Source organism: Homalodisca vitripennis, chromosome 2 (genome assembly GCF_021130785.1).
Source record: "Homalodisca vitripennis isolate AUS2020 chromosome 2, UT_GWSS_2.1, whole genome shotgun sequence".
Lineage (NCBI taxonomy): Eukaryota > Metazoa > Arthropoda > Insecta > Hemiptera > Cicadellidae > Homalodisca > Homalodisca vitripennis.
Genome location: NC_060208.1, coordinates 172,061,515 through 172,205,693, shown reverse-complemented (window position 1 = coordinate 172,205,693; position 144,179 = coordinate 172,061,515). Strand labels below are relative to the sequence as shown.

The following is a 144,179-nucleotide window of genomic DNA, read 5'->3' as shown; positions in this document are numbered from 1 at the left end:
TTCTCTAGGACAAGAAGCTTATAAATTGCACTTAGTCCTGTAAGAACCTTTGCGCTGCTTCCGGAGTGATAGGATATTCAGGATGGGTAAGGTTAGGGAGTAGGGGCCGCCTCCTATCGAGATCCATGAGGAAGAATTAGGGCACTACATCTCAAAGTCATTCCGGAAGAAGGGGAGGCCAGCTCTGAACCAGCCTCTCCAGTCAAAGTAGGCAGGGGGTGGCACACCTTGTTGAGGTTAACAAGAGCCTCTGAGGTAAGGGAACAAACCCCACCAACTCCAACAGTCATCTTCCACAGTGGACTAGACCTATCGAATTGCCCATGAACCCCAGAATCTCAACATTTGCGGTTAGTGATGTGCCGCTACTGGACATCCATTAGGTTGCCCAGATTGAAGTGGCACATCGGTTTTTGCTGTGTCCAGTGGTGGGTTCAACTGGTAGGTATAAACCAGCCAGAAGTGATCCCTGCTGGGTACTTATTTATCGTTAGTTTGGAACCTTTTGAATACAGCTGTCTGGTTATTTGACCGAAATAACCTTGTACTATATAATATATTATCGAAATACGAAACTTCAAAATTAGCTACGCCGGCACTTTATGCACTTTTTGTACGATCAAAATTAGTGACACTCCAAGAGTTGAAGACTGGTTATCTTCTCAGGCAGCTGATGTCTACAACTTAGGCATTCAAAAGCTTGTAAAAGATGTGACTAATGTTTAAATAAGTATGAAAATTATGTAAAAAAAATAAAAAAAAGAGTAAGGCATGTAAATAAAAAATTTTTTTGGAAACATTTGGATTTAAATTTGTTTTTCTTAACTGGACCTTACTCTAGGAGTAACCCTCACTTTAGGAGTAACCATCGTAATTATCATTACATAGATTAAGATTTAAAATTACAGCAATAATTGGTTTTGAATGCCTATGTTAAAAATACACAACTAAAAAAAGTCAGTCACAATAAATAACATCAACATTAACATTAAATGGTTCACTAGTGAGAGCTATATTTTCCTGTAAAAGAAATTAATTTGGAAGTACTATAGATATTAGAAAGAAATGTCAGTTTTCATTGCCATAAAGGCAAGTAAGATTGTGATAATGAGATAACACGAATAGGAATATCTGATAAGTTTGTATTTTTACTTAGTGAAATGTTCTCATGTATAATACTCAATTTATAAACAAATTTGTTGGTTATTATGCTTAAAAACTGGTTACACTGTTGATTGAATTCCATTAGTATTCAGGAATTGGTTTTGTACTATTAAATTGATATAAGAATGAATAAAATATTTACAAGATTATTCATATAAAGTACTTTTTAGTATTTTAAGTGAGAGTTCAGTGATTAAAATATGCAATCATGGAATGTATTTTTCAGATCTCATGCCATTGCATGTGTGAACCAGTTCATCATCATTCGAACCCAGGCTTTGATGATTCATATTGACTTGTTCATTGAGGTATCCATAATTTTAAACACAAATTAAGTTATAGTAAATTATTTTTATGTCATAAATAATTAAAATTTGAAGATTGCTATAGATTTTAAAGACTAGATTTCTGTGAAATCTACTTAAAAGTGCTATATAGTATTTAATTTATGTTTCATGTCAGCCAGCATTATGTATTTCGGCACTAAATGATTCTAGAAAAGAATTGAGTTTGGATTATAATATTTTATTATTTAATAAAAATTATCATTAGAATACCAAGTATTACATACAATAAAGACAAAGTCCGTAGTTTGTTAGTTTTTGCCTCATACATGTTTTCTCCATCAGAACCTGTTCCACCTGGCTACTGACGATGATGCTGAAGTCCGCAAGAATGTCTGCAAGTCTCTGGTCATGCTCTTGGATGTCAGAATGGACCGACTCATTCCCCAAATGCATAATATTATTGAGGTAAGCAGGTTATCTCTAGTCATCTACATTTTCAAAGAGTTTTCCAGATTAAAATTATGAAATTGGAATAAACTCTTTATTTTACCAGATGAATTTAGACTGCATAGTTCTTCCGTAACCTAATTAGTGTTTAACTCTGAATGATTATTTTCATGTGGAATAGTCAACCATTCCATATCAATTAAACCAATAAAAAAATCCGTGCAAACCAGACAGGATATATCAAATTTTTAAAAGATACATTGTCATTCTCATAGAATATAAAAATCAACATTTCACATTTTCAATATTTTTCAGTACTTTTTGATGATTTTTGGTGCACAGTCATTATTACCAAGTGATTTTATAAAAATATATTCAATATTTTATACTTATTTTTACATGAAGTTCAGCTAACAGGACTATTACAATAGGTGAATCTGTAATTAAATTAAAATATACTTGTAGCCTATATTGAAAGTAACAAAGAATAAAATTAGTAGTATTGACTGCACACATTGAAACAATACATGTACATTTTTACACCATTGCAAACTATTATACAAATCTACAAAAAATATAATTTTAATAGATTAACAAAAACATAATACTGTAAAATATCCTATTTTTTAACAAAACTTTCAATTTTTAAGAAATAGTATATCCAGAATTGAAAGTACATACACACTTTTTGAGATAAAATATTCAGTGAATACCAAGCTAGATGTTTCATACAATATCACATTTTAATATGTCTCAAGCCTAAAATTTTGTTTAAAAATCTCACTATGAATATTGACTTTATTAGTTTGCTACAATGACTTGGTTGTGTTGTAGTACATGCTAATGAGAACTCAGGATGCAGACGAGGGTGTGGCATTGGAGGCCTGTGAGTTCTGGCTAACTTTAGCTGAGCAGCCAATTTGCAAGGAGGTATTAGGCCAGCATTTGAATCGTCTAGTGCCCCTTCTGGTAGGAGGTATGAAGTACTCGGAGATAGACATCATCCTCCTCAAGGTTGGTATAGAAATCATGGATATTCATGAACATATTCTATAATCATCTACACATCTTGAATCGAATTCTTTCTTGATAAAGGGCAAATTGGTAAAAGACATTGTATTTTCAAATTATTACTGCAATCTCATTTTTTTGGCTGGTTTTGAGAGGTATTTACTGAGAACCAGGCATATTTTATTTAAACAATTTATATACATTATACCAAAGCTGTTTGGGGTCGCTTAATTCTGTAGTAAACCAAGTACAAATTGACATAACCTAACATGTGGTTTTATTGAAGATATAAGTATCAACAGCCTATTAAAGGAAATTATTGCAAATTTTGGCAGCATCAGTTATTAGCTGATAATTAGTTGAGCTTGAGTATAATGTGATGTCGCTAAAAAGGACACAAAAGAGTCAGCAGTTAACAAATGTGGGACTATACAATACAAAACAAACATTATAGCATTATGCTGTGATAATGCTTGAAATTTTGAAATATCATAATATATTTCACTATCAACAAATTACATGAAAACCATATCTTTATCTTAACTTGTTATTTTATGTGCATTTTCCCAAAACTGTACAAAATGCCCTTTTTGGGTTTGGATTTTTCATCAAAAATATTGTATTCATTGGGTTAATATAAAAGTAAAAATTAAAATATGGTATTAAACAAACTTATTTTATTACTTTTTTATGCAGAACAAATAATCTTTATCTAAAGAATGTGCAATGTTGCAATATATGATAACTTACTGGCATAGAGGAAAGTGCATTTTATTTTGATTTCTGGTTCCAGATCTTTTTCTAAGAGTTGATGGGATTGGAAACTTAGTTTAGGAAGCACATTAAAATTTTTTGTGCTTGTGTCTGATTGAAGGTAATAGTGAAGTAGTTATACAGATTGTGTATGGCTACCTAACAATTAGTTGAAAATTATTTAAATTAATTATTTGAAATCATTAATAAATGTTTTGTTGTTGACTAAATTTAGTCCTAGTTAATGTAAAGATCGATCTGTAATATTGAAAGGATTGTTTGACATTGGCGTATCCCTACATATAGATAAATCCTAGAAAAAATATGGCTGTATAATTTTGTTGCTGTGCAATAAAAAAATCTGCTTTATTACTACAGCAGAAGTTAATGTTTAAGAACATAAAATAGTGATAGTTATATCTGAATAAGATGTCATATGTCTGTACAGGGAGATGTGGAAGAAGACGAAATGGTACCAGACAGAGATGAAGACATCCGGCCACGGTTTCCCAAAGTACGGTCTCATGGTATGAAGCACTCAGAGCTGGAGAATGGAGTGAGCGAAGGAGATGATGATGAAGGGATGGATGATGAGAGTACTCTGTCTGACTGGAATCTCCGTAAGTAATTCTTTGACAAATAACTACTAAATTGCTGTCCTGCATTTATCTATGATTGCATGATTTCCATCATGTTTGTAACTTATGTTGATGTTATTTAATCAATATCTGTAAGAATACACTTGATAATAAATTTTAAAAAATATTATCAAGTTTAATATTAAATTTGATTTATTTTACAGATTACCGTATATAAAGAAATACAAGACTTAAAATTTTCTGTTTGAAATTTTTAGGTTAAATGAGTAATACAACAATTACATGGTTGGGAAACAATTAATTTTATTGTCAATTTAACAGAATGTACAGAATTTTATTAACCCTTTCCGCTCGGATGGGCAGCAGTGCTGACCAAATATGGCTTCTCGTAGGCTCGCATTATTTTAGCGCGTACTGTCCACTCAGATCGGATGGGCAGCGGTGCTGTCCACTATGGCGCCTGCATGCACACAGCAGCCATGTCATTGTTGCGTCCCCACCAGCTCGGATTTATTTTCAGCGCGTCATTGATACTGTGCCTTTTAAAAAGTTAAATGGATTTAAAGGTCCTAAGGTAAATAATAATGTAGTTGAAAAGTATTACAATGGAAATGTTAGATTTCTATAAACTAACTTGAGTTACAATGAAGTATTAATAATGTGACAGTAAATAATTATAACAAAATAAAAAAAATAAAATTGAACTGCTTATTATTGTTCCGAATACAAATTTAACTGCAGGCTAATTGTCATCTTGTTGTTGAAATATCTGAGATGAATGGTACTTTTCAAAACAAACACCAATGTGAAGACCGGGCTCATTTTCACAAATTTTGCAATAAAACCACTCTTTTCCTGGTGCCGCCTTGTGCTCTGCTGCTACACACGATGCAATCCTTCACTTTTCTACCTTCAAGAGGATATGGTAGATAAAGTTTCCCATTTAGTCGGGAAATGTCTTGCAATTGGGATGGTCTTCCTTTTTTATTTGTGTTCCTTACATCGCCAACAAGCTCTAATACCAGTAATTAATAATAATACCAGTAAAACCAGGTATTAATACTGATATATTTACACTTTTATTTACTGTTATATTTACACTGATATCTACAATACTTCATTTACACTAATATTTAATAAAATTGCACAATACTAAAAATAATAAACAATCCGTTCTAATAATGCGTGTAGGTTAACTCACTAGTGACAATGTGGTTAAAAGCGCGCTAAAACGAAAGCCTAGAATGCAATATTGACCAGATGATCAATTTCCAGGCTTTGTAATGAAACAGCTGATTGATCTTAATGCGTTGTATTATAAAAAAATACGTCCGAATAAAAAAAAAGAGTTTATAACTTGCGGTCAACGCTGCTGTCTATCCGAGCGCTAGTAGGATTATTCATCGGACAGCACAACATCTGACCATCCGATCTCTGAGGACGGCAGCTCTAAAAATAAATGAGCGCGCTAGAGGAAATGGCGGTGGCCAACACTGCTGCCCATCCGATCTCTGTGGACATTCTAACATTACCGCTCCGAGCGGAAAGGGTTAAGCTGGATATAAAAATAAAAGACACCATGATATAAAAAGGTACATATACACTGTGGGTGATATGTCATAGCTTGACAAGTATTTGATACTAGTGTGAGAAGCTTGTGCAAATGTTTTCTGTAAAAGCAACAATCTCATCATTTTATAGCCATGCCTCTTTTTTAATGTGTAGCATTATATAAATCCAATGAGATGGTTTCTACAAAAAATACTTTTTATTTATTTCAATATGATATTGGATTTTTTTATTACACTAGTTTTGAAGTAATAAGATAATTGTAATATCTTGGTATGCATTAGAAGTTGATCTTAATTTCATTTTATTAGTTAGTTTTAAAAGTCAGTAAAAATAACTGATGAAGCAAACTATGAATAAAAGACTATGTATTTAGCTTTTTGATAATTTTTAATTGAGCAGAGGTAACTCATTTAGAGCATGCTGTAACAGTTATGGTTAGGCGAACTTGCTGTAAATATTGTTGAATATCTTTTTCTTTATTTTAAGATAGTTATCAAGATTGAGAAAGTTGAGTCTTGCTGACGGCACACACTGTGTTATTTTTTTTTACCATTCAAACTTATATTTCTATGCATTGTAGGCCACTTTATAAAATACATTTGTAAAGTGTACTTTTTTAGAGACTTGGTGTAAACATGTTGTTAAAATAACTTGTGACTCAACAGGAAAATGCAGTGCAGCGGGATTAGATGTGTTGGCCAATGTATTCCGGGAGGATCTGCTTCCTGTATTGGTGCCAATCTTGAAGGAAACATTGTTCCATCAGGAGTGGGAGATCAAGGAGTCAGGGATTCTGGCTTTGGGAGCCATTGCTGAAGGTTAGTTGGTTATTAGTCACTTATTGAGTGATAGACTATTTATTCAAAATGCGAATGAAGTGAAAAAGTTGATGAAGTGCTGTGGGTGAATGTGAAATATTTTTTCTCAATCCAGTTTGTTCTTCATCAATGGGAGGTGGTGTAACATGAAATACAAATTGTTTGTATTCTATTATTGTGAAATAGAGTTAAGCCAACCATTTGCATTAAATCAACCCTTCCCAACATAACTGTTTTGTGTAGAAAACTTGGTTGCTCTACTATGCTTTGTGATCATGTGTAAAACATCTTAGTGCACTCAATTGAGTTTGTCTGCCTGATGAGGCAGTTAAAGCTCTTCTTCATCTAGATTACACTTGATTCTGTATTCTGAATGTCTCTGATGTCAAAATGATGCAGAGTTCATTTTGAGCTTCTACTTTGCGGATTTTTTTTATCTCTCCAGACGGATGTGGACTCCAGATTTCAGGAGTCAAGTCTATAACAGCATCAGATTTCAGATACTGCACGAAGCGGAAGGTGAAATGGAGCTGAACTCAACATTCGCATTTTATTATTATTGTTGCATACTGCCAAATTTTGATCTGACAATGAGATGTAATTACTATTTCTACTAATTCTTGTGTGTATATATATATAATATATATATATATATATATATATATATATATATATAGTTGGTATTCTGTGATTGAATGACAAACTGGAAGAGTAGGGGAAAGAGAGCTCCTGGGAATCTGTTGTGTCACAATGATTGAGTGTTTGTCTTGTCCCATGGACAGGTTGTATGACTGGGATGATCCCACACTTGAGTGAGCTGATACCTTACCTGATCGGCTGCCTGTCGGACAAGAAAGCTCTGGTGAGAGCCATCACCTGCTGGACCTTGTCTCGCTACTCTCACTGGGTGGTCAGCCAGCCCGACCACGACACCTATCTCAAGCCTCTCATGACCGAGGTCAGCAGACGGAAACATTACAACTAGTTCTAGGCCTATGGATTTAATTTTAACCCTTAAAGCGCTAATCTAAATTACTGTCAAACGCTAAGACATAAAAAAATATTTTTTTAAAAAATTTCCCAATGCTAATTTTTGTTTCATATACCTTGGTATTACCTTAATAAGAAAAAATAATAAACATGTAATATTACATATTTTTGAAAATTGTATACGCACTAAAATATTTGAAATTTGGAATAAACTGCATTGCAGGATAATGTACATAGCAACACTATTTGACAGATTACATTACATTTATACAGGTTATTTATAATGAGTAAATTGTAACTGAAGTTCCTGTATAATTAGTACATTAAATAAATAAGTTCAGTATAAGATTTTGAAATGTAATAATGTGAAATTCAACACAAACTTATTTATAGATAGCCTACAAGGGAAATGAAACAAATATTGTACTTATAAACCTTATTTATTTAGAATAAATAAACTGGACTTGTATGGTGAAACTGGTATAAAATACAAAACAAATAATTGAAAAAAATATTACACATAATATACCAAAAATGCGCTCATTTGTCAAAACTTGGATCATCTGGATTAGCCATTATAACAAAAAATTATACTAAATGTTAGTAAAAACAATTTTATAAGAATTGTATAAGATAATTGTATAAGAATTACAACGGACTGATTCAAAACACTTTGTTTAACAATATAACCAACATACGACCAACACACACGTAGTTGGTGTATAACCAAAACAAACAGCTGAATGAAACGAACGCGTCTGTAGGCGTATGCCGTGTCACAGGCCATACAAAAAATGGCGGCGATTGCTTTCAACCCCAATAGATACCGTTACAAAGTCCACCAACGGTGATAAAGCGTTTTGTCTAGTCCCGACAGTCGAAAGGAACATCGATCTGCTCTCTTACGGAAGTTTTAACAACTAATTCTTCGCCATTTCATAAGTAAAGGTTTGCGTTTGTAGACGTAATCCGCGTTTAAAGCATCGGCAGTTCTGCGTCTTTAGGTGTTAGCCGCGTTGGAAGGGTTAATACCTTTGTCAACAACAATATTTGTACTTTAACCCTTTTAGTGCTACAGCGTCTACGTTGTAGACGCTGCGTTTATGTCTAAAAGTGCTAGCGTCTACTTTATAGACGCAGCGTATTTATATATATTGGTTCAGTTTATGCAATTTACTGGCTGCATACGATGACAGTTCATTCAAAAGCCATAGAGTAACGATATTTGTATATTTTATTGCCGACGACCAGCTGTTTATAGGTCTGACGTGAAATAATAAGAAGGTCAGTTTGGATGTTTACGTTGTGAGCGAACTGACGCTGTGCTTTGTTTACTCTGTTTTATCTTATTTTATCCATTAAATTGTGTTATAATTGTGAAATACTACTTCATTAGTATTCAAAATCATTGCATTACTTCATTTTTCATTTGTGTTTTCCTTGTGTATTATATTTTACTAAGTTACAAACTATATCTAATAAGAACATTGCGGGTTATGATGAGTTACTTCACCTTTTTCTATAGTTTTATTACTGAATAAAACAATTATTTAGGTAAAAAAAAGTGTTAACTGTGCTTGAATTTCTTCTTTTGTAAATAATAATAAAGTTAGTAAAATATTTATGCTAATAATAGTAAGTGTATTACTTTTTTCTCTTGAGCGTTTCAAACATTACATGTAGGGCAAAATTTGGTGCGGATAACATATTATATTTTTCATCCACACTTCTTATTTGTTATGTAAAAATAAAATAAAATATATGAATTTTGTTTAGTTTTAGTTGCTCTTTCCGATGGTAGTATCAGAAAAATAATGTACAATTGTTTGGGGTGGGGGGGGGGGGGGGTGGGGGGGGGGGGGGGTGGGGGGGGGGGGGGGTGGGGGGGGGGGGGGGTGGGGGGGGGGGGGGGTGGGGGGGGGGGGGGAATAAGAAACATTTGTAATCATCTGCAAATAAAATAAATTGTTTGTTTGGTATGTTGATTGGTAAATTATTAATATATATAAGAAAAAGGGTAGGCCCTAAAATAGAGCCTTGAGGGACACCATAAAGAATATTTTCCCAATCTGATGTGACTCTATGCGAATTTCTCATTGATAATGGTTTCTTTGTTTCCTGTTATTTAGATATGATTGCAGATAATCCAAAGGCTTAGACCCTAATTCCAATTTGATATAATTTTGAGAGGAGCAATTTAAGGCTTTTGATGAAGTCACAAAATATACCTGTGGTATACTTTTGACTTGATCCAAGGAAGTTGAAACACTATTTACAAACGAAAACCATAGCTAACTCTGTATTTCTGTTCTTTTCTGAAACACATACTGCTCATCACATATTAATTTGTTTCTTTCTAAAAATTTTGTTAATCTAGAATGTACTGCCTTTTCAAAGACTTTTGAAATGTTGCTCAATAAAGAGATAGGTCGATAGTTTGAGATGTCCTTAGGGAGTCTTTCTTTTTATATACAGGTATGATTTTTAGACAACTTTAGTTTATCTGGGAAATGTCCTAAGAGGAATGACTGGTTTATTATCCTGGTCAATATTGGGCTTATTATTTTGGACGAAAGTTTCAGTAAAGATATGGGTTATGGCCATCCCAGCCACATGCCTTACTATTGTTTAACCCTGCAACTGGCTTTAAGCGATTATCGACGCATTAACTACAGTTTTCAAAATGGCACTAAGCTATTTTTCGACGCATTAACTATGTCGTAATATGATCTCTCACAGCAAGTCTATTTTTACTTAGTTTGAAGTAAAACATACGTAAATCTAAAGATAAAGATTCAAGGTTTCATATTATATCATAAAACGCTCTATTAGTTAAGTTAAATCTTTCATTATAAAATTCGAAACTTGGATGTTCACATTTCCGATTGCCCATTTGTTTGCGTAATTTCCGAACACAGCTAAAATTACCGTTATGTTTGGTAAAATTTCCCTATCGTGGAGTTTACGTTCTACACGATCGTAAGTGTCGTCATTGAAAACAGTGTATTCTTGGCTTTTAGAAACATCTTTTCAATAGCCAGTAGGAAAATAAATGTTTATAAAATAAGCGTTTTGAAAAGCTCGTGTTTTGTAAAAATCTCCAAAATGCCTAATGCGTTCGAAAATAGCTTCATTAAATATTGTTTATTTTTGTTACTTTATCGTTGTCTGGAAATAGTGAAAATCATATCAAAACAAAGAAGAAGAATTGCTCTAAGCAACAGTATAATAAACAACGATGACTATGAACTAGTATTTTATTTTTGTTTCTGTTGCACAATCACCGACTCAGCCAGTAGAGAAGAACAAACGCATCGCATGGTTGCCGTGTTGATTTACTTTGTTGTTATTACGCCATTGCCGGTATTAGTGTATTGCTTGCTATTTATTTGGATATTTTAGGACTTTTTCGTTATTTAGTATGTATAAATAAAAGTTTGTTTATTGTTTTTTTTAATTAGTGAAGTGAAAAATGTAGAGGTTAGGTTAAGTTTTAGCGGAATAGGTTGGATTTTTGTGAAACTGAAAATAAGCCTATGTTTCCACGTAGGTTAAGTGTTTTATTATTTTGTAGGACAATTTAATTTTAATTAAAATTACATTTTGATTTAAAGTTATGCAAAAGTATTTATTATAAAAGTAAAAATGTTTTTTTTTTTTACTTTTTCTGAAAGGTATTAGCGTTTTATTTCTACGACTATCGTGTGTTCTATTTTTTTAACAAAAAAATAATAGAGATAAAAATACATTGTTGTACATTTTTGTAAACTTCAATAAACACGCTATCTTTATAAATAATATTTGGTTGAAAAGAAAATTATTAGCAGTGTGAAACTGGCCATAGATTCCATCCATAAAAAGAACTAATCCGCTGACTTGAATCCTAACCTGGTTCATGAACTACTCCTGACCTAGTTCCTGAACTACAACTAACCTAGTTTCCTGAACCAGTTCAATCACTTCAGGATTTAAATTATATTATTAAAATTAAATTTTTATAATTTAAAAAAAGAACAAATACAAAAATATCGGTACTTTGGGATTATACCGACCACACCCAGACATGAATCGTTATTTCACATTTCGTTTCTACTGATTACTAGATTAGCGTAGAAACAATATTTCGTCAATATAAAACAGGAATTGTCTTATCGCAAACACCTCCCCATCCTCAGACAGAGGTCAAAGTCGAGCGTCTAGTAGATAACGTGATTGCAGAGTCTCGCCGCCCGTTCAGCTGGTGCATCGCTTTGTTGTACTTCCGTTGTTTTACCTCTACATTTCTCCAAACACAATAAATTCAACAAAAACAAACATTTACCAAACTAAAACTTTTTATTAAAAAAACACTCAAAAACTTGTTTTTATTCTTGATCACATTCCGCCACCCAAAATGCGAGTGCCTCCGGCCATCAGCGCGGGCTTCGACAGCACCTTCGGTGCTGCCCCGCGCTGATGTCGACGAAAGAAAAACATCCCTCGAGATAGTACCTATCAGTAAAATATCAAATTCTAGAGGGGCTAATCAGAAATATAAATTGAATTGTAATGGAAAGGCAATGATTGTACCGTGCAAATCACGTGATGCCGCGCGGCCTGCCGTAATCAGGGATTCTCGAGAAAGATAAGATAACAGCGACAACAATACCGATCACAATACCTGGAAATGCTTGTAAGTTTGTAATTTTGTAATTAAAGAGTTGTTTTTTCGTTCTATCATGTTTGTTTTCTATAAAATTTCTATTTTTGTGTTCTTCATACTGGTGTGGTCGGTATAATCCCAAAAACAATAGTACCAAATATCTATAGATTTATACTTAATACATTACATTACTTTTAAAATACATGGTCTACTGTTATTATATTACTACCCTCATTTTAAGACCTCTCCTATTTTTGGGACAAAATACCAATCTATGGACGGCCATATCTAAAAACGTACAAGCCAATTTTGATAAAACTTTCTGTACACATTCACTACATGGTCCTAGTATACTAAAATACAAGCCTCATTCTTAGGCCCACGCCTATTTCCGGAGCTACATCGATTTTACAGGCCAAGTGCTGACAAAAACCAATCTATGGACAGCCATATCTCAAAAACGTACGGGCCAATTTTGATTAAACTTTCTGTACACATTCACTACATGGTCTAGTATACTAAAATACAAGCCTCATTCTTAGGCCACGCCTATTTCCGGAGCCACATCGATTTTACAGGCCAAGTGCTGACAAAAACCAATCTATGGACAGCCATTATCTCAAAAACGTACGAGCCAATTTTGATAAAACTTTCTGTTCACATTCACTACATGGTCTAGTATACTAAAATACAAGCCTCATTCTTAGGCCACGCCTATTTCCGGAGCCACATCGATTTTACAGGCCAAGTGCTGACAAAAATCAATCTATGGACAGCCATATCTCAAAAACGTACGAGCCAATTTTGATAAAACTTTCTGTACACATTCACTACATGGTCTACTATACTAAAATACAAGCCTCATTCTTAGGCCACGCCTATTTCCGGAGCTACATCGATTTTACAGGCCAAGTGCTGACAAAAACCAATCTATGGACAGCCATATCTCAAAAACGTACGAGCCAATTTTGATAAAACTGTCTGTACACATTCACTACATGGTCTAGTATACTAAAATACAAGCCTCATTCTTAGGCCACGCCTATTTCCGGAGCCACATCGATTTTTACAGGCCTAGTGCTGACAAAAACCAATCTATGGACAGCCATATCTCAAAAACGTACGAGCCAATTTTGATAAAACTATCTGCACACATTCACTACATGGTCTAGTATACTAAAATACAAGCCTCATTCTTAGGCCACGCCTATTTCCGGAGCTACATCCATTTTACAGGCCAAGTGCTGACAAAAACCAATCTATGGACAGCCATATCTCAAAAACGTACGAGCCAATTTTGATAAAACTTTCTGTTCACATTCACTACATGGTTCTAGTATACTAAAATACAAGCCTCATTCTTAGGCCACGCCTATTTCCGGAGCCACATCCATTTTACAGGCCAAGTGCTGACAAAAACCAATCTATGGACGGCCATATCTCAAAAACGTACGTGCCAATTTTGATAAAACTTTCTGTACACATTCACTACATGGTCTAGTATGCTAAAATACAAGCCTCATTCTTAGGCCACGCCTATTTCCAGAGCCACATCGATTTTACAGGCCTAGTGCTGACAAAAACCAATCTATGGACAGCCATATCTCAAAAACGTACGAGCCAATTTTGATTAAACTTTCTGTACACATTCACTACATGGTCTACTATACTAAAATACAAGCCTCATTCTTAGGCCACGCCTATTTTCCGGAGCTACATCGATTTTACAGGCCAAGTGCTGACAAAAACCAATCTATGGACAGCCATATCTCAAAAAACGTACGAGCCAATTTTTTATAAAACTTTCTGTACACATTCACTACATGGTCTAGTATACTAAAATACAAGCCTCATTCTTAGGCCACGCCTATTTCCGGAGCCACATCGATTTTACAGGCCTAGTGCTGACAAAAACCAATCTATGGACAAGCCATATCTCAAAAACGTACGAGCCAATTTTGATAAAACTTTCTGTACACATTCACTACATGGTCTAGTATACTAAAATACAAGCCTCATTCTTAGGCCACGCCTATTTCCGGAGCCACATCGATTTTACAGGCCTAGTGCTGACAAAAACCAATCTATGGACAGCCATATCTCAAAAACGTACGAGCCAATTTTGATAAAACTATCTGCACACATTCACTACATGGTCTAGTATACTAAAATACAAGCCTCATTCTTAGGCCACGCCTATTTCCGGAGCCACAATAACTTTATAGGCCAAGTGCTGACAAAAACCAATCTATGGACAGCCATATCTCAAAAACGTACGTGCCAATTTTAATAAAACTTTCTGTACACATTCACTACATGGTCTAGTATACTAAAATACAAGCCTCATTCTTAGGCCACGCCTATTTCCGGAGCCACATCGATTTTACAGGCCTAGTGCTGACAAAAACCAATCTATGGACAGCCATATCTCAAAAACGTACGAGCCAATTTTGATAAAACTTTCTGTACACATTCACTACATGGTCTAGTATACTAAAATACAAGCCTCATTCTTAGGCCACGCCTATTTCCGGAGCCACATCGATTTTACAGGTCAAGTGCTGACAAAAACCAATCTATGGACAGCCATATCTCAAAAACGTACGAGCCAATTTTGATAAAACTTTCTGTACACATTCACTACATGGTCTAGTATACTAAAATACAAGCCTCATTCTTAGGCCACGCCTATTTTCCGGAGCCACATCGATTTTACAGGTCAAGTGCTGACAAAAACCAATCTATGGACAACCATATCTCAAAAACGTACGAGCCAATTTTGATAAAACTTTCTGTACACTTTCACTACATGGTCTAGTATACTAAAATATAAGCCTCATTCTTAGGCCACGCCTATTTCCGGAGCCACAATAACTTTACAGGCCAAGTGCTGACAAAAACCAATCTATGGACAGCCATATCTCAAAAACGTACGAGCCAATTTTGATAAATCTGTCTGTACACATTCACTACATGGTCTAGTATACTAAAATACAAGCCTCATTCTTAGGCCACGCCTATTTCCGGAGCCACATCGATTTTACAGGCCTAGTGCTGACAAAAACCAATCTATGGACAGCCATATCTCAAAAACGTACAAGCCAATTTTGATAAAACTTTCTGTACACATTCACTACATGGTCTAGTATACTAAAATACAAGCCTCATTCTTAGGCCACGCCTATTTCCGGAGCCACATCGATTTTTACAGGTCAAGTGCTGACAAAAACCAATCTATGGACAGCCATATCTCAAAAACGTACGAGCCAATTTTGATAAAACTTTCTGTACACATTCACTACATGGTCTAGTATACTAAAATACAAGCCTCATTCTTAGGCGCCACGCCTATTTCCGGAGCCACAATAGATTTTACAGGCCAAGTGCTGACAAAAACCAATCTATGGACAGCCATATCTCAAAAACGTACGAGCCAATTTTGATAAATCTTTCTGTACACATTCACTACATGGTCTAGTATACTAAAATACAAGCCTCATTCTTAGGCCACGCCTATTTCCGGAGCCACATCGATTTTACAGGCCAAGTGCTGACAAAAACCAATCTATGGACAGCCATATCTCAAAAACGTACGAGCCAATTTTGATAAAACTGTCTGTACACATTCACTACATGGTCTAGTATACTAAAATACAAGCCTCATTCTTAGGCCACGCCTATTTCCGGAGCCACATCGATTTTACAGGCCTAGTGCTGACAAAAACCAATCTATGGACAGCCATATCTCAAAAACGTACAAGCCAATTTTGATAAAACTTTCTGTACACATTCACTACATGGTCTAGTATACTAAAAATACAAGCCTCATTCTTAGGCCACGCCTATTTCCGGAGCCACATAGATTTTACAGGTCAAGTGCTAACAAAAACCAATCTATGGACAGCCATATCTCAAAAACGTACGAGCCAATTTTGATAAAACTTTCTGTACACATTCACTACATGGTCTACTATACTAAAATACAAGCCTCATTCTTAGGCCACGCCTATTTCCGGAGCCACAATAACTTTATAGGCCAAGTGCTGACAAAAACCAATCTATCTAGGTTATGTGCTAAAAAAAATCTAATCTATTAAATCAACTCACCTGGAAAATTGTAGAGCATATTTAGGTTAATCCTCGCTTACATATTGTAGCCACTTTATACATTCTTACATTCATACTTTACATTCATTTGAAGTAACTGTAAGATAAACTTACTTGTAGGTAAACACTTTTTAACACTATTTAACATACTAACTTTTACTTTTACTTTAACACACTACTTTTACACTTTTTAAACACTACAATAAACAACTAATAACAACTATTCCATACGGTTTCTTCTGCCAGTTTTCATTATAATATATTGAATGTGCAGAATAAATTGCATTTAACCTACGCCAGGGACGGTTCACTGCTAAATGCCGGAGCTACCGAACTACTGTCCACTAGCGGTGAGACGGTATTTCAGTAATCAGTACTTTGTAACGGTTACTTTTCTACAGTATCTGTAACGGTTACTGAGAACTAAAAATACAGAAAACAGGTACTTTGTATTTAGTACTCTGTTACAAGGTACAAATATTTTCTCGTACGGATTACTTTACTAGTCCTGAAGTATAGAATAGAATAGAATAGAAATTTATTTTTGAAAACTATTACAATAACACATTATATGCATTGGTATACACAATGTACAAACCTAATGAGCAAACTTAAATAAAAATGTAACATTCTTGTAAATAAAATTAAAACAAAAACACTCGTAAATTAAAAGAAATATTTTCAAAAATAACTAGGGCCTCTAGAGGCAAGTGCCTGTGGAGAGGTTCCTTTTATTACAAAAATATTTTTTAGCTCAAAGAAAAATTCAATAAAACTTTGATTTTTTATAAGCTCCTAAAAAATTGATTAAAAGTGTGCTGCTGCAGTTACAAAGCAAGTGAAAATCCACTTAAATAAATTCAAACTAAAATTTACTGTTACTAATGTCGCTAATGAGTTCAATCTTTTTTTCGTTAATGCAGTTGAAAACCTAATGAACGAATCTGACTGTTTTGATGGCTTTGATTATCATATGTACACCCAATGTTTTCCTGCTAAGTTTTCGGATAATTCATTTTTTTACTATCCTACTAGTTCTGAAGAAGTTCTAGCTGTTATCAACAATTTAAAGTCTAACAAGTCTCCTGGTATTGATGGTATTTCAGCGCATGTAATGAAAAAAATGGGTCATATCTAGTCTCCTGTGTTGGCATTTCTAATTAACCTTAGTTTCGAAACTGGTATCTTTCCTATCTCTTTAAAAACTGCACTAGTTGTCCCACTTCACAAGAAAGGTTCCAATAAAGATCTCAATAACTATCGACCGATTTCTCTTTTATCTGTTGTCTCTAAAATAATGAAAAAGATTATGAAAGTCAGGTTGGTTCAGTTTTTAGATTCTAATAAGTTTTTTTGTGTAAATCAATTTGGGTTTATGGGCAAAAATTCTACTGAAGATGCTCTCTTAAAGTTCTGTTCAGACGTTTATGAAGGAATTAACAGTGGTAAATTTGTCAGTGGAATATTTATTGATATAACTAAGGCATTTGATGCCGTGGATCACAAAATTTTACTAGACTATCTTTGGGTAGCTGGAGTTAGAGGTATCCCTTATGAATGGTTTAAGAGCTATCTAACAAACCGATCTCAATGTGTAAGATTTCTGAACTCCGTCAGTTCAACTCTCCCGATTAAATTTGGAGTACCACAAGGGTCTGTTTTGGGTCCAATACTATTTTTAGTCTATATTAATAGCTTGTGTAATGGAAATCTATCGGGTTCCCTAACTTGTTTTGCAGATGACACTGCCCTTTGCTATTCCACTATAAATAGTCAAATAGTGTATAGCGTAATGCAAGAAGACCTTGACAAATTGAAAACGTGGTTTGCTAGAAATAGGATGGTCTTGAGCGTAAAGACGAAGTTTATGAATTTTTCTCTAAGAAATAGAAAAGACATACAACAAGATATCTTTTTTAAATGCAAGCAATGCTTAATTTTCGGGAGAAATCCATGTCAGGGTTGCGTTAAAATTGAGAGGGTGGAACAACTAAAGTATCTGGGGGTTATTCTGGATGAAAGGTGTAATTGGAGGGAACACATTTTGAATGTAAAAAACTATTTAAACAATTCATTGAGGAAGTTTTATTTTCTTCAGTATTTATGTCCAATATCTGTCTTGAAAACTATTTACTATTCTATAATTAACTCTAAATTACAATATGGTATTTCATGTTGGGGAGGAGCCTATTATTCCTTATTCGACCTATTATTATAAATCAAAACAAGATCATTAGGGTTATTGTCAGGGCTAATCGGTGTGATTCTTCTTTTCCTCTTTATATTCAGCTTGGAATACTTCCGCTTAGATATTTGTACATTTATAGGGTACTCAGGATATTTTTCTCAAGAGGCGGCCACACACTGGGAAATTTAAATGTTCACTCGATTAGGTTACAAATGTTAAACCGAGTAACTATTCCTTTTCCTAAATTAGAAGTCTACAAGCGTTTTTATATACATTCATAGCTCCGAAGCTCTATAACAAATTACCTTTCGATGTGTCCTCGTCGAAAACATTGGGTACATTCATACGAAGTTTGAAATGCTGGCTTTTTACAATTGTTGATGTAGAGCGACTCATAAATTAGATATTTTGTTGAAGACTTGTTTTATTGTATGAGTGTGTAATGGTTACATCTTTATCTATTGTGTCTAAGTATCTTTGTAGTGTGTTTTTGTATGTGTGTTATATGTTTCAGTAATGTATGTGTTTGTAAATTTATGTTTATGTGTGTGTATTTGTATGTATGTGTGAATGTGTATAAATGTATCTGTATGTGTGTATGTGTATGTGTGTGGATTTATGTATATGTATGTATGTGTATGTGAATTTATGTAGTAATTTTATTTTTTATATGTTGTGGTAATGTAATGTATTGAATTTCATTATGAAATACAACTTAATTTTGTGCTTTGTTTTAAATATTGGTATGGTTTATTCATTACTCTAATTATGTAAATCTTACTCTGAAAGAGGAGCTGCCAGGCCCATCTGCCTTAAATTAATTAGTGATGGCAACCTCAACTCAGCTAATAGCTCAGAGGTGCCTATCCATTGTACTTTTTTGATGTAATTTTTGTGTGAACAAATTATTATTGTAATGTACTTTGGAAATAAAGATTCTTGATTCTTCTTCTTGATTCACTTTAGCAAAGGTAGAAAGTAAAGAGATTGGTCTGTAGTTATTACAGTCGGTAATTAGGCCACTCTTATGTAAAGGAATCACTACAGCTGTTTACAGAAGTACTCATAAACTGTGTTTAATTAAATAAACAGTGTTTATTAGAGAATATACTCAGTATTTTCAGCGTTAAAAATACTGATTTAAAGTATTCTAGTATTTAAAACGTTACAAGTATGAAATACTGATTCAGAGTTCTAGTATTTAAAACGTGAACAATAAGGAAATAATGCTGGTTTCAAGTATCCAGTGTTTGTACTCAGTATCGCCGAGTAACTTGATTTGTTATGTAATACATCAAATGATAAATTCAAGAATATTATCATAGCTGGAGATTTTAACATCAATATTTTGAACAAAGACAGTACATATAGGAATTTTATATATAGTATAAATACAGAATAGCGTCAACTATTACATTACAATATCCATTTAGTGACTACATAAATCATTAAATAAAGAAGTTTGCTGTCCATAGATTGGTTTTTGTCAGCACTAGGCCTGTAAAATCGATGTGGCTCCGGAAATAGGCGTGGCCTAAGAATGAGGCTTGTATTTTTAGTATACTAGACCATGTAGTGAATGTGTACAGAAAGTTTTATCAAAATTGGCTCGTACGTTTTTGAGATATGGCTGTCCATAGATTGGTTTTTGTCAGCACTAGGCCTGTAAAATAGATGTGGCTCCGGAAATAGGCGTGGCCTAAGAATGAGGCTTGTATTTTAGTATACTAGACCATGTAGTGAATGTGTACAGAAAGTGTTATCAAAATTGGCTCGTACGTTTTTGAGATATGGCTGTCCATAGATTGGTTTTTGTCAGCACTAGGCCTGTAAAATCGATGTGGCTCCGGAAATAGGCGTGGCCTAAGAATGAGGCTTGTACTTTAGTAATACTAGACCATGTAGTGAATGTGTACAGAAAGTTTTATCAAAATTGGCTCGTACGTTTTTGAGATATGGCTGTCCATAGATTGGTTTTTGTCAGCACTAGGCCTGTAAAATCGATGTGGCTCCGGAAATAGGCGTGGCCTAAGAATGAGGCTTGTACTTTAGTATACTAGACCATGTAGTGAATGTGTACAGAAAGTTTTATAAAAATTGGCTCGTACGTTTTTGAGATATGGCTGTCCATAGATTGGTTTTTGTCAGCACTTGACCTGTAAAATCGATGTGGCTCCGGAAATAGGCGTGGCCTAAGAATGAGGCTTGTATTTTAGTATACTAGACCATGTAGTGAATGTGTACAGAAAGTTTTTATCAAAATTGGCTCGTACGTTTTTGAGATATGGCTGTCCATAGATTGGTTTTTGTCAGCACTTGACCTGTAAAATCGATGTGGCTCCGGAAATAGGCGTGGCCTAAGAATGAGGCTTGTATTTTAGTATACTAGACCATGTAGTGAATGTGTACAGAAAGTTTTATCAAAATTGGCTCGTACGTTTTTGAGATATGGCTGTCCATAGATTGGTTTTTGTCAGCACTAGGCCTGTAAAATCGATGTGGCTCCGGAAATAGGCGTGGCCTAAGAATGAGGCTTGTACTTTAGTATACTAGACCATGTAGTGAATGTGTACAGAAAGTTTTATAAAAATTGGCTCGTACGTTTTTGAGATATGGCTGTCCATAGATTGGTTTTTGTCAGCACTTGACCTGTAAAATCGATGTGGCTCCGGAAATAGGCGTGGCCTAAGAATGAGGCTTGTATTTTAGTATACTAGACCATGTAGTGAATGTGTACAGAAAGTTTTATCAAAATTGGCTCGTACGTTTTTGAGATATGGCTGTCCATAGATTGGTTTTTGTCAGCACTAGGCCTGTAAAATCGATGTGGCTCCGGAAATAGGCGTGGCCTAAGAATGAGGCTTGTACTTTAGTATACTAGACCATGTAGTGAATGTGTACAGAAAGTTTTATAAAAATTGGCTCGTACGTTTTTTGAGATATGGCTGTCCATAGATTGGTTTTTGTCAGCACTTGACCTGTAAAATCGATGTGGCTCCGGAAATAGGCGTGGCCTAAGAATGAGGCTTGTATTTTAGTATACTAGACCATGTAGTGAATGTGTACAGAAAGTTTTATCAAAATTGGCTCGTACGTTTTTGAGATATGGCTGTCCATAGATTGGTTTTTTGTCAGCACTTGACCTGTAAAATCGATGTGGCTCCGGAAATAGGCGTGGCCTAAGAATGAGGCTTGTATTTTAGTATACTAGACCATGTAGTGAATGTGTACAGAAAGTTTTATCAAAATTGGCTCGTACGTTTTTGAGATATGGCTGTCCATAGATTGGTTTTTGTCAGCACTAGGCCTGTAAAATCGATGTGGCTCCGGAAATAGGCGTGGCCTAAGAATGAGGCTTGTATTTTAGTATACTAGACCATGTAGTGAATGTGTACAGAAAGTTTTATCAAAATTGGCTCGTACGTTTTTGAGATATGGCTGTCCATAGATTGGTTTTTGTCAGCACTAGGCCTGTAAAATCGATGTGGCTCCGGAAATAGGCGTGGCCTAAGAATGAGGCTTGTATTTTAGTATACTAGACCATGTAGTGAATGTGTACAGAAAGTGTTATCAAAATTGGCTCGTACGTTTTTGAGATATGGCTGTCCATAGATTGGTTTTTGTCAGCACTAGGCCTGTAAAATCGATGTGGCTCCGGAAATAGGCGTGGCCTAAGAATGAGGCTTGTACTTTAGTATACTAGACCATGTAGTGAATGTGTACAGAAAGTTTTATCAAAATTGGCTCGTACGTTTTTGAGATATGGCTGTCCATAGATTGGTTTTTGTCAGCACTAGGCCTGTAAAATCGATGTGGCTCCGGAAATAGGCGTGGCCTAAGAATGAGGCTTGTATTTTAGTATACTAGACCATGTAGTGAATGTGTACAGAAAGTTTTATCAAAATTGGCTCGTACGTTTTTGAGATATGGCTGTCCATAGATTGGTTTTTGTCAGCACTAGGCCTGTAAAATCGATGTGGCTCCGGAAATAGGCGTGGCCTAAGAATGAGGCTTGTATTTTAGTATACTAGACCATGTAGTGAATGTGTACAGAAAGTTTTATCAAAATTGGCTCGTACGTTTTTGAGATATGGCTGTCCATAGATTGGTTTTTGTCAGCACTTGACCTGTAAAATCGATGTGGCTCCGGAAATAGGCGTGGCCTAAGAATGAGGCTTGTATTTTAGTATACTAGACCATGTAGTGAATGTGTACAGAAAGTTTTATCAAAATTGGCTCGTACGTTTTTGAGATATGGCTGTCCATAGATTGGTTTTTGTCAGCACTAGGCCTGTAAAATCGATGTGGCTCCGGAAATAGGCGTGGCCTAAGAATGAGGCTTGTACTTTAGTATACTAGACCATGTAGTGAATGTGTACAGAAAGTTTTATAAAAATTGGCTCGTACGTTTTTGAGATATGGCTGTCCATAGATTGGTTTTTTTGTCAGCACTTGACCTGTAAAATCGATGTGGCTCCGGAAATAGGCGTGGCCTAAGAATGAGGCTTGTATTTTAGTATACTAGACCATGTAGTGAATGTGTACAGAAAGTTTTATCAAAATTGGCTCGTACGTTTTTTGAGATATGGCTGTCCATAGATTGGTTTTTGTCAGCACTAGGCCTGTAAAATCGATGTGGCTCCGGAAATAGGCGTGGCCTAAGAATGAGGCTTGTATTTTAGTATACTAGACCATGTAGTGAATGTGTACAGAAAGTTTTATCAAAATTGGCTCGTACGTTTTTGAGATATGGCTGTCCATAGATTGGTTTTTTGTCAGCACTAGGCCTGTAAAATCGATGTGGCTCCGGAAATAGGCGTGGCCTAAGAATGAGGCTTGTATTTTAGTATACTAGACCATGTAGTGAATGTGTACAGAAAGTTTTATCAAAATTGGCTCGTACGTTTTTGAGATATGGCTGTCCATAGATTGGTTTTTGTCAGCACTAGGCCTGTAAAATCGATGTGGCTCCGGAAATAGGCGTGGCCTAAGAGAATGAGGCTTGTATTTTAGTATACTAGACCATGTAGTGAATGTGTACAGAAAGTTTTATCAAAATTGGCTCGTACGTTTTTGAGATATGGCTGTCCATAGATTGGTTTTTGTCAGCACTAGGCCTGTAAAATCGATGTGGCTCCGGAAATAGGCGTGGCCTAAGAATGAGGCTTGTACTTTAGTATACTAGACCATGTAGTGAATGTGTACAGAAAGTTTTATAAAAATTGGCTCGTACGTTTTTGAGATATGGCTGTCCATAGATTGGTTTTTTGTCAGCACTTGACCTGTAAAATCGATGTGGCTCCGGAAATAGGCGTGGCCTAAGAATGAGGCTTGTATTTTAGTATACTAGACCATGTAGTGAATGTGTACTGAAAGTTTTATCAAAATTGGCTCGTACGTTTTTGAGATATGGCTGTCCATAGATTGGTTTTTGTCAGCACTAGGCCTGTAAAATCGATGTGGCTCCGGAAATAGGCGTGGCCTAAGAATGAGGCTTGTATTTTAGTATACTAGACCATGTAGTGAATGTGTACAGAAAGTTTTATCAAAATTGGCTCGTACGTTTTTGAGATATGGCTGGCCATAGATTGGTTTTTGTCAGCACTAAGCCTGTAAAATCGATGTGGCTCCGGAAATAGGCGTGGCCTAAGAATGAGGCTTGTATTTTAGTATACTAGACCATGTAGTGAATGTGTACAAAAAGTTTTATCAAAATTGGCTCGTACGTTTTTGAGATATGGCTGTCCATAGATTGGTTTTTGTCAGCACTAGGCCTGTAAAATCGATGTGGCTCCGGAAATAGGCGTGGCCTAAGAATGAGGCTTGTATTTTAGTATACTAGACCATGTAGTGAATGTGTACAGAAAGTTTTATCAAAATTGGCTCGTACGTTTTTGAGATATGGCTGTCCATAGATTGGTTTTTGTCAGCACTAGGCCTGTAAAATCGATGTGGCTCCGGAAATAGGCGTGGCCTAAGAATGAGGCTTGTATTTTAGTATACTAGACCATGTAGTGAATGTGTACAGAAAGTTTTATCAAAATTGGCTCGTACGTTTTTGAGATATGGCTGTCCATAGATTGGTTTTTGTCAGCACTAGGCCTGTAAAATCGATGTGGCTCCGGAAATAGGCGTGGCCTAAGAATGAGGCTTGTACTTTAGTATACTAGACCATGTAGTGAATGTGTACAGAAAGTTTTATAAAAATTGGCTCGTACGTTTTTGAGATATGGCTGTCCATAGATTGGTTTTTGTCAGCACTTGACCTGTAAAATCGATGTGGCTCCGGAAATAGGCGTGGCCTAAGAATGAGGCTTGTATTTTAGTATACTAGACCATGTAGTGAATGTGTACAGAAAGTTTTATCAAAATTGGCTCGTACGTTTTTGAGATATGGCTGGCCATAGATTGGTTTTTGTCAGCACTAAGCCTGTAAAACCGATGTGGCTCCGGAAATAGGCGTGGCCTAAGAATGAGGCTTGTATTTTAGTATACTAGACCATGTAGTGAATGTGTACAAAAAGTTTTATCAAAATTGGCTCGTACGTTTTTGAGATATGGCTGTCCATAGATTGGTTTTTGTCAGCACTAGGCCTGTAAAATCGATGTGGCTCCGGAAATAGGCGTGGCCTAAGAATGAGGCTTGTATTTTAGTATACTAGACCATGTAGTGAATGTGTACAGAAAGTTTTATCAAAATTGGCTCGTACGTTATTAAGGTATGGGCCCTTTTATAGGGTTTCTCAAAACTTGCCTTTTAATTGAGTATAGTCTTGAAAATTGCTGCTATAAAAGGGGATTATTATCATAAAAGTACTGTTTGTTCATTTAAAATCTTTATTTGTAGTATTTATCTTCACGTTATTAATTAAATATATATTTTTTATGGTTTGAGTTGATGAACTAGGTTAGGATTCATTTAGGAACTAGTTCCCGGTACTCGTTCTTTTTATGGATGGAATCTATGGCCAGTTTCACGTCGGTAAATTATTAGCTAAAAAAGTTAGGCATTTATATCACAATTTTGACTTTTGTACAAATAAAAAAAAAAAGTTTGTTGCCATATAAAAATATCTTATACTATGTAAACTTCTATAAATATCATATTTTTCTCTTCTAAATATATTTATCTCTTAGAAAAAATATTTGTTCATCCAATAGATTCCAAAATGTCACAATGGTATACATAATAGTGCTATACAAACATTTTTCAGATTTTGTAGTTTTTATAGATATATTATCCAAAAGTACCAATAAACTTCTTTTAGCTAAATATTTTTTTTGTAATTTGTAATTGAGGTATATAAGCAAACTTTTGTATATTTTAGAATTATTCTAAAAACTTTCATATTACCTGAGAGGGTGCTATACATTTTGAGAAAAATTTATTCTTTGCTAATATTTTTAACTTAATCTGTAAAAAAAATAAAAATAAATTAAATGATTCAATCTTTAGTATTTTTTTGGGAAACTGCATTTATTTCTAAAGACATTGATGTTTTTAAAATGTTTGTATCTTAAAAAATAGATGAGCAGTGATTAAAATACAAAACCCTTACAAAATCGCCAAAAAGTGCCTGCCATTTTGGGAAAAATGATGGCCAGTTCCAGGGTTAAACCAAGAATTATCTTTTCTACCTCAGTAACTGATACAAAATGAAGAAAATCTAATTCCGGTAGTTTGTTTACTGATCTAGCATTAATGTTATGTGTTTGTACTGTTTTTGGTATATGTAGCGTATCAACAACGTTAGCAAAATGGGCATTAAACTGTTCAGCAAGTGCACGGGGGTTTCTTATCTCATCGCCATTAATGCTTAAAATGATTTTGTCATCCCTGCTACATTGTACTCCTAGCTCTTTTTTCACAATGGCCCAAGTGGCTTTTGACTTATTTTTTGCATTGATTATAAACTTTTCATTTGCTATAATTTTTGCTTTGTTTACTACTTTTTTAAAACACTTTTTGTAGTTCTTAACATAGTTTTGGAATTTTGGATCTTTGTTTGTTTTGGCTATGACATGTAACTCTCTTTTTCTCTTAGCAGACGTTTTTATACCTTCCGTAATCCATTTTATTTTTTTAATATTATTTACTTTAACAGTCTTTAAAGGAAAAGCCTCATTCATACAAGATATAAATTTATGAAGAAAACACTTATAATTTGCTTCTACACAATCCAGGAAATGGAATTCATTCATTTCGCGGTCTAAGTTTATTAAGAAACAAAATTAATTGTCTCCATTATATATTCTGATATTTTTTGTTGGTTTTTTTTATAATTTTGAGAATTGTTTGAGTATGGTAAGGAAACGATAAGTACATTATGGTCTGAGAGGCCAGGATCTGTGTTGAGAACACTGCTACTGCCCCATTTCAAACTGGTTAATATGTTATCTATACAACTCATTGTTGTATCAGTTATTCGAGTTGGTTCTCTATTATTTATCTTATATCCAAATTGTTTTGCTAAATCCTGAAATGATTCTGAAAATTTATCATTTTGTAACAAATTAATATTAAAGTCTGAAGCAATAGCTACAAATTTTGTTTTTGAGTCCTTTTCAAGTATTTGCATTAAAAGTTTTAATTTATGTATAAAGAGGTTAGTCATTGAGTAGCCTGGTGTTCTGTATATTGCCACAATTAAACAATTCAGAGATTTGATTTCTGTAAATGATCCTTCAAAGATGAACTCTTCATTTAGGATTGAGAGATCCGGTCTAGGAGTACCCTGTAAATGGTTTTTAATTAGAATGCAAGACCCTCCCCTAGATCTATTTCTAAAAAATCCGTCAGTTAATTTAAAACCATTTAATTTATTTTAAAAAGTTTGATTAGAATTTTTTATGTTGTGTTCATTAAGGCAAATTATTTGTACATCATATTTACAGTTTGTTATTAACAACTCTAGTTCATCAATTTTGCTCTTAACACCTTGGATGTTGTAATGTAGCACAGCGGGACATTTATTATCCTTTATTTTTATACTACTGTTTATCTTTTTTCCAGATATTAGATTTCCTTCATTGATGTTTCTACATTTTCTAAAAAACTCTTATCACTATCTAGATTAGGACTACAGATTATAGCAGGAATGCGTGGTGCAGTTGAAGGGGTTACTAGTCCAATTCCAGCAGGGTAGTCAGTGTTTGGAGGAGAATGGGAGGGCCGAGATTCACTTACAACTTGTGGAGTCGTAGTTGCAGTCAGAGTGGAGCGAGAGTATTGCAGTGCTCTCAAAACTTCTTCAGCAATTTTTCTTTTTCCTCTTTTATATACTACAATTTATATACTACAAATACAAAGCAGCCGAGCAGTACAGAGAGAGAGAAAGTAACTAACTTAACTATTTACTTCAACTTCAATTCAAATTTTCAACAAAAGTAGAGGTTTAAACAGATCATACAAAACAGGATTAGGTAATATAAATATCAGTATTGGACCAGCTAAAACAATAAATAATAAATAATGTATAAATTAGTATAGTAGAATATATATCCAATGGTGAACAATAATAAGAAAACAGAGCAATAACACTCCAACAACAACAGCAGCAAAACAAAACACAATAAATTAGCTATTTTTCAACAAACGCATAGAATCAAATAAACACACAACATATTTATAATTACATTAATTTATTAACTGTATTAAACAGAACCACACCAAATCATTTCTTTCAATTCTAATTTTATATTTTTGCAGCTATTTCTAACAGTAATTATTTTACACAATTCATTAAAAGTCTTTGGCACAAAAATCTCAAGTTTTCTACTGACATATATATTATTAAATCTACGCACAACATCAAAGCCTAAGACTGTAATGATACGAGTTTACAACTTTTTACTTATTATTACATAAATGATCATTAAAGATCAGTTACACATACAGTTTCTGTACTGGAAGAAAATTAGTGAGCTTTTGAGGAACAAAAGTTCTAAATCGCTGTTTAATTTAATATCTTTAGGAACAATATTTCTAGGAGTTTCTATTTGCAAATGTTCTATTCTTTTGAGGAGGTAAGTAGAAGTATTGCTTCAGACTCTCAATACATACCAGATAACTGATTTAAACAAACTCCATAAGTTACAAGTAAAACATTGTATGACAGTAAGTTTTTCAAATGATGTAATTTATATGAACAAATTTGTATTTTTTTACATACATGATCTATATGCTTATCCCATTTAGTGTATGGTGTACCTGAACCCCTAATTATTTAAAACAAGTAACATGTTCTAGAGCCTGACAATTGCACTGGTTTAAAATGTAATTCCCAGTATGCAAGCAGCTATTATGTTGCTTAATGTGTACTGTTTTGCAATCATAATCCGGTGAATGTACATTCATAACACTGGACTTGCTGCCATTGATAATCAAACCACTGTCATGACACCATCTAACTATGTTGTTGAAATCATGCTACACATCACTTGCTGCTTCATAAATAATTTTGTGAGAGTTTGGTAACTATTGCACTATCATCTGCACACAATTATATGTTGGCCTTTGTGATTTGCTTAGTCTGTGAGTTAACATATATAATATATAGAATGGGTCCGAGAACACTGCCTTGAGGAATGCCTGAGTCAATGCTAAGCTCTCCTGTTGTAAAATCCTCTATTCTAATAAATTTTCTGTTTTGTAAATAGTCTCTGAATCAATGAAGAAATTTGTTCTTTATTTTAATTTTTTTCAAGCGATTCAATAATTCTATCATAGTGTAGAACGTCAAACGCTTTAGAAAACTCGATGAACCTTATCAATATTTGATTTCTTAAACCCAGTTCATTATTTAGATGATCAGAGGTATCTTGAAGAAGTGTTTTAGTGCTTTTATTATTTTGAAATCCATATTGACAATAATCTATTATTTTCTAAGTAGGTAGTGAGATGTGTAGTTACATAATGTTCCATTATTTTATCCAGTACTGACAAGATTAATATATAGGATGATAGTTTTCAAAAAGTACATGAATTCCTCCATTTTATATAGGTCTAACATAGCAGTTTTCAATTTTACAAGGATATTACTCAGTTGGATAATTGTACCGGTGTCATAAACAAATGTTAAAACTATGGTATTTAAACTGTAAATTGGAATGTAAAATTAATTAATTTCAGCAATAACTGTATATGATTAAAATTGTAACCTTCAAACTAACAATCTTTACTAACAAACAATGTGAAACTACTGATGTTTTTAAAACATGAAATGTTATTTTCTTTTGTAGAATTAAAGAAACTGCATGGAGAGCTGTTGAATTCCTCCAAGCTAATCCCCGAGGTAGAGAACATCAATGACATGTCAATGCCATGCAATCAGTTCTCTCGTTATGATGAATTGGTAAAGAGTGTTCTGCTCTCAGGCCTGGGGAAGATTCTCGTGTTCCAAAAGCCAATACGCAAGAGGGGTCTAATGCTCCGTACCCTGTGAGTTGGTTACCTTGTTTGGTTATGCTGATACTAGGGCTATTTATATGAATAATTACTATACTAGAGGAAGAACACATTTTAAAAGATGAGAGATCACATTAAGAAAATCAGCTCATGTTTATCTCTTAAATATTTTGCTCTGTACTTTTTGAGTAGTATTTATTTTGTAGCAACTAAATATGATTAAACACATCTGTGTTTTGTCATATACTAATAGAAAATCTTCATTACAAGAGTTTTAGATATTTTCCAGTAAAGCTTGACTAAAACATGTTTCTGTGGTAACATTGAAGTTTAGGGATCATAAATGTCTTTTAAACCAAAATCATGTATTCTCTAAAACTTAACAGAAGGCATACATTAAAATTATCCAATGTCTTTAAAAATGTAGTTTACTTAAATGTTTGGCTGTAATGTATTGTGTCAAATAGTATTATATTACTTATTTTGTTATTTGAGAATTGGCTATATAAGTCCATGTATGAGAACAAGTCACCACAAAAAACTTAGTTCGAGTTTTAAACTGAAAGAAATTGTGTACTAAATTAAATAAGAAACAAAATATAGACACAATAAACTATTTAAAAAAAACATAACAATGTAAAAGAGTATTAAAATTGGAAATTAGTTGGATGCAGTATAGTTTCAAAGGGAATTCATTAATGACCCATGATATTCAGATAATAAAATTAATTTTGATTAAAAAAATCACAAAAAGGACGAATTTAACAATCATTGGAGTCTAGTACCTCGATATCTCGACGTTTGCTCTTAGTGGATCCTCTTAGGGATGCAACATTTTACAAATGTTTTGTCAGAAATTTGAAATAATTGTGGTGTTAGTGTCAGAAATTTTTAATAGAACTTGTTATTATGAATTAATTTCTGTATGTGGGTGAAAGTGAGAAAATGTACCTGTTAAAATAATGCAGATAGCTCTAACTCAACTGGTCTGTCCGTAGAGATGGGAGCCCGGCAGTGATCAGTAGCGAGAGTGTCAACTCCAAATTCAAGGAGTTTCCAACTCCATTCCTCACCTACTACAAGAGCTTGTCGTCAGCAGAGCGGAGAGCAGTCATTGTCCATGAGTCCAGTCTGTTGTCACCTGTCTCTCTTGTGCTCTTCATGCCTGGTGTACTCACACTAAAAAATGTAATTTTTAAAAACAGTATCATGTTTTTTCAAATAATTTTAAAATTGAGTTTGTCTAAGGATTTGTAAAATAATATAAAAGAATGTGGGTGATATTAGTCATCCACAATCATAGCATTTATCTTCGGCGTAATCCATGTAAACAGTTTTCAATAGTTGCATCAAACAACATACATAGGAGCACTTAATTTACAAACAAATGCTCCAATAATAATGAAATTTTATTTTTGTAAGTCTTTTGTGTTCAAGGAAACACAAAAATAAAATTTCATAATTACCAATAATTAAAACAAGTGGAAGCATTTGTTTATAAATTTAGTATTTGATTCCAATAAGAAGAAGCTGGTAGAATGTGTGTATGTACTGTATATATATATATATATATACATGCATATATATATATATATATACAGGGTTTACATTAAGTCCTGCACAGGTATAATATTTTCTGAACGATAACAGATAAATCAACAAGATTTGGTACATCAACACTACACCTAAAAATCTACTTTTTGAAGGAACTATCAGTTTTTTGTAATATCATGGGGACGTCCCGCAAGGAGTGAGAAGGAAATCTTAAATAGGAGCATAGGTCAATATGCACACCATTTTAAAAGGCTTATCTAGCAGAGTTTAATGCCGCAAACCGCACTCAAAAGGATTGATCCAGTACAAAATGGCGGCTGTTCAAAGGTTTTACTTGGTTTCATTTTATTAGTAGCCATAATCCCAGTAAAGCAAAACTGCTTTACTGCAACCAAACGAATACTGCAGCTAAATACTACATTATGCTTGTCAGTTTTACAGAAGTGAATTATGACGTTAGTTATCCTCAAGGGTTACAAATTTGGTCCTAATATATTGATAACGGGGAAAACCTGATAACAGTAACAATTAGAAAGCTCTTATCTTTGGGTCAGTTTGGACTTTCCTATTAGCCAGTCTATTCATAGTAGGCTATTCTAGTTTTCTTGTTTTAGTAGTGCTGTCCAACCTTTCTATCAGTGCGCTTTAGTACAAAAGAGTTTGTCGTATTGCTTGTAGTTCTTCAACTACATTATGTCGCTTGACGAACGTATAAAACTTCTTATGATGGTTGGTTGGGGAAACAACAGACTACTTTTTATTTATTTAATGACTACTTTCAAGAGACGCAGCCAATTTCTAGAACAACTGTAGGGAGAACTGTTCAACGCTTTATGGAAACAGGAAGTGTTTCCGATCGTCATAGGTCAGGAAGGCCCGCTACTGCGACAACCGAAGACAACTCTTTAGATGTATTGCAGTCATTTATTGAGAACCCGCAAGAGTCCCTACGCTCAGCAGCACAAACTCATGACATGTCTGTTACGTCTGTTAAAAAAATTCTTAAAGGGTCTAATTTTGAGCCTTATAAAGTTCATTTGGTGCACGAACTCAACGAAGATGATTTCGATCGACGTATAGAATTTTTGTAAAACTATGACAGCCAAAATAGATCACAACGAAATTGATTGTGTTTTCAGACGAGTGTTCATTTATGCGGAATGGAAGTGTAAACAGGCACAATTGCCGTTACTGGAGTAGTGAAAATCCTCACTGGATGCGGGAGGCACATACGCAGTATCCACTAAAGGTGAATGTCTGGCTTGGTGTGATAGGTATCCAGTTGGTAGGTCCTTTCTTTATTGAAGGAAATTTAAATGCAATATCATACCAACGTTTGCTGGAATATGAAATTACACCAGCACTTTGAAACATGGTTTGGAGAACATTTCCAGAATATCTGGTTTCAACAGGACGGAGCACCCCGACACTACGGCATCGACGTAAGAGCCTATTTAAACACTGTTTTTTGGCAACGGTGGATCAGAAGGCGGGGGACTGTAGAATGGCCAGCGCGTTTACCAGATCTGTCTCCATTAGACTATTTTGTTTGGGGTTACCTTAAGGACAACGTCTACAAAACAAAGCCTCAAAATGAACTGAGACAAAGAATACTTCTAGAATGCCAGACGATTCCTCAAGTTGCCCTGCTAAACTCTGTTTCTATGAGCGTCTATCCAACTGTCAAATAACCGGAGGTGAACAATTCGAACATTTACTCTGAAAACATTTGGTAAGTAAACATCTTTTTAAAATAAAACCTTTGAACAGCCGCCATTTTGTACTGGATCAATCTTTTTGAGTGCGGTTTGCGGCATTAAAATCTGCTAGATAAGCCCTTTAAAATGATGTGCATATTGACCTATGCTCCTATTTAAGATTTCCTTCTCACTCCTTGCGGGACGTCCCCATGATATTACAGAAAACTGATAGTTCCTTCAAAAAGGAGATTTTTAGGTGTAGTGTTGATGTACCAAATCTTGTTGATTTATCTGTTATCGTTCAGAAAATATTATACCTGTGCAGGACTTTATGTACACCCTGTAATACAGGGTGTATATTTATGTCTGGAAAACACCCAAATATATCCTTTAATAATTTAAATATAAATTTGAAACCTCTTACAATCGTGATAGAGATTGGGCATCTACTTTTTGGAACAATGTTTTGTTATGTCACACACCAACGGGGGACGTCCTGCCGAGGGTATCGTGAATATTCTTAATGGAAGCCTATACCTTGTGATACATAATTTTAAAGGTAATAGCTTACTGAATTGAATGCCACAAACCGCATCTCAAAGGAATTATTCTATCAGAAAATAGAGCATTTTTAGTATTGAATATTTACTGATGTTCAACAATGTAATTTTTAACATGGTTTCTTGCCACAAAATGTGTTACACTAATTTTTTAGCATTTTTTTAAATGTTTCAATTAAAATAAAATAAAACAATTTATTTTTAAGCTGGTTTCATTAGTACAAATTTACCAGTTTTTTATTACAATGAATAAAACTTATGAGTCACTTTCTCTGATTACTTATGAATCTGTACTTGGTGTTTTCCAGTCAGCAGGAAGGTTTAAAAAGACAAAGGTCACTAGCCTATGAGAAACATTATTGTGTTATTAATCATCTGGTCTACAGGTTTCAGTTTGTTGAGCATGGAGCTTTCACTAGACAGGTCTAAAGCTTGGGAATTACAAATGGACAAAGTCATATCATTCCTGTCGAGTTAATCAGTGTCTCTGAAGCATTGCTGTCAACAAGTTATCTAATTACAGTAGTTCAGTTTTTATTTGGCATTTTAATGGAATTGTCTGAAAGAGAACGAATTACTCTGTTGATGATGCGAGGATATGGCGATCGTCAAAGATCCTTATCGGGAAGTTTGTAATTTGTTTAATGACACTTTCCCAGAAAGGAATCCCATAAGTGTTTCAACAATATCAAAAACTATTGAGCGTTTTGAAATGACAGGGAGTGTACGTAATCGGCCAAAGTCGGGTAGGATACAATCTGCAACAGATGAAGAACATGCACTAGATGTTTTGCAAACATTTATTGAAGACCCACATACATCGCTCAGAAAAAGCTGCACAGCAACATGATATGCACCCTATGTCTGTGAGTAAGATTTTGAAAATTAATAAATACAAACCATTTAAAGTTCATTTAGTCCAACAGTTAAGTGAGGATGATTACGACAGAAGAGTTTGAGTTTTGTGAACTTGTGATGCGCAAATGTGATGACAATAGAGATTTTCTGACCAACATACTATTTTCTGATGAGGCAACTTTTTTCCTAAATGGCAATTTTAACAGGCACAATTGCCGTTACTGGGCTAGTGAAAACCCACATTGGATTACTGAGTCCCATTCACAGCAACCACAAAAACTGAACGTATGGTGTGGAATTTTAAGGTAACAAAATTTTGGACCCTTTTTTCATCAATGGAAATTTAAATGCCGAACTTTACTACAATATGCTCCAAAATGAAATAATCCCAGCTATTCAAATTGCATCAGGAGAATACTTTGATAATGTATGGTTTCAGCAGGATGGTGCTCCACCCCATTATGGGAGACAGGTAAGAGAGTATTTGGATTTAAGGTTTCCTCATAAATGGATTGGCCGAAGAGGAGAAATCGAATGGCCTCCAAGAATCTCCGGATTTGTCACCAATCGATTATTTCCTATGGGGGTCATTTAAAATCCAATGTTTATAGAAGAAAGCCTCATAATTTGGAAGACCTAAGAAACAGGATTATAGAGGAGATTGCTTTGATAACTGAAGAAATGTTAGGCAACTCTGTCGAATCATTTTACACAAGATTGGCTCATTGTCAAAACCGTAGAAGGAACACAGTTCGACACAATTGCTTTGACACCAAATGCAGGTAAAACGTTTGTTGTAAAGACTTTTCTAACAGCATACATTATTTTTTATTTGTAATAAGAAATCAATAACATAAGTATTTCCATAATTGTAATGTAATAAAAACTGGCAAATTTGTGCTAATAGAACCAGCTTAAAATGAAATTTTTGTTTTATTTAATTGAACATTTAAAAAAATGCTAAAAAAATTAGTATAACACATTTTGTGGCAAGAACCATGTTAAAATTACATTGTTGAACATCAGTAAATTTTCAATACTAAAATGCTCTATTTTCTGATAGAATAATTCCCTTGAGATGCGGTTTTGTGTGGCATTCAATTCAGTAAGCTATTACCTTTAAAATTATGTATCACAAGGTATATGGCTTCCATTAAGAATATTTCACGATACCCTCGGCAGGACGTCCCCCGTTGGTGTGACATAACAAAACATTGTTCCAAAAAGTAGATGCCCAATCTCTATCACAATTGTAAGAGGTTTCAAATTTATATTTAAAATTATTAAAGGATATATTTGGGTGTTTCCAGACATAATATACACCCTGTATATATATATATAAAATATAATATATATATATATATATATATATATATATATAGAGAGAGAGAGAGAGAGAGAGAGAGAGAGAGAGAGGAGCATTTAATTGAATACCATTTTCTGCTAAGGAGGCCATTCTTCTCATTCCATTAGGTTCTATAATTGGGTAGAGTATCAATATATAACCCAACATGTTTTGGCAGATTTGTTTTGCCTGTCAAATTAATCTCAAATAATCAACCAGCTGGAATCATGGAAAAGCTACCAATATGCATGTGATTGTGATGTAACGAGGTTGTTTACAAGACTTGAGCCATTCACCAACCTGCTGTTTTAGGATTACTCTTTACCTTGCTACTATCTTTTGAAAAAGAGTCTTGAAAGTAAGAAATCGATCCAGAGCAACAGTATCCAAACTAAGGCTCATGAGCCAGATCACAAGAGGGATTGACCAGCCCGTGGCTATTCAACTAAATTTAATTTCTGTCAATGGTGAAACAATGATTGATTTTAGTAATATAAATGATTTGCACCAGCTAAGTTGTCTTAATTATTAGCTAGAGTGTATCTTTTATATATTTTTTATATATGTTATTATATAACTAATAGAGTATATAGATATACTTTATCGGTATAGCCTATATATAGCCTACCTGGGACTTGGTCTTTCATGCTTTTTTTATTAAGTAAGTGGTACAAAGGGATATGGCCTTGTAGCCGTATAAAAGGAAAGGAATTAGTGCTCCAGTTATATACTAAAGTCTATCAGAGCACTATGTTAGGTTTCCTGAATTTCTGCTTCCACACAAACCCAACATTCCTTGTACAGACCGAGCCAGGCAAAGTGATCACAGCAGTTACAACCAGATCTGAAACCAGCTGGTTCTGGAGGAATGTAAACACTATAGGATAACTAAAATACAATTCTAAATGGGTGTTTTAAGGAACTTTCAATACACTTAAAAGGACTATTGGGCGTTAACTATATTCTTGATTTTCGGGGTGCGGGGCGTACAACAATGGTATATTTTAGATCTTTGAAAAGCTTATGGAAAAGAGTCATTTTTGTAGAAAGATGTTTTATGGTTGCAACCTTGATAAATTTTGAGAACGTTCTTTGCAGACCAACAGCTTTTATAGTTTGGATTGCAAGGATGGATGTTTCTGTTCCAAAGAAACTGCCCAGACACCCCTTCAGAGAGGTTACTTACATTTATTTAATTAGTAGGTTATTAATTATCCAATATCATGAATTCTCATTTCTAGTGAACTACCTATGTATCAGAAGCTACACAATAATTGATTTTCATATTTTTTAACATAAAATTTTGTCACAAATGTTCATAAAAACAATTTTTTTTATGGAAGCAAGGAAAATTTGTGGTTTTGTAAATAATATTTGTCTTGAAGTTCATATATTCAATTTCTATGTTTGTGCATCACATTGCATCTATTTTTGGACATCAGCTGATCAGCGGGAAACAAACTCCAACAACTAAAACATATTTTTGTCATACTGTATGCTTGAAAATTTATTGATAGATAATCAAAGTAACAAAATATGTTGGTTTGTAAATAAATTTTTATCTACGAGGGCCATCCGGAAAGTAGTACCCGTTTCCGCCGCGTGAGGCGCTGACGACGCGAGTAGCCGCCGGTCAAGGTCAGATCGCTTCAGTGGCTTGTCTGCCTTCTCTGTTACAAGTTCCGTGACGCTAGCATTGCCTGTGTTGTTTCTGTGGCAGTTCATAATGTTTAAAAAAATTGAAAACGCCGCCAGTTGTGAAGTGAGGGCTGTAATAAAATTTCTCAACGCAAGAAACGTTCGACCTTGTGATATTCATCGCCAATTAAAGGAAGTGTATGGAGACAATGTGATGGAAGAGTCATCTGTTCGGCGCTGGTGTCGTAATTTCAACTTGGGGAGGGGGAACACACACGACGATGAGCGTTCAGGGAGATCATCTGTCATTACAGATCAACTGCTGAGGTCAGTAGACGAATTCGTGAGGAACGATCGGCGCGTCACAATTGATGACATCTGTGAACATTTCCCTAATGTTTCTCGAACAATTGTTCATGAAATTGTCAAAGACCATCTGCATTATTCAAAAATTTGTGCAAGGTGGGTCCCTCGCATGCTTACAGATGAGCACAAAACCAAGCGTATGGCTGCTGCATTCACTATTTTGGAACGTTATTCTGATGAAGCAGACACGTTCTTGAATCGCATAGTTACTGGTGATGAAACGTGGGTTTGTTATGCTTCACCTGAGAGTAAACGACAGTCAATTGGAGTGGCATCATACTCATTCACCAAAGAAACCAAAAAAATTCAAAACTGTTCTGTCCACCAGGAAACTTATGGCAACCATTTTCTGGGATCGACGTGGTGTACTGCTCATTGATTTTATGGCCCGTGGAGACACTATTAACGCTAATGCGTATTGTGAAACATTAAAGAAATTACGGCGGGCAATACAAAATCGACGGAGAGGTCTATTGTCTGATGGCGTCATTCTCCTCCATGACAATGCCAGGCCTCATGAAGCGGGGATAACACAACAACTTCTGCAGCAATTCAATTGGGAAATTTTTGACCATCCACCGTATAGCCCGGACTTGGCCCCTTCAGATTTTCATCTCTTTACAAAACTTAAAGAGTTTTTGGCGGGAAAAAGATTTGACAGCGATGAAGAACTTAAAGAAGGCGTGACTACGTATTTCAATCGGCTGGCGGCGGAGGAATATGACGCTGGAATACAAAAACTCGTCACACGTTATGACAAATGCTTAAATTTGCTTGGAGATTATGTGGAGAAGTAGTTTAAGGTATGCTCTTTTCAATAAAAATGTTTATATTTGTTAATATTTACTTCTGTGTCTTTATTTCACAAAAGGGTACATTTTCCGGATGGCCCTCGTATAATTCTTGTGTTCATACATCACTATGCTTCCGTTGAATCTATGGTATTACTTTATATTTTTTTACTTTTATCTATAACATACACCTCTTAGATAAAGTGGCCCAACATGTTGTGTTGATATGTCCAATCTTTCAATATCAGTTTCTTCACTGAATAAGAATCAGTTACACATGAGATAGGAGTATGCCACAACATGTGTTGCGTAACAGGCTTCACACTGTGATTTTTTCATTGCCATCATAGTTACCCACAAGACCAATGTAAAAATAATTGCTAATACTCAACCCAATGACTTGGAGTGATGGAGCACACACTCTCAAACTCGATGTTACCTATAAAGGAATGGGGCTTCATGCAAAATTTCAAGATGTTAGCTCAAATTTGAGTGATAAGCTTCGCGGGACTTAACCAATTATTACATAAGACAGCTCTCTCTACTCAAATAGTTGCATTATGTTACGTCCTGATGCAGCATAAGCAGGAAACTGGTAAAAATGGCCATCAGCTATTTAATAACACTGTTGGATGAATTCATCCAGTGCACTATATCTCACCAACCATGGTTGTCAGTCTAGTTGGCCTGACCCAGCAGCTAGCGTTAAAAAGAAGTAATCTATATTGTATTTTCTGTTTCAGATGGCTGGTTTAGAAAATGAAAATTCTGTAATATCTGTTGAGGGTGCCAGACCTGTCTACATTGAAGTTAATAAAAAGTAAGTTTATGTACATTTTAAAATCAGATTATATTCTTTTACTATTATCTATGATAACTTATAAATTCATTTGTTTGGTATTTAATACCATAATGGCCTATGATTATGGCAAGGTTAAGATAAATGGGGAAATCTCGGAAAAGTTTGATGTAAGCACAGGCGTAAGACAGGGGGATGGATTGTCCCCATTGCTATTTAATTTAGCTTTAGAGGAAGCATTACAAGAAGTAAGACAAACAGAAGCTGGAATTACAATAGGGACCAAAATAAATGTTCTTGCATTTGCGGATGATGTTGCAATTATAGCGAAGAGTAAAGAAGAGCTGAAAGTGCTGGTCGCAAAACTCCTAAACCATACACAAAAAGTTGGTTTAAGCATAAATGAAGAGAAAACCAAAATAATGGAATGTGGGAGAACAACCCAAATAAGCAATGAAAATAATATAGAAATAGAAGGGCACAAATTTGAAAAAGTAAACAACTTCACTTATTTGGAAGTAATGCTGACGAATAATAATGAAGAAGACATGGAAATACAACAATGGATAAATGCAGCACACAGAAGTTTATCAGCATGCCACAAGCTATTAAGCTCTCGACTACTATCACACAAAACCAAACTCCGTATATATAAAACCATTATAAGACCAGTTCTGTTATATGGCTCAGAAAACTGGGTGTTAAGTAAAAAAACAGAAAAACATTTGATAGTATTTGAGAACAAATCTATGGGCCAACCCTTGAAGATGGAGAGTGGAGGATAAAACATAATGTAGAGTTGAGGCAACTATATATGGACCCAGACATAGTGGCCGAGGTGAGAAGTAGGAGAATGAGATGGGCTGGCCATTTACTAAGGAAGGAGGACAACTCCTTAGTCAAGAACGTCCTTGTAAACAATCCGGAGGGCAGAAGACCACCAGGAAGGCCCAAGTTGAGATGGCGAGACCAGATCAGAAGAGACATAAGAAAACTGGGAAGAAGGGAAGAAGAGGCAATGGATAGAGAGATCTGGAGGCAGTGTGTTGGCGAGGCAAAGTACCACCTTGGGTACCAAGAGCCACGGCAGTAAGTAGTAGTAGTAATGGCCTATGATTAATTCATAATCAATTTTGTATTCTAAAAGGGAAACTTATGAGGTCATGTCACACACCATCCCACTGTCCTTATTCATTTCTTTCTTTGACAAGTCTCAGTTCTAAATGATGGAAAACTTTTATCAATATATAGTTTTCTGGTTTTAACAATTAATAACAACTTTACACAATATTATAAAGTTCAGATAAAAATTAGAATTTTTATTTCAGTTGGTAACACTTAGTTCCGGGTTTCTCTAGCTGCTAAAGGACATTTGGTTTGTGATGCTATAGCATTCTGGGATTTCTTTAATGATTTTATTACGATTGTACACTACATTGCAAACTACAGAAGTAATTGTTATTACCAATAAAATAAAATTTGGGTTTCACACAAAATCCAGTATTAACTACATTTTTTTTTAATAAGTTAGTGAAAACATCATGTTCATGATGTGTAGTAAATTTCATTTACAATCACATGTCACATGAATGTATTTACCAAAATTTGCTTATCCTCTAAAAGAACAACTTTGAAAAAGTGACTATAACTAAAAAAAAACAATATATGGAAAGATATGCCTTGCCTTACTCACCTTGTATAAAATATTTGGGACCTTAGTTTATTCATATAGTGTTGGTTTTATTACATTGTACTAAAATGAGTAGAAAATCTTATTCTAGGAGTTTTTTATAAAAAAATATTTGTTAGTACATATTTAATTTTTTTTATATTTAAAAAGTTTGGTTAATTGCTTTTACAATATACAATAAGTTAAACCCCTCCTTAGTTTAGTTACAATGATTAATATTATAATACTAGACATTTCAATTTCTAGTGTAAGTGGCTCCCAACTAGCCCAGTGGGTTAACAATTCCCATTAAATTTCTAGAGAGGGAGAGCAGCTGTTGCACCTTAGACAGGTGGTGTGGAACGTGCTGGAGTACTTGGTGGAGTATGAGGGTAGACCCAGAGATGTGGAGCAGTACAAGGCCATCTGTCAGTTCCGAGATGATCTGTTACCGGTTCTCGCCGATCTGACCGGAGAACAGGGAGCCAACATTGACTTCACAGAGAGTGGAGAGTTAAGGACTGAACCTCCATCCGATAGAATGCAGAGCGGATAATGTATTGTGCACATGTGATTCACTCAACATCTGCCAGAATTGATAGTATTGAATGTTTTGTTTTAAAGTGGCTCAGGTGTAGCAGTCAAATTGTCACTTTATTTCATCTGTTGGGCCTGTATTCACTTAATTTTCCTGTGAAAGGTTATAATTGGGAAGGCATTGCTTAAAAGACAAATATTTTTAAATGTTCAGATAGCTGATACTTCATTGTATGGAGAGTTTTTAATAATACTCTCAATGATAAAGGGGGTGGGAAACCATTTCTCATTTAATTTGTAATGTTTTTAATGGCTGGTGTAATGAAATAATTCAATGAAAATTGACATAATTTAGTGATGAAGGACTGTAGATTGATTACTTCTTCTTAACATCCACAAATGTACAATATTTACTGTATTAAAAGTTTTTTTAAATTGAAAAATAACTTAGTGACAGAAAAATAAATAACAAAACAAGTATTCCTGTTATCGTTATTCAATTGCTATTATAGAATGGTTCGATTGTTTTTATCCGAAGGAACAATTCAATATTACAATTGATTTAACTTAGCATAGGATTTGAACTTATTAGTTATAATAATTTTAATGTAAACAATAAACAACAAGAAGTAACTAATATTTGTAAACTTTGAAAATAACAATGAATATGAGAAAAATATGTGAGATATTCCTCACAAGTGACTGTTTAAGTGGCTTCAACATCTGGATTTGGCTCCTGGTAACCCATGGGGAGAACTTTTTCCACCATTTCACAAAAGCGGTTACTCGTTGAAATCAAGCTGGGCAAGTTGTAATATTGTAAGGTTTCTTTTATATTTAAGTCTAGGCCATTGTTGATTTTGTTGTTTTGTAATGTTATTGTTAATATTTTTAAAATTTTAAGTACGAGATTCTTCTTTTTTACTGTTATTTATAACTCTTATTGTATGTGATTTTTACATATCGAAGTGGGATAGTACAGTATATCGAATCTTTTGATAACAGCAATCGAATAATGAGTGTAGGCCACTTATTAAAGTCTCCCCCAAGCAAATTTTAACTCTATCCTAGTACTGTATTAGTTTTCATTAATAGTTTTTTATATTAATAATGTCTTTGAATCCAGAAATTATTTAATTTCCAAAAGTGTAAGAAAGAATAAATTACACAATTAATTGGTGTCACTCACTTTTAAGAAACTGGTTACACTCGCTTCCTGTTGTGATTCATATCCAATAGCTGATAGGCAGGCTGCCTGATGTTATTTTCAGTTTGCTTGCATTGCATTTTAGTATATTCACATTGAATATACTAAATGTAATGTACTAAAATCAATAATTTAAGAATGAAGAAATTACGTACTTGTCACTGCTTTACATTTTTCCTGATTGACCCGGACGTCCTTGCTTGTTACAAATGATCTTAAAACTCCAACATAACATTATGATAAGTATAATATACTGTATTTTTATAAAAAAAACTGCTTCTAAATACAATTTTTCTCATAAACCATTACACTTTTGGTAATAAAACCTACCAGGTGTCCAGCAAATAACTCAAAACCAACAATAATTTTTTAGAAAAATTAAGACTACTACCTAGAGTTACCTCAAAATTTAACTGTTTTATAGTTACCTACCAGTTGTATTAGTTGTAGTATTCTATATGTTATTTTGTAACTGTTGTTTTATAATTAAATGCAGTTACTAAATGTACCCATAGTGTGTATATCTCAATCACCTTAACCATAACTCTTCTCATGCTATGTTGAGGGCTTTTTGTTGGTACTTTTTTCAGAAAATGCTGGGGTGGTGTAATCTATTGTCACCAGCTTCATAGTGGTTATTCTTCAGCTACAGTCTGTACTGTGTACTGTGTTCAGTGTGTGTGTGTCACTCACACGTCGGACACGAGTCTGTGACATATATATAAAACATAGTTCTTTGTCTAAAGTTTGTTATTGATGATGGATGATTTGAAAGGATAATAGGATTTCAGGCAATCACTATTGTTTTGTATTATAAAAATAGATTTTTTTAGTATTGGAATCTATCTCCTTTTAAGGAGTCAAAAAAACTTTTAAGACATAAGGTTAATGTACACATAAATTTAAAGACTAAAATGTGTGGCAAAAAACTTGGCAGTTGGCCCAATATCATGAGTCATCCCTGGGTGGCATAAATCACATTTTGACTCAATTGCAGCAGAAATTCGAAAAAAGAGCATCAGCCAGACATAATCTTTTCGAGGGTGATAGACAATATCAAACTTGCAACAGAACAGTTCCAGCTATTGCATGATTTTCTCAAGACAAGATAAGACAAGACAAGACAAAATTCTCTTTATTGACATGGACATAGAGTACAGTCATGGCGTCAGAGTTTTTTTTTGGGTTTGTATAAATTATTGTGGTGATCTTGCTCTATCCAGAAATTCTTCAATGGAATAGAACTCTCTCTCCACCAGCCACAACACAAACAACAAACACAACATATATATCTCATTCATATTTCATCATATATTCATGTTCTCATTTATATTTTGCTTGCATGTCTTTGTACAAAAATGAATGACACAGACTTTGATCAGCAAGCACTTTGAATGATTTGCCCACATGCTTCAATAATTCTACTGTAGTGTACACTTCCTTTATAACAGAAGAATGGATCTGCTCTGCTTTATTTAAAGTTCCTGTAAAGGAGACAACAGGTCAACCTAACTGGATAAGTGTAACTCTAATGTCAAAATACATAGTGTGTGTTCAACAGTGAAGGTGCATCATCTACAATTTCACATGTCAAAGCTTGACTGACATACTTCTAATTTCAGAGATTTAAATGTCTCAAAGGCTGTCTTGTTCAGAGGAGTTTAATGTTTTAAAAGTGGTTAAATTTATTCTGAAAGTTAGAAATCTATCTGCTATAGTAAACGAAAATTCCCAAAGCCATTTGTTGTGAGGGTGAATTCACAGGAACAGACATTTCCAGGAGTGGCTTGAGTCTATAGGGTTTAGTCTGATTTTTCCATTTGATATAAAGTGGCTCAGAAGGTTAATAATTTTCAAAAATCACAATTTGGTTTTATTCAATGTCAAGTTATATTTCTCTACAGTCATTATACAGGGTGAATATAAAGTCAGGACCCCCCCCTCTACTTTTTTCTATTGGTATTATAAGGAGATATCCTTTGGGTAGTGGTGCAATATGGAAAGGAAGTTTCATTTTATGATATTGAACATTTTTTTGTCCCCCAAAAATGTGAAATTTTGGGGGCAACCCAAAAATTTCAAATGTAAACCCCTATCAAATGACCCCTCATTTTAAAGAGCATTAAAAAACTTAAATAGTGGTGAAAACCAGAGACTGCTATCTCTTTCCTAATCCGAAATAATAGCCAGTATTACCAAAACAATTTTAATAACTCACCACGTCACGAAGTCAAATCAAATGTTCAAACTGAAGCCCTCCTATTATTTGGCAGTGAGACAAGCGTAGGGTGAACGCCTCTCTGACGTTTTGGAAAGTCTGAGGTGGTATTTGGTTGCAAGAATAATTAATAATCCTGTTTCTTAAATCTTCAAGGTTTGCTACTGGTGTTTTGTAAATTGCGGATTTTATGTGACCCCATAGAAAAAAGTCCATGGGTATAAGGTCCGGAGACCGTGCAGGCCATTCTATTACACCACGCCTACCAATCCACTGACCATGTAGCTGAGTTCCCAGGAAATGTTGTACAGCACGATGATAATGTGATGGGGCACCATCTTGCTGGAAATGAACGAGTTCTTCTTCAAATTCATGTTGATTCTCCCTAATAACAGTATTTATTGCAGGAAAAATTGACTCTTGTAACATTTCCAAATACAGTTGACCATTGAGATTTCCATTAATATAAAATGGTCCTATAATGTGATTCCCAAAAATCCCGGCCCAAACATTAACTTTTTCTGGGTACTGGGTGCGAGATTCATGGAAAACATGGGGATTTTCTGTGTCCCAGTACCTGCAGTTGTGTTTGTTCACATCTCCATTGACGAAAAAACTGCATTCATCACTAAACACAACGTTTCGAACAAACAATGGATGAGCAGAAATTAGTGCTTCCATTTCTTCGCAAAATTGTAGACGACGGTCTGGATCGTCTTTGTTTAACTCATGGATAAGCTTAATTTTATAGGCGTGAAATTTATTTTTTTTCAGTAACTTTACCATAGACATTTGGGAAACATCACAAAGATTTGCTACTAATCTGGTGGACTTCTGCGGATCTTCAACAAATTGTGCAACAATTTCGAACTGTTTGTCACCACCTAAAGGAGGCCGACCTGAGCGTGGGGCATCTTTGATGGAACCAAATTCTCGGAACTTATTTACTAAAGTTCTTAAGTATTTCCTTGTCACAGGTCTATCATGATGTGCCAAATTAAACCCTTTGGATGCCAGCCCATTTTCCAAAAGTACTACCCAGAAACGCCAAGGGCATTTACAGCAGTTTTGCAAGCTTTCACTAAATGTATCATAACTTTTTTATTTTTTTAACAGATATTGATGATTTTTTACCATTATTTTGCTTATGAAATGCCCTTGTTCTGTTGGTAAATTTTAGTTGCATAAATGTAATTTAAACTTATAAAAAATTTAAAAATTAAGAAAAAAAATTAAAATTTCCAAAAAACATTTTTTTTAGCACAAATAAGTGGTTTAAAAGAAAATGTATGCTGATTTCCTGTTATATCCTAGTAAACTATATCTAACCCTTAACTTAATTACAAAATTTCAAAAGTCTACCTTATATAGAAGTCCAGTTATGATTTTTTTCACTAAATGTGACACGGGCACAGTTTTTGTAATTTGCATAGACGTTGTATGTAATGTTACACTATATTCACAAATCAATATTTGACACTATACAAATCGGTACTTTGGGATTATACCAACTACACCACTATGAAAAACACAAAAGTATAAATTTATAGATATATTATAAACAAACATTATAGAACGAAAAAACAACTTTTTAATTACAAAATTACAAACTTACAAAGATTATCAATTGTTAATGAGGTCAGATTCGCTTAAACTTTTTTCAATGAACTTAGAACATTATAAAACGATGTATTTGAGTAACAGAACTAACATTCCATCAATCAACAAGCATTTCCAGGTATTGTGATCGGTATTGTGGTCGCTGTTATCTTATCTTTCTCGAGAATCTCGATTACGGCAGGCCGCGCGGCATCACATGATTATTTAAGTTTTTTGCACGGTACATAATTGCCTTTCCATTACAATTCAATTTATATTTCTGATCAGCCCCTCTAGAATTATATTTACTGATAGATACTATCTCGAGGGATGTTTTTCTTTCGTTGACATCAGCGCGAGCTTCGGAAGCACCTTCGGCCGGAGGCACTCGCATTTTGGGTGGCGGAGTTTGATCAAGAATAATGACAAGTTTTGTGTGTGTTTTTTTTCAATGAAGAGTTTAGTTTTTGTTTGGTAATGTTTGTTTTTGTTGAATGTTTGTGTTTGGAGAAATGTAGGGGTAAAATACGAAAGTACAACAAAGCGAACGGGCGGCGAGACTCTGCAATCACGTTATCTACTACACCGCTCGACTTTGACCTCTGTCTGAGGATGGGGAGGGGTTTGCGATAAGACAATTCCTGTTTTATACTGACGAAATATTGTTCTACGCTAATCTAGTAATCAATCAGTAGAAGCTAAATGTCAACTGTCTGAGGATGGGGAGGGGTTTGCGATAAGACAATTCCTGTTTTATATCGACGAAATATTGTTCTAACGCTAATCTATTAATCAGTTGAAGCTAAATGTCAAATAACGATTCATGTCGGGTGTGGTCTGTATAATCCCAAAGTACCAATGAATCTAATAAAAGGGGGCATAGTAAAAATGCCCTAACAACAAAAGTAATGAGAGAATTGCAAACGTAAAACAACGCATAGCAACACGAACGTAACCTCAATCTCGACCAAACAATTCAACAGCTGCGAAGCTCAAATACGACCAAACAAACAGTCCATAAACGAATTAACTACTTTGTGGTTGCAAAGCAACTAATCGACTATCGATTAGTCAAAATTTCGCGGCAATAAGATGAACTATAAGAAAATTACAGGTGAAAAACGTGACGTACCTATATTACGGCCGTTGGCGATTTTCAGTTGAGTAGCCGACGGCCGTAATACCGGTACGTTGGCATCCAAAGGGTTAAACCGCCTTTCTGCCTCATGATAATTTTCATTCGAAGCCCTGAAAGTAAATATCATTTCTACTTTATCTTCGTGACTACGTGCCTTTTACTCCTAATCAGTATTAATTAGATAATATTATTTAAAACTCACAATGCGAAAGTGCATCTAAATAAATTATTGTAATAACACTAAAACACATAAAACCTTTTCAAAATACTTCACGGAACAGTAACTACACAATACCACTGGATAATAATGATCTACTAAGATAATAACTACTCGCTACCTTGGCTTGACAAGGTTCCAACTGATATTTTTATGAAAATTGAGTTTATTTTGCAATTATTCTATTTAAAACACTCTCTATTATTAATGCACTAACTCTCATTGTCGTATGTTTAATAATAATAAAGATACGAAAATGACAATGTTCCAACTGCATGATCAGCTGTTTGTGTCAGCTCTACTGTCTATTATAAATAATAATGCATCAGCTGACTCATACAGCTTATTGTGTTCTGACGATTTATATACATTGAGGTTATGTATACTGATGATAGTCCAGTTAATTTTGATGTGAATATTTCTTAATTTTTGAAATTAAAAAATGGCACAGAGTGATTTAGAAAGTAATTCATCCAGTGATTTATTTGGAGAAAAAAAATATTATAAAGAAAGTATTACTTTCTGACTTAGAGAATGTCATTACATGTCCCAGAGCATCTATAAGTTCATTTTTCTATACAAGAAAGTTGAATGTGTACAATATGACAGCTTACAGTGTAACCAAGCAAGTATATTGTGCTATATGGAATGAGACAATGGCTGGAAGAAATGGGAAAACCATTGCAAGCGCAAAAATATTCTTCTGGAAAAAATTTTTGTGCACAATATTTAAGGGGATTCTGCATCTAGATGGGTGTTTTTTTATATTTACTAACATTTTATTATTTTGATGTATTTTTTCAATTCCCTACATGTAAAAACTAATATGTAAATACCTTTGGTGTCATATTTTAATTTTACTTGGATACAATATAAAATAAATACTCGTTTTTATTTTGTAAAAATCGTTAATTTTTTAAAATTGATATTCCATAGCTGAATGACAATCAATTGTGTTTATCCTGTTTATTTTATTTTTGATGCTATGACAGCTACTACATTCCTATGTATTTTCATTGTCATACCCCAATAGATTAAAATTCCATGGGCTTTTAAAAATTAAAAAAAATATTTTCTCATTTTATTTTTATTTGTATAATTAAAAAAAAATAGGTTTAGGTAAGCTGTAGAGTTATGAAAATACATAGGAATTTTAGACATGATATGAATAATACCTGGAAAAAATTTCAGCTCTTCTATGTATTATGGTTCTCAAAGCAATATCAATTTTTATTCAAAGAAACCTAACTTTCGGAAAATCGCGATAAACTAAAATAGTTTCATTTCTTCAATGTAATCTACAAGTTTATATTAATACAACAATTTTATATAACATAATATTACATTAATTTGTTATTTTACATAGGCCTATTAGAATAGTATCCATAAATATTTTTTGTTGGTCCAAAATCTAAGTTTTTGAAGTCTTAAAAAAAAAAAAAAAAATTAGACCTACCGTATCAAGTAGTGTTCCAGTGGGGCATTCAGATCTTTACAGCCAATGTAGCCTACTAGGTTTTAGAACCTAGAATTCTCCTGCACCATACACCAGCCCTTCTGTTGCTCTTAGTCTTTCTTCTTCTGCTATCTGTGCCACTTTCAGTCTCCCTCCTATATTCTCCAATCTGTAACTCTTTGCGCCTTTTTGATAGTCGTAGCCTGCTTTTATCAAAGCGCTTAGCTATCCTATAACTGTGCCTCCCAGGACTAATACCTGCAGCCTCTTGATAGCTTGAACAAGTTTTCATATAGCCTGTGTTGTAAATGCTGATGGCTTCAAAAATACCCAGTTCAAGTTTTGTTTTTAGATGTGTAAACAGTTTTGGGGCACTTTGACCAAATAACATTGTGGAGCGCCTCATTGGCATTTTGAGTCCGACCGGGCTAAACACCTAGTCAACAAAGTTTCGGTGGAGAGCCTCTCATATAAAGGAAGCATTTCTTTCACTACATTAGGAGAGAGAGGTGTTTTGATTTTCAATGCATGTGGTTCAGGAGATCTTCCATCAGCAATGGCTCTTTGGTAAAAACACCAAGATTCCTTCCTCTAGCGGACATAACTTATGATGTGGTGACTCATCAGTGGATTTACAGTGAAAGAGAGTGGCATATATTGCCTCTTTCATTTTTGGTTACATTACCAAGGTTTTTATGTATACCATTGTGGTAATACCTTGTTAGTTTTTGTATAACTGGTTCACTTAGGTGACCTCGAGATCGACCTCCAACTGGGTTTTTTGATTTTGAACGATCCTTTACTAGTTTTCTCAATCCAGTGCCTAACCTCTTGCAAATGATTGAGGCACTCCACTTTTTCAATCTGTTTGTCACCATAAATATTGCAATCATTTAGATGTGCAATTGTTTTTGCATCGCCATCCGACAACATGGTTGTATATCTAAATCCAATGCTTTCCGAACGCCGCCACAATCTTTCTGCTGCCTCCTCCACCTCCATTCCTGGTGATGAACCTACATAGTTTTGGTTACATACACCTTTGTGATTGTTTGTACCAAGTCTGAAAATGCTCAGGGTTGCTAATTTTTCGTTTTGCTACCTCACATATGTTACAAAATTTGGATATCACTTCAAAATCTATAACAAGAACCTGTCAAAATTTCAATACAACAACCAATCCCATATTTGGATGTGAAACCCACGTTTCTGCCATGATCCGTCATAACTCACAGTTATGTCAAACACCTCATTGTCAGCATCTAAAGTGCCATAACACTTTTTTACTTTCGAATCGGGCTTAATTCCAAAAACATGTTCCATTTCTGTTTTTGAAGAAGCGTGTAGGCTACTTATATGTTTTTGAAACGTTCTATAATTCATTGGACTCATGTTCAAGGACATACAATACATATCTAAAGCCCTATGCCCCTTTGCCAATAGAAGCAATTGCTTTGACTACTCTGCGGTTTTACGTCATAAGATAACCTCTCGGAGTGTCGTTTGTATTCGTCGACTGGACGTACAAAAGCTAGTCTCATAATCACAGTCATCACATTTTACATTCAGGGTAACAGCAAAACCTTTTATGCATTTGGTTTATTACTTTTGACCTCTCAGAAAAAACACATTTTTACAAGGAAAAGAGCCTATAAAACTTTCAAGCTTCTTGGTTTCGACTAAAATGTATTCTGATGAATTCGTTTTTTTCTGGAATTATCTCATTATAACTAGAATATAATGCAAATCCAGTAGGCCTACTTACATTTTTCCACAGTCTCTTCACTTACTTGTTTGTTGTTGGACAAATGGTGCATTTGTAACATGTTGCATACTAACACTAGGTTGTGGATCACAAGTTTGTAAGGTTAGGCCTAGGCTCAACTGGAGCTCTATTTCCATTGTCACTTGTATCTTTCCAATCTTAGCGAAATCGCTTGTCTATTTCTATCACTTAGTCTCTTTTTTGGAGTTCTTTTTTCGACCCATATATTGACTAAACTATTCACTTATTGTAGACACTAAAACACAAGAAACTGCACAATTACAATTGTAAACAAACAGAATATTTTGTGAATGTTTGTTTGTGATATGCTTACCATATGACTCAAATACATTTGATCAGCTGTTTGAGCAAACAGTTGTTAGCTAACTAACATACAAGCTAGCCAGAAAGACAAACAAACAAAGATAAATAACTATAGAAACAAAGAGTAAACAATAATGCTTATTACATGTAAGTTTCTTTGAAACCAGAAAATGTCGAGTTCACACTCAGGACAATGGCCGAATAAAATAAATATTATGAGATAAAATATTATTTTTTTAGTCATAAAGTTATGTTTTTCTGGTTCAGAATTAAACAGAGAACAAAGAATATGTATAAATTATTTTTTTTCAAATTTTTGTCATTTTTTTTGCCATTTCTAGATGCAGAATCCCCTTAAATAAATAAAACATAGTCTTACATGGTTTCTGTTTACTTTACATCCTTCTGGAAATTCCTATCCCCAAAAGTTGAGAAATTATAGTTTGACAAGGTTCCAACTGCAAAATTGCATATCAAGAAATCATGAAATTACTTAAATAATTTTATTTTACTAGTGGACAGGTGTAGCTATTGACCTCAAGAACAAACCTACTGAAAATTACGCAATAATTACAATTAATGTAGGTTTTGTACAATATCAAAACTTTGAACGCGATTTTCTCAAAATAAGCAAAAATGGACTAGTTTGTACTAACTGTACTTCGAACCGGGAAAGCCCAGTCACTCATTGACAATAAACTCTTTATCAGTTTACTTTCTAATATTGGATTCTTCATCCATTGCATGCCTCACTCATTGAGAACACAAACAACCAATAAACCTGTTTCCACGCAGACGGAAACTGTACCCAAACAAAATAAATTTAGGTGTAAAGACTTAATTACAATTTTTATGGGCTATGTTGTTGGAAAAGAGATAGCGATCTCTGGTTTTCACCACTATTTAAGTTTTTTCATGCTCTTTAAAATGAGGGGTCACTTGATAGGGGTTTACATTTGAAATTTTTGGGTTGCCCCCAAAATTTCGCATTTTTGGGGGACAAAAAAAATTTTCAATATCATAAAATGAAAGTTCCTTTCCATATTGCACCACTACCCAAAGGATGTCTCCTTATATTACCTATAGAAGAAAATAGGGGGGGGGTCCTGACTTTATATTCACCCTGTATAATGTTTCCAAGTTCTTGCCAAGTTGTTCTTGATTTTTACCACATAATAACATCATCCAAATAAGGATGTGTTTTTTCTAGACGCATTTAAGACCTACTGTGATTGTGGCACAAGGGTTCATTGAATCCTTTTTATAACAAACAAATACTCTATAGCCGAATATTTTGTTAACTAGAGGTTTTGTAGACAAACTCCAAAATAATAGTACAAACATAATATAGTGATTACCTATCAATGATATTTGTCTTTTTTCCGATAATTAATTTTATTTGAGTTAAAGATAACAAAAATTATAAAATATATAGTAAATTTATTTTTAACCCTTTTTAAAATCTTGTCAGGACAAAACTAGTAATGAACAGGAATAGGAATAATTAAATTCAATTTAGAATCCAATAAACTTTATATACTGCTATTAAATGACGCAGGAAGTTAATACATTTTTTATGGATTCAGTAATAAATAAATTAGTAGTTTGTAGAATTATTCAAACCAACCCATCGCCCACTAATAGAAGTCACTTCAATAAATAATAAATTGACTTTGTAAAAACAATCCAAGGCGTGTAAGTATAAGAAACTTATTTATTGAAACAAATAAAGTTTAAAATTGTTGTAATTATTCTTGGGTTTATGAATTGTTAACTATTGGCGTTTGTATCGATACATGTCATTATGTATATTCTATACCACATGATGAAACCATGCCAAATTCACAAAACACACTGTTCTTTTTAACTTTTTAACTGTTTTTAGTTCTTAACAATAAATCTGAAATTTAACACAAGTTATAGACAATCTAACGACTTCAGTTGATTCTGTTTATAGAGTGAGTGTAATCTTTGTTATTAATCGCCACTCTCAGGACTTTCAATTATTTCCTCTACCTCAATCATCGCTTACACAGATTTGATTTTTTTAAATTTCTAGCAAAAGACTAAAATAAGAGGTTTCTAATGTTAAACGTACCTACTTACTTTGTTTATACATTAGACATCAGATCTAACTGTTCTAAACGTTTAGCAAAACACAGTTTTAGTTATTTCTATTTTTGAATATTATAAATGGATGTGACTTAAATGTTATTAGAAGAAAAAATGCTCCTGGTATGTATTATTTATAACAAGATATCAGACAATACAATATATATTTTATTGTGTGTATTTAAACAGGTTCAACTCAAATCCTAATGTATTTTTTTACGTTGGACATATTTTAATATTCCTTAGATGCATATATTTCATTAAAATTGTAAATTTTCATGAAAATATTTTTATTAAAGTAGTAATTCCTAAACTCGTCATATAAAGTTTAAAAGAAACTTACTTCTCTGATCTGTAGGATGCACCCGTAGAAAGTTATTCAGCTCCTGAATTTGTTGACTACGGTAAAATCAGCACAACTCAGTAGACATCCAGTATGATACCCTTTATTAATCAAAGATTTATACTGAATGAACATTTTATTCAAATAATAATGGCAATATTTGGTACAAACATTTGTAGCAAACAGGTAAGCTCCTGAGTTCATCTTCCCACACAATTTTTCTCATTCCTGATCTTGCCACCCCTTCAAATACATCTAATGCGTTTTTCCATTTCTAAATGAAGCAGTCGCCAAAAATTCCATTTTTTATTATTTCCTTTGCTAGTATATTCATTTCAAATTGTGAATATATGCACCATATTTCTCGTCTTTTAGGTTATGCAATCAGCTTTGTTGAAACTTAATAAGTAACTTAATGTTTCTTATTTTTATGTTCACTTATACGGTAAATGTCTTTTCGAGACAAACAGTTCTGTCAAAATTTTTGTTACTGACCTTTCCACTGCCATACAGATTATCAGATGTTAAACCTATATGAAAAATTAACGTCTTCTCTAAGGTGTTGTCGTAGGCGGTGCTTCGTACTTAAGAATAGATTGTCTCTATTACTTTAGCTTTAAAAAAACTGGTCGATTTTGGTGAATAAGGATAGGTAAAATAAAGCCAAACAGTTGTTTTGGAATGGTTAACAATAAATTGGTTGCACTCAGACGGCGGTTTCGGGTCGCTTGTCTGATATTGATAGTTGCAGTTGCAAGCTCGATGGTACTGCAGGTGTGTACAACTGCCGTCATTGCTCTACACATTGCACGTCTGTTGAAACTGAGACTAGAGCGTTGTCAATGATCATTTCCTACAGTAAAACCAAATTGGTGTGTTTGTTCAAGACTGATTCACTATGTTACGCAACATGGGTCTGTAGTTATATTAGTAAAGAGTATTTATTCTGCAAATTTGTTATGTAAAACATCCTAAATAAATACATCCCATTACTCAATACTCATTATAAATCAGTTTATTCCTACAAATATTGTTTTTTTATATCAAGTAGCTTTATGTATATAACATAAAGTACTTTAAAAATAAATGTTATTAACAGCAATAATTATTATTTAAATCACCTCAACCTAAAACAAAACAAAATGTTTTATAACAGATTCTAATACCAGTAAATATATATTTCATATACCTACTTTTTAGTACTTTGTTTACTTATGCTTACTTTGCTATAATGGCAACTAATGTACCCACCGCAAACCAGCTTTTAGAACCGTTGAGTACTACACAGTACATTCAGTTACACTTAAACTTTTTGTGGAGCAGTTAAAAACACAACTATTCTATGATTAAATGATTCCTGCAACTAAACAAGTCGTGCGACGTTGAGGAACTGTGCAAGTTTACCCCTGCAGAGGACAGCTTTTCCTCACAGTTGCGATCCATCGCTTTGTGGAACAGTTATGGCGCAGTTCTTCGCAACTGTTGTCTGGTTGTAACTGACACTATTGCAGAGGATTCCTCGTTATACCCATGCTTAGAGAGCAGTGACTGCCAGTGTTTGCGAATGATAAACATCGGACTTGCGACGGAAACACCCTATAGTCCCCATATATTAGCGTCACTGCGCCATGCCATCCAACCCCATCAAAACTTGCAGTCACGTGTAGCTTGCTTATGTTAACTTAAAACAAAAAACAGTTGATCGCCTACACTTTCCCTGATTACCATCCGACTTAATATACCACATACCATTCCACTACTTCTCAGTCTTAGGTTGTGCTAATGGCATGTGGCGTGAATTGATTGGTAATATTAAATGCTAACGTATGTTGTACACTTAAAATTGATAAGTTCTTATTATTTAAGTTAGTTCTACTGATTGATGTTTATTCTATATATGTAAACTGGTGCATTTATGGATTTCTATTGATATTTTTATAGTGACTGCAACCGTTGAATCCTTCTTACAAAAAATACGAATTCCTGAATTTCCTTTTAATGTTTAGGGAATCTACGCTATTGCTTTTCACTGATAAATCTATCAATATTGAATGTTTACCATCCATTGATTACCGTTGAAAAACGTATGGAAAAATAGTCCTGTGTGAAAGGATTGCTGTGTAAAATAAATAAACGTAAAATTAATTCAAATTTTTGCGTTCGTCCAAAACTGGCTTGTATGTAAGGAGCGTGACTGAAAAAGTAGGCACATACATTGCATAAAAATAACCTTCTATAGAGTAAATAAGGGCCTATAATACTGGTATATAGCATATACTAGTATTGTTGGTTATTAACAACAAAGTCTAACAGTACAGGAAGAATCATTTTATTATTAGAAAATAAATCCGTGTAACTAGACATAATGAGGTAAACATTATTTATTGTTTTAAACCTTGCACTTTGTTAGATTGTTGTCACGATGGAATTTATCTTGGAAAAACATTTATTTAATAGTTAAATTTATTATTCAATAAATCAAAGAAACAAAATAAACAAAAAATCATGTAATAAATAAATAATTATTTGAATATTTATCGTATTAAAACACAATATTACGTGTGTTTTGAATTTTTAAACGCTAAACACAATATATCTCCTTTATGAATTTAATTGTAAAATATTACTTTAATATAGTAACAGTTTTTATGCAGTTGTGTCGATTGCCATACCCTTGTATATTTTCTTCAACCAATGAAATGTCATTATGAAAAGTATTCATTTTCATCATGGACGCCAAATGTATGTTACTCTATAACTTGGGTGTAATGTCGAAGGTATTTCTTGATTACATTGAAAATGTGTAAAGCGTTTGTTCTTCGATTTGTGATTTTATTTTATTGTTAATGCACGTAAGTGTTTTAGTGTGATTGAAATAGATTTAAATTGGTTTGGACAAGTTAGGAAAATATGTTAATCAGGATTTGTACCCTATCCTAATGTATCCAGCGTCTTCAGAGATAAATAAAAACTCGATTTACTGTTGCCTATTCGGAGCTTAGGCTAATCCCTTGTATTAATTTAACTGTTATTTAAATTCAGTTATATAGTTAAGAATTGAAGTGTTAATCACTGCTGTACTTTATCTCATATCTTCAGCATTACAATATAGGTCTTAAAACACCCAATGTTTTTTCAACAGGTTTATATTGTATTATTATTAAATTAGTAAATATAATCATATGTATTTTTAGTGTGGACAGCACCAAAATTGCCGAATTTGTAGTCTCAGCTGCTGTATATTAAGTGGCCATCAGGACAATCAAAGCTTTGACATTTCTGTTTTCTAAACTATTGAATAGGCCTAATGGAAAATCAAAATATCAAACCGAATTACGTTATTGGTATTTTAAATTGGTTATAGTTTAGCTATGTTTTTATGTCTAAAAATTAACTATTTAATGATAAATTAAATACTGTCTATACCATATGTGTATTACTGTACTATTGTAAAAATTACAGAAGTTTATAAATTAGCTTACCTTTTACTATTTGAAGGGTAAATGTATCTTGACAGCTTTTGACACAAATAAGGCATGTTTATCCTTATTGTATTTGTGACCATTACTTAAATTTTATATGAATGATTTTGCCTTTTTTGAATTTTTTTAACAGTGGGCTATTTTAATTTAATGCACTATAAATAGTTGCCATTCATTAATTATAAATAGGTTAACTATAATTGTATTGTTTTTGTATGCAAGAACTATTTTAGGTATTTATAAGATAATTTGGTTCATTGACGTCGTGGAGGCTGCTTAATATAACCTAGTGCAGTGATAACTCATTTCAAACTCCTATGATGGGCCTCTATATTTATTTGAATCTTGATATCCTTGATAGGTTACTACTTGTAGACATACACAGCTAGAGCTTGGAACCAATTGGTCAGAAGTGTAATAATAGTTATTTGTAAAGTTTTCATGAGTTGTACGAAAGTTACCAGGGTAGGTTACATTATATAGAGACTATAAAGTTATATACAGTTGTATATAATTATTTATCTAGGCCTATCACGTAAATGGTAATTTTGAAGAAAGGCTATGAATAAGAAATTAGTAGGTATTTGGGTGGAAAACTGTATTGTTGAATTGATTCTTTACACCACAATCACTGCATGTAGTTTGAAGAGACTAATCCACATCTTCTATTACTTGGAAAAAGTTTCATCAAGGGCCAGGGATAAATTTACTAATTTCTCAAATTCGTGTAATACATAGGCTAATAAGTTAAGGAAATAGACTAATAGACATGTTTAAGTAATTGAATGTGTGTCAGTTTTTTATATTTCATTTAATCACATTACCTCAAACTATACAAAAGCTCTTTTAACACTTACTATACTGTAGAAGGTCTACTAGTATACTTTGACTTCCAGAAAGTTCCAAAAGTACTAATAAATCATAATTACATAACAATTATTATCATGGGCTGTTTGAAATTAGATTATATCATAAATATTGATCGAGGGAAGGGGGTGAACCAAGATTTCGGGTCAGATGGTTTTGTAGTAACTGTATTCAAGATACGGACTGCTCTAGGTTAGGTAGAATTTTGTTTTTCATCTTGAGAGTACAAAGATAAAACTCATGTGGGATGCTTGTGCTCAATTTTAATATCATAGCAATTCTTATTTTAATACAATTTGTCATTAATATTATAACAAATGTTAATGGCTTGGCAGTTAAATTCTTGAAACCATTCCTCAGTGACCATCTTAGAGATAAGACTAACATGTATACAAAGTTCCATGTAAATTTGTTCTGTAGTTTTGGAGATTGATGAGGAAGTCAATGGAATTTCGATTTAATGTAGCCTATATACTAGGCCAAGAATGATCATGAAATTTAATTTTGGATAATTTAAGTAATAGGTTCCTTACCACTAGGCTAGCTTACTGTAAAGAAGTTTTTCAGCGATTATGTTTGTCATCTCTTGTTATTTGTTTTTAAGTTCTTTATAAGTTAATGTAAATAAAGAGCAACTAAATTATTATAGGCAAATAAAAAAAAGAAGGCTCAAGTGGTCATTGAATGCATTCCTATTCATGATTCCAAATCACTGTCTTTTGGGAAAATTGTCAAGATTTAACTAAAGATTTTAACTTTAAACACTTTTTTGGTTTAAACCGTTAAAGATACAATAAAAAGTGGCTGGATATTTTTTGTAGGAAATTTAAAACTTCAGACGATTCTTTTCTCAGATTTGAAATGATTTGTCTGGGTTACCCGTTATGGAACTGTCATTGGACTACATCTTTTCAGCATTTTTTGCGTTGTGTTATGCAAAACTTCAAGTCCACTACTCATATTGTTTTCGAGATATTGTATAGCAAATATATAGACAGTCAAACATTTACTACCGGATGGGTTATATGGACATAGCAAAACATATACAAGTCACTTGTTTACATATTAATCAAGCTCAATCTGGAACTGGATTAAATTGGACAAATTGTAGTCACATAAAAATATAAAATTACTAAAAATGCCCATTCATGACAAAGATTTTGCAATTAAGAGTGTTATTCGGGCTTATGACAGAATATACGACAAAAAGTCGCTTGACCTTTTTGTAGACCACATCGTTGTCTAGTCACTAAATATTTTAGATTTAAGCTACGGCTAACAGTTCGGCCGCATTGAGGAGGACCATGAAACAGAAGTTTAAAAAGTGGCATATCAGCCAACTTGCTTGCAGGTCATCTATGTAATTACTTGTACAGAAGAGAAGTATGGTTTTCTAGACAGGATACTTTCAGGTTAATCATTGCCATTCATGAGAAAACAAAAACGCATATTTCATATATTCTGTTATAAATGTTTTTGTTAATTTTTTGAAAGACAGGGAAGATGATCCGTAAAGTTTGTTAAAAAGTGTTTAGTCTTGAATAAAGTTAATTGAAACATAGTGGTTTCTATGAATCGGATAATGGAGATCTGTTTCTATTTCTAGCTGGATAGTGATGTACATGATTATGAGGTTCTGTGTTAAGTCTAAAGTAAGGTGATGCATAATGATAAATCTTATTTTGTAGATCTAGCCTATATTGGTGTACTAGAATTGCAATTTTGTGAATGGTTCAGTGCATGAAAGGAATATTAAATTATTTGTATTGCTTATAATATAGCCTGTTTCAGACTATGTGCATGTTACTTGTACTACATTTACATGTCTATGTCACAATACATTGGATAATATTATAATCAGTGATTAAGTTGAGGAAAGGTATAGGAGTCTAGTACTAAACCTATGAAGAGAAATAGTTTAATGTTGTACCAGTTAGTAGGTAATTGAAAACACTTAACTCACTGACACTGTTGAGTACAAAAAATGCTTAACTTGGCGTAGCTAAATTGCTGACATGTTATTATCCATTAATAATAATAAACCTTACATTAACGCTGTTATAAGGTCATCATATGTCCAGGCATCAAAGTTGGTGAAAATCAGTGAAATAATTTCTGGTACGTTAAATAACAAAGTCTGCTCGGTGGAGACTCTTCATTGTGATGGTTGAATTAATCCGCACAAAATTTGACTAGTTTTCAATCTAAATGAAAATTGAAAACCCCTATTTGTAAGTGGACAGAAAATGGACAAAAATCCTATCAGAGGCTTTTCTGATCACAAGCGTAGTAAGGCATCATCATTTGGCCCACGCAGTCAGCCTTCCTCATGTGAGCGCTGTATTGTATTACAGGCTTTCGTGTAATTTTCAGCAGCTTTCTCTTATATCTGATAGTAGCACTTCATTGTCAATGCATTTTTACATCATTATAGTGGAAAATATACTGTTTTCAATGTGGGTTATAGTGTGCGCCTCAACAGACTTTATGTTTCCACCAATAAATGCGGATCCTGAAACAAAACACACCAAATTGTCCACCTGGACTGGCAAAACAGGTTGCGAGTGAGACAACCATTAACGGCTCACACTGAAGCAATGAATTTAAAGTTGGGCCACTACTGTTTTTAACAGATATTGCGTCACACGCACCCACTGCACATCTTTTTTGAAATGGACATGAGAGTGTTTATCTCTATTAAAATAATAAAGACAGCAGATCTAAATACAATCTGATCACAACCTAAAAATGTTGCTATTATTATTAACACTTTATGTGCCAACACTTCAATATTGTCAGATGTGTGAAACAGTTCACTGATGAAATGTTTCTTTTAGGCAAGTTTGGACATAAGGTAGACCACCTGCTATATTTAGTTTCCAGCATTGGTGGAAACTATGTTAGAAACTAAAGTACACTCTTTCAAAATTTCCTAATAGGTAATGTCATTCTTCAAACAGAACTTACCTTTCTGTAGCTAATTGTTTATGTTGTTCAGTCTTTTTAGATCAGTAATATTTTAAAATAAACCATAGAGTCACTACAAAAGAAATTATTTTCAGTACATACAGGCACATTATCATGTATATTATTTTATAAATAAAATTTTACTTATATATTAAATATACCTTTCCTCTTTATTTTACTCTGTAAATAAAGCCAACGCAAGTTATGTATGTATATGTTTCATAGATCTTAATAGTCATATCTATAAGAAAATAGTCTAGATGTTTTAAAATCCCCAGTATGCTTTCCTGGCATGATTAACTCTTCCAATTCAGATTGATAGTGTAAGGTTTGTAGTTGCAAGATCTGAACTGTTTTCTTATTTTAAGACCTGGCTGTAGTGAAATGACCCCGAGTTTTACCCCATAAGACCAATGGTAAACATTTTTGCACCCTTATTTTGGTTTTGCTGTTATGGGAACTGTCTCATTTTAATGATACAATCATGCATCAAAGCGCTTCTTAGTTTTTTATTAAGTTTATTATTTTTAAATATTTAAATGAGGGAGTACGTACGTACAATTTTGAGATTTATTTCTTAATAGCAATGAAAATGTTTATAAAAACTATAAAGCATTTCAAGACGTTTAATTAAATATCTATAAATTGAGACATGTCTCATAACTCTAGAACCAAAATTGCAGGTGCAAAAGTGTTTGTTGAAGTTAAACATTGTTCTAATGGAGCTAAACGCAAGATGGCTCTTAATAACATTCATCTAAACAAATGTTCAACACAGGTATAGTTTCTGTCATTTGTTCTTTTTTTTGTATTAAACCAGGTATTTTAATAAATTTCTACCCATTCTGGCAATTAATTGGGGCCTTTTCGGAGATGTTATGAAGTTCATGATATTTCTCAACTTTTTGTAATCATCAAAATAATTGCAGTTTATTTCATTTCAAGAGATTGAAATAATACTGTCTTGTTAGTGTAATTAGTGATGAAAAATTGTATAGTCTGATTTTTTGCTTGTTTATAAAAGGTATTATGATTTATGAGCATGGACGCGATACTTCTTGTTTACAAGAGCTTGCAATATACTCTCTTCAGCGCTCATAGGGTTTATTGTGAATTAACTGAATGTTCAGTAGACTAGTAAAACTGATCAGTAAGCTCAATAAAAAGCATAAAATTATTCTCAGGAGTAAATGTTTTATGAAATTTTGACCAAAACCGTTATAGTGAGTTACAAAATTACTACAGTACTCTTACTATGTGTTATATTCCTGTCTTAGGAGTGTACACAAAAATCAAATAGCAAACTTAAAAATATTTATGTGACAATTTTCAAAATATGGATGCACACGGAGGGGAATATTACTGTCTGGGCACTCGTAGTGTTTCTTCCTTTTTTTTTGTTTGAATAAATGTAGTAACTGACACTTTTGAACTCTCCAGTTTTCATTGAATATAGAAAGTGTGAGTGACATTGAATATAGCTAATTTGTGACTAATTCAAAGTCCAAGTCGGCTAAAGGAAGAAGTTGGTTATGTGTTAATGTCTATTGCTATAGTTTTAGCTTTGAGAATTATGGCTTCATTTTACTTAGCAATCAAATTTGTATTTTTATAGTTTGGTTGTGGCAAACACATTTCTATCACTCCCATATATAGCTTACAAGGGAAGCTTTTATAAATGACAGTAGTTAAGATTAAGAGTTAAAGCCAAGTTTTCAACTTGTCTTTTTAGTTTCAGCTGACATTTCTACAGCAAGAATAAAATGAGCATATTTTTGTAGTTTTCAAATAAATTTTGAAATAATATTATTGATTATAAGTACTTATGGTGTATGAGAGATTCTTAAAAATCCCAATTTGAGCCAAGATTGCCTTCATGATTCTTCCTTTTTTATTTAGTTTTTTCAGATTATTTACAGTGCACTTTGATCGGCTCATATAAAGTAGCTCTTCAAAATTATTTGTAAATAAATTTTGATTGAACAATACGATTGAAATAACTGTTTATTAATATTCTTGTGTTGGGATTACAGATGTAGAGAAAGAGATGGCGCCAGTGTGATGCAGTCTGACTGTAGCCGTTACCTCCACTCTGTGTCTGATTTATACGCAGCTGACGAAATATCAGTCCTACTGGAGGAAATACGGGAACTGGAGCCGGCGAGTTATCGTCCGGAGGACCTTCAAGACTTCGAGATAGCGGGCTCACAGACAGGTAAGATGCAGATTTCACGTTGATAATTTTTATCAGACATGCTTATTTGCAGATCACATGGCAATCTTAAGTACTATTAAGTAACTATCAGTTGGACAACTATTCCATCCTATATTGTTTTTTATTTGTTTATTTCACATTTCAGTATCTCTGCAATTATACAGTGTTAGATGGCTAAGCTTATCTTTGCTTAACCCATTGGAAAAAAAGTGTAGAATCTTAAATTCTTATATTTGACGTTGTCTGACAACTCAATTTTTTTCTGCTCATATGTTGGACGGCATTCAGCATTGTAATGATGTCACTTTTACTATATTTTGAGCTTTGATGTTAACAAGTTTCTAGTATTTTTGCAGTTAGAGACAGATAAGGAGAGATGAATTTATTACAAGTATTCCTATGTATTTGCCATGTAAAATAGTAAAATGAGTGACAAGTCTGATGATGGCAGGTGGAGCCCTAGGGGGAGGCAGTGAAACACCTGGTGATGTGGGGACGGTGCGATCGTGGGACTCCCATGCCAACTACAAGCACCATCTGCCTGGGTCCTCTCCCACACATTCCATCTTCAGCGGTGTGGTGCTTTACTGTGATGAGACGCACCTGAAGAGTGGTACAGGCATCATACGGCTGCTGCTTGTCGTAAGTAATGTAACAACATATAAATTATATTCTTAGAATAATAAATCGTAAACTAAAACCCTTTTAAAATTCTTTTTATTTCAGACACGTGTTTTGGTATAAACCATCTTCAGTGTGAACATTAACCTCTAACTAAATAATAAACAAAACAAATAAATATACACCTGTCGACTTTTTAAACAGATGTTAAATTTATATGACACAGTTGTTGTAATTTTGATTAGTATTCTGTGTTTAATATTTTTTCAAAGATAGGATTTGTTTTATTTTTTTAAATTGCTATTTAATATGTTGTGAGGATCTTTGTTATGATTTAGATAAATATGTAATTCTTCTTTCGTGTTTAATAAAAGAATTTTAAAAGGGTTTTAGTTTACGATTTATTATTCTAACATAGAGATAACCCTATAATGTGGAGTTCATAACATAAATTATGTTCTATATTAATATTTCCAAAATTAAACAAAATTCATTAATACAAAAACGTGATTAGGCATTGTTTTTTATTGTAACCCTATCTGGGGCATTTCCAAATTTGGGTTTTCTTAAAATCTTTTAACCCTCTAAGTGGCAAGCGCCGTCTGAGACGTATGATTTACGCCGCCGCGAAGTGGCAAGCGCCGTCACAGCCATCGCTTCACATTTAAGGCCGTTGCTCCGCAACCGTCCATTATTTTTAGGCGTAGTTTGAACTATCGTATTCTCCATGAAATTTCCTATACATATCATATAGTATAGTGTGTATTCATGTTACTAATGTTTGCTGGCTTAAATGATTCCGACGGTTTTCGTTTGACCTGGCGGCAGACGAGAGAACAGCTGTCTACTCGTCTCGTCACTGTTTTGTTTGGCGACTTTGCGTACTGTTATTGTCAGTATATTATTGTTTATCGTGTTTGTGTTACCGGTAAATGTTTAGGTTATTCGTTCGTCATGGAAAATGTTGGGGTACTTTGGGATTATACCGACTACACCAGTATGAGGAACACAAACAAATAAATTTATAGAAAAAAAAAACATTATAGAACGAAAAAGCAACTCTTCAATTACAAACTTACAATGATTATTAATTGTTAATGGGTTTCCTGTGACGCCCAGAAAGCAGCAATATCAAGGATGAGTGAGTCTAGTGGATTTCCGCCTTCAGCAGCAACTGCCGACCGCAACGCATATTTTAGATGTAGGCAACTAGTCATGATCTTGTAAAAAATGAATGGCCCCCTCTTCGCTCCTGGGTAAATCCCAAATTCTCATTGTGTCACCCATCACTAATCTATTACACACACAGTAAAACACGGAAGTACAACAAAGCGACGCACTCGACAGACACTTCGGCATGAAAAGTACAAGAATGCGGCGCACCAGCTGAACGGGCGGCGAGAATCTGTAGTCACGTTATCTACTAGATCGCTCGACTTTGACCTCTGTCTGAGGATGGGGAGGGGTTTGCAATAAGACAATTCCTGTTTTATATTTACGAAATATACTCTGCTATGACAAACTAAGCCACTATTATACTATTATAGGCCCTACACTACTGGGAGGAAAAGACAAGCCCCTTCTAGTGACTCGGGAGTAAAAAAACCAGTTTATACATAGATTTAGTTTTTCCCATCTAACTTTTTTGTTCTTGTAAATAGAAAAAAATGTATAAGAAGTAATTTGTTTAGAATAAAATTGTGTATATTCTGTGAATTTGACATTATTTTGTAGCTCCAGTAGTTTCAAAGTGACAGACAGTAGAACTTAAAAATTATTTTTTCTAAAAAAATTTTTTTACACATCTACAATGATATTAATCTGAAAATAATGGTAAGGCACCAAATATTATATTTATTCTTATTCTATAGTTCATAAGGAAAACAAAAATATATAATGTTGCTAGGTTATCACTTAGATAATATTTTCTAAAAATAAGTTTAACAATCACGGCAATTTGCCCAAAAACGGCCTGCCACTGAGACCACAAATGACCGCCACTTATAGGGTTAAAATTTTTCTTAAACAAATTTTCCGTAACATGTCACAACAATGGCTAATTTCTGCACCTAATTTTTTTATATGTCGTTGAATTCATGTTGAATGTTAAGTATAATGAGAAAAGTAGGTAGGCTTTCAATTTTTCACAAAAAAAAATATATTTTTAATACTATTTCAATGTTTCTCCATGTAATTTTTGGTGTACTTAAAAAATTAATTTACCTTAAAAATTAAGCAATCATGTGCCCAACGGGGTACACAACAGAAGTTGTGAAAGTACCTGTGAATCTCAAATTAGGGGCAGATAACTGTGGATTGGTTATAGTTTTAACCACAAAGCCTCATTATTTAATATTTTTATCTCAGCCGTTCTTTATGTGCTGACATACCTAAAGGAGTTCCACAAGGGTTAATGCTTGGGCCTGTGCTCTTGCTTTTATTCATTAATGACTGTCCTTTTCAAGTATCAAATGAGGGTAGTAAGTTGCGTTTGTTTGCAGATGATATCTAACATCTGAGGGTTAGCCAGAACTTGAAGTAAAAGCTCATAATACAATCAAATATTATACTTATGTGGTATTCTCAAAATCCATCACCTAAACAAATTTTATTGACTCATATAATTAATGCAGATTGTGCTTGTTCCTTTTCTTGTTTCATTGGTGATTCACTTATCAATCCATCTCCTTTCACAAAATTTCTTGAAATTTATATTGACAAAAAAAAAAAGATTTACTGATCACCTTGAATCAGTATGCAAAAAGCTAAATTCCTAAGGTTTTTTTTAAGTCCTAAAAACACTTTAATTATGGACAGCAAATGTTTGTTGGCAGCATATTATGAACTATTTTATCCCTTATCTCAGCTATAGTGTATAAATCTGGGAATATGAAAATAGAACAGACCTAGTCCTTATACTTCAAAAAACTCTTTGAGCAATTTTTCATCCTCTGTGCAGGTGCTCTTGTAAGTCATATTTCTAAGAAAACAGCTTAACACGTTCGCTGCTAAAAATTAAGTAATGTATGTTGCTAGAGGCTAATTTTTTTTTATTAGTATTCACTTACCAATTTAGTTGTTGTGACACGGGTTGGTACAGAAAGGTCATCAAACACCAAAAGAGCCGAATTTCGCCATTTTGAAAACGTGCAGTAGATCTACCGCACACGCTCCTGGGGCCAGTCTCTCTTCGAAGCGCGCACCGTTTTCCTTATTGTTTTTGAAAAACAGACCACTAACGATTGTTTATAATAATACTGGGAACAAATCACTTAGTATAACTAAAAATATATTGATAAAAAACACTAAAAACTACTATTTACAACCCAACCATCCTCCCCAAGGTACGCTTCAAATATCCTCCCCAAAAACTGAACAAAATATCTGTGGTGTGTTGTCTGCAAAATTTTATCTCTACAATTTATTGATCTAATTGACATTTCTGGTGCTATTCTGAAGTACAAGTGTGTTAGAAATTGGTCAGATAAGTATTCTAAAAGTATTCAAATAAAAGGTTTGGCTTTTTGTCAGTTACAAAAGTGAACAAATTAGTTTCAAATATTACTTACATCATAATGGCAAAACTCACATGTCTATAATGCACACTGTATGAAGTTTTAGAATGGAAAGCAATCACACAGCCACAAATATTTAGTGTTTCTTCACTCAATATTTCCTAATGACAATTTATACTAATATTTTTATAAACAAAATAATTTTATAAACAAAATAATTTTATAATAAAACAGCAAAATATTTAAGACAGGAAACAGATAGTTGAAGTTTGACTCAAGTAGCATGTTATAACCAATCACATCATCCCACCAACTTAAGTGCAGAAACAGCTGTATAATCAAATGGTTAGTGATAGTCTACCAGCTGTCAATCAACCTTCAATAAACAAGCACTCACCTTTGGACCTGTGATAACCGGCTACTGATAACCGATTTTAACATTATTTTAATGAGCACTGATTTTAATATATTGTTTTTATACAGTTTTAAATTATTTATTATACAGTTTTAAATTATTTATTTAATTATTGAATTTTAAATTATTGATCATGTAATTACTGTATTTCTGCACATGCAATATTGAAGCTGCTGTGCATGTACTTAACAGTGACAAATTTTAAAGGCAATACTACAAACATTTAAAATAAATTGTGACGATTCTCCCCGTGCTTTGTAATCTTTTGATCCTAGTATTCCTAATAGGAAACTATGTATGCATTAAAAGAAACAGTGTTTGTCAAACTAAAAGGTCACTCAGCCTGGCCTGCCATTATAGATAAAATAGAAAAACTAAAAACTCGAATAAGATTTCACATAGTTTTCTATGGTACTCACCAAACAGCTATATGTAGTGAGAAAGAAATTTTCCCTTTTTATAACTTTCTTGAAAATGAAATTCCAAAAAATCAAAGCTTAAAGCCTGACTTTCAAAAGGCACTAGATGAAGCAAAAAAATCACTATTGACAGATAAAAAATTGGAGTTACACTCCCATGATTCAAAAACAAATTATGAATGCAGTGAACAAGAGTTAAAGGAAAAAATTTTAAACCTAACTATAAACGAAAACCAGGACTTGGAAACCTCCCTAAGTCTTGCTGCAGAAGCAGGAACTTTGCTACTTGGCGAGAATAATAGCTTAAAACAACAGATTTCTGACCTTAACGAGAAATATTTCATTCTTCAATCAGAATTAGAAGATAAACTAAAAGCCTCAGAGGAGCAAATAGAAAACTTCAATCAACTACTTAATAACCTGAAAAAGGATTTCAGCATAGAAAAATCCCATCTTCTCAAAAAAATTAAAGACAAAGAACAAATGCTAGAAGATTTTGAGGAACAAACAGAAAAGGATCAAAGTGCGTATGAAAGTAAGACAAAAAGCTTAGAAGATGTCGCTAACAAGAATAAGCTATACTATGAAGAACACTTGAACCTTGCCTGCTCCTCCCTTAAAACCACCAAAGAGGAATACCAACAGGCATCAGAAATCAATGACAAAATGTCAAAAAATGCAGACAGATACCATAGAAAAACTAAAGAAAGAAATTAAATCCTTGAGGGAAACAATAAATCTGTACAGAGAAGAAGAAGATACTAATGTTAAAAAACTGCAGTTAGAAAAAGAAAATCTGGAAAGGTGCAATATTGAACTGATGGAAAGGATTGAATTTTTAGAGCTCACCTTGGCTCTTAACTCTGAGCCACACTTAAATAAAGGTGAAGGTGATGAAAATCTTTCTGAAGAAGTTTCATTTCTAAACGAAGAACTTACAGAAAAAGAAAGTGGGGAGAAACTTAACCAAATCCCACAAATATCAGATAACCAAACTAAAACTCTATCCACACAATCAACTGCTAATTCAGAACTCATCAGTGTGACACTCAATGAGATTGATGAACCAAACAGCTCTCAGACCCCTGTAGCAAAGGAAGCCACTGCAAAATATGTCCCTGAAATCAAACACGGTCAGCCACTCAGCTCGTTGCTATCTGCTGCCCAATCTAACAAGGAGTCGACCTCATTGACTTGCACACACTCTGAGATTATTGTAGTCAAACCCATAATACACCAGTACTCTGATGGATCCTACCCAGTGCTCAAAAAGAGAAAACAGAACTTCTCAGGGAATAAACCTAAATCAAAAAACAGAACGGATATCTCTGGATTTGAAATTGCAGAAATCCAAACTGAAGAAGTAATCAAATCCTCAGAAGTAAAAATTCACCGTGCACAAACCGTTGATGTTGAAAAAATCCCCAAGCGACAAAGACATGGATCACAACTGCAGAAATCAAGAATCTTTATCAACTCTGCATACAACACACGAAACAAACAAACACCACTGGGGTCGGACCATATACAGCCTTGCACACCCCCAGCAGACGAAAATGCTAATAAATCATTGTCCAAAGACTCCAGGAGAAAACTGCAAACCCCAAAACTGAGCACCTATCAAGTGACGACACAAGGCTTAGCCCAAGTAACAACTGACCAGCTAATAGGGAAGAGTGGGGGAGATAGTCAAACCCCGTCACAAAAACAGAGCACCTATCAAGTATGGACATTGCCCAAAATACAAATTAATACAAAACCTCCAATTACAGCCAGGATCTTGAAAACTGGACAAACACATGAACAATTTTTTACAGAAAATATTGACTTTTATAAAACACTTCTTGGACAACAAAACCTAAAAAATACTGATACTCATAAGAAAACTATCTTAGAAGACATCCAAATCCCTTTTATCAATTCACACCAACATTCTTTTTTAGAAGAAACCATAACACCCCATGTCCGTTACAAAAGCAGAATATTTCAAAATCAAAACCGGGCAAACTTAAGAAGGTCATAACAGTTCTTCACCAAAACATTAGAGGCTTGGCTAATAAAACAGAACATTTAACCCAACTCCTACAAGAAACTAAACCATCTCTCTTAATTCTGACTGAACATGGATTAAATTCATCAAAACTGAGAAATACTAATATAACTGGATACTCACTGTTAGCAAACTTCAGTAGAGAAGAACAGAAATTGGGAGGAGTAGCCATCTTCAAGAATGTTTTAACAGAAATGAAAACAACGAATATAGATGTTTCGAGTCTCTGCAGACAATTTGTATGTGAAGCAGCCATGATCTCTGTAAATTGTGGTAACCACCTGTTTTACCTACTAGGAATTTATAGATCACCAGGAGGTCCAGCAGAGTCATCAATAGAATCAATATCTAATATTCTTGACTATGCGCAAACACAATCAAAATCAGTAATTGTTATGGGGGACATAAATATTGATAGACTGGATGAAGACCATGCGGACACCAGAAGACTTGAAGAGGAATTACTGACCCATAATATAAGAAGACTCCCCTTACCTGCAACTAGAATTACGGCCATGACTTCTACTTCAATAGATTGTATTTGTACTAATATAGATGACCAGCTAATCCAATTCTCGGTTTCTGAAACAGGACTCTCTGACCATACTGCGCAAACACTTACCTTAACTTACATATCAGAAAACAAGATAACTCTGCCCTCAATATATAAGAGAAATTACTCTCAGGACAACTTAAACTCCCTAAAGCGAATCCTTCAACAAGAAGATTGGATTACTGTATACAGCAGTGCTGATATTGACATTTCTTATAACAACTTCCAAAGAATAATCAGAGGTACTCTTGAAGAAATATGCCCAAAGAAAAAATCAAGATCAAAAGCAAATCACAAGCCCAAAACTATATTCGATCAGTTAGCAAACCGACTAAAACAGAGCTACCTAGAAGCATTAAACAAGTTTAGGATTTCAGGGAAACCAGAAGACAAACTTGACATGATTCAAAGAAAGCAAAATTATGACTTACATTTAAGGAAACTTAGACAAAATTCTACTACAGAATACATTGACTCTGCACATAACAAGTCCCGAGCTCTGTGGGAAGTTATCAATTCAGAAAGGAAAAATAAGAAGACAACAGATATGGAATTGATGACTATAGATATTAACGGAAAACCAGAAAACCAACCTGATAAACTAGCATCCTACTTCAACACCTTCTTTTCTGAAATAGCAGACAAAACCTTACAAAAACCTCAAAGCTCTAAAAACCTCATATCACCTAAAACTCCTCCTAGTCAACATACTTGTATGTTTCATTTTACCGAAATCACACCTACAACAGTTATAGATGTAATACATTCCTTGAAACCATCACTATCCTGTGGAATAGATGAAATTCCAGCTAAATTTGTAAAACACTGTGCCCTGGAACTTGTTGTGCCGCTGACCTACCTAATAAATAAATCTTTAGTACAGGGAAAATTCCCTTCATCCCTAAAACAATCAAGAATCTTTCCTAAGCATAAATCAGGATCCAAGACAGATATTGCCAACTTCAGACCAATATCAAACATCTCAACTTTTGCAAAAATATTTGAAAAAATAGTACTTTCTCAGCTGATGTCTCATCTTAAAAACCACAGTCTCATTACCAACAATCAGCACGGTTTCCTTGAGGGTAGGTCTACAATCACTGCCTTAACAGATATAACTGAATATATTATTGACCAGCTAGAAGACTCAAATTATGTATCAGCAATTCTCCTCGACTATTCGAAAGCATTTGACTGCCTTGGACATGAGTTAATACTACAGAAGCTCGAATCTCTTGGAGTGGCACACAGAGAATTGGATTGGTTTAAGACCTATTTAATAGGCCGGACTCAAAGAGTGGAAGTACAGCAAATTCAAAACAACATAAAAAGCTCAGTTACATCAAAGCCACTGCCAGTCAAAAGGGGTGTACCTCAAGGATCAATTCTTGGTCCAGTCTTGTTCATCCTTTTAACTAATGACTTTCCTAAATTCATAAATGACAGCACTGAGAACAAATGTGTCATGTATGCTGACGATACTACTGTAATAGTGAAAAATAAACTATCTCAAGACCTTTCTGATGACATAAACACAACCCTTAACAAAGCAATTGAATATGCTGACAAAAATGACCTAAAAATAAATCCTAAAAAGTCCATACAATTAAATTTTAGCCGTAGGACAGAACCTGTACCACATGTACCCAACATAAAATTGGAACAGGAAGCACGACTATTAGGAATGACAATAGACTCTGATCTAGCTTGGACAAGTCACATCAACAAACTTTGTAGCCAGATTGGGACAGGGATATACGTAGTCAGACGTATGCAAATGTTGGGAGGCCTGAACATCGCTAGAACAGCCTACTATGCACTAGTTGAAGCCCACATTCGTTATGGTCTAGTCCTATGGGGAGGCACATCTGAAGGAAACCTCAAAAGGGTTTTAGTATTACAAAAAAGAGCCATACGAATCCTGGCTAATCTACAACCAAGGGAGAGCTGCCGTGAAGCATTTAAAGCTCTCAAAATACGGACAGTGGTGGCATTATACATTGAAGCTGTTACTCTTCATGTTGACAACCTTGATCTACCTAGATGTGATGCCATCCATAGCTACAGTACTCGACAAGCAAGAAACTACTATCTGCCAACCCACCGCACCACATTCTATACAAAAAAACCATCTTACATTGGACGTCAACTATTCAACTCCCTACCAAGACAATTCGAAGGTCTTAGAGGAAGGACCCTGAAACACCAGCTTCAACAGTGGCTTGAACAAAATCCTTTCTACAACCTCAAGGAGTACTTTGAAGCTGCAAGAAGACAAAATACCGATGCTTGACTTGTATTTTATATGTTTATTCTCTGTACATTTGATTTGACACATATTCTGTTCTTAATGATCATGAATAAAGTATATCTGTATCTGTATCTGTATCTGTATCTGTATTCATTAGTCATGGAATTGGTCAAAACAATGTGGGACACACAACCCAGGTTGTCCATCACATTCTAAACACTGCCACATCACGTATTTCTTTCTGCCATTTGCATAGCAAACTCTGCACCTCTTTTGTTTACTTCTCTTTCCACAAGCCACTTTTTCTGTAATCCGTGAGGGTACATGGGGGACGCGGCGGCGCTTCAGAGGTCGAGGAGGCTCGGGAACGTCCGTGAGTAGCTTGTCAATAACCTCCAGACGGAAGTCGTACAATGGCATTTTGTTTTCTCCACTTGATGTGCGAACTTCGTTATAGAGATAGTGTGCATTCACTAACATCATCTGAATTACGTGGACAAAAATCTTTTTATACCACCGCAGTGTTTTCCTTTCGCAAGGATAATATGACATCATTTGGTCACTGCGGTCCACGCCTTTCATAAAATGGTTGTATTGAACAATTGGTAGTGGTTTTAGTCTCTCCAAACCACCTCGATTAATTGAATTCACCATGTCATTTTCAAATTCAGTGGATATGTAAGAGACAACGCGTTTGTCTTTCCATTTGGCGACAACAACACTTGGTTTCACCCTTTTTCAGGGTTGCCGATTTGACTTCAGGAGATACGTATTTTCTGTCCAGCCGAAGAGTTCCAGTGCAATATGTATTCCTACGGAGCAGGCTTGAGGCAAGAGTAAAACTATTATAATAATTATCCATAAATAAACTGTGGCCACAATTGAGTTTCCCTTGCATCAGCTTCAATACAACATTGGCTGCATGCCCCTTACCACCGTAATCATCTAAAACTCCGCAATACATAAAAAAACGAAGTATTAGGCCATGGGGGTCACACAAACTGTACAGTTTGATGCCGTACTTATGGCGTTTCCCTTTTATATATTGCCTAAAGTACAACCGTCCCCTCCATAAAACCATTCCCTCGTCAATGCACAACTTTTTTTGAGGATAATAAATTGAGTCCATTTTATTGTTGAAGTAGTCAATTAGAAACTGTACTTTAGAAGCTCTGTTGTTTGGGTTAGGGTACCTTTCAAAATTAATGCATCGCAAAATAAGCATGAATTTGTCCCTGGCCATGAATTTGGGGAAGCACGTTGAAAACAGCTTACAAGTTTTCCAATAGTCTTGTATTCGGGGTAATTGTAATATTCCCATGTGCAGCAATAGGCCAATAAAACATTTGAGATCCTCCACGGTAATGTCTTTCCATTTATGGATTCGTGAGCCTGGGGTTGTAGTAGGTCCACAGAATAACTCCAACGCGTATCTATTCGTAGTAGCCACAATGCCCTCCAAAAAAATCACATCCACCAGCAACAAGAAAAAATTGATTGGGGTAATCTCATTAGGCAAAGGGACTAAAAACTTTTCCTCTTTTGTAAACGGTACATCTTTCATACCTATAGTTTGAGGACTCCATTGTGGTGGTCTTACGTCATAGTCTGGGTCTTCGACCTCTGACTCATCAGTCTCGTATTGTTCATCGTCGAGGTCCGGAGCATAACCAGGGACACCAGGGTCGTCTTCATAATCAGAATCACTATTAGCCACAAACTGACGTCTATTCTGGATTCCACTAGTTCCAGGAGGCAAATCCATGTCTATTGTATTATAAGAATAACACTAAACACACAACAAAAACGGTAAAATTTGAAGTAGTCTAAAAACTAACCACAAAACGCTAACTGAGAACGGCGACCACAAAAACGCGGGAAAAGTATATCCCCACGAGCGGCAAAACGGACAACCATACACGACGAGTGCTGAGAGCACACTGACTGGGTTTCTAAACAATGGCGCTGTGCAGTAGATCTACGTCATGCGCGCCTGGCGCGAGGCAGCCGTGCAGTAGATCTATCGCAACCGCATTGAACGTGTTAATAAACAAACAGCTATATACAGAGATCAGTTCTCTTTGATAGAAAAATTAAGGACCTATTCCGTAGTCTCTAGACTAATCAAACCTACAATCTCCTTACAAATAACAATATCACAATTCTTAAATATAAAACCACTTTCTATGAAAGACAGTTAATGTTTCTAGACTCTTTAACTCTCTGCTGGATTTTGGTCCTAATGTCATTTTTATTGTCATCTGTAAAAGATGGTTTTTACTTTTTATCACTAACTTCAAGTAAATTTTTAAGTAACTCTATATGTAGAAGAGTTATATATTTACATGGCATAATATAAATTTTAATTGATAAAGATTATGACGCTATTATGTGGATGTAAACTGTCTCTCAGTTCTTAGACTATAAATCCTTTATTACATTCTACAGGATGAGTTTTTAAACAACCACTCATATCTCCTTTTTCCATACTTCTTCATGTATAGACTCCTACCAGTGCGGATCGCTGTTTAGTAGTAAGTACTTAATTTTGATTAAGTTCATATTTTTTGCCGCCATCTTTGATCCGCCATATTGGAACTGGATACATTTTTTTAATGTGAAGGTGGTGTTGTGATTTTATATTCGTTTTTTAAAATTTTGTATCAACAGTAATAGAATATGTGCCATGTCTTCACTTTAATGATAATAAAACAAAAATATAAATGACAATAAGGGGGATGATTGTTTACAAAGCGTTGTTACAAAATACTTGGCAAAATTTACAAATACAGCTCTGTGTTTTATGTATATGACTTGGAAAATGGCTGCAGGGCCCAAAAAGGTTAAAGTTTTATGGTATTTGTAATAATTAGAAACTTTTCAATACTATTAATTTCTAAAGTCAATTTATTTTTCTTTTCTTAATAAAAATCCCTATTTGGCTATCAAACTATTGATAAATTATTTAATAAAAGTAATTATGATAAAAAACAATAGCGAGGGAAAATAATTTTTTAATGTGGTAGTATTAAAAAAAACACTTATTTTTAAAAAATAATCGTCCCATTCATTATATATCCGCTAAACAGACCTCAAAATTATTCTCCTTATCTCTGATAATTTCTCAATGGACTGCTAATGAACCGTGATTATAAGTTATCAAATTCTACGACTGCACATTGTTCACTTAAATTCGACTGCACATTGTTCACTTAAATTCGTCATCATAAAAATGGAAGTGAAAACAAAACAGCACTATTATAGTTTAATTAAAGACAGAAGGGTATTGAGACCCGGCAGCGATGGCCGAGGTTCGGGGCTCTTTGGGACCGGTCGGCTACAGTGTTGCCAAGTTGGTCTGTCTGACTCGATCATCCACAGCGTTCACATCAACTGCTTCTAGGTAGGGGTGGTTCGCAGTGGAAACATGTGGACACATTTATCGAAGCGATAAATTAATAGCGTTCGTTGTTTTGAGAATTGTTATTTTGTAAGTAATTCAAAAATCACTTAAAACAAATAAAGATACTGTAGTTTGAACCTGATAAAGCTCGTTTAGGATAGTATTTTTAACCAATAAAAAATATCCTGTTAAAACCGTTATAGGATAATAATTGTTAATTGTTGAGTCTAAACTTAAATTGCTAGGGTGACCAAAATGCAAAATTTGTGACTAGGGCGTCTATCCGACTATGATATGAAATTTCCTTCATTGTGACTTTTATCGATCAACTTAATGTAATCTAATTACTTGACAAAAAATCTGTAAAAATATTTCGAAACTTGTTATATTTTTAATTTATTACTAAATGTTACTAACTTTAAACCACAAATTTGTGATGAAGGATGTTTTTTTTTTTAATTTTCTTATCATTCAATTTTGGAAATCAATTTGATATATAGAAAACGTGGATTTATTTACAAAATGTAAGATTTAGTGAGTCGATTATTTTTATTTAAGTCTTATAATTTTTTCATTTATTTTTCAATAGCGCTCATTTTATAATCGGTTAAAACCTCTTTGGAAATTACTTTTATTTCTGAGTAAATTAAATACTAAACAGTACATATACAAAAAGCCAACTGACTTTGCTGCACAGTTTAACCAGGAAATAAGTAGTGCCATTAAAATGCATTTAACAAATTTTATAAGTAACATGTAAGGTGTAATATTTACCAATCATTACAAATTATCAATCAATACGGCTTTTTACAGTTCATCGAAGTCCAACACTCTTTCTGCCACCGGAGAGAGAGGGAAAATACCACTTACGTTACTGCCGCGTTCTTCCTCTTTATTGTCGCTGTTGTCACTGTCCGAATCCTCTTCACTGGAACTGTCATTGCCGATGTTTATTACCATCTGCTCAACGGAGTCTTCCATCAACCCTTCATTTTTCCAAGCATCTAGGATTATATTCTTCGTTTGGTCTACTACCTTCTTCCAATCAGACTCTGTTACACGTTCCAACCCCTCTTTCGTCAACTGTAATATTTCAGTTATGTTAAATTTCCTGTTGCTTCTTGCAACATATTCCTTTACTTGAGCCCAGATTAATTCTATAGGATTGAAGTGACAGTGGTATGGTGGCAGACGAAGTACTCGGTGACCATGTTTCTTCGCAATTTCGTCGACTTCATATTTTGTCTGAGGTTTGTTTCTTTTAATAAGTTCTAACAATTCGGCTTTTAACATCGCCTTTTCATACTTTATGTCATGATTATTTAACCACTCTATTATTTCATCCTTTCTAGAACTGCTGTTAGGTGGTTTGTCAACTACTTTTGAGTGGTACTTTGCATTGTCCATTACAATGAGCGAGGGCCTCGTTAGGTTTGGAAGTAAAGCATCTTGAAACCATTTTGAAAATACTTTGTGGTTCATCTCTTCATGATACTCGTTGGTTTTCTTTGATGTAAAAAGTAATGGACAGTTAGGAATAAATCCAGCAGAGCTGCCAGCATGCAAAAGAATTATCCTCCCCCCTTTTCCAACGGGAACAGGAAACGTACCTTCAACAGAATCATCAGTCCGTCCAATTTTTTTACAGTGCCCAGAATTTACCCAAGTTTCATCAAGCCAAACTATTTCCTCAAACTTTAAATCTTTTATTTCTCTAAGAAATCTGCACCTCCAAGCAATGATGTCTCCTCTTTCCATTAATATTTTACGGCTGCCAAATTTTTTGTTTGAAACCCAATCTCTTCAATATAATGGCAACAGATGATTTGCTTCCACGAAAAAGATCTGCTTCTGCAAGACTTACTTGTAGCTTCCTTACTGTGGGATACTCTCTTCTTACGAAGAATCCGTAGACTGGCGGCGGATGGCATCTTTTTGAAAGGCGTCCAGCTCCGTAACAGACTTAAACCTCGAATATTTCTTATCGGGAGTGTTCAGTTTCAAGCCACTCTGTTCACTTTGTATTTTCTCCTTTCCAATTCTCACAACTGTATTTTTTCCTATCTCCAAAGCCGCAGCAGTTCTTTCGATAACTTTTTCTACTGGAAGTATCGGTCCTTTGTTAATTTTCTCTCGCTGGAAGTAGTCTCTCACTCGACAAACCAACTCCCGGGATTGGCCTCACAATGGAACGCCTTTTTCTCCAACCTTGGTGTAAGGCACACTTATCACGCGAGTGCGGGGCCTACCGCGTTTTTTTATCACTGTTTCAGTGCACTGAGATGGTACGGAATTAACAGTAATTAAATAATGTCTGTCACAAAAATGTAACACTAGAAAGTACGTGCGTACACTTGTCTTTCAAATAAGGTTAGTCTTGAAAAAGACTGTTTAAACACTTGGCCACGAACACACAGAAGTGCAATAACACCACACGAAACAACATACATAACCAACAACCAATGACGTAATGAAGCACGGTTTGCTACTGCGCATCACCCAGCTGATACCTACTGGATGACAGCTACAACAGAGGAGACGTGACAACGCTGCCTCCGTCGAAAAGGAAAGTGCTCGGCTGTGATTGGTGAAGCGGTAGGGCGAGCCTTCGTGAGGCAGTTCGGCTGTCTACGGTTTGATAAAATGTTATCTCTTGAAAAGAAACTAACTGCTGAAGTAATCTTACAAGCTGAGAATGACAAAGAGTTCTATGATTTAGAGAAAAACAAACTTAAAAATTATGAATGCACTTCCTGCAGTATCTACAAAGATGAATTATCAAAAATGTTAAACTCAATAAAATCGTTGGAAGCTGCATCTGAAATCTTGCAAAAGGAAAATGAAACTTTAACAAATCGTATTAAAAGTAAAGATACCATAAACCCACCATGCTTTCACTGCTTCCCACCTAATAATAGCAGCACAACATGTGCAGTTAATACTAAAAATAATGACCTCTCAACTAACCAAGCTCGCTACACTGGGGAACAGATATTTACTATTAATAAAACAAAACAAAAGAATTCTAGAAATTGTAGCAATTCTCAAATACAGGTTTCTACACCAAACTTTGTAACTCCAAACCCATTTGGCCCTCTAGCGGTTGAAGATGACAGTGAGTCTACTAGTAAAGCTATGGACAAGGAAGTTGTTAGAAAAAAGAATAAGAAGAAACGTAAAATGTTTTTGTGCACTGACAGCCATGGTAGAGACCTAGCATGGTACATTAATAAAAAATCATCAGATCTGGAATCGTACAGTTTTATACAACCTGGTGGCCGTGCTCAACAGATTTTGAATGAAATCAATTTAAATGAAGGAAAGTTAGAGGAAAATAGCACCATGGTTATTGCCTGCGGCTCAAATGATGTATCTAGAAATGAGGCCAACACAGCAATTGATATCATCACAAAAACTATAAACAGTATGAGTGGAAAACCAATTATCTTGGTTGACCTGCCTCTTAGGTACGATCTACCTGACTGGTCGTGCGTAAATTTAGAAATTAAAAGAACTAACAATGAGCTGCTAAGTATTAGTAATAATGTCAGCAATGTGACTCTGGTAAGGGCTAGTCAGGCAAGTAGAAGATTACATACAAGGCATGGTATGCACCTAAATCAAATAGGAAAGATTTGGCTGGCGCAGGAAATCTGCAAGGCCGCGGAGAGTACCAAGCAACCACTACCGCCTGGGTGTGATGACTCTACAGAGGAACTGGAATTAATACAACCTTTATTAGCACCTTCGGAAAACTTAACAGTAACCACCTCAAACCACCATCCATAACATGTACAGGTTATTTAGAAGAACAGCCTAACTTTAATTTGATGTTCTGGAATGTGTGTAGTATACTAAACAAACTCCCTCTCATCGATATTTTAAATAGTCAATATAAGACAGATGTACTGTGCATTGCAGAACACTGGTTGTCCTCAACTGATATAAACAATTTAGTAATACCTGGCTATGTTATCGCTGACTTTTTCGCAAGAGAAAAACATATTCATGGGGGTGTGCTTATCTGTGTTAAGGAAGGAACTGAATTTGTTTTTTATGATAAATTGTCTTGTTTCTCGGAGGAACTTGTTTGTGAATTGGCAGCAATAATGCTGCCAACTTGGAAAACTCTAGTGGTAACTTTCTATAGATCTCCAGCAGGTAACTTATCACTATTCTATGATAAGTTATATGACATTTTGTCCTTCCTGCATTATAATAAATGTAATATAGTCTTTGTGGGTGACTTCAATGTCAATTTTCTTAACAGAAATGACTCAGAGGCCAAAGTACTATTCAACCTCATTGACAGTTTTGGACTAAATATTACTGTTGCTGAAGTTACAAGACCTACCCTTGGAGGAGATGCAACAAAGGGTAGTTGTATTGATAATCTGCTGACGACTATTCATCAAGATAAGGGAAAATCTACAGTCATTCACACTGGTGCTTCAGACCATATGGCCATCCTCTTCAAAGCTACTTTAGACAATGTAATGTCTAGGATTATACCACAAATGTTTATTGTTAGACCCATTTCTACTTTGGGCTCCTCACTTTTTACGTCTTACCTAGGTCTCACTAATTGGAATGATATTTATGTTATTAAGTCAAATGTTAACCTTAAGTTTAAGTTATTTTTAGAAAAGTTCTTATTGGCTCTGAACTATGCTATGCCTTTAAAAAATAAGAAATCTAAATCTAAACAAGTAAATGTTGCCTGGTATCATGAAGGTCTAAATAAGACAAAGCAGGAGCTTGATAGACTTTATTATATTATAAAAAACACAAGCAATGAGAAAAATATTGATATTAGAAATAAATATAGAAATCTTAAAAATGTTTACAGAAATGAAATAAAAAAAGCAAAGCTTGACTTTAATAACACTTTACTTGATAAAGCAACAAACAAAAGTAAAGCTGCTTGGAGCATTATTAATAAATCAGTCAGGGCTAATAGTATGTCATCTAACTCATCTCATGTACTGGAACCTGATAGTTTTAATTCATATTTTGTTGGCTCAGTTTTGGAGACTTGCAAAAGTATTCCACCTAGCAATAATGACTATTCTTTCTACCTTGGTAAGCACTGTGCTCAGTGGAACTCTACAGTAAGCTTTTGCCTGAATGAATTTAAAGTGGAAGATGTTCATGCAGCTATCCTTAGTTTAAGTAATAGCACATGTCTCGATTGTTATGGTATAAGTGCTCCTATTCTGAAAATGGCTGCCAACTCAATCTGTGAAATTCTAACTTATTTATTTAATGAAAGTGTTAGGACAGGTATTTTTCCTGATGTACCAAAGATAAACAAAGTGATTCCAGTACATATGAGGGGTCCAAAGGACCAAACTTGTAATTATAGGTCTATAACTATTGTTACAGCAGTGTCAAAGGTGTTGGAGCGGCTAGTTCATAGGCAGTTGGTTTGCTATCTCGAAACCAATAATTTACTCAGCACTTGTCAATTTGGGTTTCGAGCTGAGCGGTGTACCATTGGCGCAGTCCAGTCCTTCATAAATGATTGCTTTGATGGTTTGGAACTAAAAAAATCTGTCAAGTTCAGATCTTATGACTTATCCAGAGCCTTTGATACTGTAAATCATCATATTCTATTAAATAAACTTAGGTCTTATGGTTTTAGTCAACTTGCTGTCAGTTTTTTTAACTCATATCTCTCAAATAGGTGTCAATATGTATATTTAAATGGCTCTATGTCAGAAACTAGGCCTGTTAAGCTAGGTGTTCCTCAGGGATCCATTTTAGGACCTACTCTATTTATTTTGTATATAAATGACTTGCCTTTTAATCTCAATGACAATTATGTTAGTACGTATTTGTTTGCTGATGACTTGGGTCTTAAGGTCTGCGCAAAAACGAGGAACAAATGTAATGAGCTACTTAGTGTTAAGACCTCAATTGTAGATGATTGGTGTGCAGCAAATAAGCTCTGTGTAAATGATAAAAAAATTCAAGATTTACATATTACCTTTTCTAATAGGCCTAGTGATAATGAGGACTTAAGTCTTAAGTTTCTTGGCATTTTTATACAATCCAATCTTAAATGGCAAACTCATATTGATTATGTAGCTTCTCGAATTTCCCGAGGTATTTTTCTTATAAGATCCCTTAATGGAACAATTTCTGCTAAACACTTGCTTTTTATGTACTATGCCTATATTCATAGTTTCTTAATATATGGAGTAACTTTGTGGGGCCAATCTCAGATTGTGAATAAACTGTTTGTGTTACAAAAAAGAGCAGTCAGGCTTATATGTAATGTCCAGAGTCGTGAGCACTGTAAACCACTGTTTGTAAAATTAGGTGTATTAACATTGCCGTCTATTTATGTATTAAATGTTTTGTTATATGTCAGAGATAATTTATCATTATTTATTAATCAATGTGATGTTCATAGTTATAGTACTCGTAATAGAAATAATGTAGTTGTACCAAAATGTAACTTTGCTAGCACTCAAGCCAGTTTTAGATATCAGGGAATCAAATATTACAATGCTTTGCCCAATCATATCAAGGTATTAAACAGATCAAATTTTAAAAATGTTGTAAAGAAAATGTTAGTAGATTCATGTTTGTACACTGTTGATGAATTTTTAATTGTGATAAGAAGTAAGGATATTTAAAGTAAGCTATAGATTATTTATAATATGACGTTGTTATATTCATATTTTGTATTCTGACAATAAACCATTTGAATTTGAATTTGAATTTGAAAGATATTACAAGAAAAATACTATTTAACAAACTGCCACAATCAAAATATATTTCACAAGGTTAATGATTTCCTATTAAATGAAGCTCGTCAATTACATACAATATTTGATAGCTAAATGCAGACCAGATCTGAATAAGTGTGTATATATTGCTTTTTACTCTTTTTATTGTTGTACTTGTTTATTATGTATTGTATAAAGTTAACTTTTTAAAAATCATATATTGTCGATTCGTGTTGTTTGTTAATTGTTATTTATTTATAACTGATATAATTCAGTATTTAATGTTGCTGTGAATTATTACATAGACGTCTTCTTATGCTGTACATATTTATCTACTGTTAACTCAAATTTGTTAATTTTTATACTTGGTTATGATATTTTCCATTATATGTGCAGACAATTTATTTATTAAATATGACTTAACTACTATATTAAATTGATTAATGAACTAGAAGCATTTATGTAATAGCTGCTAAATAGTAATTTATAAATGACGAAGTCTAATGTATCATTGTATGTCTAATGACTAATAAAGTTCTTGATTCTTGATTCTGAGCTCGTCCCAATACCCTTCTGTCTTTAATTCAACTATAGAAACAAACACCACAGACAAACCGAAGAAACCAGGACAACACGGGTAGTACTGAACTGAAATTACCTGTGATGTACATGTCTGGAAGAAGAATTATGTACTACGCAAGCCCCATTTATGGCTGTGCCATTTTGTGTGGGATACATTTTTTTTTATCTTGATTATACAAATGTAGTATGACACCATAAGACACTATATAAATTTAATTATAATTTATACTTCAAGTAAATCACTGTTGCAAATACCACCTAGTCTAAAATGGCAATGTCTACCCCATTGGGTACATTCGATCTTTCCACAACTGTCGTCGTGTGGTCTTTCGTAGATCATGTTGTGCACCCAATGGAGTACACGATGCTATGAATTTCATTATTGCGTTTTTATTGTTTGTCTGTTTTGGTGGTTTGTTAAATGTAATCCTGCACTTAAATAAATAGCTTAGACTATTGTGTACCCCGTTGGGTGCACAATTGCTTAATTTTTATGGTAAATTATTTCTGTAGGCACCAAATGTGGTATACGGAAAACATTAAGAAAACGTATTGAAATTAATTTTTTTGCAAAAATGTGAAGCCTACATACATTTTTCGTACTTAGATGTTTACCGTTAAAAAATTATTACGGTTTTTTGCCATTATTATTATCAACAGCAACTAAAAATGTTTGGAAAAGAGCTGGTTTCATGAACATATTAATTGATTAAACATAATGAAAGCAATTTTTAATATTTGTTATTTATTTACTAACTCATAGGTAAAATTGATTTACCTTTGGTCCTAGAATCAGTGACATTGGATATCCATCGAGAAAGGTCGTTCGTTTGCTAACTAAATAGCCAGCGTATGTGCACTGCTTGCTTTCATAACTCATGATCAATAAATATCAAGCAATTGCCTCAAAACTGAATTTGTTGCAGCAAAAAGCAAGAATCGTTTACTTACAACCCCTTACCTACGTTTCCACTGCTTCTTGTCCTATAAAATAAACCTTGTACCATATTTTTTTGTTTCAGATATCTTCCATCGCCTGTCTGGCTTGCCTCTGTTCTTCTGGCACAGTCAAAGTTGGCCTCTTCATGCTACCACTGATGGGCCGGTTGCGCCTCATGATGTTTGTTACCATCTTCAGTCTTCTTGTTACCTGTCTCTTCTTGTTTCTTGACATATCTCACGTCGTCTACCTGTTCCCGTTCAACTGGGGAAAACTGGTTAGTTGATCCAATTGTTTGTAAGTGATCTTAAGTTGATTTCTTAGTCTTTTTTATTGTTTGAAAGTGAAATACATTGTTTTGTTAAAAAGTGTGACTAATTCCATCAATTTTAAATGTTTCAGAATGCTTTCTTCTATGTAAGCATGAGTATTCTGTACTTAATAAGCTCCTCGCTAGTTTTACATCTACTGCATGCGTACTCCGAGACCTATCCCTGGGTGCCAAAGTGGACACGTGATCAACTTTTCATCACCTCGGTGAGTTCTCTTACTACATTTCACATTTTGTTTTTTTTTTTAACAAAATAAATAAAACCCCATATTCTGAATCAGTGGTATCTTTGAATATGATGGTATTAATCACAGAGAGTCCAGTGTTTTGACAGGCAATACATCTTCTAATATTGTTATTTCTAAATAACAAATATTCCATCAATCAAACTTTTTAGCCTTTATTTGCTGTACACTATGAGAACTAGTAGTGAGTGAAAAATTCAGTTCAATATGAAATTAAATACCAGTTTTATATTATTGGAATTAAGTAGTTTTGAATAGAAAATTATGTTGTACATGTTGAAAACATTTAATATTTTCACATCTATTGTAAGTTGATTGTCTTTTGAACTTTCGAATGTACAAACGTATTCAACAAAGTTCAATACATCTCGTACTAGTGTTTTAAAAGTTAATTGATTTATTACAATTAACTGCATCTAAAGAAAAGATAAGGTAGGAAATATGTATATTAATGAACATGTAGTTTCGTTTCTAACGTATGAAATAAACAGGTTATAAAATTTATGTAGTGAAGAGTGTTGAAGTTTAGTTTAACATACAATAAAAATAATAAATTAGTGTGAATAAAATACATATAAAAAAGTTGTACTAGATAAATTATTGGCTGAGTGTGTGACAAGCTTCTCCTGCCAAGTACTGATGAATGAAGCCTGATTTCGCTATTGAAAATAGTAAACATTGATACATTAGGAGTCTGAAATCTGTCAAAAAGACTGTTTACATTGGTCTTAATGGGTATCCATATTGGCAATGAGAAAAGAGCAGAATGAACAAATTATTAAACAGAGTAAGTAGGGAAGATTAATCAAATGACATTTTGGAGTAACTTGAATCAAAACATGATGGGTTGGAGCTACTTTGTTGAATCAGTGGTCCCATTTGTATAAATTTCATAACAAGCTATATGGGAAAAGGAATTTTACTGACTGGGATTACTGATGAAAAATTGGATGGTAGTTCAAAAGTTTCCATTAACTCACTTGTTTCTATTAAGTACAAATATTTCATTGATTTTAAACTAACATTGCAAAGGCCTAGAGTCTATACATTTAGAACCTAGCTCAGAACTGGATAACAGTAATAAGATATGCAATTTCTACTTTACTTAGTAAAAAACCTTGTCATACATCTTGCTATACAAGTCATTGCATACTCGTAAAAGGAGAGTGGCCTTAAAATAGAGGAGAAAATCACCTCCCCTCCTTCCCTTTGGTATGGTCTGCCATATGAAAATCAATGCAGTTTTGTCATGGTTTTGCACTCTCGGTTTGTGTCTGAAGTTTAATCACCTGAACCTTTAGTGAAGTTTCGCCTACCAGTTAATGATGTGTTGTGTGTGATTTCTGTCTTTGTATACGTCCATCTTTTTGAATGAATTGACCTAGGGAGTTGAAATTTGGTGTAAAACTTTACCTCTATATCGAAATTGGTAAAAATGGTAAACATCAATTCATTGGGATTCACTAACCAGACCAGAGTATTATCTACTGTAGGGCGACTTAAAGTAACACTAAGCATTCTTAATGATATATGTTATGAGGAAACATTAGATAACCACATTAACAATGTGATGGCCCCAGGAATTATTTTGAATTGTTACCAGACGGCAAGAAATATTTGTTCTGGTTTCTCATCACTCTCTCCTCAATCACCATGATAAATCTATAAATAACGAAAGCCAGTGCATATTGCCATATTAGTGATAAAGAAAGCTGGTACCTCGTAATTTATCACAAATGTCAATTTCTTTAAAATGAAGTTTAACATGAGGAAAGAATTTTAGGAGATGAAAAACCTGTTAGGTTAAGAATATAATATGTTAACTTAGTTTGTAAAATTAACCTTGATTTGTGTGGGTTTAGTGCTTGGGCTATGTGTGTGCACTGGAGGCTCTGGTACTCTCTATGTTGACAAGATGTGATGGTGGGCAGTACAGCCCTGTGGATGAGGACCCCAGCACCATGACACTTCAGGAGCGGCCACCCCCGCCTTCTCCCCCTCGCCCCTCAGCCCCTGCCCACTGGCCTGTGGACGATGTGCAGCCCTGCAGTTCCAAGCAGTACCACCACTGACACCATAACGCACACACTGGACTCAGCTAGATTTTTTCACCCCTTGACCTCTAGATGATAAATGTGTTTCTGTTGTAGCACTCTTTCAGTGTATAACAAATTTCCTTTTATTTACTTGATCAACGCACTCTGTGTGAAATCCAACTATTTAATTCAGTGCATGCTTACCGTGTTCAATGTCAGAAGAGTCCAATTCACAACAAACTGCAGAGTGGAAGTTCTCAAGACCAACAACAAATAACAGGAGTTATTGGGGTCATAAAGTTCAAGTCAATATTATTTATTCACAATTCATTCAGTCAAATTCTTCACAACTGAAGAGGTTGACAAGATTTCCCTTTGTGTCCACTCTGATGTTCTTTGAAGTGAATTCTTCTTATTTTGAAAAAAGCAAAAAGAAACTTAAATACCTTAAGTTTTATGTTAAACGAGTAGTTAATAGGTAACCATATAATTTTAAAATACTACCATTTCAAATTTGTAAAAACTGCTAGAAATAATGTCAACATTTAAACTAAGTAAATATTATGATTTTATTTTTTTTTTAATTCATTTAAAATTTGTCAATAGAAGAAGTTTTTTTCGAGGTAACAATTCGTCTTCTCTATTTGGCATGTGAAATGTGTTATTTTGAATAAGAGATTGGGAAACCAAGTATAAATATATGTTAGAGTTTTATACTAATTATAAAGTATTTTTTAGTTTGAAGATAAATGTATTGGTTGACTTAATCAGGGGACTTGTTAGTTGAGAGGGATCAGTTACTGTCTTCTTATGTAATTGAAAATTGAAACAGTTGTTTAGCAGTATATAAAATATCTGCTTAAATTATGTATCTTTTTATCTTTCCCAAAACAAGAAAAATACACCTGCCAAATAGAAAAAATAGGTCTGCTATCTCCATTCTTTCTTACACCTCTTACATTTGTTTCTAGCTTTGTGCTTTATTCATTCAACTTATATTTTATTAACTGTAAACCTGCAATACCTCTATGAATTGAAGGGAATTTTGTAATTAATTTGAATCTCATTAGTTTGACATTATTTAAATAATTTATATTGTAAAATTTGTTCATTATTGATTGCAAGTCCTTTACTAATCCATTGGGTGTTTGCATTTGATGAGGTAATATTTGATTATAGAAAATAAACAAAATTACTAGTTGTAAGGTAATTGGAAATGATATATGCATTTCTAGCACAAATTAACTATTAACTAGACATCTTTAAAATAATTTTGAATGATTTAACTTATACTATTAATTAATTTTGTCACCAGTTAGTGTTCAACCATATTAACCAGTTAACTACTGTAGTATTTAGTTGAGTGGGGAAACAAATTGTTAGTGATTCATGACAACACTTTACTATGAAAAGTCAAGTTAAAAATCTAGCTGAGACTTGTATTAGACAAAGTCAACCAAAACGTGATAATCAATGTAATCAATGAAGTTACCTTCACTGGTTACGTCTTCGTATGTACTATAGTACATTTATTTCACTTTCGTTTCTAGTAATTTTCCATTGTAACTACATGTAGGTAATTCAAATCTAGGCTAATTAATTGATAGAATCGTTTATATCAAAGTCAGGTTCTGGTCAGTAACTTCTAATCAAATGTTAAGACTCGATATTTTATCATTGTGTGTAGAGTTTATAGTTAATTTCACTGTGTATCGAGATCTCTGTGAGTTGTAAACCTGAAGTTGATTTCAGATTGTAATCCGTTATGTTAAAGCTCAATTTTTCCTAGATGGATGAGTTTTTTCTGTGGATTAGGTTAGTGAGTGATGTACCTAGTCTCCAACTAAGATTTGCCTTACACATTCCTAGTTCTGCATGTTATACTGTACGGTCTTGCTGACTGCTGACCCAAACTGGCCAGTCTACGTAGGATATCGTGCCTTAACAGTGTAAGCCCTTAGTCTTCAGTTTCATACAACTCCTAGTTACGATCTGATTAGTTTCCACGATAGGGATTTTTGATGAAAGTTAAAGTTTTGCAGGGTAAATTTACAACAGTGTGACACCAAAAACAGAATTTAATATTATTCTTGTTAATTAATAAATTTTGTACCACACTTTCAATCCCATATTCTCTTGTTTGTGACATTTGCAATCAAGTGCTTCTTCAGCTGTAGAAAAGTAATGGTAATCATAACTTTACATTCTCATTGTTCTAGTTTTAGGCTGGTATTATATAAATGAGCTTTTCCTCATTATTCTCTTGATTAGTAAATATGGTAATGAATGTAGATCTAATTCCTTAACTGCTTCAGAATTATTAACGTGTTTTTAATGTTGTCCATGGTGTAGTTCCCTGGACAATCATGGCATCCCCCGTATGGTGAAATTTATGATTTTGACCTTCTGTTATTAAAGTATTTTAACACATGTCAAAAAAAACATTTACTATGCTATTATTAAACAGCAATTGGAGATGTTGCACTGCAATATTATGCTGTTTCTAAGTAAATATGTTTACGTATTATCAGTAAAATTATTATGATTTATATATATATTTACCAAGTTACCCTTAAGTTACGGCATTTGAGTAAGTTTATATGTGTAAAAAACTAATATTGAGAACTTAAATTGTTTAAAATTTGACACCATAGAATTTTGGTATTTCGTTAATAATTTTTGAGTTTGTAACGGAAAAAAAAAAACTGCGGTTAGAGATACCTCTAGTTGTGAACAATGTGGTTTTGGTGTGGATACATAGTGTCCACCAAAGTGAATTACGTAGCATAGTGCTCCTATTATAGGAAATCATCACTAGAAAACAGTAAATGTCCTTTTGAATGGCATAAACAAGCAATAACCCGCTTTGTGTTAGAGTAGCAATGATAGCCATACACAATGGAAACTTATACACATGATAACTAGCCGGATTGCTTAGCAGTTAAGGGGTTAAAAATTATTTCATAATCAGTTGGTGCATACTTATTTAAATCTTCTTCATCAAATGATTTGACAAATAATTTAACATTTTACTAGTACTTTTACTACATTATATTTGAGCAATTTTATATAATATTAACACATTTCTAAAATTTTCCAACCTTTTAACTGAAAATATATTTAAGTTTTATTAAATTTATTCAAAGCATTTTAGCCTTTGGAACAATATTTTTTGAACTATGGAAGCCTTTGTGAATAATTAAAATCATCTCAAATCTTAGCACTAGTTAGGGTCAGTTGTCTGCAATGTAAAATTATATTATCATTTCACTCAAAGATTTTAGGAGTTTATTAGTAATAATTGTGATGTTTGTATACTCAAATAATAGATCTCTCTGTTCTAGTCATTTAGTATACACTTTTTTATATATTTTTACTTTTTATGTTTTTATTTATTGTTGTTTTGTATTTAAGGTTTGTGACTATTAGTTTTATTTTTGTAAGTTTACGTATAATTTATTGATTTTAAAGAGCTAATAAATGTTACTTGATGAAAGATTAATTTAGCAATTACTATCTTTAAGACTTACGGTCCGTCAAGTTTATGTGAAGCTTCCAGACTGATGTTGAGAGACTTGACGAACGACTCACATCAAGAATTGTTTCTGATTTATTATAGTACAATTTTAAGTAAGTGTTTAGCTATTATTGTCAATTACTTGTTGTGTAGAGTTCGGTTGGTTTTGTAGAAACATTAGTTTGGGAGCAACTCCCGACGTGTACAGACATATCGGCCGACATGTACAGATATATCGGCCGATTTGTACATCTATATCGTCTGACATGCACAGACATATTGGACGACATGTATACACATATCGGCCGATAATGTACAATCTCGCTTCTGATTACTATTACTTGTACAGAGTGTTTCTCTAACCTAAAGTCCCTGACTCAGCTGGCGTTGCTCTCTTGTCAAGAAACCTTCACTAAGACTCCATGTTGTGTTTCCTGATAATAGCTGTCAAAATTCATTTCATTTTTGTAAAATCGGACGACATCAAAAGAATAATCAAAACCTCAGCATCATTCTTGTGCAGCAAAACTAAATTTTAACATTTCATTATTTGGTTGTTGCCAAGTGTAGTCTCATGTCATAAAATAAATTCACTAATTGAGATACGTATTTTTAATTTTTGTACATTCAACTTATGTCTATTGATATTGAAACACTAAATATCTTTAAAAGCTAGGCACATTTCTTAAGAGTTCTTGAACTTATATGTTTTTTTGAAAATGTCATAAACCTAAGCAACTCTCGTAAAATTAATAGTTTAATGAAATAAACAGTGAACTCTTAATTATCCATAAGTGGTGTGTCTGCCTCATGGATTGTCCGTTGGGTCCACATAAGCAAATTTTACATTTAAAAAATTGCTAATATGCATTCTCTAAATACTGTAAAAATAAAGGTAATTGGAAATAATCAAAGAATAAACTGTAATACAATACAGTACTGTATAGGCCTATATATTTATTTTTAACCCTTATAACATCACAGACGCCATATGGCGCATAGACAAACTATCTCCAAATGGCAAAGACGCGATACAGCGCATCGACACAAAACTGCATCTATAGCAAATTTAAGTTCCTTTTAAATCCGATCAATGTCACTAACGGTATGCGTCAACCATGTGTGTGGGTTATTGACCTATGTCAAGCGTCAAAATATGCTGTCGCGTTACATTGTTTGAAACAATAGACGCGGTGTCTAGACGCTCTCCCCGCCACACGGCACAGACGCCGTACAGCGCGCGCTTTTGTTTGCAGTTTGGCTTCAGGTAGTGCGTGTCTAACCATCGCTGAGTCGGTTTCCTTCGTCGTGTTTTCTGTTTATATGGTTTTTATTTATTTGTTAAAAGTATTGATATCTTAGTTTCAGTATTCATTTAGTGTTTTTAGTGTCATTTTAGTGTTTAGTGTCACCTATTTAGTGTTCAGGTACTTTGGGATTATACCGACCACACCAGTATGAAGAACACAAAAATATAAATTTATAGCTAAAAAAAACATGATAGAACGAAAAAACAACTCTTAAATTACAAAATTACAAACTTACAAGCATTTCCAGGCATTGTGATTGGTATTGTTGTCGCTGTTATCTTATCTTTCTCGAGAATCCCGATTACGACAGGCCACGCGGCATCACATGATTTGCGCGGTACATAATTGCCTTTCCATTACAATTCAATTTATATTTCTGATTAGATCCTCTAGAATTTGATATTTTACTGATAGGTACTATCTCGAGGGATGTTTTTCTTTCGTTGACATCAGCGAGAAGGCATGGCACTCGCATTTTGGGTGGCGGAGTATGATCAAGAATAAAAACAAGTCTTGAGTGTTTTTTCAATAAAGAGTTTAGTTTTAGTTTGATCATGTTTGTTTTTATTGAATTTTTGTGTTTGGAGAAATGTAGAGGTAAAACACGGAAGTACAACAAAGCGACGCACCAGCTGAATGGGCGGCGAGACTCTGCAATCACGTTATCTACTAGACCGCTCGACTTTGACCTCTGTCTGAGGATGGGGAGGGGTTTGCGATAAGACAATTCCTGTTTTATATTGACGAAATATTGTTCTACGCTAATCTAGTAATCAGTAGAAGCAAAATGTCAAATAACGATTCATGTCTGGGTGTGGTCGGTATAATTCCAAAGTACCGTGTTCATTATTAGTGATAAATAACATGTCTCGTAACATTGACGATCCTGAGTACAGTGACTTTATAATTTTAAAATTTTTACTTTTTTATACTTACCATAATTATAGAAAGTAAATATAAAAATGAACTTTACACGTTAAAATTTTTTTTTTTAAGTATTGTGCCGTTTGCTAGAAGTCGTGAAAAGATACACTGACGTTATAAGGGTTAATACCGTACATGCTGCTTGCTACATATTTGCAACAAATATTAGGTGCAATCAGCATTGCAGTGAGATTATTTACATTTACAGAGGACCTCTGTTAGTGTGTCATCTGTCTGTTTGTTCGCAATTGCAATCACTTCTCTACTCCCTGTCACTCATCTCCGCTACAATAAGGCAATAATCATTCCATTGTTCTCTGTACCTCCCTCAATGCTACAGTTAATTGTATCATTTCCCAAATGTATATTACAGTAAATATATATTATTCTGTACATACCATAAATGATGTATGTACCGTTATTTCTTGTATATATAAATTGTAATACATATTAACTGAAACCACCGTTGGTTATTTTTCAACTGTTGTAAGCAAATTGTGGATTATCTGAAAATTTAAAATATCCATACAGTCAAATACAAGGACAATTGAGAGTTCATTGTATTTCAATAAATAATTAAGTTCAAAACGTCAAAAACTTTGTATTGATTTTGATCAAAAATTATTATTTTTTTACATATTATTTACTTTATGAATTTGGTCTCAACCTCTTTTTTATTGGACCAAATCTTATACAACCATAATTATAATTGCTCATAAAGCTCAAAATCTATAAAAAGTTAACATTGTAACAGTTATGTGCTTAATTATATATTGCTTAGTAAGTCGCAACCATCTGGCACTAGATCTCATCAATCACCGAATTAAATTAAGTAGTCAACAGTTGAGTATGTTTCTATGAAATGCTGCAGATTTTTCATTTTTTTAGATAGTTATTTTAATATCTATTATGTATTTTAGAAGATTTATAATTTTTAGTAACAAATTTAGTTTCTAAATCATACCTTACAAGGAAAAGAGGGGATCAAAACTGAGGTTTTCTTCAATTTCACTAAAAAAAATTAATTCTTACAGCTTGTTAATTAGGTAAAGTTTCCAATAATTGACAAGAGAGAAGCGATGGATGTTTGTATTGAGGCTCTTGCCGTCACTGCCAGGTGAAACACTTTGTTTACTGTGATGTCACCGGTACACAACTGCCTGTACATACCATACCATTCCGTACTTGTACGGTGCCGTCTCTCTATTGTATATAAGTATCGTACTGTTGTATATCCTGTACATATAGCCAGTGTTTTAACAGTTTGTCGCTTCAAATAGACATGTTAGATACACTATATCTGTGGATTTCTCCGATCTTGCTACCCTTGAAGCTCGTTTTCCACCCATATATTTTCTCTATAAAAATAAGTATTTTTATTTGTTAAAAAAAGTCAATATGTAATTATTAATATTTAAAAATGCTGTTTAAAAATTTGGAAAATTCCTTTCTTGAAAGAATATCTTTCTATATCAGCAGAGTTTATTTGTTGTATGTAATAGCAAATGGGATAGAAGGAAAAGTAATAAGATTTATAACTAAGCGATCTTTTCATTAAAACAGTTTGCAAAGGCAGAATGATTAAATTTGGCAAATTATTGTCAGATTATTTAAAAATTATTTCATTGTCTTTTGTAATACTGGATTTTTCATTTTGGTTAGTATTGAATTTTTTAATAAGAACTTTATTTTATACCAGTATTTAAAATTTACTTAACAAAGGTTCTTTTGGTACCTAATTTAGGATAGTATACTTTTTACCTGCATTTAGTGTAGTGTACACTGTTGAATGTTTTCCTGTATTAGAAGGTTTCATACCTTGCATGATACTAAAGAGGTAGGCTACAAGGGTAGCATGAGTCTGATCCAATAATGTAGATGTTGTATGAAAGTGTATGGTTGCTTCCGTGGGCCCAGCTTTAAGGAAGTGGTTATGAGGGATACGGTGCTGTCTACATTTAAGGTTCCTTTAAATTCTCGCTTGTTTTCCAGTTTCAAATGATTATCTTGTTATGTTGCCCTGCTGATAGTTGACCGCAGCGACATTGATTATGGCAAACATGTAGAGAAAGTTTTTACTTTAGTAGGATAATTTATAAGCCGTGTTCAAACTCGCACATTTTATAGAAAACAAGCGGTTTGCATGTTTTGTGCTTTTCTTCTTGACATTATTATTTATTGAAGGATGTTATGCCAACCTTATGACCTTGTCTGAATAAATTCATGTAAATATATCCTTGGAGCTTTTTAATAGGAACACAACCAACTTGTACAAGAATAATACAGTTTCAGACATTTGCCATCATATGTTATAATATAATAAATAATGATGGAAAATGTCAGAAATTATATTATCCTTTCAAATTATCCATTGTCAACAATAATATTAAATAAAGAAATGTGTTTAAATTAGAATATATCACTATTTTGTTAGCTTCTATAATATAAATTATAATTAAATTTTATCAGCTTTCTAGTTTACAACACTTGTTAGTTTAAAATTGCAATGGAAAATATTTTAGCTCTTATAATGTGCGAGTTTTTTTTAGAGTAAATTTCTTGCATTCCGTTGATGTAATTTACTTTGTAGGCTATGGATTGTGACGGGTTTGCAGTGTGGATTGTGTCAGTGTTCCTATTATAAAAATGACTTGAGTTTCATTAAATGTACCATAGTTTTGGTGTTTTCTGTTGGATGTATCGTAGACAGTGGCTTTACCTAGTCTTGTCAGTTTATAATTTATATTGAATAAATATTATTTATATATAATTGGTTGAATCTTTACAACCCCTTCTTTATAATAATTTCTTTATGATGGAGTAGTGTAAGGACCTGTAGTTGTATTTGTGGTTAAAGGAATGGTAATTAAATGTATAAATACCAATAAACAATGTGAATGGTATCAAAATGTCAGTTTTTCATCTTAACATCTTGCTAAGTGTTTTACTAAGTTATTATGGATTTAGGTTTTTTATTTGACCTTGTGCATGAATTATTAGAGAAAATAACCTTGACCCTGTGCCTGGTTAATTCAGATGATCCATAATTTCACAGACTTATGGATGATATATTAAATATTTAATTTTAAAGTACAAAATATATATTTGGTTAGTGGTTTAGTTATTTTATAAAAAAAAAATTAAATAATTAGGAAGTGAAAACAAAGTTTTGATCTAAATATGCAGTAGCTCATAAAGTAGGTTGGCATTTGAAGGCCAAACAAAGTTCCTAACAAAATCTGATTTTACAGTAATCATTTTATGATTTATTATGTGTTTGATTACTTAAATTGACTAAAAAAATGTAATAACTCATCTTGAAAATAGTGCTTGTAAAAATTGTTATTTTTTGCAATTAGCCCTTTAGGTTATAAAACTGTATCTAATAAAACTTCTTACAATAAGCCATTCTCAAATTAAAAATAGATAAGTGAAAAATATGAAATGGCCTTTGTTCAAGTTATTAGTGAGTTTTCAAAAGATTGAATGTGATATTTTGGTTTGACTTTGGTCCAGAAATAATACTTGAAAAGGTTAGTAGAGAGTTCTAGGACACTCTGTATAATAACATTGTATAGTAAGAAAAATAATCTGTGAGCACATTCATTTTTAGAGAAATTAATTAGCTGTTATAATTATGAATTTATATTAAAAAATGTGGAGCCATCATGAATGTCTCACTAATAACTTTAAGCCAACATTTATTGACAGTAAAATGTTGATATGTTATTTATAAGCTGTTAAACCTTATCTGTCCACGTAATAAAGTGGTAAAGCCACTTATTATATCCTTAATAGTAGTACTAAGAAAACTGTAAATGACTGGTTATGGCCTGTAGAAAAAACACTTAACGTTTCCCCATCGTTTTAGTGGTTGTAAATTTATTTGGTTGATAAACTAATTACAGGTTTGTTATCTTGTACTATCATGTTGTTTACAGTAGCATCAGCTAAAATAATGTCACAGTTTCTGAGACCTTTTTCCAAGGACTTGACCCACCCCCTGGGTGGATAGGATCTGTGCTGGTCTGCAGTAAGGGACAATGGCACAACCTGGACAACCAGGTCTCTGGTAGAGAGTGCAGCTGAAGCCTGGTGGGCAATAGGTGGTCTCACATTCGTCTATACGTGTGCTGCACAACTGGGTAGCTAGGAACATTGGAAAAGAAAAGTTAATGGCGGGTATTACACGTAACGTAACAAAATTATTTTACAAATTGTACTTTTTCAAAGCGGAAAAATACAACCAACAATATCATCATGTATTCAACAATTCAAATATATACAAATTAATAACAAAATGTAAACTTTAATTATTTTCTCTCTATCTGAATATATTTTCAAGAAATATAATAATGTTCAAATGGGACAATTTGTTTACTACCAGTAAAATTGCAATGAGAGTGAATATTACCACGTATTTCGCAAATACTGACTCTCACTCATTAAGCATTATTATAGAATATTCATATATAGCTTTTACCTACACTGAATTAAATTTTTTCCCCAAACTAGCTATTTCAATGGTGGATTTAATAAGCAAAACAGTTGCCTCAAGGTATTGAAATGTTTTAAAATATTTGTTATATATTTTATTATTGAATATATTTTCAAAATAGCAAAAAAATCTGTAAGTTAGAAAAATTTCAACATTTTTCTAAATTTAAAACTAAGCATACAATTTTGAAACAATCCTTTTACTACAGATCCTTGAAACATAAACAGAAATTACCACAAGTGTTTAACAACACTTTTTGAAAACAGTAAAAGCTTTAGGGTTAAAATATTTTTCTATGAAATTAAGAGAGATCCAACTTTTTTAATATTAAAATTTGAACAATTTATCGTGAAGTACACTTATCCCTTAATGAAACTCTGGGTATTCCATGTCTACTAATCATTTTAGTTTAACTTGTACATTTAAAATTATTTCCCCACATCCATCCATGACAAACCTCAAAACATTATTGGGGATACAAAAGTTTTGCTAGTAAATATATTTCATCAGCATCATAGCAAAATTGGAAATAGTATTGCCAACTACAATCTCATTATTGAGAAATAGTATTGAGAAAAGCAGGCTTTGCTGGCTGTATTAAGAATAAGCCAGCTCCCCCCACGACCCAATTCATCATCTCAAGGACGAATGTTTATAAAAGCCAACTCCTCTGTAGTGTTATTGAGCTAGACAGTATAGAGAAAAACTAGCTTCCTCAACTTTATTATCTCACTTACCTCAGGACAAAGTTAAAAATACTCAGGTTTAACTTGCAATTTAAGTTCGAACTTACATTCTGTATCCAAAACTAAAAATCTAATGAATACTCTCCTGTTGAAAGAAATAAGTTTATTCCTTTATTTTTATTTAGTGTGTCCATTTTACATAGTTTCTCTGAAATTTCAACAAAAAAATATATTCCTTACTCTTTTATTATTCTTTCAAATATATTGTAAAAATAAGATAAGAACTCAAAACTGAGCTATCACAAGTACACCTACATCTGTACTTTTATCTGATCAATAAGTTCATTTCGGAGGCAAATGCTAATCAAATTATTTTGAAATTATGTAAAGTTTATTGCCAGTTTATAAAGCTAGTTGTTGGTTTTTAACACATGATCCCTTTCCCATTTGAAAAATTCGACCTAAATCCAAGATAGCGACTTAGAAGATGGCCGCAGCTGTTGCTATAGGTCCTAAAAATTGTGCTCCCCTGTACAGACACACCTTACAAGGCACCATGATTCTTCCTCTCACATTTGACTTTTATAGAAGTGTATCCAGACTTTTTGTCTTACCCTGCCGGTTGGACGTTAACGGGTCGTACATGACTCCTAATAAAATAAAGATATATATTTTACATTTTTATTCCTGAAAATAAGGTAGTTCCATATGTTGTGTCACAGTACCATCCCTTCACATTTGAAAAAGTCTATGCAAAATTGCCGTCCATTTCGCCATAACTTCTAAATGCTGTGCACTCATGTATAGACATCTTAAAATAGACACCATTATGGTTCCTTGTACTGTTCATTTTGTATATAGGTGTATCCATACTTTTGCCTTATTCTGTATAGTTGATAATAGCGTGGCTTGTGGAGATAGGAGATATTATTTGTATAAGTATCATAACTGTTATTATAATAGTAACTAAGATTAAACTGTAATTGAAAGTATTTAAATAAAAGAGACTACAAAAGTATTGGAGAAAAAAAGTTGGTGGAGCTTACTTCTGCTGCAAAGTAATTGATATTTTATCATATAACTAGAGGTAGAGAAAAACAATCATTAAGGTCAGCTGACAAACTGGTAAATCATGCATTAAGTTAACATAAATTTTGAATCACTCAAATAATTATAAATATGTGGATGAATTTTCCATTGATTGCGTTAAAACTACAAATTACAAACTGCTCTGACTTGACCACACCAACTCTCACATTGGAATGTTTTGTAACTGATATATATCGCGGATGTTTTAAAATGGTATGAATAATCATAAAAGAAGAACCTATAAACAGTTGTTTTTAATTGATACCCAGACAGACGTAGTTAAAGTTTTGAAGTGACAACTAATAATATTGAACTATGTAAAAAAGAATGAGTTAAAGCACTTGTTTTTTTTTATTAAAGAACACAACAAATTTACTTTCCTTACATCTCTTTATTCTTTTATACTTTAGATCTCTTGTCACATAATTCATTAAATTCAATATTTGCTTATGATTGAAGTTGGGATAATAACCACTTGCCGTTTTTTGTTTTGCTGTATAAAATGGTCAGTGTAATATCAGAGCAACAGATTATTGTGAAATTTCACTTTAAACTTTGAAAGACTGCTACTGAAACTTATCATTTACTGAACGAAGTGAATGGCAATGAAAATGTATCATGGGCATGTGTTTTTGAATGGTTTAAGCTTTTTAAAGATGGTAGAGAAGATGATTCATGGCCAAGTCGCCCTTCAACATCAAAAACTGATGAAAATGTCAAAAATGTTGGTAATTTGATTCGGTCTGACTGTTGATTAAGTATTCGCGCAATTGATAAAGAATGCGGCAATAACAAATGTGAAATGTGTGCGGCAATGAGAAAGAATGTGACAATAACAATGCGCAACTGTAGGCATTGATAAAGAATGAGTACATTAAATTTAACATGAGAATTTTAACATGAAAAGAGTGTATGCTATAAAATTATGCCTACAGTTCTAATGTAAACAACAAGAAGCTCGAAAAAATGTCAGTACTGACACTTTGTTTGCTATTGAAAAATAACCTAAAATTTGTGGAAATGATAATATGTGATGTAACATGGTTTTTTTTTACTTATGATCCAGAAAAGAAGCAACAATCCATGCACTGGAGGAGTCTTGACTTCACCGAGAGCGAAAAGAGCTTGAATGAGCAAGTCAAAATTTAAAGCAATAATGATTTTTTTAAATATTTACATTTCAGTATCCCATTGTGAGAACATGCACCTTATTCACCAGATCTTGCACTATGTGACTTCTACCTGTTCTCTAAGGTAAAATGCATTAAATGGGACAAGATTTGAGGCAGGAGGAAGCTGTGAAAGAGAAAGTGGCACATGTCCTGAAGGAGCGGACAGAAGACGACTTTCAGCACGGTTTCCAACAGGGTGGAGTGTTGTAGGGGTAGAGAAGGAGTGTATATTGAAGGTGACAATAACTGATTATGTATAAAATAAAAATAACATTTTTTTACTTCAGTCTTGTTATTTAATAGCCACACCTTGTATTGTTATACATGCAAACAGCTGCCACTTGAAAGTTTTTGATTATTAATGGCTAACAAATATATCTAAAGTATGTATACATATTTCAGTACCAAGCTTAGTTTAAACACCATAGTATGACATTATGACAGTGATTGTATTTACCATTTTTGCCATTATGTCACTGCATAGTTCTAAAAACTTTATATGGCCACTCACTATCTTGAAAATATATTGGAGCACTTGTAAGAACAAAAAAGTCCAGAGACTGCAATTTTTATGAAATTTACATAAAAGAAGTTGTTGGGAGTTTTAATGCACTGTATTAGCTTTTTAGATGAAATATAGCTTGTGATGAGCTTGTTTTTATGGTTAGTTGTTGTACAAGGATAAGAAGTTAATCAGGGTCAGTTTAAATTAACAGTTGATTGTGAAATCTCTGGTCCCTACTTACTGTGATACTTCGTTTAGCAGCATTAATGAAACTTACTATTTTAAAGAAAAAATATTTTGTTACTGCTCTTACATGCTTAATGGAGGCATAGTATGTTATTTCAACATTTATGTTTTCTTCAAACAATCATACTGTAAAGGTCTATTTAAAAGTCCAGAAATTAACAAATGACTTTTAATGATTTAGATAATTATTTTTAAAATTATTAATTCCATTGATCAGGTTCGAAAAATAGCTCACTCATGAATTAACTAGGTTAAAGTCAAGTCACTTGTTTTCTGTTTACAATCAACAGTGATAATGGATATCTTAAACTACGTCATGTTTAAGTTTAAGCGCTGGCTATACTGGAGGTCTTCATTTTGGTCCGATAAGAACAATGTTAAGCTTTGAACACTCATGATTTTATGTTTCGTCATAGAGTTATGGGAGTTGTGTAATTTTAAAGACAAAATAATACACATCCAATCCATTTTCATTTTGTTGACATTTTTAATAGTTATTAAGAAAAGAATCTGAAACTTTCTTGTACTTTATCATTTAAATATTCAAAAAGTAAACACTTTACAAGAAAAAGTCAAAAAACGTTTTGATGCATGCATAGTAACCATTCTTTAAAACATCTCCCATAATTCTATGACCAAAATGTAGGACGTAAAAGTGTTTGAAGTTAAAAATTATTCTTATGGGGTAGAACATAAGGTTTTACTACGACTGGCTTTTAACCAATGATTAATCATTTTTACAGCAGGAAATAGTTACACAAAGGCGATGCAAATAGGTGTATAAAAATCATTTACAATAATATTAGATAGCAAGTTTTCAAATAAACTCACCATGACAAGTGAGCCCCCATCATGTATCAAAATAAATCATTGCAAACTAAGAGTATTAGTTATTGACAATTCAATGGATTTTATAATGGAGTAGTTTGTTTCTATGAATAATATAATTATTACTGTATTAGCGTTTACTCCCATATTTTAATTAAGAGGTGAATTTTTATACATGTGTTTCATCTACAATAATTATCATTTCAGAAATTCACCTTCAAGCAAATGTCTTCATATTAAAAAAAAAAATGTTTCATCTCATGTTATTAAAGGTTTAGCCACTATATTCCCCCTTCATATTAAAAAAAAAAAAATGTTTCATCTCATGTTATTAAAGGTTTAGCCACTATATTCCCACTTTTTAAATTCTAAATTAAAATTGTTTCTATTTTTATATGAGTAAGGGCCAAAACAAAGTCATAGATGTGTATTTCGTTTATGCTATGGGAACTGGCTATTTACATAGTATATTCTATATTGTTGCCAGTTACAAATTTGTTATAATTTTAACTTCTCGCCTCAGTAGTAGCATACACATTACCACAGCCATTACGGTTTGTGGCCAACTTTTGAAGTAGTCATAAAAATATCCTTGACGTTGGGTAATTTTTATTTCTTTCAGTCTTTACCTCTTGCTGACTCCTTAAAAAAATTCTAATCCTTATTATATCAAATAAATGCTTCCTTAGCTTATATTTGTTTTATTACCTCATCCATAAAATTAAAATTCTAGTATTTTTTAAATTTTCTACCAATTTCTGGTACAAATGCTTAGATTTGCATGTTGCCTGTAACATATTGATTTTGAGAATTTAAACAGGAATGTACTAACCTGAAACTCAAAGTCTGTTGTAACAGCCATATAACTGCTTTACTCTTATATAAACTCTTGTTCCAAAATTAAGAAACAATGTATACACATATACAAGTAAAACACACATATATATTTCTAGGAACATCAAATTTGAGACCAAATTAATAATTTGCTTTACAAGATAAATTTTACTTCAATTTGAATATATTAAACTGAAATACTGCTCAACTGTTTGTATTGAGATGAATACTACTGTACTTGCTATTAAACCACAGTAGAATGTGAAGCACAATAATTAAAGTAACATTCAAACCATCAATTAATAAAACTGAAATATCAACACAAGTCAAATATTTTGTTGTTATTACAAAATGAAAACTTACAATCAACACATATGTTGCTCCTACAGCAACCCCCACAACAGTCACTGTGACTAAAACACTGCAACAAACAAAATCTTGCTTAAACAAACTGTAAATAAAACACTATCATAATCCTTTCAAATATTTAAACAACAAGGTTTACTGAAACTCACACAGTAGTAGGGCGTATTCTTGGGGTAGTTTTTCAGAATTCCTTTCAAAAATCCCTCTTTGAGCCTTCACAGTTAGTTATAAGAAAATATTTGTCTCTAAAATAAAAAATATATTACTATGTAACAAGAGATACCTTGGTAGAAAAACGGAACTTTTAATTATGTTTTATAACATAACGTCATTGTTTTACCTCCTAAGAGGTTTATTTTTGAAAACGTATGTATAAAACAAAGAAGTATATTACTATAACATTATTAATTTTATTATCTTACGCTCTATAAACAAACCCAGACAGAGAAATGCTTCATTATATTGTAATGTAATGTAATATTACATTTGTAAAATGTAACTGACTTTGACATGAATAACTACAAACATTTACTATCACCTACTTAAATGTTTATAAATTAGTATACTTATTATTCTTGCCTTTGACAGGTGATTCAAACATATTTACTATTTCCCGATTAAGCCAAAAAGCTCTCTATATGTTAACCAGGAACCTTAAGAATGTCCATTTAAAATTTAAGTACAATTGGTTAAATAGTGTTTACGTGATTGAGTATCACATATTAAAAACAGAGTTATGTATCACACACTACAAATACAAACAGAAACCATTAGATTTCAGTATAATAGTATAGGTAACAAACCACAATTTGTTGTGCCCAGAATTATGTTTTAGGGGTTTGCGCTTAGAATTAGAAAACTTATTTTTCAAACCAATAGAAGATCATAAAGAAATTCTATCTGAATCAAGAACTGTCATAAACTTACCATTTTATATTCTCTGAATTTTATGAAAACAATAAAACATTAACTAAATTTGTATTATTTTTCTCATCATCATCATCATCGTCAGACGTTTCCGTTCTCACGGGTCGTCGTACACAGCCTCCTCCACTTTAGTCTATCGTTCCATGTCTCCTCTTCATCCACCTGTATTTTCTGTAGTCCCCTTCTCTCTATGTCTTTCCACACTTGGTCCTCCCATCTTCCTCTTGGTCTTCTTCCTCCTTCCTCCTTCTCCAGTGCTATTCTAGGCATTCTATTATCTCCCATCCTCTTTACATGCCCCATCCACTGTATTCTTCTTCCTTCCATTGTCTCTTGCAGTGAAACTACCTTCAATCTTTCTCTGGTTATTTCGTTCCTTATTCTATCTCTTCTTGTAGTCTTCTCTATCCCTCTTAAAAATCTCATTTCTGCAGCTTGCAATCTGCTTAAATCATTTTTAGTCCACGTCCACGTCTCTGCTCCATATAATAAAATTGGTTGGAAATAAGATTTATACATCAATACTTTTGATTCTTTCCCAATGTTCCAACTCCACACAATCTTCTTTACCATATTGAAAAACTTTCCACTCTTCCATATTCTGTTTCCTATCTCTTCTCTTATTGTGCCCCTATCTGTTATGATACTTCCTAAATAACAGAATTCCTTCACCTTTTCTAAGGTGAAAAATGGATTCCACATTTATTCCGTCCCTCTAAGTCCAACCCCTCGTCCTCATCGTGAGGGACGGGCAACGGCTCAAAGAGACGGCTAACGGGGCTCTGGTGAAGCTACGTCAGGTCTAGCAAGCCGGTAGTGGATAAAACTTGCTTTCAAAACTTGCTTTCAAAAATAAGATATTATTTTTCTATTTCTTTAAAATAAAGTTGAACTGATGTCTTGTTTCTATGTGAGTTCAAAATCTACTATGTAGTTCTTAGTTGTATTATCCACATAAGAATATATTGCTATATTCTTTGAAACTTGTTACAGAATTAGTAGTATGTTTTACCATATGATACAACTTGTTCACTGTGTCAAATTATTGAACAAAGATGAATCTGATTTTGTTACATACAAAGATAAAAATACCCAAAACTATCATGTTTTTCTTCCAAAACCATCTGTTGCTACTAATATGGTGTGGTTTGATCAAATAAAATGAACATAAAAGAGGTTTAAAATATTTAAATTAAAGTAATAAAACTTTTTTATTTTTAATGAAACATTTAAATTTAATACAACACTTGAAAATAAGTGATTATTTGACCATATACTTAAAAAAAATATTATGTTAATTTTAATTTTTTACATGATAAAATACCAAATTAGAAACAGGTCCAACATTAAGTATTTTCAGTACTTTATTCCAATGTACTGCTCTAATTTTATTTTTGTATATTTATTTTTGAATTAAAACACTAGTCTATTGCAATAGCACAAAAACTGGAATAGATTGGTATTTAAGACTATGCTCAAAACCATATAGTTGGTGAACAGAACTATATTGCTAAACAAGTGGCATTTTACCTTATAAAGTTTATAAATTTCAATTCTCATTATTTGTGTAAATATTGAACATTTATTATAAAATTTAAATTGTAGTCTTTAATAACTAAATATTACAACTGGAAGTTCTTATATATATATATATATATATATATATTTCCATAAATTAATTTTCTCTGAAACTAGGTATCAAAATTATAGCAAAACGATAAATTAATGGATAGAGTTATGCTGGATATAAAGGATAAGCAAATCTGTTCACTAAACACTCACTTGTCGACCGTAATTCTGACACATTTGAGCAGAGACGGAGACAAATAACGGACAGACAAACAACCATAGCAGCAGGTACATGAACACTGACTGGGACCTCTCGCAGAGCTGCTACAGCCTAGTGCATGGCCTAGCATCTCTTAACACAATGCACCTGATTTACAATGCCTTTTATACCTTACATCACATGACATTGGAGGCCATGCACACTAACTCTTCTTACTGAACCAAAAACAAATATAGTTTCTTGCATTGTAATATATCATTTAAATCTTGATGGTTGAATTATATTTATGCTCTTACTAGTTTTGTAATTATGGTGAAAAGCCACAGGTAAAATTAAATGTTAACAAAGGTGTTAGATAAAAATTAGACTGCTTGTGATCAAATTAATAAAATTAGATGTGGAATTGTTTGTATGTTTTGTTATAGTCTATTTAGTGCTGATTGTTACAAAATAATTGGATTTAAGTAGATTTATAAAATATGTAAAAGTTATTGTAGGTTTCAAAACATAGTTTTATCATGCGTCAATCAATGGTCTGTGTCCTGTATGTTCATGACAGATTGTTTTTCATTATTAAAAAGATATTTTGTATAAATTAGATAATGTTGTCCACGACAGATTGTTATTAATTATTAAAAAGATTTTTTTATAAATTAGACAACGTTGTCCATGACAGATTGTTATTCATTATTAAAAATATATTTTTTAAAATTAGACAATGTTGTCCAATATAATAGGTGATCACCAAGCAGGCTTTACTAGAGGTAGATCAACTACCGATCAAATATTCATACTGAAGGAGGCAGTTGCCAAATACCATGAATTCAATAAATCCTTTCTATGCCTTTTTATTGATTTCTCCAAAGCATATGACTCGATTAGTAGAAAAAGACTCTAGAAGATTATGGAAAAGTATGGAATACCCAACAAATTAATAAACTTGTCAAAATCATGCATATCAGGATCTAGATGCAAGGTTAAGATACATGGGGAAATCTCGGAAAAGTTTGATGTAAGCACAGGCGTAAGACAGGGGGATGGATTGTCCCCATTGCTATTTAATTTAGCTTTAGAGGCAGCATTACAAGAAGTAAGATAAACAGAAGCTGGAATTACAATAGGGACCAAAATAAATGTTCTTGCATTTGCGGATGATGTTGTAATAATAGCGAAGAGTAAAGAAGAGCTGAAAGTGCTGGTCGCAAAACTCCTAAACCATATACAAAAAGTTGGTTTAAGCATAAATGAAGAGAAAACCAAAATAATGGAGAGTGGAAGAACAACACAAATAAACAATGAAAATAATATAGAAATAGAAGGGCACAAATTTGAAAAAGTAAAGAACTTCACTTATTTTGGAGTAATGCTGACGAATAATAATGAAGAAGACATGGAAATACAACAAAGGATAAATGCAGCACACAGAAGTTTGTCAGCATGCCACAAGCTATTAAGCTCTCAACTACTATCACACAAGCCCAAACTCCGTATATATAAAACCATTATAAGTAAAAAAACAGAAAAACGTTTGATAGTATTTGAGAACAAATCTATGGGCCAACCCTTGAAGATGGAGAGTGGAGGATAAAACATAATGTAGAGTTGAGATAACTATATATGGACCCAGACATAGTGGCCGAGGTGAGAAGTAGGAGAATGAGATGGGCTGGCCATTTACTAAGGAAGGAGGACAACTCCTTAGTCAAGAACGTCCTTGTAAACAATCCGGAGGGCAGAAGACCACCAGGAAGGCCCAAGTTGAGATGGCGAGACCAGATCAGAAGAGACATAAGAAAACTGGGAAGAAGGGAAGAAGAGGCAATGGATAGAGAGATCTGGAGGAAGTGTGTTGGCGAGGCAAAGTAGCACCTTGGGTACCAAGAGCCACGATAGTAAGTAAGTAAGTAAGACAATGTTGTTCTTATTCAGATTAAAGTATTAATCATTAATGTATAGGGGAATATATATATTTTTTTAAATTAAAATTACAATTGTATTTTAAGAAATGAAGCCAGAATTAAATTTCATCAAGGAGTACATTGTGATGTCACATGCACATTAGTGATTTTAGAATTCTCTTTTGTATACTCTTAAATGTAGGCTCCTAATTCCTATATATAACTAGCAGTTTCCCACGGCTTCGCACGCAATTTCCTGTTGAAAACAGTACACTATATTCACGTATTCTTTTTCTGTCACATTCTTAAACACTCCTGAGATAATTGATAGTTGTTCCTTCGCGAGCCTGTTGGGCGCATTATGAAGGTATGGACCATATTTCCTGCATCTGTCTTTCGTGGTTTTTGCCAGGTGTTGATAAGTTATTCAGTACAATTACTTTATATAGATGAATGTCGATAAACTAAATTGGTTATAAAGAATCAAATTCGGTTTGTTAAAATTAATTTTCTGTCTAAGATATTTCCAGTATTATTGTGGAGTTTGCCTTGTGCTCCGATCAAGAAAATGTATCAATGAAAAGCAATTTCGATCATAAAGCGTCTTCTTTCGGCTCTTTTTATTTACCTTCGATCTAACCAATTCGATTACCCTATGTACAAACTTTCACAGCTTTGTACAATGAGGTGGTTTTTATAACAGTGTTCAATAGTATTTTCATTGCATTAGATAGTTTATTGATCATTGGTGCAATTTAAATTTAAAATTTGGTAATAACTTCGTCTATGAAATCTGCATTACACTACTAATCAAGCACTTTACAATAATAATTTTCTAAATTTTTAATGTAAACAAATGTTTCTGCCTCTTTGATGAACTTCAGCTGAAAGTATTAACAGCTGTTAAGTATCAGCTCATTTTGAATTACGTGTCGCAGCGCAGTCTGCCGGATCGAAGGTAAAACATTCTAAAATCAACAACTACTTAGAAATTAAAAATTAATTAATAAAACATTTTCCAGTGGACCAAATTGTGAATCTAAACCATTCTCGAATTCCATTGAAAACACACAAAAAATTTCATCAAAATTGGTCTAGTCGTTTAAGAGGAGTTCAGTCACATACACACATATATAAAGATATGTCGTGTTATGTTATTTGTCAGCCACAAGATGATTATCGTTCATACCAAAGTACTAGCATAAAAAAAATACTAAGTCACAAACTATGTCTAACAAAATGAATTTATCAATCTTCCGTCACAGAGTCAAATTTGAACCATGAAGACGATCCAGCCAAAGTACTTCCAAGCTATGAAATCGGCTAAACCTCCCAGAAAAGAGAAAAAGGAACAATCATTGACAATGTGCTCCATTATCTGAGAACCCACTCCACAATAACATTATGGATTGAGAGTCATTCCCTATTTGGATTTCCATGCATTCCATCTCCCCACTCCAGTTTGAAATCGGTTGAAGCCCACTCTTTTTGCGGAAGGTCCGTGCCATTAATCGGATCTTTGAGTCAGAAATTAGAAACTTGTTCGATCCTTCGAACAAATCCCAAGAGAGAGCCCAGTTAGCATTTGGTGAAAACTCCTCTGAGATCAACTGGGGGCCTGAGGCAGATTTTGCAAGATGGGTAAGTTACGAGTGGAAGTGATCTTATCCTGAAGTGAGTAGATGAACGAGGGAGTAAGCTTTCTGGACAGAAAGATTGGTGCATAACATAGCTGTAAAACTTTCCCCTGGAAGGATTGATTACTTCTGCCTGGTTTCTATGAGCTAGAAGAGCCTGTAGTGGGTATAGCAAAAACTAATGTTCTCACTTTTGTCTATGTAATTCAATGGATGCATGTTCAAACACATTACTACCAGAATATTTCAATATATTGTAGTAAAGAAATAATTTTACTTGACAGATTTATTTTAACAGAGAACAAATTTTTAATGATGTGTGGTCCCTGTCGTATTAAAGGTTTTGTGAAAGGCTTCAGCGTAAGAGGATTTCTTTTCAGAGTGCAAAGTGATATGCCAGTTACATGTAGTTGGTTGAAGATAAAGTATGCATGGTTGTCAGTTCCTTATATTTGAGTAGTTTTTTAAAAATCAAGAATTGTTTCAAAAATTTATAGTGAATTACTGTGAAGGTTCTCAGTTCTTCAAGAGCTTCATGGAAGGAGTCTACTGAATTCAAGTTGGTGTGTCTATGACCTTCTGCAGAACAAACAGTGTTTGAATGTTGCTTTTTGTGAGTTACCTCAGATCACAAGACCATAATGAAGATATGTTTTAATTAGAACAAAATAGTCTATTCTTACTATTTGGGAGTTACCAGATAGCATTTCAGTGTTACAGTATAGACTCTTCAACACATTTCTCCACATGCCGCATCTACCTTTTGGTTTCATTATAGGCCCATGTTAATAGTTAACACCTTGGTAACTATAAGAATCCTCTCTTTAGATACTTAATACTGTAACTACCAGATTCTTCTTGTCACCAAGGATTAGTTGAATTCTTTTATTCTTATTTATAGCCAAATCATAGCTCTGGCAATATTTAATTTCCTTCTTTAGTGCTATAAAAGAGTTGATTTTGAGTTTTGCTCTTTCTTTCCTCTTATTAGTACATTCACTAGAGTTTGTATACATTAGGACAATGTTGTCACTATAGTATTTCTTTACATCAATGGTAAAAGTTATGTACAATATATTTTCCAAGATTGAACCTTATGGAATTCTACTGTCAATCTGTTGCAGGTCATCCGTTGGCTGGAGTTAGTTCAAGCAATTGTCAGTCGTAGATCCAGAGGGGGGGTGTGGCAAAGGGGGAGATCCTATAAATACCCTTGGACCTGTGTAATACAACATGAAAACGCATCAAAGAATTCATGTTAACACATTAAACAATAATATAATAGTTGTGTTTAAGCTTCTAAAAGAATTTTCTTATGCAGAGTTAGAGAACAATATAAACAATTCACACATTATTTTCAATCAGCAAATCTACTACCTACACATGGTCCTAAGGAGCGCTTTAGCTCTATTATCTGATTGGTTGACATTTTAGCAAAATTCATTCGAACAGTTACTATTAGTTGGCTGTATTGATATATGAATTAGTTGAATTCTTTTATTCTTATTTATAGCCAAATCATAGCTCTGGCAATATTTAATTTCAAATATATATTATATTTCAAATATAAACTAATGATACCCTCCCACTTTCACCATGTTAACATTGAGAAATCAGAATCAGAAGACTGTTCTCAAGTTCAGAAACTCTTCTATGGTGTAGAATGGTCTATCCAGTAACCATGTGTGAGTCACCTTCTCATGCTGTGTGCACCTTCTCCTTTAGCTGTCTTGGGCAGCAGGTTGAGGAACTTGGGTCGCAGGTAGGAAGGCTTCTCTTCAAAGATAGTCAAATGATGTGTCGGTAGAGTAAAGTTCGGGGCCTGTTGAGTGTTGTAATTGTCTCTATCGGTACTTCTCTGTAGCTGTAGAGTGCTAGCATAAGTGGCCACCTCTAAGATGTATAGGTAAACCACTGTTAAAACCTTCAGTTCTTTAAATTTCTGTCAATAGCTGTCTCTGTTGTTGAGCTCTGCAAGCACTCTAATAGCTTTCTTTCCGGTGCACCAGGACACGCTGCAAGTTTGTTGACGATGAGTTGCCCCAAACTCCAAGTCTGTAATGCAGGTGTGATTCAAAGATTGCATGATATGCAATTTTTACTACTCTGGTACTATTTATGGATTTTATACTCTTGATGACATAAAGACTGCTAATTAATTTACGGCATAGGCTGTCAATATGAGGGGTCGATGTCAGTTGCTCATCAATTGTTATTCCCAAATACTTGGCCTCTTAGGATGCTTCTATATCTAGAAGTCGTCCTACTTAGTCTCTTTTCTTGCCAAACACCAGTTGTTGGGTTTTATCTTCATTTAAAACCAGGCTATTACTATGGCAGTATTGTATAGCCATATTAATGCCACTGATGAACGGACTTCGAGCATGTCAGGGAGCTTTTCACTGAGAAGGAGGACAATATCGTCTGCATACATCAGTGTTTCATTATATTCCACCAGATATTCTGGGAGGTCATTTGTTAACAAGACAAAAAGTACGGGACCCAGCATAGAGCCTTGGGGAACCACCTCTTATCACTAGTAGTGGTTTTGATCTCACTAATTTTGTTACTCCTTTCTCTGTGTTTTAGCTCAACTATTTGGGTTCTTCCTGTTAAAAACTTTTAAACCAGTTTGCAGTAGTTCCATTTATACCCAAGATCTTCATTTTGTTCATCAGTTGAGTGTAGTCCAGGCAGTCAAAAGCTTTGCTAAAGTCAAGTAGGATTGCTGTTGATGTGTTGCTGGCTTCGATATTGTCTATGAGAAACTCAACAAGGGTGATGATGGCTGATGTGGTAGATTTTCCCTTGAGAAAGCCATGTTGATGTGGGGTAAGTAATTGGTGAAGAGATAAATGTTGAAGAAGTCAGTGAAGCAATAATTTTTCAAAAACTTTCGAGAATGTGGATATCAGTGATATAGGACGTTAATTTTTGGGATCAAGACGGTCTCCTTTCTTTAATTTAGGAAATACTATTGAAATTATAAGGTCAGTCGAGAAAATTCCATTTCTCAACGATTGATTGACATGCACAAGTGGTGTGGTAAGTTCTTCTTTACATATCTTCAGTAGCTTAGCAGAGATATTGTAAATGCCAGTTGATGCCTTGTTCTTAAGAGACTCGATCACCTTTAGCACTTCATGTTCGTTAGTTGGATAAAGATAAGCACAACTAGAAGCCACAAAAAAAACTTTGTTCACAGCAGACAATGAGCGTTTAAAACAGTGTTATTGATGTGTATTTGGTCTTTTACAGCAGGCCATTTCATGAATGTTTTCAAACATAGTAATCTGGGTGATACTAGTTCACAGCAGATAAAAAATGTGGATCTTCAGACAATAACAGACTAGTAGGCATTATACAGCTGGAGAAGTCATTGTTTCCACTTCATCTGTACAGATTAAAGTTAGCGAAGCTGAGCCTAACTCAAATGAATACAAGAGGTCATTACCATGATATTAGCACATGTATTGGTCGTATGTGTAGTCTTAATGACTATAATAAGTATAAACTTTTTAACAAACTTCGGATACCTCCAAAAATTATATTTTTCCTGTATCTGTCCATGTTAAAATAAAATGTGCTATAGAATCCAAGACGAGTGAATTTAACTTACTGCAAAAAATATCCTTGGTTGGTAAGAAGTAAGGCTTTTTTTGTAAATATTGTACCATATTTTGTATCAAACTTTAACTGGTGGCAAAAAATCTGCACCTCTCTGAAATCTGGTATGTGAACCATTGCAAAAATGGAATTCCAATAAGATCTTTCCAAAATGAAAAAAATTTCTGAGAATTATGTCAGGATGGGATGATTGTTCAAGTTTATTACACAGTATGTCAAAATGTAATTTTGTGATTACTGTTCTTCGCTTGAATGATACTTTTTCATTAACAGTGGAACTAGGCAAATATCTGCAAATTGAAAAATACTGTCATGTCTCATGCTAAGGAGAAACTTGGTAACACCTTCAAAATTCTTGAAGGAAAATGTGAATGTTGAATCTGACACTGTTACAGATTACACAAGTTAGTGTAACCTAGATTACTCTACATTTTGTAGTCTAGGTGTCTCTGGATGTCAAAACGATGCAAGGAGTTCATTTTGAGCTTCTTCATCGCTTCAGATGATCATGACTCCAGATTCAAGGAGTTATCTATGACAGCACCAAATTTCAGATGCTGCACTAAGAGGAAGGTGAACTGGAGCTAAACTCTAAATTCACAATGTATTAACACTTCCCGGCATAGCTCCGTTCAAGAAAGGAAAGTTTGAATACTGTGATACATTTATTCTCTTTGTTTTTTTGAACAATCTGAGAAGACTATGGACACAATGTATGTTGATACTAGAATCCCGAGAATGGCTCAGAAAAAGATTAACAGAGCAAACTACCAAACCAAATTAAAATGGACAAGTGAGGAAGAAGAAATTGTTTTGTGTTGAAAAAGTCTGTATTTATGCCAATACTAGAGTATATATGAAGGGGTCAGAAGCCAAGGGGTACAAGTGACTCTTTTTGAGTTTTGAGAAAACAAGGTTTAAAGTTTAAGTTATATAATCAAATCCAGGTACAAATATGTTCAGTAAATTTAGCACATTATTTTTTACTGGTATTTCAAAATGCTAAAAAAAACTATTTTTATATTGGTTTGAATTTTCCTCTTTATGATATGGGCTACTATCTGATAAGAGGTGCCACTTGTATCCCTTGGCTTCCAAGTGGAGTTAGGAAAAAATTAAGAACACAGGCTTTTATGTCAATTGAAAACCACATTTTATTACAAAGAGTAAGCTCCTATCTTAAATATTTAGTCAGAATCACTGTCAAAAAAGTTTTCCAATTCAATGTTGTCTTCTTCATGATGAGGGTGTTCCTCACAAGGTTGATCTTCTCTTGATTGGCCCTGTCTTGTTAAAGTATTCCCTTGGTAGTCTAGAGATCTGTAAAATTTGTGGTGAACCGGAGGTACAAATTGCAGCAGATCAAGAAGATCCTTGTACTTAGATGCCTTTATTTTCTTTTTGTTTGTTTTTGGAGGCAAAGGTGGCAGTTGGGTCGGAATCCTTCCTGGGTTCTTAGCGATCATGCTATATTCTGAAAACGGTAAGTCTTTATTGAAAGTAGTTTTGTAGAACAAAGTCCAAGGATGATTTTTTCTAAATTGTAACCACTGCATCTTACTGATACCCTTCACAGATTTAACATAGAACTTGTGAATGGCTTCCAGGGAAACAAAATCTTCATCTGACATCTTTTTTACCATGAACTTTTTACTTGCTCCGGCAATAATCTCCATCCAATCGTCAGGAACATAAACGCCCCTCTTCGTGTTCCTCTTCATATTTTCAATCTTCCCAAAGTCCCTGTCACAGTGGTTGTAAGAATGCCCAGTAAGCAGAAACTTCAAATCAATGGTCTCAATGTTAGTTGTATTAACAACATGAAACCAGAACTTTACTGTGATGTGACTCTTGTTCTGGCCCCCACAATTGTCGCTAAAAGCTGTCAAGTGGGCTACAGTTGGAGGAAATGATTTTATATACTGCAACAAACAAGAGACAATTTCTTCGCACCCTCTAGAAGCTTGTGCTTCATGCCACATGAACATGAACGCATTACCTGTACAGATATCATGGACGTTGAAATTATAGGTCCAAAGTTGACGAGAGTAGTAAATTCTAGTACAAGTTAGTATTGGGGTTGGCAACATTTTTTGGAGGTCAAAACATATCGCAACATGGGTTGGGTCATCTTTTACCTCCTTTTTCACATGTTCCATTTCAGTTTTAGCACTCTCAGCTTGACGGAGGTGAAATTCTTTAGCTGTAGTAGCAGCTACCTTTGCTTCTTTATCTCCACGTTTTCGATGGTGTTTTGCAACTTATCACACGTATTGCAAGTGTCTGTGTGTGGTCGATGGAAAGTAAGGTTGAAACAAGTGTTGAAAATGTGTCTGTAATAAGATACAGTAGTAGGTTCTACGCCCCGATCTTCACAGAAAAGCTTGTAACATTCATACATCTTTTTTATGTTAAGGTTACTGTCAAGATATTTCCTGTTCGGATTTTGATGTCGAGAATAGTGACTGGAGTATCTTGGAAACATTGCAATATGTCCTTGACCAAGTCAGTTTTTTCCTGCACAATTTTGTTGGTAGGAACTTTACGCCCTCTTTTGTCTCGAGGTGGAATACCTGTTTCAGATATGTGTTTCTTAGAAGCAACATTAGTAATTCGCTTGTTGGACAAATCAAGAGTCTTTAAAAAGAACTCTTTACAAACTCTGACATTTCCTAGATTATATTGACAAGAAAAGGATTTCCCACACACTGCGCCATCTTTCTTTTTATTAGGCGCCCCTATATTAACAGCCGAGTTCAAATAAGAAGATTGTAGTTCCCAGCTTCCCAAAGACCAATAACTGTTAAAAAATTCTTGTCTCTTTTCCTCATCAATTTTTTCATTACATTTGTAACGACATTGATGGTTGTACGGCTTAAGCTCCTTTCTTTGGTGTACTTTACCTTTGCGGTCAGTGTATTCGTGCCCCGAATTGCGAAGTATAGAAGATTTTTTCCTTTTCCATGACTCAATTCGTCGAGTCCTTTTTCTTCCAGGGTGCTTGATGCGCTTAGGAGGGGGTTCTTCTTCGTCCATCTGCTGTTCTTCTCCCTCTGTTCTCTGGACCTGTTCTGTGACTCCACCTAAAAATAAAAAAAAAAGTATAGCAGACACCGAGGTAGTAGGAGAATCAGTAGGAGGCGTATCGTATGTCTGTCATTTGTCTGTCTTGCAGTGTCTTAGCGACTCGAAATACACCTGTGGAAACTGTGTTTATTTTGAACAGCTTGTTCTAAACTGCTGTAATAGGTCTATTGGAAATTCTTTAAAATATTGTAATGTAGTATCCAACACTAGAAAAGGTTAATTGAGGCTCTCTAGATGATTGTATAGGCTTAACATGACATTTTTGTAGGGGGGACGTTATGCCTATAGATATGGGACTAAATGTTCATGGCCACTATCCTTAAGGGGGATATTCAGCCCTTATTGTATGGTAACAAGATTATAACCTTGTAATTCAACCCTCAACCTTCATCCCATATGCCTCAAAATACCTATTATTTCCAAAGGAAAGATAAAATTTAGGATCTAGGCTCACCTTCATCGGAACTATCGCCTGAGTCCTTGTTGATCGGATTGAAGTCAGGATCGTTATCACTGTCATCTGGAAATAAAACTAAGTATGTAGTAAATATTAAATCACTGTTTTAAAACAAAAACATTACACTTAAACACTGACTCTTTAATAATGAAACATAACCTAAAAACTGCAATGGAAAGTTTCATATTTTAAAGGAATTGTAGAGGCAAATTATTACATTAACAATAATCACATATTTTGGAAACTATCAAGAATCAATTGAACTTATACACTTACCTCCAAAAATACTTGGAATACTGTCTTCGGACATTCTCTGCGGTTACACTGAATGAACAATACAGTAAACAAAACACATTCCTGAACAAAATGTCTGTACCTGTTAGAGGCCAAGGGATACAAGTGCTTGTACCCCTTGGCCTCTAACTAAAACAGCTGATGCTGAAAGTAGTTTTTCATTTTGCCGCTAGATCTCAGCATTTAACCGAGTTTTACTTATACCTGTTGGCCACAAACATTTTTAATACACTCAGGATATGGCTTCTGCAGTTAACTCAGAAAAAACCATAAAGTCACTTGTACCCCTTGGCTTCTGACCCCTTCATATAGACACAGTGCTATATAAAATAATAAATTAGGATATATATATACACAAGGTGTTTGAAAAGTCTGGGTACGGCTTAATATTTTACAAAGCATAGCAGATAACATCTATAAACTTTGCACAGTGTCATATAGCTACGTAAACTGTTTTTCCCTTGCTATTACCATGACGTGCCAACCATGGGGGGACGTCCCACAGAGGAAAACATGGAAATCTTAAATGAAAGCATGGGTCGAGTGATACCTCATTTGAAAGAGCTCACTTAGTAGGGTTGAATGCCGCAAACCGCATCTCAAAAGGTTTATCCAATCAGAAATGGCGGGTTGTTTTAGGTACACATTGAGAAGTACATTATGCGCTGCCATTTCTGACTGGATCGTCGTATTCTGATGCGGTAGGCGACGTTTCACTCTAACAACCAATGGTTTCACTGATTAATATCTATAAAAATTACAACAAAATTTAATTAAAAAATTAAGTGGTAAGTTAACTATTTCACCAACAAAGAACAATGGTAGAACTTAAGTACTGATATTATCCACTTTAACATTTTTAAATGTTTAAACTAATTTATTAAAGAGGAACTTGGATGTTTACTATTGTAAAAGTTTCCATTCATGGATGCTGTCACTTTCTAATGTTAGACAAAATGACCTGAGTTTTCCCTCCTTATCATTTCAGGTCGTTATCAACAACAGACAAAGTCCTACATCTATTAATTCCTGTTATGGGAAATCACAATGTCAGTTCTCAGTTCTTTCAGATTTTTTGTGAGTGCGCGTACAGTGTTAGTTGTTTCTAGTTTCAAATTGTTGAATTTCAAGTTAGTACCGAAATAGAAATGGAATTATCAGACATTGACAGAATTAATATACTCATTATGAGGGGATATGGTGACCTCAAGCGCTCTTACCCAACCGTAGCAGATTTATTTCATGAAAGATTTCCGAACAGACCACCTTTTTAAAAAAATCTTGTTGTCACCACCGTCCGACGTTTCAAAGAAAATGCAACTATAAAAGATCTTCGTCGCAGTGGCAGACATAAAACAGCGACTAATGAGGTCATAGCTACCGACGTACTTGTAACAGTCATTTAAAAGCCACATTCGACTACCAGGAATCTTGCTACTGAGTATAACATTAGTACATATTCTGTATAGAAAAATTTGAAATTCTAACAATTACCACCCTTACAAGGTACATCTTGTACATGAACTATCCGAGGACATTTTGATAGACATATCCGAATACTGCGATACAATGATGCAAAAGTTAGATACAGATCCGAATTTTGTTAAGAACATTGTTTTTTCAGACGAAGCATGTTTTTTGTTAAGTGGAAATCTCAACCGACATAACTGTCGGTACTGGTCAGATACAATCCCTCACTGGATGAGAGAAGCTCACACCTAACATCCACAAAAAGTGAATGTTTGGTCAGGCCTGATAGGATGTAATCGGTCCTTTTATTATCGATGGAAATCGAAATGGGGATACTTACCGCAACTTGTTGGTTGACAGAATTAATCGAGCTATCCGAAATTTGGGATTAAATTTTGATTCTATTTGGTTCCAACAAGATGGAGCGCCCCCTCATTATGCGGTAAACGTGATCTTTTGGACTAAACATTTCCAGAACGGTGGATGGGTCGGAGAGGAAAAATAGAATGGCCTGCTAGATCACCAGACCTGTCACTTTTAGATTACTTCTTTTGGGGATATTTAAAAAATAAAGTTTATCAAACCAAGCCTTATGACATAAATGACTTAAGACAAAGAATATTACATGAAGCGGCAGAAATACCTCCTGAAATACTACGCAATGTTATGGATGGCTACTTCAACCGGCTAGCTCACTGTCAAACTGCAATGGGAGAGAACAATTTGAACGTTTATTGTAAATAAAAGGTTAGTTGCAAATTATTAATAAGTAAGTACTTTGAACTAATATTGTATTTTCACATAGTGAATAAAATAGCATTGCTAGTGTGTAACTATGTTAATTCATAAACACAAAGACGATGAATTCATTTTAGTTTTATTTATTGTGTTATAAAGTTATGACATAATTTGCTGATTAAAAAAAGTCAGTGAAAACACTTCGGTTAGTAGAGTGAAACGCCGCCTACCGCATCAGAATACGACGATCCAGTCAGAAATGGCAGCGCATAATGTACTTCACAATGTGTACCTAAAACAACCCGCTATTTCTGATTGGATAAACCTTTTGAGATGCGGTTTGCGGCGTTCAACTCTACTAAGTGAGCTCTTTCAAATGAGGTATCACTCGACCCATGCTTTCATTTAAGATTTCCATGTTTTCCTCTGTGGGACGTCCCCCCATGGTTGGCACGTCATGGTAATAGCAAGGGAAAACAGTTTACGTAGCCATATGACACTGTGCAAAGTTTATAGATGTTATCTGCTATGCTTTGTAAAATATTAAGCCGTACCCAGACTTTTCAAACACCTTGTGTATATATATACTGTATATATATTTATATATATATATATATATATATATATATATATATATATATATATATACGTTAAATTGTATAAATGGCAATAGCCTTATTTAATTTCAATAAACATTGAATCACAAAAAGTACTTGCTCCGCCGGGAGTCGAACCCGGAATTTTATTGAAATTATATATATATATATATATATATATATATATATATATATATATATATATATATATCCTACTTCCTCATCAGGGTAAATTTGTTCTCATGATGTATATATGCTTCGAAGTTGTACAACCACATGATATATTATGTACAAATTATAATATGTATGGATTCTGTTAAAAAGGAAGAGAAAACATTAAAATGAAATGAAATGAAATGAAAAATGTCTTTATTGAACAAAAAGACAAACATATTTAAGTGGCAAGATTAGGACTATTAAGTCCTCTCTTACACCTAACCATAAAATTACAAGCGATATTTTTAAAATGTGTTATTTAACGTCTGGGTTTATTTATGCATTATCTTAGCCAGAAAACATAAGATATAAAAAACCAAATAGTTAATATAAATAATAGTAAAGTAGTTGATTGTTATTTATACCTATTTTAAATCTGTTTTTTTTTCTTTTAATTGAAATACTTTTCAGCCAACATGTTCAAGTCGATACTACGATGCTCTATTGTTGATGCTCTATGCTCAAAATTCCTGAAGCACTCAGTCTAGAGTTGGTCATCGTGTTTATCAAATAAGTATTGATCAATTTCAGCTTTGAAAATGACCTGATACATCCATATAAGATTAAAAACGTTGTTGTGGACGAGCACGATATTTCCAAAAATTAAAACCATCAACAGATTTGAAAAAAGACCGCTTCATTTAACCTACACAAATTTGTAATGAAATAACATGAAAAATGTGTGTTCGAAAAATTGTAGGAATTTAAAGACACTTTGGTAATTACAAATTTTTCAGCTATCACTGACATAACTGGGAGAGTCAGGAACATCATTATGGCTGTACAGACGGCAGGAAGGCTGCTTGATAGAGTAATGTTTTCTATCACTAAAAATGAGGCTAACTCCTTAACTTTTTTCATTCCTCTGTTTTTTTATGTCACTTGAAACAACATTTCGGAGGTACACTATTTGTTTCTCTAGCACATGTGAAACATCCTCATCATACTTCATAAAAATTAGTTCATCGTCACTTTTTTCTGTGAGTTATTTTGGGGTTAAATGATCATCAATATTGACTATACTGTCAACACGTTTGGTAATTTGAGCAATAACACTACATCTAAGCTCCTGTATGATATTTTAAAAGATACCTTACTTTAAATTTTTGTTAAGGATCAGAAAATTCAGTATCGTTGGTAAATTCGTCAATAAAAGCTTTTTACATTTTTTACATCGCTTAATCGGCAGAGAAGATCAATAGTCCATCCCTTGTCAACATGCGTTTCATCTTCTTCAACAACCTTGAACTCGATCGTTTCTTACTTTTTTCAGTTCATATAAACTTTTCAAGAAGGATTGTAGCTTTGTCAAGAGATACATTCTCTTTTTGTAATGATTTGACGTTATATCCTAAGGTCATATCGTATCGTTGTCGTTATCTTCTTAAAACCTTACTGTGAAAAACTAACATCAATACAAATTGGAAACCAAATCAATTGTTTTTTTGGATCCTGTTGCCTTTACAATTTCTCTATTATTTGTGAAAGTGAGAATAATATTCTTCAAACAGCTTAAAACAGAAACAAAGTTACTCTTTATGGCTAACAAACAGTCGTATATAGATGACGATAGAGTCGGGCCCAATCTTTTGAGTGCCTTGCAGACTATAGGCCCCCATGACTCCGTAGCTTGTTCTCTTCAAACTTACTATCTCGGCAGACTTTCGCTGAAAAACACATATACTCGTATTTGGTTGACCAGATCGTAAAATACAATAATTTCTGTTATGTCAGTAACTGAGCTATTGAGAACGAAATTTAAATTATACGGGGTACAATGTTATACAGTTAATGATTTAATTCAGCATTTAATGATTTATGTTTTTATTCTAGATTGGATTTCACAGTATTTGCCTCTCATTACAGCTGCCCTATCGTAATTCTGGACCCTACACTTTTTTAATTTCAATGTAGTATCCTTCTTAAAAAAAATGGCAAATCTCGTCGTCTTTTTTCAGAATTTTTGCCTGTTAGGGCGATGAACCCTAAGATCAATTCTTTCATTTCAAGTTTTTCGTTGTTGTGAACTAACAAATGTCGACTGTTATGTGAACTATTACCAATGACAGTTGATCTGTTTTTGATATGTCTTGAATGGTGTCTAATATGAGAGAGAGAGAAAAGAGATGGTTTTATTTCACTTACCATTTCGTTAAGAACATGCCGTGACGCAAACATGATCATTTTGTTTTGGATTGTAGCAGATAAATACTTAAATTTGTTTTCATCGTTTTCTAAATGACAACAAATCAATAATGTTCAAAACGTTTCCTGATTTAGTACCTACTGTTTGAATACTTTTATTACGATGCCGTCTGAACGCTATGTTACAAATGGCCAGTTATTATCACATCCAAGTCTTTTAAGAATGTCACTCCATTAGGGTGCATAATTTTGTAGAAGTGATTTTGAATAATGGCTATTTTCACGTTATTGTATGCTAAACAAGAATCGAAGTGTATATGGCATGTTTCGTGATCTTTAATTGTTTTTATCAACCCTTGCCAATAATTTTATTGAACCTTTACACCAAATCTTTAAATGTAGGATCGGTTCTGTCAGAAAACAACCAACAAGATTCACAGTAAATTCCATTTAATAAAGGCGAATGACAAAGCCAAAACCTTTTTCTAGTGTTTGGCCTGTTTTGGCACTTCTGTAATAAAAATCACTGCTGAAAGATCTTTTGCTTATTGTGTCTTTAGGAAAAGGTCATTTGGGCCTAGATGGTTCAGAACTCAAAATAAAAGTTTTATCTTCTTCTTAAAAAGTAGATACTCCTTCTTTTCTGTAGAGGCAATGTAGATTTTAAAGAAGCTAAATATATTTACAGGCTTTTGATCAACTTCATTATGATGAATGCCATAATAATCGTCTTGATCAATGTCTACGATGCAACTATGACTATTTTATTTATCTTAATGTCTAAACTCACGTTTGGTTTATTACTTGTAAAATCAGGTGAGGTCGATGTGGATTTTTCATTTTCAGTCTCAATGGTAGGTGGTTCGAAACTTATTTCTCTACACTCACTAACAACCGAAAGTTCTTTTTTCCCTACACTTTCATTGTTTTTACTTATAGTTACATCAGATTTAAAAAAACAAATCGATTTTATGATGTTTTTTTTTCTTTTTCTGCTCCTCCCTTCGCTTTCTGTACTCGCGCCACTAGGTTCTTAGACATTGCTTTATTATTTTAACTTTTTAGAAAATCGGATTAATATGTCTAAATCGTCTGTTAAGAAGTAGCTCAGTTAAAACGTATCTTTAAAAGCCGCCACAGTCGCACTAATTAAATCATCACTTCCGTGAAGTGCAGTAAACATAGAGAGTGACCAATATGTACTAAGAACTGAGATGGAACTAAGAAGGGAGCAATGAATAGATAAGGGTGAGGAGGGGTGGGAAGTATTCAAGTCACAACATGAAACAATACCGCACACACACTACGGTCTGGGAATACACTTGATTGGCGACGGCGCGTGCCGCGGTGGTGGTACGGTAGACAATTTGTCTGTTTTAGTTTTGAAGGCTACCTTCTTGCTGCAACAAGAACTTTCTCGTGAGTTTAGTTAAACGAAACAGTTTTATAGATTATTGTAATGAAAACAGTAGTCTAATATTCGTCGTATAAAAGAGTAACGTGGTAAACTCGGATTGCATTTTTACTAATTTTATTAACATATCCTCCTTTTTCATCAATCCGGGTCGCGCCCCTTGTCATGCAGTGCCTCCCCCTCCGCAATGCGGGTCCGCGGGTATGTAGGCTACTTTACGCCACTGAATATTACCTACAACATACCAAGTCTACTTTAAGACTCCTATTTTTCTAAAATCATCTAACGAGGACTGTAGTTTTGACTACCTATTTAAGAATCTACATGTATTGGAATTTTTAACTTGTGTTCTTTTAATCCACAAATCCAATAACATAAAAATTGGAATAACCATTTTATTTAACTTAACTTATATGAAATATTTACGATACTCCATTAACTACCAATTTAAATCAGAGTAATTACAATAAAAATAAAAGCTTTGGTAATGTATGTTTTTTAAATACGTAATTTTTTGATTTAAATTAGCGTTTTGGGATAAAAATATGGATCTGGTTTTTGGAAAATGAAGCATAACAGAAAATGGCTATTGAGTATTCAGAGTTTTACCTTTCACAAAACTACTTACTCATATTTTTACTTTAGACTAGTCTATCTAGGACCACATTACACCCCACACTCCTGAGACAAATTAATTATTTTTAATTAAGTTAGTTCAAATGCTGATGGCAAATCCAGTAAACGTTTAAAATGTTAGCTTAGTTTTGCTATAATTCACCATTTTTTGGTGTATATTTTTAAACACTATTATTTAAAGAATCTGTCAACAGTTTTTATCAAACTTTATAAAACAGGTATCTTCTAAATGTTTTAAAAATTGTTTTTTCCATTTCATCAACGGTACAAAATGGTGGCCATTTCAATATTTTAGAGTTTAATTCTAACTAATGATTTTAAGAGTACATTAAATTGAGGAAAAAGTAAGCAAATTTAATAAAAATTAACTGGTAGCATGCCTAGTTTTTTTAAACTGGATGAAAAACTAAGCAGCTATATTGATTTACGTTTATTACAGATGTATCTCCATTGTTTCTATTCTGATATTCAAAATTGACGCATCATAAAATATTCATAAAAATCACTAATTTTTACCTTTCTTTTATTTTTTCCTAAATAAATAATTTCCTTGGAATTTGACTTTAAAATATCTAAACGACCACTATTTTGATATTTGACTTAATAGGAAGATGTGTTTTTATGTTCCATATCTGAGTTAGTAAGACATCTACCAAGTTAAAAAAAAACTTAAAAAATATTTTTGATACAATATATTTTTGTAATATAGTGATAAGGGTAATGCAAAACCGAGGATTATGTATAAACTAAACAAAATATAAAAAGTTTAAACTGGACGTTTGACTTGTTTTCACCTGTAGAATGTGGTTCTGAATAGCTAGCTAGTTAACCTTTTTTGACACACTGTATAACCTGTATTATGATGGCTGTTATTTCTGTTACATACCTGTAAACACTACAGTATATTATCTTATTTGAAGTAAGACATTAGCTTATCCCTAGAAAGGTCCCCTGGACACCCTTATTGCTGGGGAATATTCCGATTCCCCTTCCCCCCACAAAAGCAAACCTAGATCCGCCACTGATGCTTGTGTTCTACAGTTTAAGTACTTTGGAACCATTTTCAGCAACTCCATTAATGCATAATTTATGAATTAGCTTTGATGGCTGAGCCAAGACAATGTAAAATTTTGTGTGTTTCCATCTTCTAATTGCCCAGTTAATCAAGTAAATCAATGTCCTGCAGTAAATCTGTTTTGTTCTTTAATGAGAAGACTGTTAGTTTTATATTTAAGTTCGGGGCATACATTAACTATTTTCAACCTTGAGAAAAAGTTTGAATAAATGACTTATTAATTCTATCTGTCAAAGGGCCGTGTAGTTCTTCACATAGTTTGATAGTTTTTGGAGACATTCCTTGTAATTCTGAAGACGTTTTTTTCATTTCAGTGACTTCATGGCTCAACCATAGCTCAGTGGACAGCTGGTCACAAGTACAATTTGGGGATGGTGTAGGTGTATGCTACTTTATTGGAGGACTTTGACCTACATATTGAAGTTGGCTTGTTAGGGCCAAGTTAGCAATATGACAAAGAAAGCTTATAGTGCGTGCTTTGTTGTAAAGCTATTTAAGATTAAGAGCGATAGAGCTGCAAGGTGTTAACTATGTATTTTAGCTACGCTTGCTTAACTACAGTACAGTAGCCTAATTGTAACACATTGATTGCAGCAGACGTCTTAGAGCATTCTGTCGTATGAGAATTTCTCAAGATAGAATCTAGACAAGAACGTAGCCAGGGCAAAATTTGGGAAGATTCAGACAACTGATATTTTCTCGTAGTGGGCAGAGAGTAAGGCCTCATTAATTCCTTAAAAAGTTCTTGGCTCGTTTCTTTGTTGAAAACGATCTTTCAGCAGTGCATGTCAGTATTACTGAATGATTTGAATAATAATATTTGTTTAATAAAAGAGTAATTGAAAAATATTGGTGGGATGGGGGGTCCGAACCCCATGGTCCCCCTTTCTGGGGGACTATGTTTTTGAGCCTAGAGAAGGTTAAAAAGCATGTGCCTCAGGTTTTCAGATTGATTTTACTTTTTGCGTTTAAAATATTTAGTGCTAGCCCTGAATTGTACATGTAATTTTGGCAAAGAAAGTGAAAAATCATTGATTGTATTTTTTATGATAGCTAATGATTTTATGATTACATGATTTGTGAATCAATCAAGTAATCAGTAACCTGTATAGGAGAGTTTAAAAAGGGTAAAAAAACATTTTGTTTTGCCATTTTACAGATACATGCAAATCACCAAAAGCCTATTGCTCCTAACTGCTACAACAGACTATACCAAATTTAGTTATGAACAAGAAATATGTAATATATATATATATATATATATATATATATATATATATATTATAGTTTTACTTATTACATGTTTGATGAAAATGTTGTAGTGCGACAATGTATATCATACATCATCTGGATCTACTGAGGTAAGAGACTATAATATAACCATTTAAAAAGTATTTATCAATGTCAATAGCTTTCATTCAGTGCTCTGAAAGGATTTACCGGAATAATCATTCAGCCAAGTTTCTAAGATGTCTTTACCATTCAAACTCTGAAAAAAGAGGAACGTGATCCTCATATTTGTATAACCATAGACATAGGAACTTAAAATGAGTATTCATCGTTTGGTGTATCGGTGTATCTAAAAGTTAGTGATAATGGTATTTGTATCCATGCTATTACAGATATGTTCTTAATAATATTCTCTTTATTAAAATAATTTATTGGTGTTGTATTTCACGCGTGACAATGAGCTAGCAAAGCTGGTAAGGCGTTTGCTGATCCACTATTTGGGCCATTTTTATTGTACGAGCCATCCAAATTTATTTTCTTCATAAAAATAAATTCGTTCTCGTTATATTAAAACCCTAGGGTGATATGCTACTTGACTTAAAACTTAGGATATTTTTTTAAATTTAACAGTGTATACTATAGCTATAATAGTGTTAATTTTAACACATTTCCTACTAAAGATTGCAGTAGCATTGTGTGAGGTTTCACCCATTATCAGTCACTGGTAACCAAAGTATTAAACATAGTTTACAATGAATATTTATGTTAGGCCTACTAGTTTACAGATGTAAAGCATAATTAGGTAGTCGAAATTACTTCGTGTTTTCTGCGAGTAACATCCAAGAGAAATCAAAGTGATAGTCTATTTAAAAATATAAATTGTTTGTGGACTTTTGCCAGTGCCGCATCGATCTCAATCTATTGTTATCGGACTGTCAGCGTGATCACTCCAGTGACAAACTCAAAGTCGTAGCATCAAGTGAAGTCACGAAGTCGTGTGACCCATGGCTGGGCTACACACTCCAGTTCTCGCAGGACAATGGGAGGGGTGGGCGTGGGAGAGGCCTTGGACTCCAGTGTGGGGAGCCCGTAGTAACTAGCTGGACATCCATCATCTTACACGTCACATTCATTTACCGAGGTATGTTAACCGATACTGTACTAGTGTACTCTACAAGTACAGCCAGTCCTCGATCACACTTGTTGTATAAACTCGAAACGATAATGCTTAACAAGTAAACAAAGAATTTTCATTTTAGAAGTGGCTGGCCCTAAACATTTTTTTGAGATACGGTAATAGTGCAATTAGTAGGTTTGAACTATAAAAAGCAACTCATTACGGTCACAAACAGTTATTGCCAAGATGTTTATGGTTAGCTTAAAAGCAACGGATAGTTAATAGGGTTTCATTTGAGATAGTCCTTTCCAAGGTAGAAGTAGCTACGTAGATTTCGTGACAACTGAAATATTTTTAATTTATTCTCACGGGATTGACATGTACTTAATATCTGGAAAAACGTTCGAGAAACAAACAAAAATGTTTATAGTAAAACATTTAAGAAATCTTATAAGCATTTCAGAACAATGTTTTTCTCTACGTTCACAAATAACGGAGTTGTGAATTTTCAAATGTTTAAGTGCCCACCATAAAATAAGATCAATTATTGAACCAAGTTTCAACTATTTGAATATTTTTGGGACTACATATATCTACATTACAAACTATCCTGTTTAATTAGTGTCAGTTCGGTTCTTTTATTAGACTAATGAAGAGCGTGCCTTTCATTTTGACGTGACAACGTCTTAAATTAGGTTGCGGCTCGGAGTCACTCATGAAAAAGTGTAACGCCCGGTAACGTTACGATGCCCGTCCAGTAGGTCCGCCGCACGGGATCCGCACGGGATAAAGCAGATAACTGTGGGTCCGCCGCACGGGATAAAGCAGATAACTATGTTTATTCGTGAAAATGTGGAGTGCTTAGATTCGTCATTTACAACAACTACAACAATAAAGGTAAATAATTGTACACTGATATTTCATTATCGTAAACTATGATTGATTGATTAATTGTTAGATTGACACAAAAGTTGAGAAACTGAGTTTATAGGTTATGTCATACTATTGACAAATGTTGATAGTGTTAAGTAAATTATTAGTTTAAATCACTCTGCAATCAATCGTAATTCAGTCGATTGAGAAGAAACAGCGCGTATTGCTAGTCAAACATTTAAAATAACAAATTATAACCTCTAACCTGTCATAACAGTGCGACCAAACAAACGAACTAAACCGACCAATCACCACGCGCGAAGTTAGAATTTAACTGTGTTTAGCAAGAATTTCAAATTCCAATTTTAGTAAATGTTTTATTCAACTTTACCATTTACAATAACAAATTTTAATTAATTTCAAATTATGTACAATGTTTTAGTAAACAAAATATATTTCTATAGTTAAAATTTGTGCAATTCTTATTTTCATTCAATTCCTTGTTCCTATTGTGCAATTTAATAATATTCATATCAATAAATATTCTACCGAGAAAAAGACGTTGTCACGTAAAATCTTCGCCCGTAAAACCGACTTTACAGGCAACCATAATTTTTATTATAAATTCAATGTGAAAAATACAAACATTCAAAAGAGTATTACAAACAGTAAAACACTTCACTGATTTGTCAACTTCAAAAAGGTATTATGAAACTCCAAAGGATCACTTAGAGAAACATAGTAAGCAATATCCGTGGAAATAATAACGAGTAAAAAGGCCAGAAATAAACCAGGACGGTATTTTTCTATCATTGAAAATATTACGACTTCCACTGTTTTATGATATCGTTGAAACAAATGACCCTGAGAAATATGTAGCATTGTTGTAAAAGTTACTCTTCCTATTTGAGACAATAGAAAGCTGTAGGGAGGCGTATTTTTCATCGCGTAAGAATCCGGGCGGTGCGTGCAGTATTGCTAGAGCGTGACTCACCAAAGTGTGTCGCGAATTTGAACACAAAGAGGCTGGACGTTGTTTTGCTGATTATGAGCAGCGGTGGTGGGTGGAGAAGTTGCGACACGCAGCTTTGTGAGTCAGCTGTGACTGTGCCTGGCGCGGTCAGCTGATCAGTGTTCTCATCACACCTGGAATTCGCGCCACTGCCACCACCACATACATAACCTGTTTGACTGTCACTGTTTGTAAACAAGTTTTAGTCTCTCCGCGAGTGCCAGTTTCAGTGTTCAGTGCGATCAAATTGCGGATACTTCCATCACTCCACTAAGAGTAAGTAAATATCGTTGATCCTTCTACGTTACTTGTTAAAATATAAACTAAATGGAACAAAGACAGCAACACCTGCCTTCTTCGGCCTTGGAAGAATTATGATTTATTTATAATGACACTGTCGGCCCTCAGTTTGACCATGGAAATAGATGTGCTACTTAATTTATTCATTCCATAAAACAGGTTATTACCTAGAGCTAGTTATCAGAAGTGATTTAACAAACTACTCGCGGATTTAAACTGCTCATTGGGGTATTTGTTAGTTGTAACCAGTTACTTGTAGTATTATGAAACTAATTAGAATGTGTTTTAATCTAAATACTACACGTATGTACACACAAATTTAAAGAGAAACGACGTATCGTTTGTGGAGTTATAACGTAACAAATTTTATCGTTGAACTTTATATGGAAGTATTAGTTGTATTATGATTTGTTAAATTTTTTGTTATATTGTTTATTTTATTATTTTTTTACACAGTTTGCTTGTGTGTGGTCTGGACACATTCTCTAATGATATGGGATTATAATAATGTACCACAAATTAATTCGTAGGCCTAACTTTTTCACGCTCAGCCTTAACTGAAACTCTTGTATATTTTTGTAAGGTTGAACAATAAGAATTTAGTATATATTACCTGAAATTATAGTAGTTGGTTCTTACAGTAATATTAAGAAGGAACTGTGCAATGCCAAGTCCATAGATGCCACCTACAATACGAATATGCTGTTAATAAATATAGTGTATAGCAAAATGACTGAACAGAGGTTATTTTATTTCGAGCAAAAACTGATAACAGTTAAATAACTGCACTGTTCCGCAATACGATCTTGAGTTATAGAAATGTATTTGCTAAACTCAAGATGTGGTTCTTGCGATCAGCCATTAAAAATCACAATTTTACAATGATATAAAATAATACAATACCTAAATGTACATTTAGTAATAAAATTTAGTTATAATTGGAACAAAATGTAAAAGCTACATTTCATACTAGATTCCTCTTATTGTTTACCCAATATAGTTTACCCAAAGCAAAAAAAGGAGATGAACTGAATTTATATACAATTTTAAATGGGTGGCTTTCCCACAGAAAGTAATATAAGAATTGGTCAACAAATGTATTTATATGTTATTATTATTATGTATTATATTACTACGTTATATATCATGTGATTATTATGGCTACATTCTTTAAAGTTTAAAATATTCTATATGATTTTATCGGGGCATGCCTTAAACAGATCTTGCAATCCATATTAATATAAAGTCCCTATTTCTAGGAGTTTATTTCAAATTGCAGATTAAGTTTTTGTAGGATTGTTTTAGAATTTGTAAGTAGCGTTCTTCAAAGGAAATTTAATTTCAACTCACATACAAAATGACATTGTTACAATAAGTCATATTGTTCAAACTTAAACATTATTGTTAGGGCCTACTACATTTCGTGAGACCTTTCTAGTACGGCAGTTTTACTACCCACGGAGATTTCATAAGAGGTCATTGACCGCTCCTTCATACTGCGGTAGCTCCTGTTATTTCTGCTACCGCATCATCGCTATTTCACAGGAAGTGGACGGGGGAATACAGCCAATTAATTATACATTCGAGAAAAATCCGGTTTGATCCACACCTACAGTTTTTCTAGTTCTACGTAACGTAGATTGTGTTGCTAATGTAGCTTCCTGAGTTGTGCGAATTGTGTTGCTAATTTAGATTTTATCCTAATGTTATGTATTGTATCAATTGTTAAATAACAATTTTAAGTAGCCTACGCCAGAGCTTCAATATCGAGCTAAATCAGGTACAATAGTCCGCTTACGTACCCCATGTGGGGAGTTGGATAATTTGTTTGTGGGGGTGGGGGTATTGCTATACCAATGACATTTTAATACGTTTAGTTTCAAGTCAAAATTGAAGAATTTTAAGAATGATTTACATTAAATTAGAATTAGTTGATTTAAATGGTACAAATGAATAAATATTGAAAAAGTGCGTCCAAAAGTATTTATCAAAAACAGAATTAGAATATTTATAACTGTTGTAATTTAAATATCTAAAAATATTTGTATGGAAATTTATGAAAAAATTGTTTTTATTAGGAACAAATGTTTTCATTGAAAATACAACAGTATTTTGTATTGACACAATATTTTACCTCATAGCCTACTATGCAAGTAGAAAAAAATTATAAAAGTGAATTAAAGACTGCATCACATCTTTGATAAGTCACTTAAATGGAAATGCCCCTCATTTTAAATTATGTTTTAACGTCCAAAAGTAGGTAATTAACAACCTAAATAGTGAATTCTAAAGGTTAAGGTAAAGCTAAAGATACTGTAGTTGGTGGGATGTCATGTAGAAATAGAACAGATAAAAGAGTGCAAGTCTGGACTGAACATGATCTGACCACTGTCTAGTGTGATTCAACATAGAGAATCGATATACTCGTCCTCCCAAACTAGTTCAAGGTGACTACGTACTACAATTTGATGGTACTATTTAAAAATTAAGTGAACAATTTACAAAAATTATACTTTAAATAATGATTGGTTCTCAAATTCTAACTGTAAATTATTTATAACAATTTAACTGTAAAATATACTACATTTCATTACTTTGTAAAGTATATTTTAATACGAGATCTTGTTTACACGCGAGTTCGATGACGAGCATATAAATTCGAATGAGTACAAAAATAATCACTTTGGAACGGGTGATGAAAATATTCTTAATCAATCTAAAAATCATAAATATTCAAATGTATTTAAATTCAACGAAAGCTCTGCAAATATTTCATACACAATATTAGTAAACTGCCTGCGACCTTTGAGATTTCCTGACCTAGACAAGAAAATGTCACTTTCTGTACTTACAATTACTATAGTAAGTACTTACTTTGGTACAGTGTCATGGAATAGTAAGTCTATAAAAGCGTCTTTCCAGTGCAAGAGCGCGTTTCTCGTGTGAGTCGTAACCTAGCCGACATGGAGAATATTTATAAATATAAATATCGAAATATTTATTCACTATATACTATTTATTTTAGTTATTAGCAAATGTTTGTATTCATTTTCGTATCTGTCTTGCAGAATGTTAGGTATCAAGTCTTGTTCAGCCTTGTCCAACAAATCATAAGGAAGACTTATCTTGCATGTTAGGCCTACTTTTAAAGCGATTATGTTATTTTATAATCCACATGTCACGAACTTCAATTTGAAAACCGAAAAGGAAAAAAAACTGGTAGAACAATTTAATTTTAACTCCTGAGCGTAACTGTTGTCAAAACAAAAGAAGCACAGCTGTTTCATTATGCAAGGAGCTGGAAACGTAACGTACATTTCGGTGAGCTCTCTGGGAGCAGGAAACTTAACTTTATGTACTTTTCCCGCTCCCTTCTACTATTTGTAAGGAATGTGTTTAGGCTACTTACAGAATTCAGCAATCATCATGGCGTGAGCTTGATTGCTGAATGGCAAGATTAAAATTACTACTCGTTATTTCACACAGAACATATCCTTAATTGGATGGTTCGTTTGTACAGTATTAGCCATAATAAACAGTACTGAAACTGAATAAGCTTTAGTTGCCTTCTCGATCAGCAGATTCGATTGTCGATTCTTGCCACGGCTTCGTGTTGATTACTTCTTTCTCATTTGAGGTTAGTTTTTACTAATATGGTTCTAATAACTGCAGAGAAAGTTTGTATCGTAGAGCATTATTTTCGCTCATACGGAATTGGACGTGCGGGTGGGCCAAGCTTATCATACACTGCATTACGTTTTCAGGAACATTTCCACAAAAACCCGCCCAGCAATGCTGTAATTCTTAGCGTCGTCGAAAAATTTCGAGAAACAGGTATGTTTTGACACAGCGAAAGGGCTTTTCAGGTCGCCCAACTACTGTCTGTAAAAATGAAAACAACGGAAGAGTGTTGCAGCAAGTGTGCAGTCACCGAAAAGAAGCCTAATGCAAGCTTCTCTTAAACTGAATATTAGCAATACGTTAATGCGAATAATATTCAAAAACATTGGTGGTTTCCCCTACAGGATACAAATTGGACAACCTTAGAACTGTAGAAACAAACTAGCCAGAGTTCAGTACTGTGCTTCAATGTTAGCAATATGCTATGAAGAACATGAGTTTCTGAGTGTCATGTGACCTTAATGGTTTCATAAACAAGCAGACAACACGTTTCCCTGCATTTGAACGTCCTGACAATGTTGTAGAGAGGCCACAGCCTAGTAAGCGTGTAACCATTTGGTGCGCTGTGTCTGGGAGGGGTATAGTGGGATCATACTTTTTTGAATGCAACAGTGGAGAAAATCTTACTGTAAATCAGTATCGATATAGGGCGATTCTTGATCGTTTTGTGAGAGACCTCAGGAGATTTTGTCGTGCACGAAACCTGCCGTTAAATTCACAGTGGTACCAGCAAGATGGCGCAACCAGTCAAACTGCCGTTAAAAACATTGCTTTCCTCCCACAAACCTTTGGCAACCGTCTCATTTCCCTTAGAATAAACTTTCCTTACCCAGCCCACTTCCCCGATCTTACAATACCGGACGCCTAGGTCTGGGGAATGTTGTAAGAAATAATTTTCCGCGATAACCCACCATCTACCATCGTTCAACTCAAAGAAAAAATAACCCTGTGTGGAGAATGGAATAACCCCTATTCATAAATATGATGCAAAACCTACAAGAACGGTACGAGTGTCACATTGGACATGTTAATACCCCAGTTTAAACGATCTTGCTTCCTTTGATTCGTATTTATTGTTAAAATCTGTATGTAATGTTACTGTGTTTACCATTATAAAAATTACCATTTCAGTACTGTATATGTTGGCTAATACTGTACAAATTTTGAAAGTAAAAACTTCAAAGCAGATTTAAAAATTCGAAGATACATTATAATATAAACACCTTCAGGACTCTGTGGAATAATTTTTCTGATTTCTCTGATTGTTGCAGATGGCTCTTAAGAGGTTCGTGTGTTTCGCGCTACTAGCGTGTATCTCTGTCGTCATCGCTGCTCCCAAAGAAAAGGCATGCACTGAGTATGATAAGCCGGTAAGTTAACATGTCGGGGTAAATATCCTATTAAATACTATTTGTAAGTTAGGATCGTAGCTTTTAAATGCTAAAGGATTAGTATTAATTTCAAATATAAGAGATAGACAAGTTTAAGGTAACGTAGTCGGTTTAATCACCGATAATCAGAGAGATTTCTTTTTCAAACATTTCTCGGGTTTACGAATGCGTTTTCTACGTAATAATTGAGGTTTATATCATCCGAGAAATATTTCGCATGCGTTTCGTCCACAGAGGAACAATGTTCAAAGTGCAATCAAACGGCCAGACCTTAGCAATTTGGCGACCCGCGGCCCGACGCGAACACACCGGCGTACGCGCAGCACGGCCTACCTGTCCTCACTTTTGTTTTGTCGCACAAACTAGGCTTTAGTCTGCAAAGTGCTGATTTTCATATTTATTATGTTAGGTCAATATTCTTGTAATATTTTAATTCTGCATTTTATTTAATGAAATTATGGTCCAAACACAAAATGCACACGACAATCGTGACGCATCTTAAAAATTAAGTTATCATTGACCTCTTTATTTCTAAGATGCGACAGTGATGTCAGAGTTATTTCGTGTTCGGACTCTATTTTCATTAAATGAAAAGCAGATTTCAAAAATTACAAAAGCATTAACCTAACATAAAAATCATAATAACATTTTATGTTAGGTTTATGTTAGGTCATTAATAACATAAACAGCAGTTTTGGAAATTAAGTCCCACTATATGAGTCACCATCACAGGGACGACAGGTAGGCCGGCTACGCGTGTGACAATGTGTGCGTAAGAGTCGCCTTGTAATCCTATTGGACTTTTGAAATAACGGGCACACTATAGAAACTGTCTAATTATTAATACTTTTAGTCCCGCAGTATATGCTTACCTATAAAAGGTATAATTATCCTAACCCGTCATACTCACGCAGGGCTAAGGGTGTTAACCTCAGTGAAACGATTAGTTTTAGATTGTCTTTGGGTTTATCAGTCCTTTTTGCGAGATATCTGTATAGGAAACATTCATTACTAACATTTCATAGTCATAATTAAACTAAAGATAAAATTAATGTCCGATTGTATCCATTGATGATAATAATAATGAAAAAACATTATGCAAGCTGGCAACATCAAAATGTTGACTACGAATGTTGAAGAAATCGTGACCACAAATCTGCTTCGCCAGAAGGGTCAAGCACGTGCAACTGCACTACTGACTTTAAGCACAAAAAGCAAAAACAAAAAAGACAAAATAAAAAAGACAAAAAACAAAAAAGTAAGAACTGAATTACTTTTATGATTTACTGTACTATAAGATAATGTTACATTTACTAAAAGATCTCGAATATAACTATTTAATAATACACAAAATTAATACTTACGGACATAGCTCGCAAACATTTGGCTAAGACAGGTCAATTTGTCTAATGGAGATCAACACATTAATACCGGATATGGGTGTAAACTCAGCCACGTAAAAATAAGGGTTCATTATAATTGTTTATCGTACTATCAAATATGAAAATTATTCTGTATGGTTTAATAATAAGCCTGTAGAAGATTTTCGTGCAACTGTTTCGGTGCATGGGGGCTGTATGATTTGAGCTCTGACCAGTTAATAAAATATATTAGTGGTATATAACTATGCAGTTAAATTTAGTTTGTAGAAATACATATTTTAGAACCGTATCAATTTCTCAACCAAACAATCCATGCTGTCAGCTAATGAGGAAGATCCTATTCGCACTTGTGTAGTATTTTCCGTGTTTCATGGCCCTGTGAACACGTACAGTTAGTAGGGCAAAGACACTGCAGGTCGAGCTGGACGAAATAAGAAAAAAATAAGTACAGGGTTTTGTAAAACTTTATCAAATGACTTTACCAATCCAAACGCCGCGCCGCACTGCTACGTTCTCTGACGAAGAACGTGGTTGGAACGTACTCGTGGGAAATTGGTTTTTAATTCATTAATACACTTTATGAAATTGTTAATGTATAACTCAGTGGAATTGCAATAATTTGAGTTACAAATTTAGGTTCGGAGGTTAAGCCATGAAGTAATTAACATTCGAATCTGATTCTAAAAGTGTTGTTTTAAGTTTGCAAACTAAACATTTATTCTTTGTCCACTTTTTTAGTGCAATGACAATGGGGAATGCTGTGGTGGTTGCTGCCAGAACGGAAAATGTGTAGTCTGTGAGTATTATAAACATTTATATGGTTTGACATTTAACTGTCGGAGATCGATAATTAGTCTCTTTGTTTGTGTAGTATGGTTTTAGTATTTGTAGCGACACATTCTTTAATGTCTAGTTATTAATATCTAATTGATATACAATATGGTGTGGTAATTGAAATGAATGAATCGTCGTAATGTGTCATTAAAAGCAATGTTTGTTTTTATTATTGTAAAATCCTGTGTAATGTTATTTATGAAACTTACAACGTGTGGTGGTTGTAAATAAAACCAAAATATCAACGCATTTAAGGCTGTTAAAACAACGTATGAGTGTATGTATGAGTGTTGTTTTCATATATATTTAAATGTCATTTTTTCTGAGAATAATTTGTACTAAAAATGAAAGCGTTTACAATCGAACAGGTTGCGTCAGAATGTTATAGGATACATAAGTGTTGAATAATTTCAATTTTAGTAGTCTTGTACATACTAAAAGAGTTTATTGTTTTTGATAAATGCATAGAACAGATGTAAATATGCTAGGTCTGAACTAAACTATCACATACGACAAATTAACTGTTAATAAGGCTACGATAGATGAAGCTATTAACATGTCCAGACAATACATTTGATTTAATAGATTCGTGTAGAAGATGCATGAGCTATCTATCTTTCCTAAGTTATTAATCGGAAAACATTGCAAACACAACTGTAGTGTTAGTATCTGCGAGAACATGAAAATATACCTTTGAACATCTTCTTGCTAAAGTTAATTGTCCCTACCTCCCTAGGCCTTTACAAGTGCAAATAAATTGATTGCTGGATTTTGTTTATGTCCAGATTCCGATGCATGCGTAAGTGCCACCAACCCCTGCTACCTTTACGACTGCCCTCCAAACAAGGTTTGCTACTTGCAACAGGTTGAGTGTCTCCAATCGCCCTGCAAGTCCATACCTGCCTGCAAGGCGAACGACAGTGACTACGACTAGGTCACGTGTTACACAGGGCTAAACCGCGGCACATTCTACTCCACTGCACCTGAATAGTCTTCACTGTGATAGAGTAGCTTTCAACACTACTTTGAACACTAGTTTGATCAGATTTAGATAGTTATTCAATATGGGATATACGCTGTGATAAAACTATATTTTTAAATAACACGTTATTGTTTGTTAATATACCATCAAGTAGCTATTGTTGAGACATATTGCTATTTATAAATATCGATTAATTCATTTTTAGATCTTACTAAATTAATCATTATTTTTTATATTTTTAATAAAATGCTGACGTATTATAAAATAAATTATATTTGACTCACAACTTTACACGGGGTTTTGCTCTGCCAAATTCATACGAGTAATTACTTACTTTTTTCAAATCAAGCACAATAAAATGTGGATTCTGATTAGTTTGAAATTGAACTTAGAAACGATAAAAGATAATATCCTATAGTGAGTGTGATATATTGAATATACATTACCATTTTAACACTAATGTTTGGTAAGATTTCAATTGCAGCAATTGTTATTAGATACTATTACTTTATCTTTGTATAAATCACATAACATACTGTACATTCAAAGTTTTATTAAAATCAGTAGTTTTAAAATATGCATTTGTAAATGTATGCAAATGGTTTGTTGAATATGAAAAACATGTTTTGTATTGATTACTTTGTATTTTTGTTATGCATAAAATAGACGTTGAATTTTTTAAGTAGTTGGAATAAAGGTGAATTAACACAAACATTTTAGGATATCTTGTTTTTACCTTATTAGTTAATGAACTAAACCGATATGAAGTTATCCTTCAATTTTTGTAGAAAAATTAACATTTTAGATATTTAATTGATGTATTATCTTATAACTCTTTCATCTCAGAAGGTAGAATTCTAATTCTACCTTATTATAACTACCTCTAGGTAGTTGTTAAAGCTTAATTTATTTTTATGATTTTACTGTTAAAAGAGATTGTTTTGACGTTATTGTTCTTATCCATAACGTACCACTTTAAAACATCAGCCGTATTTTCTAGGTAATTCGATAGGGTTCTTCCCGACTAATTGTATTAGGCCTATACACAACGGTTTCAGATGCGGAGTTCGCACCAATTATTGCGGTGATCTGTCCAAGAAGCACAGTAACTTCTCGTTCCCGCTTGCCCGCGTAGGCTACTCGTCATTGCTGCCAACCCTAGCCACGACCCCACGACACTGTGCATTTTATACGCGGATTCGATAATTCTGCATTCGAATCCGTGGCATCCACAAAAGAGATCCGTGGCATTCAATTAACATAGTCTGTTGATGATGTCTTCAGAAACTTCTACGAGGATTGAGAAAGACTAGGGGTTCTTAATGTTCCTGTTTCCATACATTTTCTAAACAACCTAAATTGCAGGTTTTTTAAACGTTTAATCTATAAATAATTTTACTAATTTAGATTATTTTTTCATAAAAACTAGAATAAAGAATAAAAGGAAGAATAACGAATGTCAGGGAAAACAACGCCAGAGGCAGATAGTTTTGGGAAGGTCACTATTAGGGGCTTTGTAATATCTCCCAAGAAATGAGGGGAGATCCGGGATCCTTCCCTGGAAAATAAAAATATATCTTAAAACAATGTTTACGCATTTTGGGGTAAATAATTTGTTTTTTATGAAACAAGAACTAAAGAGTCTCAAAGAAATTACACTTGTAAAAGTGCAATATTCGTATTTAAGGCAATACAAATAAATTAAACACTGTTTGGAACCACTTCATTAAAATTCTTTAATCATAGTTAAGAACTTACATGCACTTTACAATATTAAAAATAGTAAAAATACTGCGATCCTATACCGGTTTGGTTTTTATGTACCAGAACCTGAGATATTGTGTGATATAGGCCACTTAGGGGAATCTATTCATCAATAAAATATATTCTTGTAGTTATGTATATTAACTCGTAATTTCTTTTCGAAATTCGTCAAAATCATTGGGAATACACGAGATCCTCTGTCTTCACGCTTTGAATTTTGAGTACAATTACTTAACGAGACTACACATTTTGTTTGATAATTGCTAAAACATTTTTGGAGGAACACCGTACAGCCACGGCACTTCCGGAACCCTGAATGTGTAACAGCAATGTAATTTCGTACACTTTGAGAACGTACTTAAAACATTTCCCTTTTTCCAAAACATAAATAAGACTCATTTTTGGAGGGACATCGTACAGCCACGGCACTAACGGAATCCTGGATGTGTAACAGCAATGTAATTTCGTGCACTTTGAGAACGTACTTAAAACATTTCCCTTTTTCCAAAACATAAATAAGACTCATTTTTGGAGGGACATCGTACAGCCACGGCACTACCGGAACCCTTGATGTGTAACAGCAATGTAATTTCGTGCACTTTGAGAACGTACTTAAAACATTTACCTTTTTCCCAAAACATAAATAAGACTCATTTTTGGAGGGACATCGTACAGCCACGGCACTACCGGAACCCTGGATGTGTAACAGCAATGTAATTTCGTGCACTTTGAGAACGTACTTAAAACATTTACCTTTTTCCAAAACATAAATAAGACTCATTTTTGGAGGGACATCGTACAGCCACGGCACTAACGGAATCCTGGATGTGTAACAGCAATGTAATTTCGTGCACTTTGAGAACGTACTTAAAACTTTTTCCAAAACATTAATAAGACTCATTTTTGGAGGGACATCGTACAGCCACGGCACTACCGGAATCCTGGATGTGTAACAGCAATGTAATTTCGTGCACTTTGAGAACGTACTTAAAACATTTACCTTTTTTCCAAAACATAAATAAGACTCATTTTTGGAGGGACATCGTACAGCCACGGCACTAACGGAATCCTGGATGTGTAACAGCAATGTAATTTCGTGCACTTTGAGAACGTACTTAAAACATTTCCCTTTTTCCAAAACATAAATAAGACTCATTTTTGGAGGGACATCGTACAGCCACGGCACTAACGGAATCCTGGATGTGTAACAGCAATGTAATTTCGTGCACTTTGAGAACGTACTTAAAACATTTCCCTTTTTCCAAAACATTAATAAGACTCATTTTTGGAGGGACATCGTACAGCCATGGCACTAACGGAATCCTGGATGTGTAACAGCAATGTAATTTCGTGCACTTTGAGAACGTACTTAAAACATTTCCCTTTTTCCAAAACATAAATAAGACTCATTTTTGGAGGGACATCGTACAGCCACGGCACTTCCGGAACCCTTGATGTGTAACAGCAATGTAATTTCGTGCACTTTGAGAACGTACTTAAAACATTTCCCTTTTTCCAAAACATAAATAAGACTCATTTTTGGAGGGACATCGTACAGCCACGGCACGTAAATCCACGATGTGTAACAGTTTTTATAAGGTATTTTTGCCAGGTGCTTTCTTTTTTAAGCATCTTCTTAGTCATACTCCAATACCGTAACATCAGTTTTTGAAACAGTGTTGGGTAGGAAGGATATTCATATAAGGAGGCGATCTATATAAGAAGGGAGTTGGTTCATACACAAATGTTGTTTATAAAAACCAGTTCATATCAGCTACTGCTTCATTCAAAATGTCTCCTGTAGTAAATTACGACGTGATATTAAACAATTAAACATTAAAAAAATTTAAACTGTCAAAACTTACGGAACACTGTACTTTATTAAAGCCGGTGCAAAATTATAAATCATAGAAAATGATTATCGAGCGTAAAATAAGCTTTTAAACGGGTTTTCATATTTTTCTTTTCAAAAATCTTTATAAAACAGTTTAAATTGCTTTTGTTCAAAATGTTTTAACGATTTTGCTCAAAAATATAAACGTTTGGAGAAATTCTAGTTGTGTAACAAATTAAAAAAGACAAAAAATATTTTTACTGTGCTGTTCTTAACTGTTGTTTGTCTACCAAATTTTATCAGTTTTTAAAAATGAAAGTAAATTTTATTTTTGAAAGAATACGTTCTTTTCGTGCGACTGTACACCGTAGTGATTATATTCTGGCCTTTTCGTATGGGCTAACACATTGATACATTAGAAAAATAGACTGAATAATGAGTTTTTCCATATATTTTGATAATAAATGCACATTTAGTATTGTGAAGATAAATTCTCAACAGTTCTATGACTACTTTTATTTCATCTGTATATTAATGTCTAAAATTAAAAGTATTAGTTATTATTTCGTTTTAGTGGGAAACATCTCCAATATCGAAACAATCTTAAAATATAACTATATCTGATGCTGTAACATTAACATTAACATTCGTAGTTTTGGGTGGGATTTTCTTTTAAGGGGAGGCAGAACGCAAAATAAAACCGTATCTTTTGCTGTTTTTATTTTCTACAGATATTTATAATTAGAACAATAAATTCCAGATAATTAAAACGCATTTGAATTAAATCTGGTGGTTAGAAAAAATTCTGCATTGTTTTTTTGTGAAACAATTTCATATAGTTTTCAGCTTAAATAATTGCAAAGACAAAATTGACCAAGACAGTTTTTACCCTTGGTACTTTTTCCCTTATGTTGGTAATGTCCATATGTTATACTGAGCAGATCTCACAATGTGTTAGGCTAGTTGTTTTCATTGTTTGTTGTGAAGTAAAATACGGTTATTGTTAATATTTGTTAGAATTGCGATTTTAGTTATATTTACATAAGTAAAAATGTGTTTGTTTCCATAGAAACCCTCAAGTTTAGTGCATTTAACGATGTTAGTACATTTAATAAAGGCAATCTTGCTGAGTGCTTGATGTTGTGAAAACTAGGCATACATGTTAGTAAGGCATTGTGCTCAGGAGTTGACAGACATTGACATAATTAGAATATGTAAAGCCGGGTAACAAAGTTTGGAGCTACAAAAAAGGCACGACAGTCTAGAACAGCTTCGAAAAGAAAACTAGAGGAGCTGTACAACGAACAAGAGGACCAACACAACCATTCCTACACATCTGGGCACTATTAAGAGATAAAATAACATACAAATCAAATTAATTTATTGCACAAAAAACTGTGATTTCCTGAAAATTCACTCTTTTCTTACTTACGTACCTTTTTCTCAGAAGCCACTGATGCTACTAGGTCCAATTATATGTGTCTATACCGTAAAATATGAGTTTACTATAAATAGATAAGAAAACAAATAGAAAATCACCAAACAAAATAATTTCCTTACAAAAAAATTGTAAAGAGACATAAAGAATAAACTCACACAACGTAATATCGTAGGACTAGACACAGCTACAATAGTCCTGTAATTAGTGTATAGATATGTTACAATAGTTGTGTAACTAGTGTGTAACTATGTTACAATAGTTGTGTAACTAGTGTATAGTTAGGCTACAATACTTGTGTAACTAGTGTATAGTTAGGCTACAATAGTTGTGTAACAGTGTATTATTATAATAGTTGTGTAACTAGTGTGTTATGTTACAATAGTTGTAAAACTAGTGTATAATTATGTTACAGTAATTGTGTAACTGGTGTAATCAGATGTCTTATCAACCGATTGAACAAAGTAACTTCATCACATGTAGTACTAATAATTGATAAATGATGAAATGTCACATGATTGTTCTCGGTTTGTTTATAAATTTACTTATT

At 33.7% G+C, this 144,179-nt stretch overlaps 5 protein-coding genes across 8 annotated transcripts in view; 4 read left to right on the top strand and 1 right to left on the bottom strand.

Annotated features, from left to right (window-relative positions):
• The window catches only part of LOC124355043 (transportin-1), a 24,271-nt gene extending 16,620 nt beyond the window's left edge, over nucleotides 1-7,651 (top strand). Inside the window, exons 5-10 of the mRNA XM_046805953.1 lie at nucleotides 1,391-1,472; nucleotides 1,794-1,916; nucleotides 2,733-2,912; nucleotides 4,111-4,282; nucleotides 6,499-6,651; nucleotides 7,434-7,651. Coding sequence (XP_046661909.1) covers nucleotides 1,391-1,472; nucleotides 1,794-1,916; nucleotides 2,733-2,912; nucleotides 4,111-4,282; nucleotides 6,499-6,651; nucleotides 7,434-7,636 — 913 coding nt within the window. The 3' untranslated portion in view covers nucleotides 7,637-7,651. The remainder of the gene's footprint in view (nucleotides 1-1,390; nucleotides 1,473-1,793; nucleotides 1,917-2,732; nucleotides 2,913-4,110; nucleotides 4,283-6,498; nucleotides 6,652-7,433) is intronic.
• Nucleotides 7,652-28,462: 20,811 nt separating this feature from the next.
• LOC124355042 (ATP-dependent RNA helicase DHX30-like) lies at nucleotides 28,463-42,326 on the top strand. Its single transcript, XM_046805951.1, has 4 exons — nucleotides 28,463-30,018; nucleotides 30,984-31,173; nucleotides 39,541-39,617; nucleotides 41,587-42,326. The coding sequence occupies exons 1-4, from the start codon at nucleotides 29,783-29,785 to the stop codon at nucleotides 41,819-41,821; spliced, it is 738 nt and encodes a 245-aa protein (XP_046661907.1). The 5' UTR covers nucleotides 28,463-29,782; the 3' UTR covers nucleotides 41,822-42,326.
• A 14,577-nt stretch (nucleotides 42,327-56,903) lies between these two features.
• LOC124355041 lies at nucleotides 56,904-91,308 on the top strand. 2 transcript variants are annotated; one of them, XM_046805950.1, is made up of 6 exons: nucleotides 56,904-56,958; nucleotides 63,531-63,712; nucleotides 64,164-64,354; nucleotides 85,281-85,475; nucleotides 85,601-85,735; nucleotides 87,637-91,308. In XM_046805950.1, exons 2-6 carry the CDS (start codon nucleotides 63,559-63,561, stop codon nucleotides 87,844-87,846), a joined length of 885 nt encoding a protein of 294 aa, XP_046661906.1. In that variant the 5' UTR covers nucleotides 56,904-56,958; nucleotides 63,531-63,558; the 3' UTR covers nucleotides 87,847-91,308. The 2 variants fall into 2 exon arrangements, with proteins under 2 accessions (XP_046661906.1, XP_046661905.1); XM_046805949.1 differs by having other exon boundaries at nucleotides 56,909-57,033.
• Nucleotides 91,309-97,415: 6,107 nt separating this feature from the next.
• LOC124355039 lies at nucleotides 97,416-106,655 on the bottom strand. Its single transcript, XM_046805948.1, has 3 exons — nucleotides 106,495-106,655; nucleotides 103,783-103,840; nucleotides 97,416-97,710 (listed from the first exon to the last, which is right to left on the bottom strand). The coding sequence occupies exons 1-3, from the start codon at nucleotides 106,573-106,575 to the stop codon at nucleotides 97,523-97,525; spliced, it is 327 nt and encodes a 108-aa protein (XP_046661904.1). The 5' UTR covers nucleotides 106,576-106,655; the 3' UTR covers nucleotides 97,416-97,522.
• Nucleotides 106,656-128,083: 21,428 nt separating this feature from the next.
• Nucleotides 128,084-139,307, top strand: LOC124355038. Of its 3 annotated transcripts, none has more exons than XM_046805946.1 (4): nucleotides 128,084-128,162; nucleotides 135,276-135,374; nucleotides 137,516-137,573; nucleotides 138,397-139,307. In XM_046805946.1, exons 2-4 carry the CDS (start codon nucleotides 135,276-135,278, stop codon nucleotides 138,543-138,545), a joined length of 306 nt encoding a protein of 101 aa, XP_046661902.1. In that variant the 5' UTR covers nucleotides 128,084-128,162; the 3' UTR covers nucleotides 138,546-139,307. The 3 variants fall into 3 exon arrangements, with proteins under 3 accessions (XP_046661902.1, XP_046661903.1, XP_046661901.1); XM_046805947.1 differs by lacking the exon at nucleotides 128,084-128,162 and adding an exon at nucleotides 130,085-130,299 and having other exon boundaries at nucleotides 135,266-135,374; XM_046805945.1 differs by lacking the exon at nucleotides 128,084-128,162 and adding an exon at nucleotides 130,096-130,299.
• Nucleotides 139,308-144,179: the final 4,872 nt, after the last annotated feature.

Coding starts and splice junctions, on each gene's coding strand:
- LOC124355042 (XM_046805951.1), top strand. CDS start 29,783: ATGTTTTTAAAACATGAAATGTTATTTTCTTTTGTAGAATTAAAGAAA. Junction 30,019..30,983: donor GGTCTAATGCTCCGTACCCT/GTGAGTTGGTTA, acceptor GTCTGTCCGTAG/AGATGGGAGCCCGGCAGTGA. Junction 39,618..41,586: donor TACATTGAAGTTAATAAAAA/GTAAGTTTATGT, acceptor TTAAATTTCTAG/AGAGGGAGAGCAGCTGTTGC.
- LOC124355041 (XM_046805950.1), top strand. CDS start 63,559: ATGCAGTCTGACTGTAGCCGTTACCTCCACTCTGTGTCTGATTTATAC. Junction 63,713..64,163: donor GATAGCGGGCTCACAGACAG/GTAAGATGCAGA, acceptor TGATGATGGCAG/GTGGAGCCCTAGGGGGAGGC. Junction 64,355..85,280: donor TCATACGGCTGCTGCTTGTC/GTAAGTAATGTA, acceptor TTTTTGTTTCAG/ATATCTTCCATCGCCTGTCT.
- LOC124355039 (XM_046805948.1), bottom strand. CDS start 106,575: ATGTACCTGCTGCTATGGTTGTTTGTCTGTCCGTTATTTGTCTCCGTC. Junction 103,841..106,494: donor GTCAGAATTACGGTCGACAA/GTGAGTGTTTAG, acceptor TGTTTGTTGCAG/TGTTTTAGTCACAGTGACTG. Junction 97,711..103,782: donor GAGCAACATATGTGTTGATT/GTAAGTTTTCAT, acceptor CAATGTTCCTAG/CTACCCAGTTGTGCAGCACA.
- LOC124355038 (XM_046805946.1), top strand. CDS start 135,276: ATGGCTCTTAAGAGGTTCGTGTGTTTCGCGCTACTAGCGTGTATCTCT. Junction 135,375..137,515: donor GCACTGAGTATGATAAGCCG/GTAAGTTAACAT, acceptor CCACTTTTTTAG/TGCAATGACAATGGGGAATG. Junction 137,574..138,396: donor GAACGGAAAATGTGTAGTCT/GTGAGTATTATA, acceptor GTTTATGTCCAG/ATTCCGATGCATGCGTAAGT.